This window comes from Arachis hypogaea, chromosome 5, assembly GCF_003086295.3.
Source record: "Arachis hypogaea cultivar Tifrunner chromosome 5, arahy.Tifrunner.gnm2.J5K5, whole genome shotgun sequence".
Classification (NCBI taxonomy): domain Eukaryota; kingdom Viridiplantae; phylum Streptophyta; class Magnoliopsida; order Fabales; family Fabaceae; genus Arachis; species Arachis hypogaea.
In genome coordinates this window covers 82,932,807-83,076,985 of record NC_092040.1, presented here as the reverse complement: position 1 = coordinate 83,076,985, position 144,179 = coordinate 82,932,807, and the positions used below count along the sequence as shown (strand labels likewise).

The following is a 144,179-nucleotide window of genomic DNA, read 5'->3' as shown; positions in this document are numbered from 1 at the left end:
AAGAAACATTACTAATCGACTTGGTTCAAATGTTCAACACCATACGGAAGCACGACATACGACTCAACCCGGCTAAATGCACCTTCGCAGTAGAGGCAGGAAAATTCCTGGGCTTCATGCTCACACAAAGAGGAATTGAGGCAAATCTAGATAAATGCCAGGCCATACTCAACATGAAAAGCCCGACCTACGTCAAGGAAGTCCAACAACTCAATGGGAGACTGGCGGCCTTGTCCAGATTCCTAGAAGGGTCAGCAATAAGATCCCTCCCCTTCTACGCTACCTTAAGGAAGGGAAAAAACTTCGAGTGGACAACGGAATGTGAACAAGCCTTCCGAGACTTTAAAGAATTCCTGGGACAGCCCCCATTCTATATCGATCACGAAAGGGGGAACCACTCATACTATACCTCGCTGTAGGAAGTCGGGCAATAGCCTCAGCACTAATTAGAGAAGATAAAGGGGGACAACAACCCGTCTACTTCATTAGTAAAGCACTACAGGGGTCAGAGCTGAACTACCAGAAAATAGAGAAGTTTGCCTACGCTTTTATACTCACATCCCGATGACTTCGCCCATACTTCCAAGCGCACACCATCAAAATTCGGACCAACCAGCCCATAAAAGGAATACTGCAGAAAACAGATTTAGCAGGAAGAATCCTACAGTGGGCAATCGAGTTGTCTGAGTTCGACCTCCAATACGAGGCACGGACAGCCATCAAATCACAATACCTGGACGACTTCATTACAGAATTCACAGAACCACGGAAAACCCCATAGAGTGGAACATATACGTGGACGGTTCCTCAAATAAAGCCGGAAGGGGTGTAGGTTTGACAATCGAAAGCAACCAAGGAACCCAACTTGAGCTTTCCCTGAAATTTGGATTCCCGGCCTCAAATAACCAAGCAGAATACGAAGCGTTATTAGCTGGTTTGAAACTGGCTAGGGAAGTTGGAGCTCAGAAACTCAACATCTACAGTGACTCACAAGTTATTACCTCACAAATAACGGGAAGCTACCAAGCCAAAGATCCTACCATGAAAAAATATTTGGATAAAACCAAAGAACAGCTTGGACAACTTGGAGAATATAGGATCTGCCACATACCCCGCGAGCAAAATGCCTGAGCTGACGCGCTCTCAAAGCTAGCCAGCACCAAACCAGGGGGGAACAATAGAAGCCTCATCTAGGAAATACTACAGAACCCATCAATATTGTAAGAAGAAAAAATCCTAGCCATAACAGGTCGGGATCAAGGATCGATGACCCCCATAATTAACTACCTCAAAACAAAAGCGCTCCCCACAGATGAAAAGGAGGCAAAGAGGTTAAAAAGGGAGGCACAGTACTACACTATCATAAACAACATCCTATACAAAAAAGGGATCTCAACACCATTGTTAAAATGCGTCCCGACATCCAATACAAAGGAAGTCTTGGAAGAAGTACACAGCGGCATTTGTGGCAACCATCTCGGAGCACAAGCTCTCCCCAAAAAAGTACTCCGGGCAAGATTCTATTGGCCAACTCTACGAAAGGAAGCTACAGAATTTGTAAAGACATGTCTACCATGTCAAAAGCATGCCAACTTTCACATCGCCACGCCAGAAAAACTCATTAGCGTGACCTCACCCTGGCCATTTGCAAAATGGGGACTCGATCTTCTCGGACCCTTCCCACAGGGATCGGGACAAGTAAAATTCCTCATAGTAGGAGTAGAATATTTCACGAAATGGATCGAGGCAGAACCCCTAGCCAATGCTACTGCTCAAAGAAGCCGGAAATTCCTATATAGGAACATCGTTACAAGGTTTGGGGTCCCATACTCCATCACCATAGACAATGGCACCCAATTCATGGATGCAGGCTTCAGAAAGTTAGTGGCCGACTTGAATATAAAACACCAGTTCACCTCCGTTGAACATCCCCAAGCCAATGGAAAAGCCGAAGCGGCCAACAAAGTCATATTGGCCGGGTTGAAGCGTAGACTGCAAGAAGCAAAGGGGGCTTGGGCCGAGGAACTTCCATAAGTCCTATGGGCATATCGGAGGACCCCTCATTCCACCACGAACGAATCACCATTCCGACTAGCATACGGAGTGGAGGCAATGATTCCAATAAAGGTCGAAGAAGGATCTCCCCGAGTAGTCCACTACAATGAGCAAACAAATTTTCAACTCCAAAGAGAAGAGCTTGACCTACTTCCAGAAATCCAAGAAAGAGCTCGGATCAGAGAAGAGGCATTAAAGCGATGAATGGCTTCCAAGTATAATCAGAGGGTAGTGCCAAGAGATTTCGCAGAGAACGATCTCATCTTAATCCAAAATGATATTGGAACAACTCGACCTGGAGAAGGAAAGCTGGCAGCTAATTGGAAAGGACCCTACCAAGTCACAGAAGTACTTGGGAAGGGCTACTACAGACTGTCCGAACTCGAGGGACGAGAACTCCCCAGATCATGGCATACCTGTAACCTGAGAAGGTACTATAGTTAGATAAAAGTCTCATCACAAGACGCACTCTTTTTCCTGAAAAGGTTTTTTAATGAGGCGTCAAGATTGAGATTTAATCCGACTTAAGGGTATAAAAAACCCCCTCCTGTATATATTTGCACTTTCTTTAAAAATACATTTCAGATATTCTACAAATGCTCAAGACGCATTAATCTGAAGCATTCATCGTCTGATTATAAAGCAACAGATCGAACAAGAAGTGAAGAATAGATTCACTATACGATCTTGATAGGAATAATCGACCGACAAAGGTGAAAACATGATTCACCCAAAGTAATCCCTGAAAGATACCTACCAAAGGTCCAAAAAAGGATTACAAAAACAACTTAGAAGAGATCGACCTAACGAAGTCGGTTTCCTACAAAATAAGTTGTAAAAGTAATCCTTGAAAGAGACCTACCAAAGGTCCAAGAAAGAGGGTTACAAAAACAACTTAGAAGAGATCGACCTAACGAAGTCAGTTTCCTACAAAACAAGTTGTAAAAATAATCCCTGAAAGAGACCTACCAAAGGTCCAAGAAAGAGGATTACAAAAACAACTTAGAAGAGATCGACCTAACGAAGTCAGTCTCCTACAAAGATAAGTTATAAAAGTAATCCCTTAAAGAGACCTGGCAAAGGCCCAGAAAAGAGGATTACAAAAATAACTTAGAAGGGGACCAACATAAAAGAAATCGGTTATAAAGCGCTAAAATACAAAACAAAAGCAAGGAAACCGAAAAACAAGTCGGATCCCCCACAAGTCATGACCTCAAAAGGATCCAAGCTGCAAACAAAAAGCATAAAAGCGATCTAAAGAGGCCAAGCAACGAGATTCTGATAGACACCCTGCTAGAGCACAAGGGAAGGATAGTATGATAAAACTTCAAAGAGGCCACTGAAATCAACCTCAGAGAAACCATTTTGTTTTCAAAATAAAGCTGCTAACAACAGCAACTAGAGTATCAATAGTCAAATAAAAAATCATTCACAAATACAAGTTCAAAAGCCCACAAATCAGGCTATTTACACAAAATACTCAGAAAAAAGATTAGCTAAAGAGCAGGAGCCTTCCCGGCAGCATCAGTACGGGGAGAAGGAGGGCGAGTCTGAAGGGGCACAGCATCTACGGTTCCATCATCCCGGTTCAGAATCTGGCAATCCGGATCAGATGTAACGAGAGGAACAGAAGAGGTCGACACCTTAAGAGAAGGCACTGGGGGAGGGTCAGTCTCATCATCATCCTGGTCATTAGGAACAATCTTACCATCCCTTACGACATTGTCCAGGCTGATGAGAGTCAAGTCGGCATGAGGAGCAACAATCTGGAACTGCTCCATTAGGTTCTCGGAGGCGGCAGTTACGCTACCCACAAGGTGACCCTGAAGCTCACCATAATTTACCCGAGCAGTTTCCAAATCCTCCCGAAGACGCATCAATTCCCTATAAGCCAAGACATAACTATCCTTATGTTTCAGTGCCATGTCCTCGGCCAACTTCAAAGAAGCAACCAAGGCAATAGAACTGGCCTCCTCACCCTCCAGCTCCTTCTCCACCTTCGCCAAACTTCACCTCCAACTCCTCCTTCAGACCCTTGATTCGATCAAATTCTGACTTGGCCTTTTCCATGAAGGATTTTGTGGCATGAATCGGAATCCCCTGAACTGTTCGAAATATAGCCACACCCATATGAGCCATCTTCACACTACTTTTGGTGATAAAATCCAGATGCCGAAGAAGAGACACGTCAAAGCCCACCATAGGGGGCAATTTGCTGGTCAACAAACTCGATAGCATCAAAATCTGGGGCATCCAGGTTGAAAGGCTCAGATGTTTTTTGCTTCTCACTAGGAAGGGCACCAGAAGCTGTAGCAGAAGGTTGTGGAGGATCGACCAGACGAATCCGAGGAGTAGGAATTGCTTTCCTCGGCCCGAGAGAGCTAGGTACAGGAGGTTTGACTGGAACCTGAGAAGATCCCTCTCCGGCCGCCTTGGCCGAAATGTTTAAAGCAGCAGTTGCCTTCTTCGCCTTCTTATAGGCCTTCATAGAATCATTATTCTTCGACATCTCTGAAAAACACAAAATCAACCACAAAAGACAAGTTACAACATAGGAGAAGAAAAGCTCGGAAGCAAGTATAAAAATAAATCAGACAGTACCCAAAGCAACCCGAACCAAAGATGGATCACTAAAAAATCTCTTTGTATCTAGATGGGGAGGCTTCCCCCACAAATCTTCAAGAACAACTACAAAGGCCCGCTCAACCTCACTAAGCATTTCCCATGTATAACGTGGCACTCTTACATTCTTTTGCCACTCAAGAGGAAAAGCAGGCTCATCATTTTCATAAAAAAAAAGGGGCGGACCCCCTCAATAGCACGGACTCGAAAGAATTAGTTCTTAAAATCTTTAAACGACTCAGCATACATGGCAAAAACTTTATGCCCCTGGGCTGATCTGAAAGAAACCCAGGAAGCTTTCTTTTTGGAGGAACCTCCGGGGTTGGCCGAGACAAAAAGATAAAGGAAAAGAGTTTCAGAAGGTGTTATGTCCAACTCCTGGAAAAGAAGTTGAAAAATTTTGAAAAGAAGTTGGGACGGAGCAATGTTACAGGACCACAACAAATCAGTTTCAAAAGCAGTAAAAGGGAAAGTAACGTTTAATTGGCTGAAGAAGTATTCATAAGCATAAAAGAAGGGACGCTCTCCCTCAACAGAAGTCGGAAAGCAGACTCTCTCGTCAGAATCAGGAGCAACAAGCTCGTAATCCTCCTCACGGGCATTGTTACCACGAATCCTATGGCACTTCCTCAGTTCTGTACAAAACTCAGCATCCATAACTGAAACACACAACAAAACAAGGGAGTCCAGCCAATCGGACATCCCCTCGGGAACTCTAGAAGACATCTCTACAATGTTATTGCGAGAAGACATGAGGCCAACTAATCCTACAAGTAAGAAAAGAAGATGGGGTTACTATAAACATCTCGGACAAAGGGAGAAAACAACTCGGACAATACTTCTCAGGCGATGAAAGAAAGAAAAGGAAAACCCCCAAGACTCAAACCAAAGTCCTGGGGCATCCTTTGGAGGCAGTAACAAAGCAAGGTTTCCAGAAAAAATCTACAGCTTGCATCCCATCATTTCTCAAAAAGAATTCAAAATAGCAAACACTTTTCATCAAAAACATAGAAAACCATTACAGTCTACCAAGCAAGAAGCATTCCCAAACATCAGGCACGCCAAGCAAAGACCATTAAAGATGCAACCTTTTTTAAGAGCAGACAAAACCAAACTTCAAATAAACAAGGAAACAGATGCGGACAAGCAGTATCAAAAAAAGAAACAACAAAAAACATGCAAAGCCCTAAAGGCACTCAGCAAAAGCAAAAAGGATTATGCAGAAGACAGAAAAGCTCTCAGAAAGCACATTTCAGCAAATCTAGAGCGCAATGAATACAGAAAGATCCAAACTTTTTCAAAAAGAGGATCAAGATCAAAACCTCATCACAAAGCCAAAGTCAAAGAGAAGGCATGGACTAACTTGGAGACGGAAGAAGCTTCGAAAAAAATGCAAAAACGGAAGTTGCCCAGGAAACCACCAAGCGACGCCGCGAACGCCAGGAAGCAGAAATGCAAGCGAAAGACAGAGAGCGAAGAGAGAAGAGGAAAAAGTTGCGAAGAGGTTACAAGGAAAATAAAAGGAGAGAAACCATTTTCTGAGTTTTCAAAATCAGAAGTAAAGAGCCTAGGGGAAACAGGGCAATTAATGCTCAAGTTAAAGAAGGCATTAAACCCTCGCACGTTCCCAAAAAAGCGCCGATATAAAAGCGCGCGTCTTTTAGAGGAAACGTTCTACATTCAAAGCTGCTACAAAAGAGTCAACAAAATGCTTGAGTTTGGCTTCACCAAAGAAGGACCGAAGTCAAGGACTCGACCTCAAAAAAGAAGACCGAGCTCAAGCAGGGGCACTGTTCATATCCTGGTCGAGTTGTCCGACCCGGGATGGTCTACAAACAAAGCGACCGACCTCTTCAGGTCAGGACAATCCGACCTCTTCTCAAAGAGCTCGGTCAAGTCACGAGAAAGCCCAAACAAAGGGCCCAAATAGAGAAACACGCCCCAGATCCTAAAGGTAGCCCAAGCCTACAAGAGAAGGGCAGTTCCCCTGAAGATAAGATGACCTCACTCAGAAGATAAGATAAGATAAGATAACTAACTTATCCTATCCAAAAAGGTCACTCCACACCATTATAAATACACTGGAGCACCCAGGTATAACTCATACTCTGATTCTACTCAATACTTGCTTAATACCCTTGCTAACTTAAGCATCGGAGTCCCTTGCAGGTACCCCCACCCTCCGGGGACGAAGGATCAGCACCATCACCAAGTCCAACAAGTCGGACACACCAGCTCCAGTCGCTATACACCTGCCGGACACGTCGGCTCCGACCAACACAGAAGATCTCGACCGAGATCGACCTACAGTTTCAGGTAACCCTCGGAACAGTAGGTAAGGAAGAATTCGAGCACACAAAGAGAGATGGAGTTCGAATTGACAATGGAGGAGGAATGTTAGTGTTTAAATAGAAAGAGATAAGAGAGGGGGGAGAATTTTCGAAAATTAAAATTTAAAATAATTAGTTAGTTGAAAAAGATTTGAAAAATTAATTTTGAAAAGATAGGAAGTTTAGAAAATATTTTTGAAATCAAATTTTTGAAAAAGATATGATTTGAAAAAGATATGATTGAAATTTATTTTGAAAAAGATTTGAAAAGAAAATTAAAAAGATTTGATTTTCAAACTTAAAATTGATTACTTGACTAACAAGAAACTAAAAGATATGATTCTAGAATTTAAAGATTTTTGAAAATATGAGGAAAAGATTTTATTTTTGAAAAAGATATGTTTGAAAAGATATGATTCTGAAAAAGATATGATTGAAAATATTTGATTTGAAAAAGATTTGATTTTTGAAAAAGATATGTTTGAAAAGATATGATTTTGAAAAAGATATGTTTGAAAACAAAATTCCTCTCCTTGTGTCATCCTGACGTTAAACGCCCAGGAGCTGCATGTTTTGGGCATTTAATGCCCAATTGCTGCATAGTTTGGGCATTTAAACGCCCAGCCATGTACCCTGGCTGGCGTTTAAATGCCAGTTTTCCTTCTTCACTAGGCGTTTTGAACGCCCAATTTTTTCTCTGTAATTCCTCTGCTTTATGTTCTTGGATCTTTATTTTGCTAAATCCTTTATTCAAGAAGATATGTTTTCAATTTTGAAAAACAACAAAATGAGTCAAAACATATAATTCTTGGATCAAAACACAAGATATATGCAAGAACATTATGAACGTCAAGATGAACACCAAGAACAATCTTGAAGACCAAGATGAACATCAAGAACGCAGTTTTCTTAATGAAAGAAAACATGGAGGACACCAAACTTAGAACTTTCTCATGTTTAGGCCATATGAATGCAAGAATGCATATGTAGAACATCATGCAGTGCAAATCAATAAATCATGAAGATCAAGCAAGGAAATTCATCAAGAACGACTTGAAGATCATCAAGAACACAATGTATGTGTTTCGAAAATTGCAAGATAATTAAAATCATGCAATTGACACCAAACGTAAAATTTGGCCCTAGATTCAAACAAGAACCATGAAATATTTTTGAGTTTTTATGATTTTATGAATTTTTTGGATTTTTCAAAAATTATTTTGGAAAAACGAAAAAGAAGAAAAATTTTAAAAGATTTTTAAAAACTTTTTGAAAACAAAATAAGAAGAAAATTACCTAATCTGAGCAACAAGATGAACCGTCAGTTGTCCGAACTCAAACAATCCCCGGCAACGGCGCCAAAAACTTGATGCATGAAATTGTGATACACAATGGCGCCAACAACTTGTACGCACAATTGTAATGTCAACTCTTTTTCACAACTTCGTACAACTAACCAGCAAGTGCACTAGGTCGTCCAAGTAATAAACCTTACGTGAGTAAGGGTCGATCCCACGGAGATTGTCAGCTTGAAGCAAGCTATGGTCACCTTGTAAATCTCAGTCAGGCGGATTCAAATGGTTATGGAGTTTTAATAATTAAAAGATAAATAAACATAAAATAAAGATAGAGATACTTATGTAAATCATTGGTGGGAATTTCAGATAAGTGTATGGAGATGCTTTGCTCCTCTTGAATCTCTGCTTTCCTACTGCCTTCATCCAATTCTTCTTACTCCCTTCCATGGCAAGCTGTATGTTGGGTTTCGCCGGCGTCAATGGCTACCTCCCGTCGTCTCAGTGAAAATGGTCCAACTACGGGTTACGTAGGGCTAATCATCTGTCGGTTCTTGATCATGTAGGAATAAGATTTACTATCCTTTTGCGTCTGTCACCACGCCCTACAGTTGCGAGTTTGACGCTCGTCACAGTCATCCCATCTCGAATCCTACTCGGAATACTACAGATAAGGTTTAGACTTTCTGGATCTCAAGAATGCTGCCAATGGATTCTAGCTTATACCACGAAGACTCTAATCTCACAGAATGGAAGGCTCGGTTGTCAGGCAAGGCAACCATGCGTCGTTGACCAGGAATCCAAGAGATACACGCTCAATCTAAGGTAGAACGGAAGTGGTTGTCAGGCACATGTTCATAGGTGAGAATGATGATGAGTGTCATGGATCATCACATTCATCAGGTTGAAGTACGAGTGAGTATCTTAGAATAAGAATAAGCTGAATTGAATAGAAAATAGTAGTAATTACATTAATACTCGAGGAACAGCAGAGCTCCACACCTTAATCTATGGTGTGTAGAAACTCCACCGTGAAAATACATAAGTGGTCTGGAGGTCCAGGCATGGCCGAATGGCCAACCTCCCCAAGTATGAAAATATGATATCCAAAATGTCTCTATGATCTGAAGATGAAAATACAATAGTAAAAGGTCCTATTTATAATGAAACAAGCTACTAGGGTTTACAAAAATAGGTAAATGATACAGAAATCCACTTCCGAGCCCACTTGATGTGTGCTTGGGCTGAGCATTGAGCTTTACACGTGTAGAGGTCTTCCTTGGAGTTAAACGCCAGCTTTGGTGCCAGTTTGGGCGTTTAACTCCAACTTCTATGCCAGTTTTGGCATTTTGACACCAGAAAAGGGCAGAGAGATGACGTTTTGACACCATTTTACGTCATCAAAACTCGTGCAAATATTGCTGGAAAGCCCTGGATGTCTACTTTCCAACACAATTGAGAGCGCGCCATTTAGAGTTCTGTGGCTCCAAAAAATCCACTTCGAGTGCAGGGAGGACAGAATCCAACAGCATTTGCAGTCCTTTGTCAGCCTCTGAATCAGATTTTTGCTCAAGTTCCTCAATTTTAGCTAGAAAATACTTGAAATCACAGAAAAACACACAAACTCATAGTAAAGTCCAGAAATGTGAATTTTGCTTAAAAACTAATAAAAATATACTAAAAACTAACTAAATCATACTAAAAACTATATAAAAATAATGCCAAAAAGCATATAAATTATCCGCTCATCAAGTAGCACCAGCCGGACCATCCTCTTCCTCAGCTGCGGTAGGACCATCAGCACCAGCAGTACCCTTAGTACCCCCACCAGCTCCCCAGCCAATTTATCTTCTGGTCCAGCGTCTTTTCCACTTCATTGAGCGTAGTGAGCGCCGCATTATGAGACGCCTGGACCGGATGGATCAGATGTTCATGGCACTGGGTGTTGAGTTGCCCCCTCTTCCTGCTTCTTCCGCATTCGATGAGGAGGAGCAGGCTCAGCCAGAGGCACCGCCACAAATGTAGGCCACCCCTGGAGGCGCAGCAGCCGCCTGAGGAGCCACGGCCTCAGTCCCAGCAGCCTGATGCGACTGTTGAACCCCATGTGTCCGAGCAGTAGCATCGAGGACGATGCTTGATTCTAAGTGTGGGGAGTTCAAGTTGTTTTGCTTTATTTTGCATTCTTTTTGGATTATTGTATATATTTGTTGTTTTGAGATACTTTTACTTTAGTTTATGCACTTTGCATGTTACATTTCATATTCTAGTTGGACTTTTTCTTTATATAGTTGTTTTTAGCTTTCGGTTGTGATTAGAAAAATGTTTTGGATTGTTGAAACCTAAATTGACCTGTTTTGCATATGGAAATTGATTCTTGATTGAAAATAGAGATAGACTAAGGAATTTTTAGAATTTCTCAATCACAACATTGCATTTAGGATAAGCTTAGTCAAAACAATGAGATTTTTTTTCTAAGGAATTTATCCATAGGGCAACACCCCAATTGATTGGAAAATTTTTTGTGGAACTTGCTTGAACTTTATATTTTGTGATGCATGTTTTGAGTTAAGAACACAAGCAAGTAAGATTTGAGCCTATTGATGTGGTTACATCTTATAACCACTTATTTTCCTTCTTGTGTGCAATTGTTCTCTTTCTATGATTGTGATCCTTGGTTTGTTCAAATCTATATGTCCAATTATTCCTTGTATTCATGCATTTATATGATTGAGGTCATTACTTCATTATCTCACTTACCCAAATAGCCTACCTTTTACTTTTCATTGTTAACCAACTTTGACCCCACGCTTAACCCAATTGTTCTTTATTCTAGCACATTACAAGCCTAAGGGGAAAACAATAAAAGTTCCTTGTTCGAATCTTTGATTAGCTTAGACTAGTGAGAGTGTTATTATTCAAGTTTGGGGAGATTTGGAAACATTGGTTAGGTTAAAAGGGGTGATTTATATTTCTATATTTGGGAATTGGGTGCACACTCATGCATTGATTAAATGTATAGACACTATGCATTGGTGTTCTTGAAAGGAAAAAAATGAATTGATAAAAACAAAAGAAAAAGAAAAGAAAAGAAAGAAAAATGAAAAAAAAAGAAATAAAAAGAAGAAAAAGCAAAAAGGGGACAAAATGCCCCAAAGTAAAGTCCAAATAAAAGAGTCAATGCACAAGTGTTGTGAAATGAAAAGAAAATTCATGAGTGTGTGAAAAGTGAAGGATGGGTAGTTAGGTTAGTTTTGAAATTACATAGGTTATTGTATAGGTTAAGTGGGAAAGTCTAGGTTAATCAAAAATTCAAATCTTAGTCCACTTGACCATATATGATCCTACCTTGACCCTAACCCCATTACAACCCTTGGGAAAGACCTCATGATATTTGTGTGTATACATTGAACAATTGTTGATTGTTAGATGAAGAACAATTTTTGGAAAGTATGATTAGGGGAGAATTGAGTAAATCAATCCCTAAACACATGAGTGACTAGAGTGGATACACATCCGGTGAGGGTTCGATTTCTCAATTACATGTCCTCACCATAATCAATTTTATTCTTTCAAGTTTGTAAATATTTTTGATAATTCAATGCAATTGTGGGTTTGGTTTGGTTTAGCTCCTATTGCTTTAGCCCTTGTACTTGCATATATCCTCTTGGAAGTTGATTTGTTTTGACTAAGCATTTACATTCATATAGGTAGTTGTATTTAGGTAGTTTGCATTTAGTTTAGTTTCATTGAATAAAATGCCATACCCTTTACTTCCTTCTTAATTTAGCATGAGGACATGCTAAGGTTTAAGTGAGGGGAGGTTGATAAACCCCAGTTGTAGGGTTTATCTTGTGTGAATCTAGAGCATTTTATCAACCTTTTCTCACATTTATTCAATGAAATAGCATAGTTTTGTGATTTCTCCTTTAATTGTGCTTAAATGTGAAAATATGTTTTTTTAGGTCTTTGACGAATGGATTCTTGCATGGTCTAGAATTTCACAATTAAGTTCTCGTTGAAAGTATAGCTTCTAAACCAACAAGAATCCTTTCGTACAAAAACTTGGTTGTCACAAGTAACAAACCTCTAATAAAATTGATAACCGAAGTATTTAAACCTCGGGTCGTCTCTCAAGGAATTGCAGGGAGGTGTGCTTATAATTAGTTATGAAAAAGTGTGTTTTGAGGTTTTTTAAGATAAGAAGCAAGAATAGTAAATGGCAAAAGGAATAAACTAATAACTAGAAGAGCTCTTTGGCAAGGTATGAGAACTGGATGTCCTATCCTAGTTATCCTTATCAATTGTGATAAGAATTGTTCGTTGCTCCTACTTGGTCAACCTCTAACTATGAAGGTATGTCAAGTGGATCAACCAATTTGATTCCTCAAGTCCTAGTCAATTCTCAAGGAAAGACTAGAGTTATTGGAATTCAAATCAACTAGCAAACACAACAATTATCAATCAACAAAGGAGTTTGATAACTCAAGCGTCTCCAATTACTCAACCAAAGCTAAGAGTGTAAAAAGCTAAATTAAAATCATAAATATGAAATCCCTCAAATTGCATTAAATAGAGAAATCAAATTAAACATGAGAATTCATAAACCAAGTAGCAGCATCAAATAATCAACAAGGGAAAATCAATAAACTAGAGTACTAGAAGAATTAAAAGTAGAAGAGAAATCCTAATCCTAAAACCTAAGAGAGAGGCTCCTCTCTCTGTGGAAAACTACATCTAAAACATAAATTGTGTGAATAAGAAGTTGTATGAATGAATGGATTGATTCCCCTACCCTGTAGCCTCTAATTTGTGTTTTCTGGGCCAAAAATTGGGTAAAAAACAGCCCAGAAATTGCCCCCAGCAATTTCTGTAGTGATAGTACGTCGCGCATGTCGCGCGTACGCACCAGGTGCGCGTGCGCGCCGATAGACTTTTGGCCAATGTGCGCGTGCACGTGCTTTGCGCGTGCGCGTGCGCATCCTTAAACGCCTTGTCAAATATGACAAATTATATATCGTTATGAAGCCCCAGATGTTAGCTTTCCAAAGCAACTAGAATCGCCTCATTTGGACCCTTGTAGCTCAAGTTATGATCGATTGAGTGCGAAGAGGTCGGGGCTGACAGCTTTGCAGTTCCTTTAGCTTCTTGTATTTCTTCCACTTTTACATGCTTCCTTTCCATCCTCTAAGCCATTCCTGCCCTGTAATCTCTAAAAACACTTAACACACATATCAAGGCATCAAATGGTGATAAGAGAGGATTAAACATAGCAAATTTTAGGCCAAAGAAGCATGTTTTCAATCATAGCACAAAATCAGGAAGGCAAATGTAAAACATGCAATTTCTATGAATAAGTGTAAGATTAGTGGATAAAATCCACTCAATTAAGCACAAGATGTACCACGAAATAGTGGTGCATCAAATCTCCCCACACTTAAACATTAGCATGTCCTCATGCTAAGCTCAAGAGAAACTATAAGAGTGAAGAAGAATGGTAGGATGTATGAAATACAACCTATTTATATGAATGCAACTACATGAAAAATGCTTTTACCTACTTGGTGAAAATTAAACAAATCCTTCAAGAAGAAATATGAACTGGATCTCACTAATTCAAATCATAAAATAAGGTACAAGTAAACTTGCAAAAGAAAATAGCTCGTGAAAGTCGGGAACAGGGAATCGAGCTTCGAACCCTCACTGGAAGTGTATACACTCTAATTACTCAAGTGTTTAAGGTTCGATTCTCTCAATTCTCTACTAACCTTGTTTTCTAAGACTTGCTCTTCATCTAAAAATCAACAAAGAATTAATGCATAGATACACATATCAAGAGGTTTTTTAAGGGGTTGTAATGGGGTCAAGGTCAAGGTAGGATTGTATTTGGCCAAGTGGACTGAAATCTGAATCCTTAATTAACCTAAACTTCTCACCTAACTTAGGACAATCCATATAATCATAATATAAAATCAATAACTACCCATTAACTGTGTTTACTACATATTTATGCATTCCAAGTTTGAGTACAGTACATATGCATTGCTATCGCCATTTACTTTGGGGCATTTTGTCCCCTTTTAGCATTTGCTCTTTTGCTTTTCTTTTTCTTTTTTTTTTGTATTATTTTTTTTCTTTTGTCTTTCTCAATGCATATGATTAAGGTATTGCATGCATAAACATGTGTTAACGTTCTTTTTCACATTTTATCAAGAATATACAACACCCAATTCTCAAACCAAATATTTTCAATCCCAATTTTCCCACACTTAATTCGTGAGCACTTTCACTAGTCTAGGCTAACCAAGGATTCAAATTAGGGACATTATTGTTTCACTAGTCTAAACTAATCCAATTAGAACTTTTGGTATTCCAACTCAAGGGTCTCAAATATTAATCAACTCCAAAGTCTAGTTAAAGCCTACTCCATTGACATGGATGCCAAATTCGCATTCATGTGAAGGGAGTAGAAAAAAGACATGGCAATTAAACTCAATTGAAAATAATCAAGAAATAATGGAATCAAATAGGAAGTAAAAGAGTAAGGAAATAGAAAACAAACTAGAATGATAAAAACTTCACGGAGGTAGTAACTCTTTGTAATATCTAACTCAAAAGCATAAAACTAGGAATCATAAAACCTAAGAGAGGGGAGAGAGCATCTCTCTCTGAAAAACTACATCTAAAACCTAAATTGTGTGAATGAGAAGTTGTATGAATGAATGGATTGATTTCCCTACTCTATAGCCTTTAATTTGTGTTTTCTGGGCCAAAAACTGGGTCAAAAACAGCCCAAAAATTGCTCCGAGTGATTTCTGCAGTGACAGTACATCGCGCATGTCGCGCGTACGCGCCAGGTGCGCGTGCGCGCCGATGGACTTTTAGCCAATGTGCGCGTGCACGTGCTTTGCGCGTGTGTGTCCTTAATCGCCAGATCAACTATGGCAAATTATATATTGCTGCGAAACCCCAGATGTTAGCTTTCCAAAGCAACTAGAACCGCCTCATTTGAACCTTTGTATCTGAAGTTATGATCGATTGAGTGCAAAAAAGTTGGGGCTGACAGCTTTGTAGTTCCTTCAACTTCTTGTATTCCTTCCCCTTTTGCATGCTTCCTTTCCATCTCTAAGCCATTCCTGCCCTGTAATCTCTAAAAACACTTAACACACATATCAAGGCATCGAATGGTGATAAGAGAGGATTAAACATAGCAAATTTCATGCCAAAGAAGCATGTTTTCAATCATAGCACAAAATCAGGTAGGAAAATGTAAAACATGCGATTTCTATGAATAAGTGTGAGATTATTGGATAAAATCCATTCAATTAAGCACAATATGTACCACAAAATAGTGGTCCATCAGTCTTTAATTTGATAATTTTAATCTTCCTTTGATTCCACTATATGCCTTGATGTGTTTGCTAGTGATTTCAGATTGAAAAGGGCTAGGAATGGATCAAAGGAGTGAAGAGAAAGCATGCAAAGTGGAGAAATCATGAAAAGCCAAAGATTTGAGACGAGTCCATGGATGCGCACGCGCACTAGACGCCTACACGTAGATCACGCAAAACCCCATGGACGCGTACGCGTCGATGCTGGCACATGATTTTTTAAGTGAATTCGTGCCCAGCAAATTCACAGGGGGTGTGGGGCCCAATCTAAACTAACTTTGGCACCAAAATGCTTAAAAGGATCAAGGATTGAAGGGGAAGGCAAGTTATGTTTCATGAAGACTTAAGGTCTAGCTTTAGTTTTAGTTTTCTAGAGAGAGAAGCTCTCTCTTCTCTCTAGAATTAGGATTAGGATTATATTTAATTCTTCTCTAGATCTAGGTATAATTCACACTTTGATTTATTTTTCCTTTATCATCTCTTGTTCCTCTACTCTTCTTCTCTCTAGTTTTGTACTTTAATTCTTGTAATTATTTACTTTAATTTTGATACACTCTTGTTCTTCTATTTCTCTTTTAATGCAATTTATGATTCATTTCCTTTATTGTTGATTTGATTTGTTGATTGTTAATTCCTTGCTAGTAGTAATTGTAGATTTAATTTTCTTGCAATTTTATCTTACTTTCCTTTGATTCCTTCCAAGTGTTTGATTAAATGCTTGAAAGGATGCTAGTGTAGATTTTTCTCCTCTTGGCTTAGATGGAGTAATTAGTGACACTTGAGTTATCAAACTCTCTTGTTGATTGACAATTAGAGATTGCTAATTGACTTGAATGCCACTAAACCTAGTCTTTCCTTAGAACTTGTGGAATCAAGTTAATCCATCCACTTGAGTCTCCTCCATGGTTAGAGGTTAACAAAGTGGGAGCAATGAACAATTCTCATCACAATTGATAAGGATAACTAGGATAGGACTTCTAGTTCTCATACCTTGCCAAGAGCTTTCTTACTTGCTAGTTTATTTCTTTTGCAATTTGCTTTTCTTGTTTCTTATCTCAAAAACCCCAAACATACTTCATAACCAATAACAAGAACACTTTATTGCAATTCCTAGGGAGAACGACCCGAGATTTGAATACTTTGGTTATTAATTTTAGGGGTTTATTACTTGTGACAAACAAATGTTTGTATGAAAGGATTATTGTTGGTTTAGAAACTATACTTGCAACGAGAATTCATTTATGAAGTTCTAGACCACACAAAAGTCCGATCATCAACAACCAATTCATGTACACCTCTGAGAGAAATCCTGTAAACCATGAAATCCATCAGAAGAAAGGAGTTCATGAAGTTGAAACTCTGAAAGCCATATTGGCTCAGAATAAGATCTTGATTCAGCAAGTCAATATGATATCCCAGCATCTGACTGGAATGCAAACTACAATTGGCAGTACTCAGGAAGCTTCTTTTGAAAAAGAAGCTTATGATCCTGATCAACCTACTATGGAAGAGGTGAATTACATGGGAGAGCCCTATGGAAACACCTACAATCCCTTATAGAGGAACCAACCTAACCTCTCATGGAAGGATCAACAGAAACCTCAGCAAGGTTTCAATAACAATCAAGGTGGAAGAAACCAGAATAGGTTCAACAACAGACCACCATTCCCATCTTCTTAAGGGAACATGGAAACAAGGTCCTTGATGAGCGGATAATTTATACGCTTTTTGGCATTATTTTTAGGTAATTTTTAGTAGGATCTAGCTACTTTTAGGGATGTTTTCATTAGTTTTTATGCTAAATTCACATTTTTGGACTTTACTATGAGTTTGTATGTTTTTTTGTGATTTCAGATAATTTCTGGCTGAAATTGAGGGACCTGAGCAAAACTCTGATAAAAGGCTGACAAAGGACTGCTGATGCTGTTAGATTCTGACCTCCCTGCACTCAAAATGGATTTTTTGGACCTACAGAACTCCAAATGGTGCACTCTTAATGGCGTTGGAAAGTAGACGTCCAGATCTTTCTAGCAATATATAATAATTTATACTTTATTCGTGATTAGATGATGTAAACTGGCGCTCAACGCCAGTTCCATGATGCATTCTGGAGTCAAACGCTAGAAACACGTCACGAACCAGAGTTGAACGCCAAAAACACGTTACAACTTGGCATTCAACTCCAAAAGAAGACTCAGCTCGTGTAAAGGTCAAGCTCAGCCCAATCACACACCAAAGTGGGCCCCGGAAGTGGATTTCTGCACTTAGACTTATTTCTGTAAACCCTAGTAACTAGTTTAGTATAAATAGAACTTTTTACTATTGTATTTTCATCTTTGGTCTCAGTTTTATTTTATTATTCATCTGAGGAGACTATTGATCACGTTTGGGGGCTGGCCATTCGGCCATGCCTGAACCTTCATCACTTATGTATTTTCAACGGTGGAGTTTCTACACACCATAGATTAAGGGTGTGGAGCTCTGCTGTACCTCGAGTTTCAATGCAATTACTACTATTTTCTATTCAATTTGACTTGTTCTTATTCTAAGATATTCGTTGCACTTCAACATGATGAATGTGATGATTCGTGACACTCATCATCATTCTCACCTATGAACGCGCGTGACTGACAACCACTTCCGTTCTACCTTAGACCGGGCGCATATCTCTTGGATTCCTTAATCAGAATCTTCGTGGTATAAGCTAGAATTGATGGCGACATTCATGGGAATCCAGAAAGTCTAACCTTGTCTGTGGTATTCCGAGTAGGATTCCAGAATTGAATGACTGTGACGAGCTTCAAACTCGCGATTGTTGGGCGTGATGACAAACGCAAAAGAATCAAGGGATTCTATTCCGACATGATCGAGAACCGACATATGATTAGCCGTGCTATGACAGAGCATTTTGACCATTGTCACTGAGTGGAAGGGATGTAGCCATTGACAACGGTAATGCCCTACATACAGCTTGCCATGGAAAGGAATAAGAAGGATTGAGGGAAGGCAGTAGGAAAGCAGAGATCCAACAGGGACAATTCATCTCCATACCCTTATCCGAAATTTTCACCAATGATTTACATAAGTATTTCTATCTTTATTTTCTGTTTATTTATTATTATTATTTGAAAACTCCATAACATTTACTATCCGCCTAACTGAGATTTACAAGATGACCATAGCTTGATTCATACCAACAATCTCTGTGGGATCGACCCTTACTCACGTAAGGTATTACTTGGACGACCCAGTGCACTTGCTGGTTAGTTGTGTGGAGTTATGACTACGTGTGATTCACATTTAGGAGCGCTACCAAGTTTTTGGCGCCATTGTTGATGATCACAATTTCGTGCACCAAGTTTTTGGCGCCGTTGCCGGGAATTGTTCGAGTATGGACAACTGACGGTTCATCTTGTTGCTCAGATTAGGTAATTTTATTTTTGTTTTGTTTTCAAAAAATTTTCAAAAAAAATATATCCCTATTTTTGAAAAAAAAAATTTGAAAATAAATCATTCTATGGCTTCAGAATTTTTAATAATGGATTCTAGAGTTTCATGAAGCATGTTGAAGCCTGGCTGGTTGTAAAGCCATATCCAAATTCTTTTGGACTAAGGCTTCAACTAATCACCACAATGCATGTAATTCCATCCTAAAGCTGGCTGGCTATGAAGCCATGTCTAACCCTTGGATTGGAGCTTTAGGCTAACATTAAAAGATTCCTGGAATCCTTATTAAAAATTTTGAATTTCTTGTTTTCTTTTTCCTATATGTTTTTCAAAAAATTAAAAGAAAATACAAAAAAATCATAAAATCATAAAAATAAAAAATATTTTGTGTTTCTTGTTTGGGTCTTGAGTCAATAAGTTTGGTGTCAATTGCATGCTTTAAAAATTTTTTCTTGCATTTTTCGAAAATTCATGCATTCATGGTGTTCTTCATGATCTTCAAGTTGTTCTTGGTAAGTCTTCTTGTTTGATCTTGATGTTTTCTTGTTTTGTGTCTTTTGTTGTTTTTCATATGCATTTTTCATTTGTTAGAGTCCAAGCATTAAAGAATTCTAAGTTTGGTGTCTTGCATGTTTTCTTTGCATCAAAATTTTTTCAAAAATATGTTCTTGATGTTCATCATGATCTTCAAAGTGTTCTTGGTGTTCATCTTGACATTCATAGTGTTCTTGCATGCATAATGTGTTTTGATCCAAAATTTTCATGTTTTGGGTCATAATTGTGTTTTTCTCATTCATCATTAAAAATTCAAAAATAAAAAAAATATCTTTTCCGTTTTTCTCTCAAAATTTCGAAAATTTGGGTTGACTTAGTCAAAATTTTTTAAAATAAGTTGTTTCTTGTTAGTCAAGTCAAAATTTTCAATTTTAAAAATCCTGTCTTTTCAAAACTTTTCAAAAATCAATTTTTTTATTTTTTATTAATTTTTGAAATTAATTTTTTTATATATTTTTCAAAAGTATTTTTCTTAATTTTATCTTTATTTTTGAAAATTATGCTAACAATTAATATGATTGATTCAAAAATTTGAAGTTTGTTACTTTCTTGTTAAGAAAGGTTCAATCTTTAAATTCTAGAATCATATATTTTAGTTTCTTGTTAGTTAAGTAATTAATTTTAATTTTAAAAATTAAATCTATCTTATCTTATCTTTTATATCATATCTTTTTCAAAAATTTGATTTCAAAATATCTTATCTAACTTCTTATCCTCTTATCTTTTCAAAATTGATTTTCAAATCTTTTTCAACTAACTATTTGACTTTTTGTTTGTTTCTTATCCTTTTCAAAACCACCTAACTACTTTTCCCTCTCTAATTTTCGAAAATCACTTCCCTCTTTTTCGAAATTTTCTTAATTAATTAATTGTTTTAAATTTTAATTTCAATTTTAATTCTTATCTTTATTTTCGAAAATCATTTAACTCCTTTTCAAAATTTATTTTCGAAAATTTCTCTCTCTCATCTTATTCTATTTATTTATTTATTTACTAACACTACTCTTCACCTCTCTTCATCTCAAATCACTGCCCCTACCTTTACCCTTTATTCAGACTATTCATTCTTCTTCACTCTTATTCCGTTTCTTCTTCTATTAACAATAAGGAACCTCTTTACTGTGACATAGATGATTCATCTTCTTTTTCTGTTCTCTTCTCTTTCATATGAGCAGGAACAAGGAAAAAGGCATTCTTGTTGAAACTGATCCAGAACCTGAAAGGACTCTGAAGAGGAAACTAAGAGAAGCTAAAAATTACAATAATCCAGAGACAACCTTGCTGAAATTTTCGAACAAGAAAAGGAGATGGCAGCCAAACCTAACAACAATAATGCAAGAAGGATGCTTGGTGATTATACCACACCTACGTCCAAGTTAGATGGAGAGATTCATCTCAAGGGTCCATAGCTCAGTAATAGAGAATTTGACTGCACATCAAGAGAGCATAAGGAATTCCCTCATCAAGAAATCCCTGAGATACCTCAGGGGATACATTTTCCTCCACACAATTATTGGGAGCAACTAAGGATAGGAGCACCAAAATCACTAGAGATCATGCAACAAAGGCAAGGAAGAGACATAGAGGAGCTCAAAGCACCATTGGTCCTTCAAGAAGGCGCCACCATCACTGAGGTGGACTCATTCCTTGTTCTTATTTTTTCTGCTTTTTCGATTTTATGCTATATGTTTATGTTTGTATCTTTATTACATTATCATTAGTAATTAATAACTATGTCTTAAAGCTATGAATAATTCCATTAATCCTTCACCTCTCTTAAATGAAAAATGTTTCTAATTTAAAAGAACAAGAAGTACATGAATTTTGAAATTATCCTTGAATTTAGTTTAATTATATTGATGTGGTGACAATACTTTTTGTTTTATGAATGAATGCTTAAACAGTGCATATTTTTTATCTTGTTGTTTATGAATGTTAAAAGTGTTGGCTCTTGAAAGAATGATGAACAAAGAGAATGTTATTAACAATCTGAAAAATCATGAAAATTGATTCTTGAAGCAAGAAAAAGCAGTAAAAAAGCAAAAGCTTGGAAAAAAATTTGGCAAAAAAAAATTAGAAAGAAAAAGAAAAATAAAAAAAGCCAATAGCCCTTAAAACCAAAAGGCAAGGGTAAAAAAGATCCAAGGCTTTGAGCATCAATGGATAGTAGGGCCCAAAGAAATAAAATCCAGGCTTAAGCAGCTAAATCAAGCTGTCCTTAACCATGTGCTTGTGGCATGCAGGTCCAAGTGAAAAGCTTGAGACTGAGTGGTTAAAGTCGTGATCCAAAGTAAAAGAGTGTGCTTAAGAGCTCTGGACACCTCTAACTGGGGACTTTAGCAAAGCTGAGTCACAATCTGAAAAGGTTCACTCAGTCATATGTCTGTGGCATTTATGTATCTAGTGGTAATACTGGAAAACAACGTGCTTAGGGCCACGGCCAAGACTCATAGAAGTTGCTGTATTCAAGAATCAACAAACTTAATTAGGAGAATCAATAACACTATCTGAAATTCTAAGTTCCTAGAGATGCCAATCATTCTAAACCTCAAGGGAAAAAGTGAGATGCCAAAACTGTTCAGAAACAAAAAGCTACAAGTCCCGCTCATCTAATTAGAACTAATATTCATTGATATTTTGGGATTTATAGTATATTCTCTTCTTTTTATCCTAATTGATTTTCAGTTGCTTGGGGACAAGCAACAATTTAAGTTTGGTGTTGTGATGAGCGGATAATTTATATGCTTTTTGGCATTATTTTTAGGTAATTTTTAGTAGGATCTAGCTACTTTTAGGGATGTTTTCATTAGTTTTTATGCTAATTTCACATTTCTGGACTTTACTATGAGTTTGTATGTTTTTCTGTGATTTCAGGTAATTTCTGGCTGAAATTGAGGGACTTGAGCAAAACTCTGATAAAAGGCTGACAAAGGACTGCTGATGCTGTTAGATTCTGACCTCCCTGCACTCAAAATGGATTTTCTGGAGCTATAGAACTCTAAATAGCACGCTCTCAATGGCGTTGGAAAGTATACATCCAGAGCTTTCCAGCAATATATAATAATTCATACTTTATTTGTGATTAGACGATGTAAACTGGCGCTCAATGCCAGTTCCATGCTGCATTCTGAAGTCAAACGCTAGAAACGCGTCATGAACCAGAGTTGAACGCCAAAAACACGTTACAACTTGATGTTCAACTCCAAAAGAAGCCTCAGCTCATGTAAAGTTCAAGCTCAGCCCAAGCACACACCAAAGTGGGCCCCGGAAGTGGATTTCTGCACTTAGACTTATTTCTGTAAACCCTAGTAACTAGTTTAGTATAAATAGAACTTTTTACTATTGTATTTTAATCTTTGGTCTCAGTTTTGTTTTATTATTCATCTGAGGAGACTATTGATCACGTTTGGGGGCTGGCCATTCGGCTATGGCTGAACCTTCATCACTTATGTATTTTCAACGGTGGAATTTCTACACACCATAGATTAAGGGTGTGGAGCTCTGCTGTACCTCGAGTTTCAATGCAATTACTACTATTTTCTATTCAATTCAACTTGTTCTTATTCTAAGATATTCGTTGCATTTCAACATGATGAATGTGATGATTCGTGACACTCATCATCATTCTCACCTATGAACGCACGTGACTGACAACCACTTCTGTTCTACCTTAGACCGGGCGCATATCTCTTGGATTCCTTAATTAGAATCTTCGTGGTATAAGCTAGAATTGATGGCAGCATTCATGGGAATCCGGAAAGTCTAACCTTGTCTGTGGTATTCCGAGTAGGATTCCGGAATTGAATGATTGTGACGAGCTTTAAACTCGCGATTGTTGGGCGTGATGACAAACATAAAAGAATCAAGGGATTCTATTCCGACATGATCTAGAACCGACATATGATTAGCCGTGCTGTGACAGAGCATTTGGACCATTTTCACTGAGAGGATGGGATGTAGCCATTGACAACGGTGATGCCCTACATACGACTTGCCATGGAAAGGAGTAAGAAGGATTGAGGGAAGGCAGTAGGAAAGCATAGATCCAATAGGGACAATTCATCTTCATACACTTATCCGAAATTTTCACCAATGATTTACATAAGTATTTCTATCTTTATTTTCTGTTTATTTATTATTATTATTTGAAAACTCCATAACATTTACTATCTGCCTAACTGAGATTTACAAGATGACCATAGCTTGCTTCATACCAACAATCTCAATGGGATCGACCCTTACTCATGTAAGGTATTACTTGGACAACCCAGTGCACTTACTGGTTAGTTGTGCGGAGTTGTGAGTAAGTGTGATTCACGTTTGAGAGCGCTTTCAAGTTTTTGACGCCATTGTTGATGATCACAATTTCGTGCACCAGTCCTCCATCAGAACTTTGGAGGTACAGGTTGGTCAACTGAGCAAGAGGATCCTTGAGATTTCTCCTGACACTCTTCCCAGTAATACTGAGGTGAATCTAAGAGAACAGTGCAAGCCATAACCATGGAGGTTGAGGCCGAAATTAGTGAGAATGGGAAAGCGTTGAAGGACAATGAGGAAGCCCTCACTGGGCATTCAACGCCTATAATGGTAGAAAGCCTGGCGCTGAATGCAAGTGAGGAACCCCTCACTCGACGTTCAATTCCCATCGTGGCAACAGAGCTGGTGTTGAACGCTAGCCAGGGAGGAACCCCTCACTAGGCGTTCAACGCCCAACCAGGCAGGCTTTCTGGCGCTGAATGCCAATGAAGAACCCCACATTGGGCGTTCAACGCCTAACCATGCAACCATTCTGGCGCTGAACGCCAGTGAGGAACCCCTCACTGGGCGTTCAACGCCCACTTACCCAGGGAAGCTGGCGTTGAACGCCAGCAAGGACATCTCTGCTGGGCGTTCAACACCCAGAATGCTAGAGGGACTAGCGTTTAATGCTAGTAAGGGTGGACAGCAAGGGCGTTCAACGCCCAATAAGCTAAGAGAGTTGGCATTGAACGCCAGTCAAAGCACACTCTTTGAGTGCCTAAATCCCTCTTAAGAACCCTCTAGCCCAAAACTAAAGGAAACCATAAAGACAATTGAGGTTCCCTTGAATGAACTTCTACAGTGCATATGTTCTGATGCCTACTGTTCATACCTTGACCGGGCTCCTCCAACTCGGCGAAATCCATGAAAGGTCCGACCTCGTCCCAAGGCCCACGCCTGAGGTCGGACCTCGGACAATAAAGCTAAGAAGGCCCATCAAAAGGAACGCAGCCCAAAATCTAAAGGCCGAAAAGGCCTAGGAAAGGCGGTTCCACAAAGATAGAGATAAAACTCCCAAAAGATAAGATAAGATAAGAATATCTTATCCAGGGAAGATCACGGCCAACTACTATAAATACACTGGAGCACCCAGGTATGACACACATTCCACATTCTACACATATCTGCTTGAACCCATGCTAACTTAAGCATCGGAGTGTCATTGCAGGTACAACCACCAACCACTCCACATATCAAGTTCGGGTCCCTGACCCCCACCTCGGGCCTCTCCAAGACGACCGAGCTACACGTTTCAGGTAACCCTCGGAACACCTACTCATCCTCGGATGAGGATGAAGACACTAGAAAAGAGCAAGTTTCTTGTTTCCTAGGAGCTCTAATAAAGCTAAATACCAAGATATTTGGTACAAAGCCTCTGGAGGAAGAACCTCCACTGCTCACCAAAGAACTCTATACTTTGGTTCAGCAAGAGCTACCTCAGAAGCTTCTAAATCTTGGACATTTTCTGATTTCTTGCACCATAGGCACCATGATCTTTGAAAAGGCTCTGTCTGACCTAGGGTCAAGTATTAACCTCTGCCACTCTCTGTAATGGAGAAGCTGGGTATCCTTGAGGTATAAGCTGCAAACATCTCATTAGAGATGGCAGACAAGACAATGAAGAAGCCATATGGCTTAGTAGAGGATGTCCTGGTGCATGATGATTTGCATTGATGTCTTAAAGTTATAAAATATTCCAATATATCTCTCACCTTGCTTAAAAAAAATTATTTGAAAAGAATAGAGAGATGCATGAACTTCAAGTTTACAATAAGAATAGTTTAATTATGTTGATGTGATGTCATATGCTTTTGTTTTATGAATGTATGATTAAATAGTGCATATTTGAAGTTGAGATTTTAGAATGTTTTCTCTTGAAAGAATAAGGAAAAAGGAAAAAGCAGTAAAAAAGTTATATTCTAGCAACAAAAAGCAGCAAAAAGAAAAAGAAAAAGCATGTTGCAAAAGAAAAAAATAAATGCATGTGAAAAAAAATGAAAAAAAAGAAAAAGGCAAGGGTAAAAGGTCCCAAGGCTTTGAGCATCAATGGATAGGAGGGCCCAAAGGAATAAAATCCTGGTGTAAGCGGCTAAACCAGGCTATCCCTAACCATGTGATTATGGCGTGAAGGTGTCAAGTGAAAAGCTTGAGACTGAGAGGTTAAAGTCGTGGTCCAAAGAAAAAAAAGTGTGCTTAAGAACTCTGGACACCTCTATCTTGGGACTCTAGCAAAGCTGAGTCACAATCTTAAAATGTTCACCCAGTTAAAGTGTTTGTGGTATTATTGTATCCGGTGGTAATACTGGAAAACAAGGTGCTTAGGGTCATGGCCAAGACTCTGAAAGCTGTGTTCAAGAATCAAAATAAGCTTAACTAGGAGAGTCAATAATATCATCTATATTCTAAGTTCCTAAAGATGCCAACTTTTCTAAGTTTCAATGGATAGTGAGATGCCAAAACTATTCAGAAGCAAAAAGCTACTAAGTCCCGCTCATCTAATTGTAACTAAGCTTCATTTGAAAGTTAGAGAATTATTGTATCTTAATTTTCTTTTTATCCTACTGTGTTTTTAGTTGCTTGGGGACAAGCGACGGTTTAAGTTTGGTGTTGTGATGAGCGGATATCTTATATGCTTTTTGGCATTATTTTCATATAGTTTTTAGCATGCTTTGTTTAGTTTTTATTGAGTTTTTATAGGTTTTAGTGTTAAATTCACATTTTGGTATTCTAATATGAGTTTTTGTGTTTTTGTACAATTTCAGGTATTTTATGGCTGAAATTGACAAGCTGGAGCAGAAGTCTGATTCAGCGACAAAGAAAGCATTGCAGATGCTGTCCGGATCTGACCTGCCTGCACTCGGAAGAGCATTTCTGGAGCTACGGAAGTTCAAATGGAGCACTCTCAATGGCTATGAAAATATGACTTCCAAAGCTTTCCCTCAATATATAATAGTCCATACTTTGCTTCGGATTAAAAGGCCCAAAACTAGCGTCGAACACCAGCTTCCTGCCCCCTTTCCAGGCGTCCAGCGCCCAAAGAGCAGAGACCAGCATCCAAATGCCCAGAGAGGACACCCTAGCTGGCATTCCACGCCCAAGAAACCTCATAGCCCTTGGATCTCATCAAAGCTCAGCCCAAACACTCACCAAGTGGGCCCCAGAAGTGGATTTTAGCACTAAATAGATTGTTTTACCCTTACTAGTCATCTATTTAGTATTTAAAGTGTATTTTACATAATTATTAGGGAGAACATCCAGATCTTTATGCTATTTTCGAGTTTTACATTGTATTTTACTTTTAGTATGAGTTTCTAAACCTCCTAGGTTGAGGGGAGGAGCCCTGCTGAGTCCTATGAATTAATAAAAGTATTACTATTTCTTTATCGATCCGTGTTGATTTACTTCTAAGATGTATATCCAATCTTCATCGTGGTGAATAGGATGATCAGACAATCAGCTCTGTTCATCACATTAAGATGAACATGCCTGAGAAACACCCGCGTCTACTTGGGTTCGTGTGAATACGTGGCCGGAAAGCACGAACCAATAGCTATGTTTATACATCTCTCAAGCGGCTAATTCATGACGTCGTTGGGGACTTCTGGAGAAATCAGTTTAGCCCATTTTCGGGGAGATTAGGGTTTCTGTGGTATAGGCTAGAATCCAAAGAAGTAGTATTTTGTGATCCGGAAGATTCGACCTTGTCTGTGGCGTTTTGAGTAGGATCGCCAAGAGAATGAACTGCTAGAGCTTCACCTTTTGTCAAATTAAATGACCACGGGCAATGGCGTTTGATCTGGAGCAGAGGAGATCAATGACCGCGGGCAATGGCTTTGATCACATACAGCCTGCCATAGAAAAAGATCATTCATAAGCAAAGAAGACAGTAGTACCAGAGTTAATTTAGAAAGACAAAGCAACTCCAACTCTCAACTCTATCCTTAAATTATTAGCACCTGATGACTTACATCATCTACCCTTTTTCTTGCATAAAAAGGACTATAAAAGAAGCATAATCTCATTTGATCATTGCAATTCATGCCTTAATTAATGTATATCATAGTACATTTCTTTGAAATGAGTTTTTGTTGAATTTCAGGCAAAAAATACATCAAAAATGGGAAGGAAACAACTAAACAAGTGGGCGTGTGAAGCAGGCGTACCACTTGGAATAAAAAGCCACAAAAAAAATGTGTATTGGCATGGCACGCCAGAAGCTGGGCGTGGCACGCTGGTACAACATTCCAGAGAGTAATAATGAAGACCATCAAAGGGGCGTGCCACGCCAGAAGCTAGGCGTGGCACGCCAACTAATCACCTAGAAGAGTCATCACTAAGGCGTGCCACTTTGTGTCGAAGGCATGGCATGCCAGCTCCAGAATTCACTTGGGCATGCCACTTGAGGATCAAGGCATGACACGCCAAGCCTAAGATATCCACAATCGAATGGGCGTGCCACTTGAGCTACATGGCGTGGCACGCTGGTACAAGAATCCAGAGAAGGGGTTGAAGGCTAATGAGGTCTGGGAGTGCCACTTGAGCAACCAGGCGTGGCACGCCAATGAATAAGATGACAAAGCAAAAAGTTGGGCGTGCCACTTGGTGTCAAAGGCGTGGCACGCCAGCTCAAGAAGCCTCACTAAGGCGTGCCACTTAAATTATCAGGCGTGGCACGCCAGCACTGAAGGAGGCCAAACAAAGCTGGGCGTGCCACTTGGTATCGAAGGTGTGGCACGCTAGCTCAATTGTCCCACTTTGGCATGCTACTTGAACATCCAGGCGTGGCACGCCAACCTTTGGAACCAAGGCAAGTGAAGGGCGTGGCACGCCAGTTTCATGGCGCGACACGCTGGTAGTGTTTTCCAGAGGAGGAGATAAAGGGCCAAAAGAACTGGGCGTGCCACTTAGATGATGAGGCATGGCACGCCAAAAAGAAGATGAAGCATTTAGAGGGGCGTGGCATGCCAGACCCTGGGCGTGCCATGCTGGTACAAGTTTCCAGAAGCATGAAGATGTGAAAAATGGCCTGGGCGTGCCACTTTGGCTCAAAGGCGTGGCATGCCATAGTACTTGGGTCATTTAAAATGGCCTGGGCGTGCCACTTTGGCTCGAAGGTGTGGCACGCCAGGGTACTTAGGTCAATTAAAATGGCTTGGGCGTGCAACTTTGGCTCGAAGGCGTGGCACGCCAGGGATGTGATGGAGGAAGGCGTGCCACTTGGAGGGTGAGGCGTGGCACGCCAAGCTTGAAATGAAGAAAGCGTGACACGCCAGGGAAACGGCAGTCACACGCCAACTGGAAGATCATGTTTGTTGAGTTTCTTTTTCCTCCAAATTGTAATTCCTTTATTTTTAGATATAGAAGTAGTATAAATACCCTTGGAAGCATTAGATACACAGACAGAACGGATACACAGATCACTATCTCAAGGGGATTGTGGAGTTTGAGTTTTTCACTTTTTACACTTCATCTCTTCCATCTTTTGTACTTTCTTTCTAAGCTTTGAGTAGCTAAATTCCCTCTCATTGAGAGAGGGAGTGATGAGCGGATAATTTATACGCTTGTCGGCATTGTTTTTATATAGTTTTTCGTAGGATCTAGCTACTTTTTAGTATATTTTTATTAGATTTTAAGCAAAAAGCATATTTCTGGACTTTACTATGAGTTTGTGTATTTTTCTGTGATTTCAGGTATTTTCTGGCTGAAATTGAGGGACTTGAGCAAAAATCCAATTCAGATGCTGAAAAAGGACTGCTGATGCCACCACTGTTAGCAGAACCGGACCTTATACCGGTCCGGTCCGATGATTGGACCGCACAAGGTTAAGAACCGGTGCGAATCGGTCAAACCCGCAAAGAACCGGTAGAAACCGGTCAAATTCGGTGATAACCGGTCTGACCGAACCGGAACAATTTAAAATCTCCTCAAAATGAAGCAGTTGGGGTTCGAACCTCATCCCTCCAGGAAATAAAAGGTAGCTATGTCCACCAGGCTACCTTGTCTTATACTAATATGGATACAAATTAAAATATATATTAATATCTTTTGGTAAATAATTTACTTTTATTTAATTTATTTTAATTTTAATTATAAGCTCACTCATCTTTAAATTAATTATATTTTTATTTAACAGTAATTATAAATTCACTTATTATTTTTTTCATAATTATATAATATCTATTAATATTATTTTTTAATAAATACTTGTGGTATATAATAGTATAATAGATATAAACTAATTAATAAATTATTAAAATTTGAAAATAATACTTATTTTAATATAAAAACAAAATAAAAATATTTATGATAGAGTAAAATTAACAAAATACTTATTGTTTCTGTTCCATATTGTTTAGAATAGCTAGATATTTTTAAAAATATTAGTAAAATATGTATTTTAAATTTTTAATTCTAATTTTTTTCCTATATTTTATTTTTTATTTACATAGGACCGGGTTAATCGGTTCAACCAGTGACCCACCGGTTGAACCAGTGACCCAGTGACCCAATAGCTTGACCGGTTCGATCACCGGTTCGGTTCTGACAACTATGGCTGATGTTGTTGGATTCTGACCTTACTACACTCGAAATGAAAGTTTTGGAGCTTTAGAAACCAAAATGGCGCGCTCTCAATTGCATTGGAAAGTAGACATCCAGGGCTTTCCAGCAATATATAATAGTCCATACTTTTCCGAGGTTAGACGACGCAAACTGGCGTTCAACGCCAGAAACAAGTTGCAAGCTAGAGATAAACACCATAAACAAGTTACAAACTGGAGTTTAACTCCAAAGAAGTCCTCTACACGTGAAAGCTTCAATGCTTAGCCCAAGCACACACCAAGTGGGCCCGGAAGTGGATTTCTGCATCATTTACTTATCTCTATAAACGCTAGTAACTAGTTTAGTATAAATAGGACTTTTTACTATTGTATTAGACGTCTTGGTTATTCTGGTTCCCTCTCTAGGGCCGAAGCCAATGAACACCATTATCACTTATGTATTTTCAACGTTTGGAGTTTCTACACACCATAGATTAAGGTGTGGAGCTCTACTGTTCCTCGAGTATTAATGCAAAGCACTATTGTTCTTCTATTCAATTTGTGCTTATTCTTATTCTACGATATTCATTCGCACACAAGAACATGATGAATGTGACGATTATCTGAAACTCATTACCATTCTCACTTATGAACGCGTGATTGACAACCACTTCCATTCTACATGAAGACAAGCTTGAATGTATATCTCTTGGGTTTCTAATCAACGATTCACATCGACTCCCCTCTGACAATGGGGCATCTGAATCCGAGATTAGAGTCTTCGTGGTATAGGCTAGAATCTATTGGCAGCAATCTTGAGATCCGGAAAGTCTAAACCTTGTCTGTGGTATTCCGAGTAGTATCTGGGATGGGATGACTGTGATGAGCTTCAAACTCGCGACTGTAGGGCCTGGTGACAGACGTAAAAGGATAGTAAATCCTATTCCTACACGATCGAGAACCAACAGCTGATTAGCCATACGATATCTGTGCTTGGTTTTTTTCATCCGAGACGAGCAATCCGACAGTTATTAGCCGCACAAAAATCGTAGAGGACCATTTTTACTGAGAGGACGGGAAGTAGCCATTGACAACGGTGACACCCAACATACAGCTTGACATAGAAAAGAGTCTGAAGGATTGGATGAAGGCAGTAGGAAAGCAGAGATTCAGAAGGAACAACACATCTCCATACACTTATCTGAAATTCCTACCAATGAATTACATAAGTATCTTATCTTTATTTTATGTTTTATTTATCTTTTAATTATCAAAACTACATAACCATTTGAATCCGCCTGACTGAGATTTACAAGACGACCATAGCTTGCTTCAAGCCGACAATCTCCATGGGATCGACCCTTACTCACGTAAGGTTTATTACTTGGACGACCTAGTGCACTTGCTGGTTAGTTGTGCGAAGTTGTGAAAAAGAGTTGAGATTACAATTGTGCGTACCAAGTTATTGGCGCCATTAAGATCACAATTTTGTGCACCAAGTTTTTGGTGCCGTTACTGGGGATTGTTCGAGTTTGAACAACTGACGGTTCATCTTGTTGCTCAGATTAGGTAATTTTCTTGTTTCAACCTTTATTTTCTTTTCAAAAAGTTTTCAAAAATCTTTTCTTTGTTTTCGTTTTTCTAAAAAATAATTTTCAAAAAATCCAAAAAATTTAATAAAATCATAAAAACAAAAAATATTTTGTGTTTCTTGTTTGGTAGTGTTTTCATATAGTTTTTAGCATGTTTTATTCACTTTTTGTTGCATTTTTATTAATTTTTTTTTGCAAAAATCACATTTCTATACTATGAGTTAGTGTATTTTTCTGTAATTTCAGGTATTTTCTGGCTGAAATTGAGGGACCTGAGCAAAAATCTGATTTAAAGGCTGAAAAAGGACTGCAGATGCTGTTGGATTCTGACCCTCCTGCACTCGAGGTGGATTTTCTGGAGCTACAAAAACCAAATTGGCACGTTCTCAATTTTGTTAGGAAAGTAGACATCTTGGGCTTTCCAGGAATATATGATAGTTCATACTTTTCTCGAGATTTGATGGGCCAAACTGGCGTTTAAACGCCCACCAGAAACCCTTTTCTGGCGTAAAACGCCAGAACTGGCACCAAAGCTGGAGTTAAATGCCCAAAGTGACATCCAAGCTGGCGTTTAACTCCAGAAACGGCACATGCACGTGAAAGCTAGGAAGCTCAGCCCAAACACTCCCTAAGTGGGCCCTGGAAGTGGATTTCTGCACTCTCTGCATCTAGTTACTCATTCTTTGTAAACCTAGGTTACTAGTTTAGTATAAAAACTACTTTTAGAGATTTATTTTGTAACTTATAATATTTTTGACAAATCCTATTGTATCTTCTACAGTATGAACCTCTAAACCCCATAAGTGGGGGTGAGGAACTCTGCTGTGTTTCCATGGATTAATGCAATTACTACTGTTTCCTATTCAATCACATTTGTTTCTATTCTAAAATACTCACTCATATTTCAACAAGGAGAATGTGATGATCCGTGACACTCATTATCATTCTCCAATGTATGAACGCGTGCCTGACAACTACTTCCATTCTACATGAGCTCAACGTAATCATTGGGCGACAGCTTGAGTGTGTATCTCTTGGGTTTCTAATCCACGAGTTTGACCTACATCTCCTGACAACAGAGCACTCAAACTCGTGAGATCTGAACCTTCGTGGTAGAGGCTAGAATCAATTGGCAGCATTCCTGAGATCCGGAAAGTCTAAACCTTGTCTGTGGTATTTCGAGTATGATCTAGGATGGGATGACTATGATGAGCTTCAAACTCGCGAATGTTGGGTGCAGTGACAGTGTGTAAAAGGATAAATGTATCCTATTCCGACACAAGTGAAAACCGACAGATGATTAGCCATGCGGGAAACCATAGGGCACATGTTTTCACTGAGAGGACGGATGGTAGCCATTGACAACGGTGATCCACAAACATACAGCCTGCCATGGAAGGGACATGCATTTTTGGAAGAAGAAGACAGTAGGAAAGCATAAATTCAGAAGACAGAGCATCTCCAAAACCTCAACCTGCTCTCTATTATTGAATAACAAGTACCATTATTTTCATGCTCTTTGACTTTTCACAAATAAAATCCTTTTTATTATTAATCTCCTAACTAAGAGTTACAAGATAACCATAGCTTGCTTCAAGCCAGCAATCTCCGTGGCATCGACCCTTACTCATGTAAGGTATTATTTGGATGACCCAGTGCACTTGCTGGTTAGTTGTGCGGAGTTACAAAAGTGTGATTGCAATTTTGTGCACCACTAACCATAAACAAAAACAAAAGAGAATCAAAGAGCAAGCTATTTACATATTAACATATACAGAATAGCCAACAACAACACCATTGCAACTCCCCGGCAACGGCGCCAAATTTGATAAAACAAAACCTCCGGCTAGGAATTTTATCTCAAAATAATATTGGCGTTGTAAGTAAAGTTCCAAGCCAACAAGTAATGCTCAAATCAAATGTCAAATTCAAAACACAATATAAACCGAGAGTACTTAAACCTCGGGTCGTCTTCCCTAGGAGTTGCAATTAAGTGTTCAATTATTGGCTATGGAGGAAATTTGGATTTGGGAATGCAAGATAGGCAAGAAATGTAAATAGCAAGAAAATGTAAGTGATCATGCAAGAAGTTAAAAGGAAAGCAATTAAGGCTACGGAAAAGGAAATCAAATAGTAAAAAGAGCTCTTGGTGAGAATTGGGGAGTTTAAGATTCCTATCCTAATTATGGACCACAAGCATGGCAATTGTATGGAATCAATGCAAACTAGTCAATCCTCCTTGAGAATTAGTCAAAAGAGCGTAATTGATCTCAATCCATAAGTCCTAGTCAACTCACTAATTACTTAGTGAAAGACTAGCGTCAATGGAAAACAAACCAATTAACTATTCTCACACAATGCGGAATGAACATCCACAACTCAATTCCACCAAAACACCTAATTTCTCAACCAAGAGTGTGAAAAGTAAACATGCAAGAAATTAAATGAAAAGCAATTAAATGCAAGAAAAGTAAACTTCAAATGCAAGAAATCTCTTGGCAAGTAATTAAGAGCTAAGGTTACCTATCCTAGACATTGACCACAAACACATGATGATTATGAAGAGTTAATCCTACTTAGTCAACCTTACATCGAAGATAAGTCAAGTAGGCATAGTTGATTTCAATCCATAAGTTCTATGTCAACACTAAGGGTCACATAGAGTCAATGAAGACCAAATCAACTAACTACTCTCATTTATAAAATAAGAATGGATATCATTGACTCAAGGATCACCAAAGTCAACAATTTCAAGCCAAGAGTGGAAGAAAAACTAAGTAAAGACTAAGCCAAGCATTTTATCAAACACTTGGTGTGCATGAAAATAAAATAATATTAAATTACATTAAAAATAAATTCTAAATACCAAAAGCAAGCAAGTCATAACAACAATTAAAGAAAGCAATAAATGAGCATAAAACATAAATTGCATTAATTGAAAATTAAAATAACAAGAGTGTGCATAAACATGAAAATGACAAAATAAAGGAAATAACAAGAGAAATGAAGAAGAACAAAGATGCAATAACAATAAATGACAAGGAAAAGTAAATGAAAATAAGAATTAAAAGTAGAAATTACAAGAAATTAAACTAAAGAACCCTAATTTTAGAGAGAGGGGGGAGCTTCTCTCTCTAGAAACTAAGAGAAAACATCATAAAATCTAACCTTAATTGTCCCCCTTCATCCTTTTTCAATTTGGCCTTAAATAGCTTCAAAAAATGAGTTGGATTGGGTTTTGGGGTCCAGAATTTGCCCCCAGCAATTTGCCATTAATGAGGTCACGTGTAGGGACCTGTACGGACGCATAGATGTGTGCGTCCGCACACATGCTAAGTCCTGACCTGTGCGTATGCACAAGTACATGTGCTTACACACACTTAAACTTATGTCCACTATAAGAAATTGCATATCATTTTGAAGCCTCGGACGTTAGCTTTCTAATGCCGCTAGATTTGCCTCATTTGGACCTCTGTAGCTCAAATTATGACCAATTTAGTACAGAGAGGTCAGGGTTGGCAACTTTTCAAATCCTTCATTTCTTGAATTCTTCCCTTTTGCATGCTCTTTTCCTCACTTCTTCAACCCATACTTGCCTTGGAAACCTGAAAATCACGTAACAAATACATCAAGGCACCAAATGGGATTAAAGTGAATAAAATTGACGAAATTAAGCACAAAAGAGCATGTTTTCACTTTCAAGCAAAATTTAGGAAGAAATCTCAAAAGCATGCTATTTAGGTGAATAAATGTGGGTTTATGTGATCGAATCCACTCAAATCAAACCAAATTTTATCATAAAATATGGATTCATCAGTAATCTATTGTCTTCTGCCCAGTTTTCGATTTTTTCTTTAAATTCGAATTTGGTTTGGGTTTTGAGGAAATCTTGTGATTTTGGTTGTTTATGAGTGCTCTAGTACGAGCCATTGGTGATATTCATCACAAAATTTCATGAGTTAAGGTAAGGAACCATCCAACCCTTGTGATTTTATCAATTTCATGAACCCTAGGTTAATGTATATATGTGAAAATTGGTTATGTTAGTGCATTTGGTGATTTTGGTACACAATTGGGAGGTTGGCGTTGCTTGAGGAGCTTTGGTGAGGTTTGGAGCTAAGGATTGGTGGAGACTTCCAAGAAGAAGCTCAATTATTTTGGCTACAAGAGGTACGGTTTAAGTTTTATTTAAGTACTGTGTGGTGTAATGAGAATTCCTAGGCTAGATGTCCTTAGGATTAAGTTTGGATTGTGTAATTGGTTGGTGCTAATATGCATAGTTGATATGTAATGTGAATTAATGATTGAGTTGAGAATTGTGTGGCTTTGTATGTTTGGTGTGATGAGAATTAGATGAATTGGATAATGAGTATTGATTTGTGGAATATGCATTTAAATTGTGAATTTGGGTGGAGGCCGTGAATTTTGGGCCGAAGGCCAGAAAGAGGTAAGGAAGGTAAATTGATGTGTGCATTGTGTGATGATATAAGTGATTGGATGGATTTTAGATATTAAATGTGTGAATAATTGGGTTGGTTATTGAATAATAAGGTTTGAGGAGTTGAAGTGTGGAATTTGGTAGTTTTGGGTGAAATTGTGTAGATGAGGTAGGTTTGGTTTTGGTTGAGTGTAATTATGTGAATGCGGTTGGGTTGTGGTCATTTGGATGATTGAAAATGAATTTGGCTTGTGAACATTAGAAAAATTGGTGATTTCTATTTTTGGGTAAAAACTGATTTTTGACCAACTTTGGCAGTCCATAACTCGGTCCGCATAGTTTGGAATTCTTCAAAATTAGATTTTTATAAATGTTTATTCAACGATCTTTCCAACGGTTCAGAAATGGTTGAAAAAGGAGTTTTGTAGAAGGAGTTATCTGTCGTGGGAATTTGAGGTTTAAAAATAAAATTCTATAGCTTTTTAACTTTGTAAAATTTTTGGCAGATCGTACTCCCACACGTACACGTAGCCGACGCGCACATGTCACTTTCAAATTTTCACTCCCCCACGCGTGCGCCTGGCCGACGCGTACGCGTCAATGTGCTGGTTCAATTGCCCAGCCAAATTTCCCGAGAGTTGTGTGGGAACTGCGCTGGTTTTGTGCGTGGGGAACAAACCGCACCCACACGTACGCATGGCTGATGCGTAGGCGTCACTTGCCTTCTCCCACTCACGCGTGCGCGTGGGCGACTGATGAGCGGATAATTTATACGCTTTTTGGCATTGTTTTTAGTATGTTTTTAGTATATTTTTATTAGTTTTTAGTTAAAATTCACTTTTCTGGACTTTACTATGAGTTTGTGTGTTTTTCTGTGATTTCAGGTATTTTCTGGCTGAAATTGAGGGACCTGAGCAAAAATCTGATTCAGAGACTAAAAAGGACTGCAGATGCTGTTGGATTCTGACCTCCCTGCACTCGAAGTAGATTTTCTGGAGCTACAGAAGCCCAATTGGCGTGCTCTCAACGGCGTTGGAAAGTAGACATCCTGGGCTTTCCAGCAATTAATGATAGTCCATACTTTGCTCAAGATTTGATGGCCCAAACCGGCGTTCAAAGTCACCCTCTGAATTCCCAGAGTTAAACGCCGGAACTGGCACAAGAATGGGAGTTAAACGCCCAAACTGGCATAGAAGCTGGCGTTTAACTCCAATAAGAGTCTCTACACGAAAAATGCTTCAATGCTCAACCCAAGCACACACCAAGTGGGCCCGGAAGTGGATTTTTATGTCATTTACTCATCTCTGTAAACCCTAGACTACTAGTTCTTTATAAATAGGACCTTTTACTATTGTATTTTCATCTTTGGACATCTAGTTCTTAGATCACGTTTGGGGGCTGGCCTCATGGCCATGCCTAGACCTTGTTCTTATGTATTTTCAACGGTGGAGTTTCTACACACCATAGATTAAGGTGTGGAGCTCTGCTGTACCTCGAGTATTAATGCAATTACTATTGTTCTTCTATTCAATTCGGCTTATTCTTGTTCTAAGATATTCATTTGCACCCAAGAACATGATGAATGTGATGATTATGTGACACTCATCATCATTCTCACTTATGAACGAGCGCCTGACAACCACTTCTGTTCTACAAGCAAACAAGGCTTGAATGTTTATCTCTTGGATCCCTTCTTCGGAATCTTCGTGGTATAAGCTAGAATTGATGGCGGCATTCAAGAGAATCCGGAAGGTCTAAACCTTATCTGTGGTATTCTGAGTAGGATTCAATGATTGAATGACTGTGACGAGCTTCAAACTCTTGAAGACTGGGCGTTAGTGACAGACGCAAAAGAATCACTGGATTCTATTCCAACCTGATTGAGAACCGACAGATGAATAGCCGTGCCATGACAGGGTGCGTTGAACATTTTCACTGAGAGGATGGGAGGTAGCCACTGACAACGGTGAAACCCTTGCATACAGCTTGCCATGGAAAGGAGTAAGAAGGATTGGATGAAGACAGTAGGAAAGCAGAGAGACGGAAGGAACGCAGCATCTCCATACGCTTATCTGAAATTCCCACTAATGAATTACATAAGTATCTCTATCTTTATCTTTATGTTTTATTCATCATCCATAACCATTTGAGTTTGCCTGACTAAGATTTACAAGGTGACCATAGCTTGCTTCATACCATCAATCTCTGTGGGATCGACCCTTACTCGCGTAAGGTTTATTACTTGGACGACCCAGTACACTTGCTGGTTAGTTGTGCGAAGTTGTGTTTATGCCTTGGTATTGAACACCAAGTTTTTGGGTTCATCACCAGCGATTAATTGAGTTGTGAAAAGTATTGATCACAATTTCGTGCACCAAGATTTTGGCGCCGTTGCCGGGGACTGTTGAGTTTGGACAACTGACGGTTTATCTTGTTGCTTAGATTAGGTATTTTTCTTCAGAGTTCTTAAGAATGAATTCTAGTGTTTCAAGGTGATGTTCTTATCATCACCAAAGCTGATTGATCTTCATCAATTTAGCTCTTGAATGCAATGTCCTGCTGAAGCTTGTTCAGCCATGTCTAATTTCTTTAGACTGAAGCTTTAGACTAACATTGCATGATTCCTGGAATTCTCATTAAGAATTTTGATATCTTTATTTTTCCTTTTCACTTAATTTTCGAAAAATCCAAAAATATTTATTGTTTGAGTCTAGTGTTTCATTTTAAGTTTGTTGTCAATTGCATGTTTCTGTTCTTCTTGCATTCATGCATGTGTCTTCATTAATCTTCAAGGTGTTCTTGATGATTTCATTGCTCTGATTTTTAAATTCTCTTAACTTGAGTGTTTATGTGTCTCATATGCATTCTCATTTTGTTAGCGTCAGTAGTATACAAACTGCTAAGTTTGGTGTCTTGCATGCATTGTTATTTGATTTTAGTTGCATTTTGATTATTCCTTATTATTAAAAATCCAAAAATATTTTTAATTTGTGTCTTTTCAAGTCAATAATACAGAGAATTGAAGATTCAGAACATTCAGCAGAGGAATTACACAGAAAAAGCTGGGCGTTCAAAACGCCCAGTGAGGAAGGCAAACTGGCGTTTAAACGCCAGCCAGGGTGCCTGGCTGGGCGTTTAACGCCCAAAAGAGTAGTAGTTTGGGCGTTAAACGCCAGAATGTGCACCATTCTGGGCGTTTAACGCCAGGATGGCACAAGAGGGAAGATTTTGTTTTCAAATCAATTTTTTCAGGTTTTCAAAATTTTTCAAAATCAAATCTTTTTCAAATCAAATTTTTTCATTCAAATCTTTTTCAAAATCAAATTCTTTCTATTTTCAAAAATACTTGCTATCAATTAATGATTTGATTCAACATTTCAAGTATGTTGCCTTTTCTGTTGAGAAAGGTTTAATGTTTGAATCATATCTTTTCTTGTTAGCCAAGTTATTAATTTTTAAAATCAAATCTTTTTAAAAAGTTTTTCAAATCATATCTTCTCAATCACATCTTTTTAAAACCAATCACATCTTCTTAACCACATCTTTTTCAAAATAGTTTTCAATCAAATCTTTTAAATTTCTAATTTCAAAATCTTTTTCAAAAATCACTTTACTTCCTTCTCTATCTTGGTTTTCGAAAATCAATTAAAGTTTTTCAAAATGTTTTTAAAATATTTTACTTTAATTTTCGAAAATTTCTTCCCCTCTTCTCACATCTTTCTATTTATGGACTAACACTACTCCTTAATGCACAATTCGAACTCCATCTTTCATTGATAAGTTTGAATTTTTTACCCCTTCCTTCTATTTTTCTTTTCCTCTGACACCTCAAGAAATCTCTATATTGTGACATAGAGGATTCCACATTTCCTTGTTATCTTCTCTTTCATATGAGTAGGAGCAAAGACAAAAGCATTCTTGTTGAGGCTGACCCTGAACCTGAAAGGACCTTGAAGCGAAAGCTAAGAGAAGCTAAGGCACAATTCTCTGTAGAGGACCTAACAGAAATCTTCAAAGAAGAAGAACACATGGCAGCCAAAAACAACAACAATGCCAACAATGCAAGGAAGGTGCTGGGTGACTTTACTGCACCTACTCCCGACTTCTATGGGAGAAGCATCTCTATCCCTGCCATTGGAGCAAACAACTTTGAGCTTAAGCCTCAATTAGTTTCTCTAATGCAACAGAATTGCAAGTTCCATGGACTTCCATTGGAAGATCCTCATCAGTTTTTAGCTGAATTCTTGCAAATCTGTGACACTGTCAAGACTAATGGGGTTGACCCTGAGGTCTACAGACTTATGCTATTCCCTTTTGCTGTAAGAGACAGAGCTAGGATATGGTTGGACTCACAACCTAAAGAAAGCCTGAACTCTTGGGAAAAGCTAGTCAATGCCTTCTTGGCAAAGTTCTTTCCACCTCAAAAATTGAGTAAGCTTAGAGTGGAAGTCCAAACCTTCAGACAGAAGGAAGGAGAATCCCTCTATGAAGCTTGGGAAAGATACAAACAATTAATCAGAAAGTGTCCCTCTGATATGCTTTCTGAATGGAGCATCATAGGTATTTTCTATGATGGATTGTCTGAACTGTCCAAGATGTCTTTGGATAGCTCTACTGGAGGATCTCTTCATCTGAAGAAGACGCCTACAGAAGCTCAAGAGCTGATTGAAATGGTTGCAAATAACCAATTCATGTACACTTCTGAAAGGAATCCTGTGAACAATGGGACTAATCAGAAGAAAGGAGTTCTTGAGATTGATACTCTGAATGCCATATTGGCTCAGAACAAAATATTGACTCAGCAAGTCAATTTGATTTCTCAAAGTTTGTTTGGAATGCAAAATGCACCAGGTAGTACTAAGGAAGCTTCATCTGAAGAAGAAGCTTATGATCCTGAGAACCCTTCAATGGAAGAGGTGAATTACATGGGAGAATCCTATAGAAACACCTCTAATCCTTCATGGAGAAATCATCCAAATCTCTCATGGAAGGATCAACAGAGACCTCAACAAGGTTTCAACAACAATAATGGTGGAAGAAACAGGTTTAGCAATGGCAAGCCTTTTTCTCAGCAACAGACAGAGAGTTCTAAGCAGAACACCTCTGACTTAGCAACCATGGTCTCTGATCTAATCAAAACCACTCAAAGTTTCATGACTGAAACAAGGTCCTCCATTAGAAACTTGGAGGCACAAGTGGGTCAGCTGAGCAAGAAAATTTCTGAACTCCCTCCTAGTACTCTTCCAAGCAATACAGAAGAAAATCCAAAAGGAGAGTGCAAAGCCATCAACATGGTCGAATTTGGAGAGGAGGGAGAGGCAGTGAATGCCACTGAGGAAGATCTCAATGGACGTCCACTAGCCTCCAATGAGTTCCCTAATGAGGAACCATGGGAATCTGAGGCTCCCACTGAGACCATAGAGATTCCATTGGATTTACTTCTGCCATTCATGAGCTCTGATGAGTATTCTTCGTCTGAAGAGGATGAGTATGTCACTGAAGAGCAAGTTGCTAAATACCTTGGAGCAATCATGAAGCTAAATGACAAGTTATTTGATAATGAGACTTGGGAGGATGAACCCCCTTTGCTCACTAAAGAACTGGATGACTTGTCTAGGCAGAAATTACCTCAAAAGAGACAAGATCCTGGGAAGTTCTCAATACCTTGCGCCATAGGCACCATGACCTTCAAGAAGGCCTTGTGTGACCTAGGGTCAAGTGTAAACCTCATGCCTCTCTCTATAATGGAGAAGCTAGGAATCTTTGAGGTGCAAGCTGCAAAAATCTCACTAGAGATGGCAGACAACTCACGAAAACAAGCTTATGGACTTGTAGAGGATGTTCTGGTAAAAGTTGAAGACCATTACATCCCTGCTGATTTCATAGTCCTAGAGACTGGGAAGTGCATGGATGAATCCATCATCCTTGGCAGACCCTTCCTAGCCACAGCAAAGGCTGTGATTGATGTTGATAGAGGAGAATTGATCATTCAAGTGAATGAAGAATCCTTGGTGTTTAAGGCTCAAGGATATCCCTATGTCATCATGGAGAGGAAGCATGAAGAGCTTCTCTCAAAACAGAGGCAAACAGAGCCCCCACAGTCAAACTCTAAGTTTGGTATTGGGAGGCCACAACCAACTTCTAAGTTTGGTGTTGAACCCCCACATTCAAACTCTAAGTTTGGTGTTGGGAGGTTCCAACATTGCTCTGAGCATCTGTGAGGCTCCATGAGAGCCCTCTGTCAAGCTACTGACTTTAAAGAAGTGCTTGTTGGGAGGCAACCCAATATTTTATATTTTATCTATTTTCCTTTGTTATTTTATGTTTTTTCTAGGTTGATGATCATGAGAAGTCACAAAATCAATTGAAAAAGCAAAAACAGAATGAAAAACAGAAAGAAAAATAGCACACCCTGGAGGAAGATCTTGCTGGCGTTTAAATGCCAGTAAGGCTAGCAGATGGGCGTTTAACGCCCAGTCTGGCACCATTCTGGGCGTTTAACGCCAGAAAAGGGCACCAGACTGGCGTTAAATGCCAGAAAAGGGTAAGAATTTGGCGTTAAACGCCAGAAGTGGGCACCAGCCCGGTGTTTAACGCCAGAAATGGCACAAAGAGCAATTTTGCTCGCCACTTGGTGCAGGGATGACTTTTCCTTACACCTCAGGATCTGTGGACCCCACAGGATCCCCACCTACCCCACCACTCTCTCTCTTCTTCTTCACCCATTCACCAATCACCTCAACACCTCTTCCCCAAAAACCCTTCACCTATCAAATCCCATCTTTCTCTTCACCACTCACATCCATCCTTCATAAAACCCTACCTACCCCACCATTCAAATTCAAACCACTTTCCCACCCAAACCCACCCATACATGACCGAACCCTACCCCTCTCCCCACTCCTATATAAACCCATCTTCACTCCTTCCTTTTCACACAACCTAAACACTACTTCTCCCCCTTTGACCGACCCACAAAGCCATCTTCATCTCCTCATTTCTTCTTCTTCTACTCTCTTCTTTCTTTTTTTGCTCGAGGACGAGCAAACCTTTTAAGTTTGGTGTGGTAAAAGCATTACTTTTTGTTTTTCCATAACCATTTATGGCATCCAAGGCCGGAGAAACCTCTAGAAAGAGGAAAGGGAAGGCAAAAGCTTCCACCTCCGAGTCATGGGAGATGGAGAGATTCATCTCAAGGGTGCATCAAGACCACTTCTATGAAGTTGTGGCCTTGAAGAAGGTGATCCCCGAGGTCCCTTTCAAACTCAAAAAGAGTGAATATCCGGAGATCCGACATGAGATCCGAAGGAGAGGTTGGGAAGTTCTTACCAACCCCATTCAACAAGTCAGAATCTTAATAGTTCAAGAGTTCTATGCCAATGCATGGATCACCAAGAACCATGGCCAAAGTGTGAACCCGGACCCAAAGAATTGGCTTACTATGGTTCGAGGGAAATACTTGGATTTTAGTCCGGAAAATGTAAGGTTGGCATTCAACTTGCCCATGATGCAAGGAGATGAACACCCTTACACTAGAAGGGTTAACTTTGATCAAAGGTTGGACCAAGTCCTCACAGTCATTTGTGAAGAGGGCGCCCAATGGAAGAGAGATTCAAGAGGAAAGCCGGTTCAATTGAGAAGGCATGACCTCAAACCCGTGGCTAGGGGATGGGTGGAGTTTATCCAATGCTCAATCATTCCCACTAGCAACCGGTCTGAAGTTACTATAGACCGGGCTATCATGATTCATAGCATCATGATTGGAGAAGAAATAGAAGTTCATGAGGTTATATCCCAAGAACTTTATAAGGTGGTGGACAAGTCCTCTACCTTGGCAAGGTTAGCCTTTCCTCATCTCATTTGTCACCTCTGTTATTCAGTTGGAGTTGACATAGAGGGAGACATCCCCATTGATGAGGACAAGCCCATCACTAAGAAGAGGATGGAGCAAACAAGAGACCTCTCTCATCATCAAATCCCTAAGATGCCTCAAGGGATGCACTTTCCTCCACAAAATTATTGGGAGCAACTGAACACCTCCCTAGGAGAATTGAGTTCCAACATGGGACAACTAAGGGTGGAGCACCAAGAACATTCCATCCTCCTCCATGAAATAAGAGAAGATCAAAGAATCATGAGAGAGGAGCAACAAAGACAAGGAAGAGACATTGAGGAGCTCAAGCACTCCATAGGATCTTCAAGAGGAAGAACAAGCCGCCATCACTAAGGTGGACCCGTTCTTTAATTTCCTTGTTCTTTATTTTCTGTTTTTCGAAAATCATGCTTATGTTTATCTATGTTTGTGTCTTATGATCATTAGTGTCTATGCCTTAAAGTTATGAATGTCCTATGAATCCATCACCTTTCTTGAATGAAAAATGTTCTTAATTGAAAAAGAGAAGAATTGCATGAATTTTGAATTTTATAACAGTTTAATTATTTTGATGTGGTGGCAATATTTTTGTTTTCTGAATGTATTCTTAAACAGTGCATATGTCTTTTGAATTTGTTGTTCATGAATGTTGGCTCTTGAAAGAAGGATGAAAAAGGAGACTGGTGCACGAAATTGTGATCACTACTTTTCACAAATCAATTAATCCCCGGTAATGAATCCAAAAACTTGGTGTTCAATACCATGGCATAAACACAACTTCGCACAACTAACCAGCAAGTGTACTGGGTCGTCCAAGTAATAAACCTTACGCGAGTAAGGGTCGATCCCACAAAGATTGTTGGTATGAAGCAAGCTATGGTCACCTTGTAAATCTTAGTCAGGCAAACTCAAATGGGTATGGTGATAAACGCATAAAACATAAAGATAAAGATAGAGATACTTATGTAATTCATTGGTGGGAATTTCAGATAAGCGCATGAAGATGCTGGTCCCTTCTGTCTCTCTGCTTTCCTACTGTCTTCATCCAATCCTTCTTACTCCTTTCCATGGCAAGCTTAAGCAAGGGTTTCACTGTTGTCAGTGGCTACCTCCCATCCTCTCAGTGGAAATGTTCAACGCACCCTGTCACGGCACGGCTATCTATCTGTCGGTTCTCGATCAGGCCGAAATAGAATCCAGTGATTCCTTTACGTCTGTCACTAACGCCCCGCCCTCAGGAGTTTGAAGCACGTCACAGTCATTCAATCATTGAATCCTACTCAGAATACCACAGACAAGGTTAGACCTTTCGGATTCTCTTGATTGCCGCCATCAGTTCTAGCCTATACCACGAAGACTCTGATCTCACGGAATGGATGGCTCGGTTGTCAGGCGAGCGCTCGTTTGTCAGGCGATCAACCATGCATCGTGTATCAGGAATCCAAGAGATATTCACCCAATCGAAGGTAGAACGGAGGTGGTTGTCAGTCACACGTTCATAGGTGAGAATGATGATGAGTGTCACGGATCATCACATTCATCAAGTTGAAGAACAAGTGATATCTTAGAACAAGAACAAGCGGAATTGAATAGAAGAACAATAGTAATTGCATTAATACTCGAGGTACAGCAGAGCTCCACACCTTAATCTATGGTGTGTAGAAACTCCACCGTTGAAAATACATAAGAACAAGGTCTAGGCATGGCCGAATGGCCAGCCTCCCAATGATCTAAGATAGCATCAAAACAAGGATAGCTACCCCGATATGATCTAAGAACTAGATGTCCAAAGATGAAAATACAATAGTAAAAGGTCCTACTTGTAGAGAACTAGTAGCCTAGGGTGTACAGAGATGAGTAAATGACATAAAAATCCACTTCCGGGTCCACTTGGTGTGTGCTTGGGCTTAGCAATGAAGCAATTTAGTGTAGAGACTCTTCTTGGAGTTAAACGCCAGCTTTGGTGCCAGTTTGGGCGTTTAACTCCCATTCTTGTGCCAGTTCCGGCGTTTAACGCTGGAATTCCTGAGGGTGACTTTGAACGCCGGTTTGGGCCATCAAATCTTGGGCAAAGTATGGACTATCATATATTGCTGGAAAGCCCAGGATGTCTACTTTCTAACGCCGTTGAGAGCGCGCCAATTGGGCTTCTGTAGCTCCAGAAAATCCACTTCGAGTGCAGGGAGGTCAGAATCCAACAGCATCTGCAGTCCTTTTCAGTCTCTGAATCAGATTTTTGCTCAGGTCCCTCAATTTCAGCCAGAAAATACCTGAAATCACAGAAAAACACACAAACTCATAGTAAAGTCCAGAAAAGTGAATTTTAACTAAAAACTAATAAAAATATACTAAAAACTAACTAGATCATACTAAAAACATACTAAAAACAATGCCAAAAAGCGTATAAATTATCCGCTCATCACAACACCAAACTTAAATTGTTGCTTGTCCTCAAGCAACTGAAAATAAAATAAGATAAAAAGAAGAGAATATGCAATGAATTCCAAAAACATCTATGAAGATCAGTATCAATTAGATGAGCGGGGCTTTTAGCTTTTTGCTTCTGAACAGTTTTGGCATCTCACTCTATCCTTTGAAATTCAGAATGGTTGGCTTCTTTAGGAACTCAGAATCCAGATAGTGTCTTTGATTCTCCTAGTTAAGTATGATGATTCTTGAACATAGCTACTTATTGAGTCTTGGCCGTGGCCCAAAGCACTCTGTCTTCCAGTATTACCACCGGATACATACATGCCAGAGACACATAATTGGGTGAACCTTTTCAGATTGTGACTCAGCTTTGCTAGAGTCCCCAATTAGAGGTGTCCAGGGTTCTTAAGCACACTCTTTTTGCCTTGGATCACAATTTTATTTCTTTCTTTTCTCTCTTTTTTTCGTTTTCTCTCTTTTTTTCTTTTTTTTCGAAATTTTTTTTGTATTCACTGCTTTTTCTTGCTTCAAGAATCATTTTTATGATTTTTCAGATCCTCAGTAACATGTCTCCTTTTTCATCATTCTTTCAAGAGCCAACATTCATGAACCACAAATTCAAAAGACATATGCACTGTTTAAGCATACATTCAGAGAACAAAAATATTGCCACCACATCAAAATAAATAAACTGTTATAAAATTCAAAATTCATGCAATTCTTCTCTTTTTCAATTAAGAACATTTTTTACTTAAGAGAGGTGATGGATTCATAGGACATTCATAACTTTAAGGCATGGACACTAAGACACTAATGATCACAAGACACAAACATAGATAAACATAAGCACTAGAATTCGAAAAACAGGAAATAAAGAACAAGGAAATTAAAGAACGGGTCCACCTTAGTGATGGCGGCTCCTTCTTTCTCTTGAAGATCCTATGGAGTGTTTGAGCTCCTCAATGTCTCTTCCTTGTCTTTGTTGCTCCTCTCTCATGATTCTTTGATCTTCTCTAATTTCATGGAGGATGATGGAGTGTTCTTGGTGCTCCACCCTTAGTTGTCCCATGTTGGAACTCAATTCTCCTAGGGAGGTGTTTAGTTGCTCCCAATAGTTTTGTGGAGGAAAGTGCATCCCTTGAGGAATCTCAGGAATCTCATGATGAGTGGGATCTCTTGTGTGCTCCATCCTCTTCTTAGTGATGGGCTTGTCCTCATCAATAGGGATGTCTCCCTCTATGTCAACTCCAACTGAATAACAGAGGTGACAAATGAGATGAGGGAAGGCTAACCTTGCCAAGGTAGAGGACATGTCCGCCACCTTATAAAGCTCTTGAGCTATAACCTCATGAACTTTTATTTCTTCTCCAATCATGATGCTATGAATCATGATAGCCCGGTCTATGGTAACTTCGGACCGGTTGCTAGTGGGAATGATTGAGCGTTGGATAAACTCCAACCATCCCCTAGCCACAGGTTTGAGGTCATGCCTTCTCAATTGAACTGGCTTCCCTCTTGAATCTCTCTTCCATTGGGTGCCCTCTTCACATATGACTGTGAGGACTTGGTCCAACCTTTGATCAAAGTTGACCCTTCTAGTGTAAGGATGTTCATCTCCTTGCATCAGGGCAAATTGAATGCCAACCTTACACTTTCCGGACTAAAATCCAAGTATTTCCCCCGAACCATAGTAAGCCAATTCTTTGGGTCCGGGTTCACACTTTGATCATGGTTCTTGGTGATCCATGCATTGGCATAGAACTCTTGAACCATTAAGATTCCGACTTGTTGAATGGGGTTGGTAAGAACTTCCCAACCTCTTCTTCGGATCTCATGTCGGATCTCCGGATATTCACTCTTTTTGAGTGAAAAAGGGACCTCGGGGATCACCTTCTTCAAGGCCACAACTTCATAGAAGTGGTCTTGATGCACCCTTGAGATGAATCTCTCCATCTCCCATGACTCGGAGGTAGAAGCTTTTGCCTTCCCTTTCCTCTTTCTAGAGATTTCTCCGGCCTTGGATGCCATAAATGGTTATGGAAAAACAAAAAGCAATGCATTTACGACACCAAACTTAAAATGTTTGCTCGTCCTCGGGCAAAAGAAGAAAGAAGAGAGTAGAAGAAGAAGAAATGAGGAAGAAGGGAATGGCTTTGTGTTCGGCCAAGAAGAGGAAGAAGTGGTGTTTAGGTTGTGTGAAAATGAAGGAGTGAAGATGGGTTTATATAGGAGGGGGGAGGGTTATGGTTCGGTCATGTATGGGTGGGTTTGGGAGGGAAAGTGGTTTGAATTTGAAGGGTGAGGTAGGTGGGGTTTTATGAAGGATGGATGTGAGTGGTGAAGAGAAAGATGGGATTTGATAGGTGAAGGGTTTTTGGGGAAGAGGTGTTGAGGTGATTGGTGAATGGATGAAGAAGAGAGAGAGAGTGGTAGGGTAGGTGGGGATCTTGTGGGGTCCACAGATCCTGAGGTGTCAAGGAAAAGTCATCCCTGCACCAAATGCCATGCAAAAATGCGTTTTTAGCCATTTCTGGCATTAAACGCCGGGCTGATGCCCATTTCTGGCGTTTAACGCCAAGTTTTTGCCCTTTACTGGCGTTTAACGCCAGTCTGGTGCCCCTTTCTGGCGTTAAACGCCCAGAATGGTGCCAGACTGGGCGTTAAACGCCCAACAGCTAACCTCACTGGCGTTTAAACGCCAGCACGCTCTCCTCCAGGGTGTGCTATTTTTCTTTCTGTTTTTCATTCTGTTTTTGCTTTTTTCATTGATTTTGTAACCTCTCATGATCATCAACCTACAAAAAAATAAAATAACAAAAGAAGATAGATAAAATATAACATTGGGTTGCCTCCTAATAAGCGCTTCTTTAATGTCAGTAGCTTGACAGAGAGCTCTCATGGAGCCTCACAGATGCTCAGAGCCATGTTGGAACCTCCCAACACCAAACTTAGAGTTTGAATGTGGGGGCTCTGTTTGGCTCTGTTTTGAGAGGAGCTCTTCATGTTTCCTCTCCATGGTGACAGAGGATATCCTTGGGCCTTAAACACCAAGGATTCTTCATTCACTTGAATGATCAACTCTCCTCTATCAACATCAATCACAGCCTTTGCTGTGGCTAGGAAGGGTCTGCCAAGGATGATGGATTCATCCATGCACTTCCCAGTCTATAGGACTGTGAAATCAGTAGGGATGTAATGGTCTTCAACTTTTACCAGAACATCCTCTACAAGTCCATAAGCTTGTTTTCTTGAGTTGTCTGCCATCTCTAGTGAGATTTTTGCAGCTTGCACCTCAAAGATCCCTAGCTTCTCCATTACAGAGAGAGGCATGAGGTTTACACTTGACCCTAAGTCACACAAGGCCTTCTTGAAGTTCATGGTGCCTATGGTACAAGGTATTGAAAACTTCCCAGGATCTTGTCTCTTTTGAGGTAATTTCTGCCTAGACAAGTTATCCAGTTCTTTGGTGAGCAAAGGGAGTTCATCCTCCCAAGTCTCATTTCCAAATAACTTGTCATTTAGCTTCATGATTGCTCCAAGGTATTTAGCAACTTGCTCTCCAGTGACATACTCATCCTCTTCAGAGAAAGAATACTCATCAGAGCTCATGAATGGCAGAAGTAAGTCCAATGGAATCTCTATGGTCTCATTTTGAGCCTCAGATTCCCATGGTTCCTCATTGGGGAACTCATTGGAGTCCAGTGGACGTCCATTGAGGCCTTGCTCAGTGGCGTTCACTGCCTCTCTTTCCTCTCCAAGTTCGGCCATGTTGATGGCTTTGCACTCTCCTTTTGGATTTTCTTCTGTATTGCTTGGAAGAGTACTAGGAGGGAGTTCAGTAATTTTCTTGCTCAGCTGACCCACTTGTGCCTCCAAGTTTCTAATGGAGGACCTTGTTTCAGTCATAAAACTTTGGGTGGTTTTGATTAGATCAGAGACCATGGTTGCTAAGTCAGAGTTATTCTGCTTAGAACTCTCTGTCTGTTGCTGAGAAGATGATGGAAAAGGCTTGCTATTGCTAAACCTGTTTCTTCCACCATTACTACTGTTGAAACCTTGTTGAGGTCTCTGTTGGTCCTTCCATGAGAAATTTGGATGATTTCTCCATGAAGGATTATAGGTGTTTCCATAGGGTTCTCCCATGTAATTCACCTCTTCCATTGAAGGGTTCTCAGGATCATAAGCTTCTTCTTCAGATGAAGCCTCCTTAGTACTGCTTGGTGCATTTTGCATTCCAGACAGACTTTGAGAAATCATATTGACTTGTTGAGTCAATATTTTGTTCTGAGCCAATATGGCATTCAGAGTGTCAATCTCAAGAACTCCTTTCTTCTGACTAGTCCCATTGTTCACAGGATTTCTTTCAGAAGTGTACATGAATTGGTTATTTGCAACCATTTCAATCAGCTCTTGAGCTTCTGTAGGCGTCTTCTTCAGATGAAGAGATCCTCCAGCAGAGCTATCCAAAGACATCTTGGATAGTTCAGAGAGACCATCATAGAAAATTCCAATGATGCTCCATTCAGAAAGCATATCAGTGGGACACTTTTTGATTAATTGTTTGTATCTTTCCCAAGCTTCATAGAGGGATTCTCCTTCCTTCTGTCTGAAGGTTTGGACTTCCACTCTAAGCTTACTCAATTTTTGAGGTGGAAAGAACTTTGCCAAGAAGGCATTGACTAGCTTTTTCCAAGAGTTCAGACTTTCTTTAGGTTGTGAGTCCAACCATATTCTAGCTCTGTCTCTTACAGCAAAAGGGAATAGCATAAGTCTGTAGACCTCAGGGTTAACCCCATTAGTCTTGACAGTGTCACAGATTTGCAAGAATTCAGCTAAAAACTGATGAGGATCTTCCAATGGAAGTCCATGGAACTTGCAATTCTGTTGCATTAGAGAAACTAATTGAAGCTTAAGCTCAAAGTTGTTTGCTCCAATGGCAGGGATAGAGATGCTTCTCCCATAAAAGTCGGGAGTAGGTGCAGTAAAGTCACCCAGCACCTTCCTTGCATTGTTGGCATTGTTGTTGTTTTCGGCTGCCATGTTTTCTTCTTCTTTGAAGATTTCTGTTAGGTCCTCTACAGAGAGTTGTGCCTTCGCTTCTCTCAGTTTTCGCTTCAGGGTCCTTTCAGGTTCAGGATCAGCTTCAACAAGAATGCTTTTGTCCTTCCTCCTGCTCATATGAAAGAGAAGAGAACAAGAAAATGTGGAATCCTCTATGTCACAGTATAGAGATTCCTTGAGGTGTCAGAGGAAAAGAAAAAATAGAAGGTAGAAGTAGAAAATTCGAACTTATCAAAGAAGATGGAGTTCGAATTTTGCATTAAGGAATAGTGTTAGTCCATAAATAGAAGGATGTGAGAAGAAGAGAAGTAATTTTCGAAAATTAAGTAAAAGATTTTGAAAACATTTTGAAAAACTTTGATTGATAATTTTCGAAAACAAAAAGTGGAAAAGAAATCAAGTGATTTTTGAAAAAGATTTTGAAATTAGAAATCAAAAAGATTTGATTGAAAACTATTTTGAAAAAGATGTGGTTAAGAAGATATGATTGGTTTTAAAAAAAATGTGATTGAGAAGATATGATTTGAAAAACATTTTAAAAAAAGATTTGATTTTAAAATTAATGACTTGGCTATCAAGAAAAGATATGATTCAGACATTAAAACTTTCTCAACAGAAAAGGCAACATACTTGAAATGTTGAATCAAATCATTAATTGATAGCAAGTATCTTTGAAAATGGAAAGAAATTGAATTTGAAAAAGATTTGATTGAAAAGAAATGATTTGAAAAAGATTTGATTTTGAAAAGATTTTGAAAACTTGAAAAAAATTTGCATTGAAAACAAAATCTTCCCTCTTGTGCCATCCTGGCGTTAAACGCTCAGAATGGTGCACATTCTGGCGTTTAACGCCCAAAACTATACCCTTTTGGGCGTTAAACGCCCAACCAGGTACCCTGGCTGGCGTTTAAACGCCAGTCTGTCCTTCTTCAATGGGCGTTTTGAACGCCCAGCTTTTTCTGTGCAATTCCTCTGCTGTATGTCTGAACCTTCAATTCTCTGTATTCTTGACTTGAAAAGACACAAATTGAAAATATTTTTGGATTTTTAATAATGAGGAATAATCAAAATGCAACTAAAATCAAATATCAATGCATGCTAGACACCAAACTTAGCAGTTTGTATACTACTGACACTAATGAGAATGCATATGAGACACATAAACACTCAAGTCAAGAGAATTCAAAGATCAGAGTAAGAAATCATCAAGAATTATTTGAAGATCCTTAAGACACATGAATGAATGCATGCAATTGACACCAAACTTAAAATGAAACACTAGACTCAAACAAGAAACATACAATATTTTTGGATTTTATGATTTTGTAAAATTTTTTTTTGTGCTTTTTCGAAAATTAAGTGGAAAAAGAAAATAAAGGTATCAAAATTCTTAATGAGAATTCCAGGAATCATGCAATGTTAGTCTAAAGCTTCAGTCTAAAGGAATTAGACATGGCCAGCCAAGCTTCAGCAGGACATTGCATTCAAGAGCTAAATTGATGAAGATCAATCAGCTTTGGTGATGATAAGAACATCACCTTGAAACACTAGAATTCATTTTTAAGAACTCTGAAGAAAAATACCTAATCTAAGCAACAAGATGAACCGTCAGTTGTCCATACTCGAACAATCCCAGGCAACGGCGCCAAAAACTTGGTGCACGAAATTGTGATCACTACTTTTCACAAATCAATTAATCCCCGGTAATGAATCCAAAAACTTGGTGTTCAATACCATGGCATAAACACAACTTCGCACAACTAACCAGCAAGTGTACTGGGTCGTCCAAGTAATAAACCTTACGCGAGTAAGGGTCGATCCCACATAGATTGTTGGTATGAAGCAAGCTATGGTCACCTTGTAAATCTTAGTCAGGCAAACTCAAATGGGTATGGTGATAAACGCATAAAACATAAAGATAAAGATAGAGATACTTATGTAATTCATTAGTGGGAATTTCAGATAAGCGCATGAAGATGCTGGTCCCTTCCGTCTCTCTGCTTTCCTACTGTCTTCATCCAATCCTTCTTACTCCTTTCCATGGCAAGCTTAAGCAAGGGTTTCACCGTTGTCAGTGGCTACCTCCCATCCTCTCAGTGGAAATGTTCAACGCACCCTGTCACGGCACGGCTATCCATCTGTCAGTTCTCGATCAGGCCGGAATAGAATCCAGTGATTCTTTTACGTCTGTCACTAACGCCCCGCCCTCAGGAGTTTGAAGCACGTCACAGTCATTCAATCGTTGAATCCTACTCAGAATACCACAGACAAGGTTAGACCTTCCGGATTCTCTTGAATGCCGCCATCAGTTCTAGCCTATACCACGAAGACTCTGATCTCACGGAATGGATGGCTCGGTTGTTAGGCGAGCGCTCGTTTGTCAGGCGATCAACCATGCATCGTGTATCAGCAATCCAAGAGATATTCACCCAATCGAAGGTAGAACGGAGGTGGTTGTCAGTCACACGTTCATAGGTGAGAATGATGATGAGTGTCACGGATCATCACATTCATCAAGTTGAAGAACAAGTGATATCTTAGAACAAGAACAAGCGGAATTGAATAGAAGAACAATAGTAATTGCATTAATACTCGAGGTACAGCAGAGCTCCACACCTTAATCTATGGTGTGTAGAAACTCCACCGTTGAAAATACATAAGAACAAGGTCTAGGCATGGCCGAATGGCCAGCCTCCCAATGATCTAAGATAGCATCAAAACAAGGATAGCTACCCCGATATGATCTAAGAACTAGATGTCCAAAGATGAAAATACAATAGTAAAAGGTCCTACTTATAGAGAACTAGTAGCCTAGGGTGTACAGAGATGAGTAAATGACATAAAAATCCACTTCCGGGCCCATTTGGTGTGTGCTTGGGCTGAGCAATGAAGCAATTTCGTGTAGAGACTCTTCTTGGAGTTAAACCCCAGCTTTGGTGCCAGTTTGGGCGTTTAACTCCCATTCTTGTGCCAGTTCCGGCGTTTAACGCTGGAATTCCTGAGGGTGACTTTGAACGCCGGTTTGGGCCATCAAATCTTGGGCAAAGTATGGACTATCATATATTGCTGAAAAGCCCAAGATGTCTACTTTCCAACGCCGTTGAGAGCGCGCCAATTGGGCTTCTGTAGCTCCAGAAAATCCACTTCGAGTGCAGGGAGGTGAGAATCCAACAGCATCTGCAGTCCTTTTCAGTCTCTGAATCAGATTTTTGCTCAGGTCCCTCAATTTCAGCCAGAAAATACCTGAAATCATAGAAAAATACACAAACTCATAGTAAAGTCCAGAAAAGTGAATTTTAACTAAAAACTAATAAAAATATACTAAAAACTAACTAGATCATACTAAAAACATACTAAAAACAATGCCAAAAAGCGTATAAATTATCCGCTCATCAGAGACATGTTACTGAGGATCTGAAAAATCATAAAAATGATTCTTGAAGCAAGAAAAAAGCAGTGAATTAAAAAAAGAATCGAAAAAAAAGAAAAAGAAAGAGAAAAAGAAAGAAAACGAAAGAAAAAGAAAGAAATAAAGTTGTGATCCAAGGCAAAAAGAGTGTGCTTAAGAACCCTGGACACCTCTAATTGGGGACTCTAGCAAAGCTGAGTCGCAATCTGAAAAGGTTCACCCAATTATGTGTCTGTGGCATGTATGTATCCAGTGGTAATACTGGAAGACAGAGTGCTTTGGGCCACGGCCAAGACTCATAAAGTAGCTGTGTTCAAGAATCATCATACTTAACTAGGAGAATCAATAACACTATCTGGATTCTGAGTTCCTAAAGAAGCCAATCATTCTGAATTTCAAAGGATAGAGTGAGATGTCAAAACTGTTCAGAGGCAAAAAGCTAAAAGTCCCGCTCATCATACTTAACTAGATGTTTTTGGAATTCATTGCATATTCTCTTCTTTTTATCTTATTTGATTTTCAGTTGCTTGAGGACAAGCAACAATTTAAGTTTGGGGTTGTGATGAGCGGATAATTTGTACGCTTTTTGGCATTATTTTTAGTATGTTTTTAGTATGATCTAGTTAGTTTTTAGTATATTTTTATTAGTTTTTAGTTAAAATTCACTTTTCTGGACTTTAATATGAGTTTGTGTGTTTTTCTGTGATTTCAGGTATTTTCTGGCTGAAATTGAGGGACCTGAGCAAAAATCTGATTCAGAGACTAAAAAGGACTGCAGATGCTGTTGGATTCTGACCTCCCTGCACTCGAAGTGGATGTTCTGGAGCTACAGAAGCCCAATTGGCGCGCTCTCAACGGCGTTGAAAAGTAGACATCCTGGGCTTTCCAGCAATATATGATAGTCCATACTTTGCTCAAGATTTGATGGCCCAAACCGGCGTTCAAAGTCACCCTCTGAATTCCCAGCGTTAAACGCCGGAACTGGCACAAGAATGGGAGTTAAACGCCCAAACTGGCATAGAAGCTGGCGTTTAACTCCAATAAGAGTCTCTACACGAAAAATGCTTCAATGCTCAGCCCAAGCACACACCAAGTGGGCCCGAAAGTGGATTTTTATGTCATTTACTCATCTCTGTAAACCCTAGACTACTAGTTCTTTATAAATAGGACCTTTTACTATTGTATCTTCATCTTTGGACATCTAGTTCTTAGATCACGTTTGGGGGCTGGCCTCATGGCCATGCCTAGACCTTGTTCTTATGTATTTTCAACGGTGGAGTTTCTACACACCATAGATTAAGGTGTGGAGCTCTACTGTACCTCGAGTTTTAATGCAATTACTATTGTTCTTCTATTCAATTCGGCTTATTCTTGTTCTAAGATATTCATTTGCACCCAAGAACATGATGAATGTGATGATTATGTGACACTCATCATCATTCTCACTTATGAACGAGTGTCTGACAACCACTTCTGTTCTACAAGCAAACAAGGCTTGAATGTTTATCTCTTGGATCCCTTATTCGGAATCTTCGTGGTATAAGCTAGAATTGATGGCGGCATTCAAGAGAATCCGGAAGGTCTAAACCTTGTCTGTGGTATTCTGAGTAGGATTCAATGATTGAATGACTGTGACGAGCTTCAAACTCCTGAAGGCTGGGCGTTAGTGACAGATGCAAAAGAATCACTGGATTCTATTCCAACCTGATTGAGAACCGACAGATGAATAGCCGTGCCGTGACAGGGTGCGTTGAACATTTTCACTGAGAGGATGGGAGGTAGCCACTGACAACGGTGAAACCCTTGCATACAGCTTGCCATGGAAAGGAGTAAGAAGGATTGGATGAAGACAGTAGGAAAGCAGAGAGACGGAAGGAACGCAGCATCTCCATACGCTTATCTGAAATTCCCACTAATGAATTACATAAGTATCTCTATCTTTATCTTTATGTTTTATTCATCATCCATAACCATTTGAGTTTGCCTGACTAAGATTTACAAGGTGACCATAGCTTGCTTCATACCAACAATCTCTGTGGGATCGACTCTTACTCGCGTAAGGTTTATTACTTGGATGACCCAGTACATTTGCTGGTTAGTTGTGCGAAGTTGTGTTTATGCCATGGTATTGAACACCAAGTTTTTGGGTTCATCACCAGGGATTAATTGAGTTGTGAAAAGTATTGATCACAATTTCGTGCACCAGCGACACATACGCGTCACTATGACTTTTTGGTTTTCCACACGTGCGCGTGGGCGACGCCCACGCGTGACCCTGTTTTCACCCCAAGGCTGATTTTGAGTTCTCAAGCCAAATTTTAGACTTCTACGTCTCCATTCTCATCCTTTATGTCCTAAATGCTTATAGTATGCCTAGCGATGGGAAGAAGCTAGGATATGTGGTAACTTGTGGATGAGGTAAAGTGAGAATCAATGATGAATGATGAGTAATGTGATTGTACGAGTTTCTGAGGGTGATGATGGAAGTGTGGTGTATGCCGTGAGCCGAAGGGCTGTATTTAATAATGATTATTGGCTGGTTATGGGTTATGTTATGAGCCGGATGGCTATGATAAATATTGATTTATGGCTGAAAATTAAAATATGACTTTGAATGATTGCTTTATCTTGAGCTCTTTTTCTCGAAAGTGCGACCCGAGAGAAATGGAGGAAGGCGAGGATCCCCTTCCTTGTTCTTCCTGGTATTGTAAAATCGCCCCCAGCGAGATGGTGGAAGGTTAGGATCCACTCCTTGGTTCCTCCTGGGCATATGAGAATGTACCTCCTGGGTAGATGCAAGGGTTGTGGTTGCGCCCCACTTGCTCCAGGTTAGTTAATTGATGAGCGGATAATTTGTACGCTTTTTGGCATTGTTTTTAGTATGTTTTTAGTATGATCTAGTTAGTTTTTAGTATATTTTTATTAGTTTTTAGTTAAAATTCACTTTTCTGGACTTTACTATGAGTTTGTGTGTTTTTCTGTGATTTCAAGTATTTTCTGGCTGAAATTGAGGGACCTGAGCAAAAATCTGATTCAGAGACTAAAAAGGACTGTAGATGCTGTTGGATTCTGACCTCCCTGCACTCGAAGTGGATTTTCTGGAGCTACAGAAGCCCAATTGGTGCGCTTTCAACGGCGTTGGAAAGTAGACATCCTGGGCTTTCCAGCAATATATGATGTCCATACTTTGCCCAAGATTTGATGGCCCAAACCGGCGTTCAAAGTCACCCTCAGGAATTCCAGCGTTAAACGCCGGAACTGGCACCCAAATGGGAGTTAAACGCCCAAACTGGCATAAAAGCTGGCGTTTAACTCCAAGAAGGGTCTCTACACGAAAATGCTTCATTGCTCAGCCCAAGCACACACCAAGTGGGCCCGGAAGTGGATTTTTATGTCATTTACTCATTTCTGTAAACCTTAGGCTACTAGTTCTCTATAAGTAGGACCTTTTACTATTGTATTTGTAGACTTTGGTAGCTATCTTCATTTTTATGCTATCTTAGATCACTGGGAGGCTGGTCTCACGGCCATGCCTAGACCTTGTTCTTATGTATTTTCAACGGTGGAGTTTCTACACACCATAGATTAAGGTGTGGAGCTCTGCTGTACCTCGAGTATTAATGCAATTACTATTGTTCTTCCATTCAATTCCGCTTGTTCTTGTTCTAAGATATCACTTGTTCTTCAACTTGATGAATGTGATGATCCGTGACACTCATCATCATTCTCACCTATGAACGTGTGACTGACAACCACCTCCGTTCTACCTTCGATTGGGTGAATATCTCTTGGATTCCTGATTGCACGATGCATGGTTGATCGCCTGACAACCGAGTGCTCGCCTGACAACCGAGCCAACCATTCCGTGAGATCAGAGTCTTCGTGGTATAGGCTAGAACTGATGGCGGCATTCAAGAGAATCCGGAAGGTCTAACCTTGTCTGTGGTATTCTGAGTAGGATTCAATGATTGAATGACTGTGACGTGCTTCAAACTCCTAGTAGGCGGGGCGTTAGTGACAGACGCAAAAGAATCGCTGGATTCTATTCCGGCCTGACCGAGAATCGACAGATGATTAGCCATGCTGTGACAGAGCATAGGAACGTTTTGACTGAGAGGATGGGAGGTAGCCACTGACAACGGTGAAACCCTACATAAGCTTGCCATGGAAAGGAGTAAGAAGGATTGGATGAAGATAGTAGGAAAGCAGAGAGACGGAAGGGAAGGCATCTTCATGCGCTTATCTGAAGTTCCTACCAATGAATTACATAAGTATCTCTATCTTTATCTTTGTGTTTTATGCGTTCATCACCATATCCATTTGAGTTTGCCTGACTAAGATTTACAAGATGACCATAGCTTGCTTCATACTAACAATCTCCGTGGGATCGACCCTTACTCGCGTAAGGTTTATTACTTGGACGACCCAGTGCACTTGCTGGTTAGTTGTGCGAAGTTGTGTAATGCCATGGTATTGAACACCAAGTTTTTGGGGTTCATGACCGGGGATTATGAGAGTTGTGAAAAGTATTGTTCACAATTTCGCGCACCAAGTTTTTGGCGCCGTTGCCGGGGATTGTTCAAGTTTTGAGCAAGCTGGTCCAGTAACATCAGTGCCAAAATCCGGCAACAGCACCAAGTTTTTGGCGCCGTTGCCGGGGATTGTTGAGTTTGGACAACTGACGGTTCATCTTGTTGCTTAGATTAGGTATTTATTTTTTTCGAAATTCTTGAAGATGAATTCTAGAGTTTCATGATGATTTGTTGAAGTCTGGCTGGCTGAGAAGCCATGTCTAATTTCATTGGACCGAGGTTTCAACTTATCATCACAAGAGCTTGTTGATTTTTATCAATCTTGCTTTTGGAGCAGTGATCTGCTAAGGCTTGGCTGGCCCTTGGCCATGTCTAGTGTTTTGGACCGAAGCTTTCTTTGAAAGCTTGGCTGGCTGTGAAGCCATGTCTAATTCCTGGACCGGAGTCTTAAACTAGCATTGCACTGATTCCTGGAATTCTCATTAAGAATTTTGATATCTTCTTCCTTTTAATTTTCGAAAAACACAAAAAAATCAAAAAATCATAAAATCCAAAAATTTCTTGTTTAAGTCTAGTGTCTCATCTTAAGTTTAGTGTCAATAGTATACAAACTGCTAAGTTTGGTGTCTTGCATGCATTGTTATTTGATTTTTGTTGCATTTTGATTTTTCCTTGTTATTAAAAATCCAAAAATATTTTTAATTTGTGTCTTTTCAAGTCAATAATACAGAGAATTGAAGATTCAGAACATACAGCAGAGGAATTATACAGAAAAAGCTGGGCGTTCAAAACGCCCAGTGAAGAAGAACAGACTGGCGTTTAAACGCCAGCCAGGGTACCTGGTTGGGCGTTTAACGCCCAAAAGGGTATAGTTTTGGGCGTTAAACGCCAGAATGTGCACCATTCTGGGCGTTTAACGCCAGGATGGCACAAGGGGGAAGATTCTGTTTTTCAATGGAATTTTTTTTTAGGTTTTCAAAGTTTTTCAAAATCAAATCTTTTTCAAATCATATCTTTTCAATCATATGTTTTCAAAATCAATTTCTTTCCATTTTCAAAGATACTTACTATCAATTAATGATTTGATTCAACATTTCAAGTATGTTACCTTTTCTGTTGAGAAAGGTTTAATGTTTGAATCATATCTTTTCTTGTTAGTCAAGTTTTTATTTTTCAAAATCAAATCTTTTTTAAAAATGTTTTTCAAATCATATCTTCTCAATCACATTTTTTTTAAAACCAATCATATCTTCTTAACCACATCTTTTTCAAAATAGTTTTCAATCAAATCTTTTTTATTTCTAATTTCAAAATCTTTTTCAAAAATCACTTGATTTCTTTTCCACTTTCATTTTCGAAAATCAAGTAGTGTTTTCAAAAATGTTTTCAAAATCTTTTACTTAATTTTCGAAAATTTCTTCCCTTCTTCTCACATCCTTCTATTTATGGACTAACACTATCCCTTAATGCAAAATTCGAACTCCATCTCCTTTGATAAGTTCGAATTTTCTACTTCTGTCTTCTACTTTTCTTTTCTTCTGACACCTAAAGGAATCTCTATACTGTGACATAGAGGATTCCACATTTTCTTGTTCCCTTCTCTTTCTTATGAGCAGGAGCAAAGACAAAAACATTCTTGTTGAGGCTGATCCTGAACCTGAAAGGACCTTGAAGTGAAAGCTAAGAGAAGCCAAAGCACAACGCTCTTTAGAGGACCTGACCGAATTCTTCAAAGAAGAAGAACACATGGCAGCCGAAAACAACAATGCCAACAATGCAAGGAAGGTGCTGGGTGACGTTACTGCACCTACTCCCAACTTTTATGGGAGAAGCATCTCTATCCCTGCCATTAGAGCAAACAACTTTGAGCTTAAGCCTCAACTAGTTTCTCTAATGCAACAGAATTGCAAGTTCCATGGACTTCCATTGGAAGATCCTCATCAGTTTTTAGCTGAATTCTTGCAAATCTGTGACACAGTCAAGACTAATGGGGTTGACCCTGAGGTCTACAGACTTATGCTATTCCCTTTTGCTGTAAGAGACAGAGCTAGGACATGGTTGGACTCTCAACCTAAAGAAAGCCTGGACTCTTGGGAAAAGCTAGTCAATGCCTTCTTGGCAAAGTTCTTTCCACCTCAAAAATTGAGTAAGCTTAGAGTGGAAGTCCAAACCTTCAGACAGAAGGAAGGAGAATCCCTCTATGAAGCTTGGGAAAGATAGAAACAATTAATCAGAAAGTGTCCCTCTGATATGCTTTCTGAATGGAGCATCATAGGTATTTTCTATGATGGTCTCTCTGAACTGTCCAAAATGTCTTTAGATAGCTCTACTGGAGGATCTCTTCATCTGAAGAAGACGCCTACTGAAGCTCAAGAGCTGATTGAAATGGTTGCAAATAACCAATTCATGTACACTTCTGAAAGAAATCCTGTAAACAATGGGACTAGTCAGAAGAAAGGAGTTCTTGAGATTGACACTCTGAATGCCATATTGGCTCAGAACCAAATATTGACCCAACAAGTCAATATGATTTCTCAAAGTCTGTCTGGAATGCAAAATGCACCAAGCAGTACTAAGGAAGCTTCATCTGAGGAAGAAGCTTATGATCCTGAGAACCCTTCAATGGAAGAGGTGAACTACATGGGAGAATCCTATGGAAACACCTATAATCCTTCATGGAGAAATCATCCAAATTTTTCATGGAAGGATCAACAGAGACCTCAACAAGGTTTCAATAACAATAATGGTGGAAGAAACAGGTTTAGCAATAGCAAGCCTTTTCCATCATCTTCTCAGCAACAGACAGAGAGTTCTAAGCAGAATACCTCTGACTTAGCAACCATGGTCTCTGATCTAATCAAAACCACTCAAAGTTTCATGACTGAAACAAGGTCCTCCATTAGAAACTTGGAGGCACAAGTGGGACAGCTGAGCAAGAAAATTACTGAACTCCCTCCTAGTACTCTTCCAAGCAATACAGAAGAAAATCCAAAAGGAGAGTGCAAAGCCATCAACATGGCCGAATTTTGGGAGGAAGGAGAGGCAGTGAACGCCACTGAGGAAGACCTCAATGGACGTCCACCGGCCTCCACTGAGTTCCCCAATGAGGAACCATGGGAATCTAAGGCTCAAAATGAGACCATAGAGATTCCACTGGACTTACTTCTGCCATTCATGAGCTCTGATGAGTATTCTTCCTCTGAAGAGGATGAGTATGTCACTGAAGAGCAAGTTGCTAAATACCTTGGAGCAATCATGAAGCTGAATGACAAGTTATTTGGAAATGAGACTTGGGAGGATGAATCCCCTTTGCTCACCAAGGAACTGGATGACTTGTCTAGGCAGAAACTGCCTCAAAAGAGACAGGATCCTGGGAAGTTTTCAATACCTTGTACCATAGGCACCATGACCTTCAAGAAGGCCTTGTGTGACTTAGGGTCAAGTGTAAACCTCATGCCTCTCTCTGTAATGGAGAAGTTAGGGATCTCTGAGGTGCAAGCTGCAAAAATCTCACTAGAGATGGCAGACAATTCAAGAAAACAAGCCCATGGACTTGTAGAGGATGTTTTGGTTAAAGTTGAAGACCATTACATCCCTACTGATTTCATAGTCCTAGAGACTGGGAAGTGCATGGATTAATCCATCATCCTTGGCAGACCCTTCCTAGCCACAGCAAGGGCTGTGATTGATGTTGATAGAGGAGAGTTGATCATTCAAGTGAATGAAGAATCCTTGGTGTTTAAGGCCCAAGGATATCCCTCTGTCATCATGGAGAGGAAGCATGAAGAGCTTCTCTCAAAAACAGAGCCCCCACAGTCAAACACTCAGTTTGGTGTTGGGAGGCCACAACCAACTTCTAAGTTTGGTGTTGAACCCCCACATTCAAACTCTAAGTTAGGTGTTGGAAGGTTCCAACATAGCTCTGAGCATTTCTGAGGCTCCATGAGAGTCCTCTGTCAAGCTAATGACATTAAAGAAGCGCTTGTTGGGAGGCAACCCAATGTTTTATAATTAACTATTTTCCTTTGTCATTTTATTTTTTTGTAGGTTGATGATCATGAGAAGTCACAAAATCAATGAAAAAAGCAAAAACAGAATGAAAAACAGGAAGAAAAACAGCACACCCTGGAGGACGCACCTACTGGCGTTTAAACGCCAGTGAGGTTAGCAGATGGGCGTTTAACGCCCAGTCTGGCACCATTCTGGGCGTTTAACGCCAGAAAGGGGCACCAGACTGGCGTTAAACGCCAGAAAAGGGCAAGAAGCTGGCGTTAAACGCCAGAAATGGGCACCAGCCCGGCGTTTAACGCCAGAATTGGCACAAAACGAGATTTTGCTTGCCATTTGGTGCAGGGATGACTTTTCCTTGACACCTCAGGATCTGTGGACCCCACAGGATCCCCACCTACCCCACCACTCTCTCTCTTCTTCTTCACCCATTCACCAATCACCTCAACACCTCTTCCCCAAAAACCCTTCACCTATCAAATCCCATCTTTCTCTTCACCACTCACATCCATCCTTCATAAAACCCCACCTACCTCACCATTCAAATTCAAACCACTCTCCCACCCAAACCCACCCTCAAATGGCCGAACACTACCCTTCCCCCTCTCCTATATAAACCATCCTTCACTCCTTCATCTTCACACATCCTAAACACCATTTCTCTCGCCTTTGGCCGAACACAAAGCCATTCCCTTCTTCCTCATTTCTTCTTCTCCTACTCTCTTCTTTCTTCTTTTGCTCGAGGACGAGCAAACATTTTAAGTTTGGTGTGGTAAAAGCACTGCTTTTTGTTTTTCCATAACCATTTATGGCATCCAAGGCCGGAGAAACCTCTAGAAAGAGGAAAGGGAAGGCAAAAGCTTCCACCTCCGAGTCATGGGAGATGGAGAGATTCATCTCAAGGGTGCATCAAGACCACTTCTATGAAGTTGTGGCCTTGAAGAAGGTGATCCCCGAGGTCCCTTTTTCACTCAAAAAGGGTGAATATCCGGAGATCCGACATGAGATCCGAAGAAGAGGTTGGGAAGTTCTTACCAACCCCATTCAACAAGTCGGAAGCTTGATGGTTCAAGAGTTCTATGCCAATGCATGGATCACCAAGAACCATGATCAAAGTGTGAACCTGAATCCAAAGAATTATCTTACTATGGTTCGGGGGAAATACTTGGATTTTAGTCCGGAAAGTGTAAGGTTGGCATTCAACTTGCCTATGATGCAAGGAGATGAACATCCTTACACTAGAAGGGTCAACTTTGATCAAAGGTTGGACCAAGTCCTCACAGTCATATGTGAAGAGGGCGCCCAATGGAAGACAGATTCAAGAGGAAAGCCGGTTCAATTGAGAAGGCATGACCTCAAACCCGTGGCTAGAGGATGGTTGGAGTTTATTCAACGCTCAATCATTCCCACTAGCAACCGGTCCGAAGTTACCATAGACCGGGCTATCATGATCCATAGCATCATGATTGGAGAAGAAATAGAAGTTCATGAGGTTATAGTCCAAGAACTCTATAAGGTGGCAGACAAGTCCTCTACCTTGGCAAGGTTAGCCTTCCCTCATCTCATTTGTCACCTCTGTTATTCAGTTGGAGTTGACATAGAGGGAGACATCCCCATTGATGAGGACAAGCCCATCACTAAGAAGAGGATGGAGCACACAAGAGACCCCACTCATCATGAGATCCCTGAGATTCCTCAAGGGATGCACTTTCCTCCACAAAACTATTGGGAGCAACTAAACACCTCCCTAGGAGAATTGAGTTCCAACATGGGACAACTAAGGGTGGAGCATCAAGAACACTCCATCATCCTCCATGAAATTAGAGAAGATCAAAGAATCATGAGGGAGGAGCAACAAAGACAAGGAAGAGACATTGAGGAGCTCAAGCACTCCATAGGATCTTCAAGAGGAAGAAAGAGCCGCCATCACTAAGGTGGACCCGTTCTTTGATTTCCTTGTTCTTTATTCTTCTGTTTTTCGAATTTTATGCTTATGTTTATCTATGTTTGTGTCTTGTGATCATTAGTGTCTTAGTGTCTATGCCTTAAAGTTATGAATGTCCTATGAATCCATCACCTTTCTTGAATAAAAACGTGCTTAAATTGAAAAAGAGAAGAATTGCATGAATTTTGAATTTTATAACAGTTTAATTATTTTGATGTGGTGGCATTACTTTTGTCTTCTGAATGTATGCTTAAACAGTGCATATGACTTTTGAATTTGTGGTTCATGAATGTTGGCTCTTGAAAGAATGATGAAAAAGGAGACATGTTACTGAGGATCTGAAAAATCATTACAATGATTCTTGAAGCAAGAAAAAGCATTTCTATTCAAAAAAAAATCGAAAAAAAAGAGAAAAAGAAAAGAAAACAAAAAAAAAAGAGAGAAAAGAAAGAAATAAAGTTGTGATCCAACGCAAAAAGAGTGTGCTTAAGAACCCTGGACACCTCTAATTGGGGACTTTAGCAAAGCTGAGTCACAATCTGAAAAGGTTCACCCAATTATGTGTTTGTGGCATGTATGTATCCGGTGGTAATACTGGAAGACAGAGTGCTTTGGGCCACAACCAAGACTCAATAAGTAGCTATGTTCAAGAATCATCATACTCTACTAGGAGAATCAATAACACTATCTGGATTCTGAGTTCCTAAAGAAGCCAATCATTCTGAATTTCAAAGGATAGAGTGAGATGCCAAAACTGTTCAGAGGCAAAAAGCTAAAAGCCCCGCTCATCTAATTAATACTGATCTTCACAGATGCTTTTGGGATTCTTTGCATATTCTCTTCTTTTTATCTTATTTGATTTTCAGTTGCTTGAGGACAAGCAACAATTTAAGTTTGGCGTTGTGATGAGCGGATAATTTGTACGCTTTTTGGCATTGTTTTTAGTATGTTTTTAGTATGATCTAGTTAGTTTTTAGTATATTTTTATTAGTTTTTAGTTAAAATTCACTTTTCTGGACTTTACTATGAGTTTGTGTCTTTTTCTGTGATTTCAGGTATTTTCTGGCTGAAATTGAGGGACCTGAGCAAAAATCTGATTCAGAGACTAAAAAGGACTGCAGATGCTGTTGGATTCTGACCTCCCTGCACTCAAAGTGGATTTTCTGGAGCTACAGAAGCCCAACTGGGGCTCTCTCAATGGCGTTGGAAAGTAGACATCCTGGGCTTTCCAGCAATATATAATAGTCGATACTTTGCTCAAGATTTGATGGCCCAAACCGGCGTTCAAAGTCACCCTCAGGAATTCCAGCGTTAAACGCCGGAACTGGCACCCAAATGGGAGTTAAACGCCCAAACTGGCATAAAAGCTAGCGTTTAACTCCAAGAAGAGTCTCTACACGAAAATGCTTCATTGCTCAGCCCAAGCACACACCAAGTGGGCCCGGAAGTGGATTTTTATGTCATTTACTCATTTCTGTAAACCTTAGGCTACTAGTTCTCTATAAGTAGGACCTTTTACTATTGTATTTGTAGACTTTGGTAGCTATCTTCATTTTTATGCTATCTTAGATCACTGGGAGGCTGGTCTCACGGCCATGCCTAGACCTTGTTCTTATGTATTTTCAACGGTGGAGTTTCTACACACCATAGATTAAGGTGTGGAGCTCTGCTGTACCTCGAGTATTAATGCAATTACTATTGTTCTTCCATTCAATTCCGCTTGTTCTTGTTCTAAGATATCACTTGTTCTTCAACTTGATGAATGTGATGATCCGTGACACTCATCATCATTCTCACCTATGAACGTGTGACTGACAACCACCTCCGTTCTACCTTCGATTGGGTGAATATCTCTTGGATTCCTGATTGCACGATGCATGGTTGATCGCCTGACAACCGAGTGCTCGCCTGACAACCGAGCCAACCATTCCGTGAGATCAGAGTCTTCGTGGTATAGGCTAGAACTGATGGCGGCGTTCAAGAGAATCCGGAAGGTCTAACCTTGTCTGTGGTATTCTGAGTAGGATTCAATGATTGAATGACTGTGACGTGCTTCAAACTCCTAGTAGGCGGGGCGTTAGTGACAGACGCAAAAGAATCGCTGGATTCTATTCCGGCCTGACCGAGAACCGACAGATGATTAGCCATGCTGTGACAGAGCATAGGAACGTTTTGACTGAGAGGATGGGAGGTAGCCACTGACAACGGTGAAACCCTACATAAGCTTGCCATGGAAAGGAGTAAGAAGGATTGGATGAAGACAGTAGGAAAGCAGAGAGACGGAAGGGAAGGCATCTTCATGCGCTTATCTGAAGTTCCTACCAATGAATTACATAAGTATCTCTATCTTTATCTTTGTGTTTTATGCGTTCATCACCATATCCATTTGAGTTTGCCTGACTAAGATTTACAAGATGACCATAGCTTGCTTCATACTAACAATATCCGTGGGATCGACCCTTACTCGCGTAAGGTTTATTACTTGGACGACCCAGTGCACTTGCTGGTTAGTTGTGCGAAGTTGTGTAATGCCATGGTATTGAACACCAAGTTTTTGGGGTTCATGACCGGGGATTATGAGAGTTGTGAAAAGTATTGTTCACAATTTCGCGCACCATTAATATAGAGGCTCCCCGGGTGGATGCAAGGGTTGTGGTATCGTCCCACTTGCCTCGGGTTATGATGAGTGTTGTATAAATGTGCAATCATGTGATGTACAAATGATGATATGGTCATGATGATTGATTGAGGAAGCTTTAACATGTGGCGAATATGCCAGAGATTCATATATGATTAATAAACGAATGTGGTAAATGAATAATATTGGAAAATATTGAACGTGAGTATGCTTGTGTTTTCTCTCTGATTGTAAGGGTGACAGGGCACCGATATCCTCTAATGGTGACAGGGCACAGATACCCTTTAATGCTGATAGTGCACGTATTCCCTCTAATAATATTAATGCCCAACAGAAAGACAGTACCCGGGTTAGCTTCTGGACATGTCGGGTTGGCTATATAACCAACAGATGATATCATTAGCCATAGGGCAGGCATTCATCATTTGCATATATTCGAATTGTTTGGGTTTGCCTACTTGTTTTGGATTGCCATATCATATGTGCTATGTTACATGATTATGTGCTACTTGTTCTACTCGTACTTTAACTGTGTATTACTTTCCTGTATTGCTTGTGTTTGTACAAATAAGAGGTCCCTCATGCTGGTGTCGGTGGACGCTGAGGGCTGTTCTTGATGAGATGAATTAATGATGTGATTGAATAATGATGATGATTATTGAATGAGATAATTTGAGCTCCCTGGGTGATGCATGAAAACTTGTCTCTCAACAAATTTCCCTTTGGCAAGTATACCGAATTGTCGTCAAGTAAAACTCACAATAGAGTGAGGTCTAATCCCACAAGGATTGATTGGTAAAGAAACTTTAGTTAGAAGAATATGCTAGTTAAGCTAAACAGAATTTTGATTGGGAACTTACAGAAATTTAAATGACTGGAAAGTAAATAACAGAAATTAAAGTGCAGAATCTTAAATAGGGATTTGGGGTAATGAGCATGAAAATAAATGACAGAAAATAAAGAGAATGGGTAAGATTAGAAATGGGAAAATCATTGGGTTCAGGAGATGTTGCATTCTCCGGATCAAGTTTATTCTCATCTCTTTCTCAATCAATGCATTCATTCATCTCCTTGGCAATCTTAAGTGATCAGATCCCAATTCCTTGGCAATCCAATCTCTCTAACATTGAACAATTGCCCAATTCCTTGATTTAATTGCTCATGGGAAGAGATGAAGTGTGGTCACTGATTATACCACATGTATTTCCAAATCAAAGTGTTGGGAGGATTACATGTCACTATATCCGCCCAAACCCCAATTTGGTCCAACATGAGAAAGCATTTCTAGCATGATCTCCTCATACCTTTTCCAAGGTTCAAAGGAGATCCAATTATGGAGAGTTTCTTTTCCAAGACAACTAACCAATTGAATTAAGATCGAAAGCTTTCTAGTAAGATCAAGAGAAAAGAAAGAAGAAGAAGAATAAAAACTATAATTGATCCATCAAATTACAACAGAGCTCCCTAACCCAATGAAAGGGGTTTAGTTGTTCATAGCTCTAGAAGTGAAAATTGGCAGAAAAGAAGAATCCATGCTAAAAGTACAAAAAAGTAAATATGCAGAGAGTAGTTCCCAAAAGTGCCAATCTTCTCTATAGTTCAAAACTACTCCTATATATACTACTCCTCTTGATCTTCTAGTGAGTTCTTCAAGTCTTGGATGTGGGCTCTGGATCTTCAGTTGAAGCAGTTCTCATCTTTAGTGGGCCCAGCTTGCAGAGAAATATGAATTAGGCTTGGGTATTTAGTGAGATTAACATTTGAGTGCCATTGTGGGTTCGAGAATGTTAGTGGCATTCACTTTTTCCACTAACATTCCACCCTCGTATACCCACGTTAACTCCAACGTTAGTGATCTTAACGTGACCACTAACGTTGCCTTCTCAATTTTTTGGCCAACGTTATTGGGACTCACTTTTCCTAATAACGTTGGCTTATACCCCTTCGCGAGCATTATTGGGAATCACTTTTCCCATTAACGTTGCTTGGCCCCTTTTTCCATTCCACGTTAGTGTTCATGTTAACTAGGTTAACGTGAATACTAACGTGGTTCTTTCTTACTTCCTTTGTCCTGAAATCAAGCCATTAAAGTGCATCAAAGCTCTAGCCAAAGTCATGAGATTATGCATCATCAATTTATCATGCAATTCTAGCAAAATTCTCATGAAATCATGCAAAGTTCACAATAGTTGCTTAAATCAAGGTGTGAGTGTATTTTCATCTAAAACTTGCCTTATTCACTAAGAAATTGCATGAAACTACCCTAAAACAGTAAAGAAAAGGTCAGTGAAACTGGCCTAGATGTTCTGGCATCACAACACCAAACTTAAAGCTTGCTTGTCCCTAAGCAAGTACTGAAGCATAAAAAGAATGAAATGAAAGAACAAGAAGATAAAATATAAGTAGAATTCCTGGTTTATGGGGTTTCATGCATAGCAACTTAGGTTCCTCCCCTTTAGGTTTCAAGCCTTTATCAATTCTTTGGTCACTTTCTTGATTGCATCCTTTGAGACTCCTTTCTTGTTGATCCTTCCTTCTTTTTCAAAGCTTATTACCTTCTTCTTTTGGCTAAGTGCTTTGTAAGAGGGCGACTCTTTATGATAAGCTTTCAGCCAACACTCTCGAACCAGTTAGTTCAAGGTGCTAGGTGTTGAGACACCCCTAAGGACTTACTCCCTCAAGCCTCTTTCCCTCATACATACACACCACAGGCACATGGTTTGTTATTTTTCTTTCTTGAGACCTTGGTGTCCAGCACCTCTTTGGGTTACTAAGCGCTCTGTAGCAAAGGTTACTCTTGATAGTGGACTTTCAGCTGATAATCCCGGATTAGTTAATCCAAGTTACCAAGTGATATGGCACCCCTAAGAGCTTATTCATCCAAGTATATCCCTTGCAAATAAACACCACAGACACATGCCTCAATTTTGAAACCCTTGGTGCCTAGCATTATTTCTTATTGTGTTTCTTTCCTTTTTCACTTTTATTGCTCTTTCTCTTTTCTTATTGGGATCTTATTGTTTAGTTAATCTCAAAAGATGTGCCTCAAACAAAGGACTTAGGATAGATAATTGCTTTCTTTCCTTGTTTGGTGAACCAACTTAGCTTACAAATCATCCCACCATAAACATTCAGAATTCACTTCACAAAATACTCTGCTCTTGTTCTTTTCATAACATTTTCTTTTTGATTAAATTAAAGAGACAAGCATACAAGTAAGAAGGATGAAAGTGAACACTCGAGACATTAAGCTAGCACACTTGGATGCGAATAAAGAGAAACAAGTAAAAGATTCAGGTTCTATTTAATCATTTTTCACTTAGAGTTCTGCATTTTGAGATGGTTTGAAACAACCTCATGATATCTTCCTTGGTATTCTTGTCCTAGCATTCGCATCCCTATCTGTTTCCTTGGATGATGGGGTATGCTCATTCCTTGAGATTGATTGAATTCCTGCAACACTATTGAAAGTTGCTTGTTCTCCAAGCACTTAGAAAAGGGTTAGCATGCATGTGTACTTGTGAACTTCAGAACATAACTTGGTGTGTGAACACCAAACTTAGTTCTTTGCTTACTTGACAAATTAGATGCATGTAATAACCTTGTGTGCTTTTTATTAAGAAACAACTATGAGCTAAAAAGATAATCTATGTTTTAGAGGTTAAGTCTCTGTCAAGTAAGTTCTCTAATTGCTAGAGGAATGCTTCATCACTAAGGGTTGCAATGCACTCTTCAGCTGGAGTTTTGGTGGAACACCAAACTTAGAGCCCTATATTCACCCTTGAATTATTTTTGGTGTGTAACACCAAACTTAGCTCCTCACACTATAGAGGATCCAACTTGAAATTTTTATTGAAAGATTTATGAGAAGATAATTACCTCAGGTTGGGTTGCCTCCCAACAAAGCGCTTTTTTTAGCGTCGCTAGCTCGACGATTCTTTCCTTAGTTGAGGTTATACTTCTGTTTGGGGGTCTCTCCCATGCTGCCCAAGTAGTGTTTGAGTCTTTGTCCATTCACAGTGAATCTTCTCTTTGAGCTTTCTTCCATTATTTCTATGTGTCCATAAGGTGAGACTTTTGTGACTAGAAAGGGTCCCGACCATCTTGATTTGAGTTTCCCAGGGAAGAGTTTCAGTCTAGAGTTGTAGAGAAGTACATGTTGCCCTTCTTCAAAACTTCTGGGTACCAAGTTGAGATCATGTCTCTTTTTTGCTTTTTCCTTATAGATCTTAGTATTTTCATAGGCTTGAGATCTAAATTCTTCCAATTCTTGAAGCTGCAAGACCCTTTTTTCACCAACAGCAGTGCTATCTAGGTTCAACGTTTTAAGGGCCCAGGAGGCCTTGTGCTCTAGCTCTAATGGCAAGTGACAAGCCTTATCATACACCAGTTGATATGGGGACATTCCAATTGGTGTTTTGAAGGCTGTCCTGTATGCCCAAAGAGCACCATCTAGCTTCTTTGCCTAGTCCTTTCTTGATATCCCCACAGTCTTTTCCAGAATCCTTTTCAGCTCTCGGTTAGATATCTCTGTTTGCCCACTTGTTTGGGGATGATAAGGTGTGGCAACCTTATGTTTCACCCCATATCGCAGGAGTAGGGCTTCCAATGGTCTATTGCAAAAATAACTCCCTCCGTCACTGATGAGGGCTCGTGGGACTCCAAACTTGGTGAAGATATTCCTTCGAAGAAAGTTTATGACTACCTTGTTGTCATTAGTTGGAGTTGCCACTGCCTCCACCCACTTAGATACATAATCTATAGCCACCAAGATAAACTTGTTTGAATATGAGGGTGGGAATGGTCCCATGAAATCGATTCCCCATACATCAAACAGTTCAAGTTCTAGAATTTATTGCTGTGGCATCTCATTTCTCTTGGGCAGGTTGCCAGACCTTTGGCATTTGTTGCAGCTTCTCACCAATTCCTTAGCATCTTTGAAGATAGTGGGCCAGAAGAACCCACATTGTAGCACCTTTGCGGCAGTTCTTTCTCCTCCAAAGTGACCTTCATAACTAGCACTATGGCAACTCCACAGGACCTTTCGTCCTTCTTCTTCTGAGATGCACCTCCTAAGGATACCATCTGAGCATTTCTTAAAGAGATAGGTTTCATCCCAAATGAAATACTTGGCATCATTGATGAGTTTTCTTCTTTGATATTTGTTGATTCCAGGGGGTAAGTCACCGGCTGCTTTAAAATTGGCAATATCTGCAAACCAAGGTGCTTTATGAATCATCATTAGCTGCTCATTTGGGAAGAATTCATTTACACTTGTATCATGGGCATCATCCTTCTCACAAGGGATTCTGGATAGATGATCTGCCACTTTGTTCTCCACACCCTTTTTGTCTCTGATTTCAATGTTGAACTCCTGCAATAATAAGATCCATCTAATTCGTCTTAGTTTTGACTCTTGTTTGGCAAATAGATATTTGAGTGCTGTGTGATCAGTGAAAATAATAACTTTAGAGCCAATAAGATATTATCTAAATTTGTCAAATGCAAAAACTATTGCTAGCAACTCCTTTTCGGTAGTGGTATAATTCCTTTGAGTATCATTAAGGACCATGCTGGCATAGTATATGACATGCACCAAATTTTTTTTCTGCCCTAACACTGCCCCAACTGCGAAATCAGATGCATCATACATCAGTTCGAATGGTAAATTCCAATCAGGTGGGGTGATGATATGAGCTGAGGATAGCCTCTTTTTCAAGTTTTCAAATGCTAGCATGCATTTCTCATCAAAAATAAATGGTGTATCAGACATCAGGAGATTGCTTAAGGGCTTGGCTATCTTTGAAAAATCTTTAATAAACCTTCTGTAGAAGCCAGCATGTCCCAAAAAGCCCCTAATTGCCTTGACATCACTTGGTGGAGGTAACTTTTCAATTAGCTCCATCTTAGCTCTGTCTACCTCAATGCCTTGATTAGAAACTTTATGGCCAAGAACTATTCCCTCTGCCACCATAAAATGACATTTTTTCCAGTTCAAGAATAAATTGGTTTCTTGACATCTTTTCAATACCAAGGCAAGATAGTTTAGGCAATTAGGGAAGGAATCTCCAAATACTGAGAAGTCATCCATGAAAACTTCAATGAACGTCTCTATCATATCTGAAAAGATGGAGAGCATGCAGCGTTGAAAAGTTGCGGGTGCATTACATAGCCCAAATGGCATGCGCCTATAGGCAAACACTACATATGGGCAGGTGAATGATGTTTTCTCTTGGTCTCTTGGATCAACCACTATTTGGTTATATCCTGAATAACCATCTAGAAAATAATAATATGCGTGTCCCGCAAGTCTTTCCAACATTTGATCCATGAAGGGAAGTGGGAAATGATCTTTTCTTTTGGCTTCATTGAGCTTCCTATAGTCAATACACATTCTCCAGCCTGTGATGGTTCTTGTAGGGATTAGCTCATTCCTTTCGTTGGGCACTACAGTGATTCCTCCTTTCTTGGGCACCACTTGAATTGGACTGACCCATTGGCTATCTGAAATTGGATAGATTACTCCTCCCTGCCACAACTTCATGACTTCTTTCTGCACTACTTCCTTCATTGCTGGATTTAACCTTCTTTGGGGCTGAATGGAAGGTTTGGCACCTTCTTCCAGGAGTATCTTATGCATGCATATGGCTGAACTGATTCATTTTAAATCCGCAAGTATCCATCCAATGGCATCCTTATGCTTTTGTAAGACTTGAAGCAACTCTTCCTCTTGTTCTTGGCTGAGGGCTGAATTTATAATCACTGGATAACTTTTATTTTCTCCCAAGTATGCATACTTGAGAGTGGTTGGTAGTGCTTTAAGCTCCAGTTTGGGTACTTCTTTTCTTTCCTCCTTTTCTTCTAGCCTGCCTTGAACATGTATTTCAGCGACTGCAGCTTCTTCGCTTGCTGCTAATTCTTCTTCTGTTGATGCTTCAAGTTCTTCTTCAAGAGTTTCTTGTACCAAAGCTTCTACAGAGTCCAACCTCATACATTCTCCCAATGAGTTGTGTGGGTAACTCATGGCCTTAAACACATTGAATGTCATTTTCTCCTCATGTAATCTAAGGACAAGTTCACCCTTTTGGACATCAATAATGGCTCAGCAGTGGTTAAAAATGGTCTTCCCAGGATGATGGAAGTCTTAGCTCCTTCCTCCATGTCTAATACCACGAAATCTGCTGGAAAGATGAAGTCTCCCACCTTCACTAACAAATCTTCTACTATCTCATGGGGAAATTTGAATGATCTGTCTGCTAGTTGCATGGCCATTCTTATTGGTTTGGCTTCCTCAATCTTCATTTTTTTCATCATTGCTAGAGACATTAGATTTATGCTGGCTCCTAGATCACATAAAGCCTTTTCCACAGTGATTTTCCCAATGATACAAGGGATTTGGAAACTCCCAGGATCCTTCAATTTCTGGAGCAATTTGTGTTGGATGATGGCGCTGCATTCTTCCGTGAGTACTACAGTCTCATTGTTCTTCCAGCTTCTCTTTTTGGTCATCAATTCCTTCAAGAACTTGGCATAGAGTGGCATTTGCTCTATTGCTTCAACAAAGGGTATGTTTATTTGTAGTTTCTTGAGGATTTCCAAGAATCTTGAGAATTGGTTGTCCTCTCCCCTCTTCTTTAGTTGCAATTGCTGGGGGTATGGAGCCTTTGAGAGGCATGGTTTGAGTGCTTCTCCTTCTTGATGTGACTTGGGGGTTGACGTTTGAGCTTCCTCATGTCCCTTGTTTTCTTCATCCAATTTCTTCTCTGGCGGTTTCTTGTGGGTCTCCTTCAATTCCTTCCCACTTCTGAGGGTGATGGCTTGACATTCCTCCTTTGGTATTGAGTTAATATTGCTGCAATTGTTGTGTCCAGGGGCTTGCTTGAATAAGAATTCAATCTTTGTTTCCAGTTTCTTGATGGCAGCATCTTGATTCTGCATGTTGGATTGCACTTCTTCCCAGAAAGCTTTACTATCTTGAATTTCCTTGCATAGAATTTCGAGTAGAGCCTCAATATTTGATAATCTCTCCTCGGTTATTGATGATGGGTTGAGATTAGGTGGTTGAGAAGGGTGGTTAGATGGATGTTGGTAGGATCTCTATGAGGTGTGTTGATGAGTTGCATTGTTGTTGGAATTGAGGTTGTGGCGTCTCTGATCTTGCCCTTGGTCTTGTTGGTTTTCCCATCCAAAGTTGGGATGATTTCTCCATCTAGAGTTGTAGGTTTTGGAGTATGGATCATAAATTTGTCTAGGTGAGTTTCCAACATAGTTGGCTTGCTCCCAATCACCTTCTTCTCCTATATTCACTCCTTCTTTAGCTGGTGATGAAGTGATGGCTACTGTAACTTGGTTTTCCTCCACCTTCTTGGTAAGATCTGCTAGCTGCTTGGTGATCATCTTGTTTTGAGCTAACAATGCATCCATGTGGTTTAGCTCCATTACCCCTCTAGTGTTACTTCTTTCGGAGGCATAAAAGTCGTCATTCTCAGCAACTATTTCAATGACATATATGGCTTCTTCAATGGTTTTCTTCTTGTTTAGAGAGCCTCCTGATGAGTGATCTACGGCCTTCTTTGACTCAAAGGAAAGACCTTTATAGAAAATGTGAAGTTGAGCCTATTCATTGAACATATCTGGTGGGCATCTTCTTGTTAAGTCTTTGAATCTCTCCCATGCTTCATAGAGAGTCTCACCATCTTGTTGCATGAAAGTTTGCACCTCAGCTCTCAGCCTGTTGATTCTTTGAGGAGGGTAAAATCTTGCCAAAAATTTGTTCACCACATCTTCCCAATTTGTTAGGCTCTCCTTTGGGAATGATTAAAGCCATTTGGATGCCTTGTCCCTGAGTGAAAAAGGGAACAAGAGCAGCCTATAAACTTCCGAATGGACTCCATTAGACTTCACAGTGTCAAAAATTTTCAGGAAGATGGTTAGATGTTTATTGGGGTCTTCTTGAGCACTTTCTCCAAATGAACAATTTTTTTGAACAAGGGTGATGAGCTGGGGTTTTAGTTCAAAATTGTTGGCATGTATGGTAGGCTTTGGAATGCTACTTCCACAGTTTCCTGGATTAGGATTGATATAGGAGCCTAGGACTCTGCTTTCTTGCCCAGCACGGTTTGCATGGCCTTCTCTAGCATAGTTGTGAGCTTCTTCTTCATGATTGTTCTCCAAATTCTCTTCCATATTGGGTTCAAAGTACTCTTCCTCTTCCTCGGCACCAATAATCCTTTTCCCTCTTGCTTCCCTTCTTAGTCTCCAAAGGGTCCTTTCAGATTCTGAATCAAAGGATGTTGAGACTCCTTCTCTTCTCCCTGTCATACAACAGACAAATTGCACAACAAGAGATGAAATGAAGAAACTATTCTTGTTAGAGTAATTGTTAGTGTGAGTGATGCAAATTATCAAACAGTTAATGGGTTAGTGAGAAGAATTGTAATCAACAAAGAAAGAAAGAACGAAAAACAAAGAGGGTGCAGGGGATGAGGAAGAAATTAAAACAAACTAAAGGAAATTGACTGAATCAAATAAACAAATAACGAAACAGTGAAGAAAGAAAAAATGAAAAATGCTCAATCTAGTGATCTTCAAACTTAATCATTGTTGATTCAAAATCAATCCCCGGCAACGGCGCCATAAACTTGATGCATGAAAACTTGTCTCTCAACAAATTTCACTTCGGTAAGTATACCGAATTGTCGTCAAGTAAAACTCACAATAGAGTGAGGTCGAATCCCACAAGGATTGATTGGTCAAGCAACTTTTGTTAGAAGAATATGCTAGTTGAGCTAAATAGAATTTAGATTGGGAACTTGCAGAAATTTAAATGACTGGAAAGTAAATAACAGAATTTAAAGTGCAGAATCTTAAATGGGAATTTGGGGTAATGAGCATGAAAATAAACGACAGAAAATAAAGAGAATGGGTAAGATCATAAATGGGGAAATCATTGGGTTCAAGAGATGTTGCATTCTCTGGATCAAGTTCATTCTCATCTCTTCCTCAATCAATGCATTCATTGATCTCCTTGGCAATCTTAAGTGATCAGATCCCAATTCCTTGGCAATCCAATCTCTCTAAGCTTGAACAATTGCCCAATTCCTTGATTTAATTGCTCATGGGAAGAGATAAAGTGTGGTCACTGATTATACTACATGTATTTCCAAATCAAAGTGTTGGGAGGATTACATGTCACTATATCCGCCCAAACCCCAATTTGGTCCAACATGAGAAAGCATTTCTAGCATGATCTCCTTATCCCTTTTCCAAGGTTCAAAGGAGATCCAATTATGGAGAGTTTCTTTTCCAAGACAACTAACCAATTGAATTAAGATCGAAAGCTTTCTAGTAAGATCAAGAGAAAAGAAAGAAGAAGAAGAATAAAAACTATAATTGATCCATCAAATTACAACAGAGCTCCCTAACCCAATGAAAGGGGTTTAGTTGTTCATAGCTCTACAAATGAAAATTGGCAGAAAAGAAGAATCCATGCTAAAAGTATAGAAAAGTAAATATGCAGAGAGTAGTTCCCAAAAGTGCCAATCTTCTCTATAGTTCAAAATTACTCCTATATATACTACTCCTCTTGATCTTCTAGTGAGTTCTTCAAGTCTTGGATGTGGGCTCTAGATCTTCAGTTGAAGCAGTTCTCATCTTTAGTGGGCCCGGCTTGCAGAGAAATATGAATTACGTTTGGGTATTTAGTGAGATTAACGTTTGAGTGCCATTGTGGGTTTGAGAACGTTAGTGGCATTCACTTTTTCCACTAACGTTCCACCCTCGTATACCCACGTTAACTCCAACGTTAGTGGTCTTAACGTGACCACTAACGTTGCCTTCTCAATTTTTTGGCCAACATTATTAGGACTCACTTTTCCCAATAACATTGGCTTATACCCCTTCGCGAGCGTTATTGGGTATCACTTTTCCCATTAGCGTTCCTTAGCCCCTTTTGCCATTCCACGTTAGTGCTCACGTTAACTAGGTTAACGTGAATACTAACGTGGTTCTTCCTTACTTCCTTTGTCCTGAAATCAAGCCATTAAAGTGCATCAAAGCTCTAGCCAAAGTCATGAGATTATGCATCATCAATTTATCATGCAATTCTAGCAAAATTCTCATGAAATCATGCAAAGTTCACAATAGTTGCTTAAATCAAGGTGTGAGTGTATTTTCATCCAAAACTTGCCTTATTCACTAAGAAATTGCATGAAACTACCCTAAAACAATAAAGAAAAGGTCAGTGAACTGGCCTAGATGCCCTGGCATCACTGGGTAGACGCAGTGAAGTGAATTCACTTGCTCCAAGTGAGGATTTGATGTATTGATATAGAATTACTGAGGCAGAATAACTGGTGATGGTTTTGTTTATGATTCTGATTCTAATTCGTTGGAGAGTTAGAAAGTTGGGAAGCATGAGGAAGATGAATTAGATTTAGTATTCCCTTATGACAGTTGCCTATTTATGGATTAGCGAGAACATAGGGTGAATGTTTGGTGAAAGGAAGTTCAGGATGCTTAGTGAGTTTTTATTACAATGCATTGTATTTATTTATAACTTTTACCATACTGGGAACCCATGGGTCAGCCGTTCTCATTCCGTATATATCTCTTGTTTTTCAAATACAGGTCTAGGTGCTCAGAAGTGAGCTGTGGTTCATCTGAGAAATGGCAAAGATCTTTATATTCTCTACTTTATAACTTGCTTAGAATCTCTCCACCTTTATTTTGAAAAAATTATATAATGTATTGGACTCTTTTGAACTTGCCTATAGAGGCTCTTATGCTTCTTTGGGAGAGATTAGGAGATACTGTTGCCAACTACTGTTATACTGTACCCTAACCGGCCTGAACTTCGCGGGTCACGACTAGTGGCTATCTACTTATGTTATATATCTATATATATGTCTTTCTCTTAATCTCCTTTATGCCTTTATCTGTATAGCGCTATCGACTTCATACTTTATCTTTAAGTTGTTGAAATGTGAGTGATACGATTTTGTGATTTTTATTTTCACTCCTTTCGGGCTTTTCAATTAATATTCCTTTCAATTATACTTATAATTATGCATAAAAAATCCACCTTGAGAGTCGTACCACCGTAATATCACTGACTTATGACTCAAGCATAAGGATTTGAATATTAGGGTGTTACGTTATGGTATCAGAGCAGTTCGTCCTTGTGAGCCTGAGGGATGGAACTGCTTATGCTTAAATGCATACTCTGAGTCTATGCCTGTGCTAGTTAGGATATCTAACCGATACATTTAGCATGAAGCCCATGAGTGTACCTTTGGTAATTTGAAGCACTTAACTTGAGATATTGATTCTGATCACCTTGATATCACTTGTCTAGTGTGGACAAGACCTGAAGGGTGTCTCATGGACATGAATGAAGTAATCAGAAAGAGGAATTCCCAAGAACGAACCGGTGAGAAAATGCCGTGATAGGAATCTTGGCAGTGGTATAAATGAGAATGGTGTGTTGATTTTGGATTAATGAGTGGAACACTGGAGGTGGATAGTTGCCTGAATGATTTGTTTAATTAGGTTTGAGTTGATTGGAATCTGATGATTTAGAGCAGAAGGGGCTTGTAATTGTCATTGGAATAGTTGGATTTAAATGGAGATGAAAGTTTGTGAAATTGAACACCTGTGCAGGAATTGAGAAATGACTAATTATCAGAAAACTTATATTATGGGCCTTGAATGATTAGGATGTGAATTAGAATAACATTGGGTAGATGGCAAATTGTTAAGTGTTGAGGTAGGTAGAGTATGAATTGGGTTTGGACTTGGCTGAGTTTGATATTGATCGGAATGTGGATGTAGTTATGATGAATGGGATTCATCAGATGCTTAGTATGTAAGGCCATGGCATTATACTTAAGTAGGAATAACAGCAAAGTTGCTAAAGAGTGTGTGAAAAAGGTGGCTGTCAGAGATGTGGAAGTCATCACCTAAATAGGTCGTGTCGATTGGGGTTAGGTGTATGCTACAAGTGTGGGAGATCAGGGCATATGTCTTGGAATTGTCCCTACAGAGAAGGTCGGGATGCAACTGAATTCGATTCTCATACCCGAGGTAATTGTAAACTAGCAGTTGAATGTTTGACTTCTCTGCATATCATTAATATGTAATATTCGTTCGTGATGCATGACAAGTGTTGATAATTATAAAGTCCAAGTCGACGATTAGTCGAGGACCATTAGTCTCTGAGACGGAGTGATATTTAGTTAACTTAGAGGAGTATCTAGGCTCTTGAAAGTTAAGAATAAGAGTGACATAGCAGAGGTGAGTTGGATTAAATCTAAGGGATCGGAAGTGTTGTGAACTGTACGGAGTTATTGTTCGAAACCCAGTGACAGTGAACTGTGAGGGAAGGGAATAGAGCAGATTCAACCTTTAGTTGTTCATCATTTCAGGGGCGAGTGAAGATGAGACCAAATCCCTATACGAGAGATTTTTCAAGACAATTCCCGAAGGAACAACAACAACAATCACCAAGGAAGGAGGTATGGAAAGCAACCTCAGAATAAATTGACTTATAGGTGATGTGAAAGCTATCATCCGGGAACTCCATGTCGAGCTGGATTGGGACTTTACTATAGCTGTAGAGGAGCTGGACACATGTCCTGGAACTGTCCTGAGAAGGTCAACCGGAATACTGCCAAGGGCCAACAACAAGGTCGTGTGTTCACTACGACGACGGGAAATTTTGCTAGATCTGACGGTTTGAGAATAGGTAAGTGAAAGATCGATAACAATGTGTTAAAAGTATGATTAAGTTAGTATTTGGTTTTGGCTATCATAGATAGAAATCTAGTGAATACCAGTCATGCTAAGTTGTGGTTTAGTACTTGAGGAAATAAGTGATAGAACTAGTACTAGACGAGAGATCAGAGTAATGCAGTGGAAACTGCGGAAGCAGTAACACAAGATAATTACGAATAGGAGTTGTACAAGTTTACTATAATATCTTAAGTTTGAATACTCGAAGGGTTTAGTGGGTTACTGCAAGTAATGATCCCCAAATAATGGGAATTGATTGCGGTTTTGAGCTTTGATGGTTCTGAAACGGATGAAGAAATGATCATTGATGCTTAATTGGATTTAAATGATGAGTGAGTACAAGTTGTCATGTTTGAGAGATGAGTACTATAATGATTGGTTTTGAAAGACAAGTGTGAAAACCATTAAATTGAAATGCTGATGTAGTACTGAGATTGATTTGAGGGAACCCGTGACGGGTGGCAAACTCCAGTTTTTTGGGGAGATGCTGTCAAAATTTTTCCAAGAATTTGAAAAAGTGTTGGTTATGGTTTTGAAAATGATTTTTGATTTAAGTAACTTTAACAAAAGAGATGTGTTTCGAATGCTTTTATAAATTATTAAAGAAAATTGAATTCTTATGATTTTGTTAACTTGTTATTTCAAACTCATTTGACTTCTAAAAACGAAGAGAGTTTTGATTAATTAGTCAAAGACATTAAGACAGAAATTTATATATAAACTCGAGGGTTTAGGAATAAGAAAGTAAGTCTGAAGGTTATGCTTGGAGTTGAGCTGTGATTAGTGGTAATTAGTTTGGCAGAGAGAGAGGATAAGGATAAAGTATGATTAAGGCATGGTGATGATTTTTGGTTGATCATAGTGATGTGGGATGATGACTATAATTAAGGATGATGGTAATATTATTGATGACATGATTTGAGATTTAACAAGATGTGAGTTATTGAGATGACGAAAGTAACGAACGAGGCTGTTGGTCGGCTTTGGACGATTGATTGAGACCCTCAGAGATAGAGGAATCAGAGTGCGGCAGCTGAAGCGCGCAGAGTAAAAAGACCTTGGAACTACCATGCGTTGGATATAAAGGTAGACTACGCTCACGTACTCGTGCTGACGGATAAAATTTTTGAAGGTGAAGACTTCTGTTGGGGGTAGAATGTATAACCCGGTCAAACCGTAATTAATTAAATAATAAATTAAATAGGAGCGAATATGTTCAGAAAAATTTTGCAATCAAAATTTGATAATTGGATTGAGTGAATTTTTCGGAGTCGGAAAACATAGTTTTCTGCGTAAAAATGCTCACTGGAATTTTGACCGGCAGTACCAGCTGAGATCTGTCTAGTACTACAGTTGAGAAAATTGATTAAAAGTAAATGAGTTTAAAAAATTAGGAATTTTAATTAGGGAAGGTAGAAATATTTAAAGTGCAATTTAGAGCGCTAATCTTAAAGTTTTTTGCCCAAAATTTGGGCAACGGAAAAAAATAAGTGAATCGGGCCCAAGTGGGTCGAAGTCCCAACATATATAAACATTAGTTATGAGCATTTTAGCTTATTTACCCTAATGAAAGGGGCTTCGGGCGCTGAAATAGAGAAGGGAGTAAGAAGAGAGAAAATCCTATCTCTATCAAACTTTAAATCACTATAACTTTCTCTTCGGAACTCTGATTGACGAGCCGTTTGCGGCCACGCATCACTATTCTCATCCACTACAAGTCTTTCTAAGTTTTGTGGTGAGTAATATACTGTTCTCTACCCAGTTTTTTATTTTTTCTTTAAATTCAAATTTGGTTTGGATTTTGAGGAAATCTTTTGTTTTGGTTGTTTAGGAGTGCTCTAGTATGAGCCATTGGTGATATTCATCACAAAATTTCACGGGTTAAGGTAAGAAACCATCCAACCCTTGTGATTTATCAATTTCATGAACCATAGGTTAATGTATATATGTGAAAATTGGTTATGTTAGTGTAATTGGTGATTTTGGTGCACAATTGGGAGGTTGGTGTTGCTCGAGGAGCATTGGTGAAGTTTGGAGCTAAGGATTGGTGAAAATTTCCAAGAAAAAGCTCAATTATTTTGGCTACAAGAGGTACAGTTTAAGTTTCATTTAAGTACCGTGTGGTGTATTGAGAATTCCTAGGCTAGATGCCCTTAGGATTAAGTTTGGATTGTGTAAATGGTTGGTGCTAATATGCATAGTTGATATGTAATATGAATTAATGATTGAGTTGAGAATTGTGTGGCTTTGTATGTTTGGTGTGTTGAGAATTTGATGAATTGGATAATGAGTATTGATTTGTGGAATATACATTTAAATTGTGAATTTGGGCCGAAGGCTGTGAATTTGGGGGCGGAGACCAGAAAGAGGTAAGGAAGGTAAGTTGATGTGTGCATTGTGTGATGATATAAGTGATTGGATGGATTTTAGATATTGAATGTGTGAATAATTGGGTTTGTTATGAATAATAAGGTTTGAGGTGTTGAAGTGTGGAATTTGGTAGTTTTGGGTGAAATTGTGTAGCTGAAGCAGGTTTGGTTTTGGTTGAGTGTAATTACGTGAATGCGGTTGGGTTGTGGTCATTTGGATGATTGGAACTGAATTTGGCTTGTGAACATTGGAAAAATTGGTGATTTCTATTTTTGGGTAAAAACTGATTTTTGACCAACTTTGGCAGTCCGTAACTCGGTCTACGGAGTTTGGAATTCTTCAAAATTAGATTTTTATGAAAGTTTGATCAACGATCTTTTCATCGATTCAAAAATGGTTGAAAAAAAAATTTTGTAGGATGAGTTATGTGTGGTGGGAGTTTGAGGTTTAAAAATGAAATTCTGCAGCTTTTTAACTTAGTAAAATTTTTGGCAGATCCTACTCCCACGCGTATGTGTGGCCGACGCGCACGCGTCACTTTCAAATTTTCACACCCTCACGCGTGCGCCTGGCCGACGCGTATGCGTCGATGGGCTAGTTCAATTGCCCAGCCAAATTTCCCGAGAGTTGTGCGAGAACTGCGCTGGTTTTATGCGTGGGACACAAACCGTACCCACACGTATGCGTGGCCAACGCGTAGGCGTCACTTGGCTTCTCCCACCCACGCGTGCGCGTGGGTGACGCATATGTGTCACTATGACTTTTTGGTTTTCCACGCGTGCGCGTGGACTACGCGTACGCGTGACCCCGTTTTCACCCCAAGGATGATTTTGAGTTCTCAAGCCAAATTTCAGACTTTTAAGTCTCCATTCTTATGCTTTATGCCATAAATGCTTATAGTATGTGATGGGTGAAAATCGATTCAATACAAACTCACCGGCAAGTATACCGGGTCGCATCAAGTAGTAATAACTCACAAGAGTGAGGTCGATCCCACAGGGATTGATAGATCAAGCAACCTTAGTGAGGTGATTAGTTTAGTCAAGCTAACAGTTAAGAATTGGGTGAAAATGAAGCGACAGAAAGTAAATTGCAGAGAATGTAAAAGGCAGAATGTAGATTTACTGAAACTTCAAGAGTAAGAAAAGTAAATTGCATCAAATGTAAAGGGAATTGGGTGCTGGAAAATTAAAGAAGACAGTAAATCAGAACTCATAACGATTACAGAAGACTTAAAATGCATGAAAAGTAAATTCAGAACACAGCAAACTCAAATGTAAAATTGCAGAAAGTAAATTTGCAGAAGAGAATTATTAAAAACTGAAATTTTATAAGCCAAATTGAACACTGAAATGTAATAGTGCAGAAACATAAAAGTGTATCAACTATGCTAAGCTCTCTGGAGTCTCTAATCCTCCAAGAGAGATCTGGAGTCTCTAATCCTTCAGTCTGAGCTTTCTATTCTACTCCTACTCCTACTATGCGTCTGTGTGTGTTACTGTGAACTAAAGCCTTTTTATAGGCATTCCTAAATTACAAATGAAATTGAAATTGAAAACAAATTACAACTCAAATAAAATTCCTATTCTAACTGTTTCTTGTGCCTTTGAGTGATGTCAATGGGCTCTGCATGCTTTGGTGTGTCAATGTGCTTGGAATCGGATTTACTTAAGCAGAAATTCACTTTCAGGAGAGTGTAGCGTTCATCAAGTGAGTGGAGCACTTTTATACCCACACGTACATCTCCTCTGCGCGTGCGCGTCCTTTTTGTGTTTTTGGCCTTCCACGTGTACGTGTCTCTCACGCTTGCGCGTGCTTTGGCAATCTGGCACATTGACGCGTGCGCGTCATGTACGCGTGTGCGTCCCTTTTCTGCGTTCACTTAGTGAGCGCAACGTTCTTCAATTGAGCGCTCCCCACGCATACGCGTCAGCTACGCGTACGTGTAGGGTCTTCAAACATGCCATTTCCACGCTGCTGCTCAGCCCACGCTTGCGTATCCTTCTTCAGGTAAGTCCCACCCACGCGTACACGTCATGCACGCGTACGTGTCGATGGCTGAACTTCCATTCCCAATTTAGATTTTGCTCGAAAACGCTCATTCATGCAACGTAGCGCTTTCTTTGCAAATAAGCGCCAACCACTCCGACGCGTACGCGTCATGCACGCGTACGCGTGGGTCTTCAAAAATTTATCCCTGACACGTAAGCTTCTTGTACGCGTGCACGTCGTAGCATTTTCGCGCCAAGAGCGCTCTCCTTGTTCAAATCATGGGCCACGCTTTTAATAGCGTGACCTAAAGCTCCAAAGCGTGCTCAACTCAAAAAGATGTGTCCAGAATTCTTCCTTAGAGCTTATTTTGTGCTTTCTGCTCCTTTTCCTTTATCTTTTCACCTGTCATCAACCAAACAAGTACATCAAAGCCTTGGCATGATCATCGAATCTTGCATCATTCATATTTTCAACTAAATCTTGCAAGAAATATAATAAAAATGCATAAAATTACCAATGTTTGATTGAATCAAGACAAGCATGAAATTCTCACTCAAACACTTACTTATTGCCTAAAATGCATGAAAACCAAGTAAAAACTAATGAAAAAGGCTTGTGAAACTAGCCTAATAGGACTTCTCATCACAACACCAAACTTAAATCTTGCTTGTCCCCAAGCAAGGAGTAAGATAGAACAAAAATGAATGAAGACAGAGAAGAGGATAGTCCTTATTTGGAAAATATTCAATATTGGTTAATGGGGTTTTCATGTATGGTATCTTAGAGATTTTTATTCTGTGGCTGAGACATCAACATCCCTTTGGATCCTTACTTGAATTACACAAAAAATGAGACTATTTATTGCTTGGTCCTTAGTTTTTTTCTTCTTGTTCTCTTTCTTTGCTGGGATTTATTTCTTGCTGAGGCTTAATGCTAAGTGGAAGGCAGCTTTTTAGAGTAAGCTTTCAGCCAGCATTCCCGCCCCAGTTTGTTCAATATGCAAGGTGTTGAAACACCCCTATGGGCTTACTTGCTCAAGCTTCTCCTTAGCACACACACATCACAGGCATTTAACTTGTTTTGTTCATCTCTGTTTGTTCTTTGGAAATTGATGCCCAGCACCTCTTTGGGTTACTAAATGCTTTGTCTCAAAGTAGCTCTTGATGGTGGACTTTCGGCTGGCAATCCCGGGTTAGTTAACCCAAGTTGTCGGGTGATGAAGCACCCCTTAGAACCTAGTTATCCAAGCTTATCTTTGTACAAGAACATCACAGGCATATATCCAAATCTCAAGCCATTGGTGCCCAGCCTTGTTTATTTCTTTTTCTAGTTTCATTTTCTTTCTTTTATTTTGGACCTTTTTCATTTGTCAAGTCATCATGAAATGCAACTCAAGTTCATATCACATAGTCATGCCAATATTCAGCCTTATTCATGAATCAACTAATGAACCAGCACATACCACCACATAATCTTATTCTATCTCATATCATACTAGACTTTTACTCTTTCTCTATTTCACAGTTATTTTTCATTTATTCAAGCATGAGGAACAAAGCATATAACTCAAGTAAGATGAAAGTGAATCAAGCACTTAGACTAGCAAGCCATAACAGCATGAAAACAAACAGACAGTAAATAAATCTAATAGGACACTAATCAACAGGGGACATTTGCACTTTCAATTAGCATATTTTGAGCTAAAATCAGTCAGAGAACAATACAACCTCTTGGAGTCCATTTGTTTCCTCTGTATCATCATCATTGTTGGGTTCTATGTCCTCCCTTTGTCCATGATGATGTATCTTTTTCTCCAAGAGATTGAATGACTTCCTACAAGAGATATTGAAAGTTGCTTGTTCCCCAAGCACTTGAGAAACAGTTAGCATGCATGTATGCTTGTGATTCTCTGAGCCTAAGTTAGTGCGGGAACACCAAACTTAGTTCCTTGCCTACTTCTATATGTAGCAGAATAAATACATGCATGAAATATCAATTTCTTTTAATAAGAAAATAAACTATGAACTAGAAAACAAACTACGAACTAGAAAATAAACTATAAACTAGAAAACAAACTAAAAACTAGAAACATGACAATTGTTAAGTAGTTTCTCTGATTGTTTGGAGCCGATACTAGTCATGCTGAGGGTGCAATGTGTTCTTAATAAAATTTTTGGTGGGACACCAAACTTAGCATCCAACATTCACCCCTTAATTATTTTGGTGTGCAACACCAAACTTAGCTCTTTGTAATACAGAGAAATTTACTTAACTTCTTTATTCAAATAACTAAGAAAGGAAAAACTACTGACCTGTAGCTGATGAATTTCTTCCTCTTCTTCCAGTTTGTTAAGAGAAATGACCTCAATGGTAAAGAGGAGCCAGTCAGTGCCCCCTTTCTTGACCTCTTCCCAACAAGCTTCCTTTGGTAAATGGCTTGATTGAGCTTGCTTGCTGGATTAGGGGTAGGATTGCTTGTAGTTGAACCTTTTTTCTTTCTTGATATGTGATGATTGGATTTTTGACGGTTTAGAATTTCACTAATTAAATCTCGTTGTAAAGTATAGTCTCTAAACCAACAATAATCCTTTCATACAAAAATTTGTTTGTCACAAGTACAAACCCCTAAAATCTATAAACCGAAGTATTTAAACCTCGGGTCGTCTCTCAAAGGACTTGCAGGGTAGTGTTCTTGTTATTGGTTATGGACTTGTTTATTTTGGGGTTTTAGATGAGAAATATGAATAGTAAATGGTAATGAAATTTTATTAACAAAATGGTCTTGGCAAGGTTTGGTTGTCAAGGTTTTTCATCATCATCACTAGCCACAAGTATGGTAGTTGCAAGGATTAATCCCACTTAGTCATCCTTTAATCAAATAGTAAAGGAAAGTCAAGTGAGTTATATCAATCCTAGTCCATAAATCCTAGCTTTAATGAAGGCTAGAGTCAATGGCTATCAACTATCAATCGCTTGGACACTAGTAATTCAAGAAATCCTAAGTTACCTTTTCAAGCCAATAACATAGAATTCTATTCTAACATTCTCCCAAGCATTTAATCAAACACTTGGAAGGCACAAAAGGAAAGTATAGTAAATCACAACAAGAATGAATTCTAACTACAATTGAATGCAAAGAATTAACAACAACAATCAAGGAAATCACAATTATTATGAATTACCTCAAATTGCATTATTGAAAGAAAACAAAGGAACAACAATCTATCCAAAACAAAGTGAAGAATTACAATTATTAAAGAACATAACAAGAAAGAGGAAGAGGAGGAGAGTACGAATTGATAAAGGAGAAGTGAATTAAAGCATGAATTAAACCTAGATCTAAGAGGAGAGATTAACCTAAACCTAATCCTAATTCTAGAGAGAAGTGAGAGCTTCTCTCTCTAGAACTAACTCTAAATTAAACTAAGCTAAACTAATGGTAACTAACAACTTGATTCCCCTTCAATCCTTGGATCTTATATGGAGTTGGTGCCAAAGTTGGTTACAGAAACCATCCAAAATTGCCAAGCACGTGTTGCTTTAATGAGATCACGTGTGGACTGTGACGCATGCGTGCACGGTACGCGTGCGCGTCCTCGGCTAATTCCGCAATGTGCGCGCGAGCGCCTTGTGCGCGTGCGCGTACTTGGCTGATTTCACTTCTTTGGCTTTTTATGCTTCTCTCCACTTGTATGCTTTCTTCCTTGCTCCTTTGATCCATGCCTAGCCTATTTCAATCCTGAAATTACTAGCAAACACATCAAGGCATCTTATGGAATCAAGGAGGAATTAGAATTCATCAAAATAAGGCTTAAAAAGCATGTTTTTACACTTAAGCACAAATACAGGAGAGATAACAAAACCATGCTAATTTATAGGTTAAATGCGAGAAAAGGTCATCAAAATACTCTAAATTCAATACAAGATAAACCCTAAAAATAGAGTTTATCAATATGTTCAATGGCAGCTTGGTCACAATCTTCTTCTCGGTGTTGTTGTTGGTTGCCTTCACTTCTTGGATATCAAGACTTGGTGGTTGTGTTATTGTTGGAGTGTTCTCTTCATCAAGAGCTTCTTGTATTGGTGGTTCAATGAGCCCTTCATTTATGTAGCTCTCTGCTTCAATTGAGTGTGAACTCCCTTGATTGGCTTCCTCCCTTTCTTCTGCATGATTTTTCATTAAATCCCTTGGGAGTGAGTCTTCATGGTCCTTTATCACCTCAATTAGCCTTTGTGAATATTGATTCACAAGTTCAGATACTTCCACAACCTCCTTCTCCATTCAAGTTTCACTTGGTGCAGGGGCCTCTTCATCATGTTCTTCTACTTCCTCCTTCACATCCACCAATTGATCTTCATCTTCCTTGCTTAGCAAATCTTCGTTTCTCCTTGTCTGCTCTAAATGTCCATCCATCTTCTTGTCGAGGGCTTCTTGTTCTTTCCAAGATTCTATGGATGTTTTCAGGTCTTGTTCAAATGCTAGCTCAAGAGACGAAGGCTAAGAGTGATTTTATGGACATGGATGTGTTATGGTGAAGTTGTTTTGAGGGATATAGAAGGAGTTTGTGTTGATGTATATTCAAGTGATGGAAAATTCTGACATGAGAAATTAGGAGGTGGGGTTTTAGTTAGTTCAAGAGCCTCTTCATTTCGCTCTTCCACCTCCTCTCTTGTACTTAACATTTGGTTTAGTAGAACTTCCATATTTTTGAAGGAGTTCTCTTGTTTGTTCCAGGATATCTGTGCCTCCCCCTCATATCTTTCAAGCATGGTCTCAAGCTTTGAGAGGCTTTGGTTCATGGAAGTTTGTTTGGATTGTGAATTTTGGAAGAGATTTTGTGTCGAGGGATAGTTAAGTGATGAAGAATTTTCAGATGAAAAACTGGGAAGTGAGTTTTGACAACTTTCCATAAATGAATTAAAGGTTTGCTCAAGTGATGATGGCTTTTGATAAGTGGAGTATGAATTGTCAAATGCTCTCTGATTTTGGTCCTCCCAACCACAACTTGAATCATTGTTGAATTCATCACAGTATGGATCATTTTGTGGCATTAGGGAGCAATCTTGCATGAATTTATTGAAAGCACACTCCAATGATGATGTGCCTCTTGATGAACAAAGTATGGATCATCAAGATCTCTTTGATTTTGACCCTCCTAGTCATAATCTGAGTAGTTGTTATAGCAGTATGAATCATCTTGTGGCTCTAGGAGGTGTTCATACTCTTTCATTCCTTGTTGATACTCCCATCCACCATTAGCATAATGACATAAATCATTTTGTGGTGTTGGGCAGTATTCCATGGAATTGTCTTGATTAGCATGTCCCCACTGGTTGGATTGCTCATAATCTGCTGACTTTTGGTGATATTCCCATCCACCATTAGAATAATGACTTGAATCAATTTGTGGTGGTGGGCAATATCCCATATGATTCTCTTGCTCATCTTGTGGCTCTGAAGAATATCTCTATTAATTGGAGTGCTCAGAATCTGTGATTTCTTAATGATATTCCTAGCCACCATTAGAATAGTCAATTGGTGATGGTGGGTAATATCCCATGAAATTTGTTTGATCAAAAGATGAGTTGAACTCCATTTGAATTTTGTGAAACACATCACCAATGAAAATTGAAATTCATGTCACAAGTGAAAATTTTTTTGTGAGGCAATAACTCAAACACCTTGATATCAGCCTTAAACAAAAAAAATTAAAAGAACAAAAACAAAGAAAATGCTAAATCTAGACTTCTCACCGACTTAATCATTGCCGATCTATATCAATCTCCGGCAACGGAGCCAAAAACATGATGGGTGACAATCGATTCCACACTAACTCACCGGCAAGTATATCGGGTCGCATCAAGTAGTAATAACTCACAAGAGTGAGGTCGATCCCACATGGATTGATGGATCAGCAACTTTAGTGAGGTGATTAGTTTAGTCAAGCTAACAGTTGGGAATCGGGTGAAAATGAAGCGACAGAAAGTAAATTACAGAGAATGTAAAATGCAGAATGTAGATTTGCAGAAACTTAAAGAGTAAGAAAAGTAAATTGCATCAAACGTAAAGGAAATTGGGTGCTGGGAAATTAAAGAAGACAGTAAATCAGAACTCATAACAATTGCAGAAGACTTAAATTACATGAAAAGTAAATTCAGATCACAACAAACTCAAATGTAAAATTGCAGAAAGTAAATTTGCAGAAGAGAATTATCAGAAACTGAAATTTTATAAGCTAAATTGAACACTGAAATGTATAGTGCAGAAACATAAAAGTGTATCAACTATGCTAAGCTCTATGGAGTTTCTAATCCTCCAAGAGAGATCTGGAGTCTCTAATCCTCCAGCCTGAGCTTTCTATTCTACTCTTACTCCTACTGTGCGTCTGTGTGTGTTACTATGAACTAAAGCCTTTTTATAGGCATTCCTAAATTACAAATGAAATTAAAATTGAAAACAAATTACAACTCAAATGAAATTCCTATTTTAATTGTTTCTTGTGCCTTTGAGTGATGTCAATGGGCTCTGCTTGCTTTGGTGTGTCCAATTGGATTTACTTAAGCAGAAATTCACTTCCAGGAGAGCGTAGCGTTCATCAAGTGAGCGGAATGCTTTTATACCCACGCGTATGCGTCCTCTGTGCGTGCGCGTTCATTTTGCGTTTTTGGCCTTCCACGCGTACGCGTCTCTCACGCTTGCGCGTGCCTTGGCAATCTGGCACATTAACGCGTGCGCGTCCCTTTTCAGCGTTCACTTAGTGAGCGCAGCATTCTTCAATTGAGTCACCTACACGTACGCGTGGGTCTTCAAACATGCCATTTTCCACGCTACCGCTCAGCCCACGCTTGCGCGTCTGATGAGCGGATAATTTATACGCTTTTTGGCATTGTTTTTATATAGTTTTTAGTAAGTTTAAGCTACTTTTAGGGATGTTTTCATTAGTTTTTATGTTAAATTCACATTTCTAGACTTTACTATGAGTTTGTGTGTTTTTCTGTGATTTCAGGTAATTTCTGGCTGAAATTGAAGGATTTGAGCAAAACTCTGAAGAAGGCTGACAAAAGGACTGCTGATGCTGTTGGAATCTGACCTCCCTGCACTCAAATGGATTTTCTGGAGCTACAAAACTCCAATTGGCGCGCTCTCAACGGCGTTGGAAAGTAGACATCCAGGGCTTTCCAGCAATATATAATAGTCCATGCTTTATTCGAAGAATGACGACGTAACTTGGCGTTGAACGCCAAGTTCATGCTGCTGTCTGGAGTTAAACGCCAGAAAAACGTCATGATCCGGAGTTGAACGCCCAAAACACGTCATAACTCGGAGTTCAACTCCAGGAAATGCCTCAGCTCGTGGATTAATCAAGCTCAGCCCAAGCATACACCAAGTGGGCCCCGGAAGTGGATTTATGCATCAATTACTTACTCATGTAAACCCTAGGAGCTAGTCTAAGTATATATAGAACATTTATCTATTGTATTAGATGTCTTTTGACCACGTTTCATCTTTGGTCTCAGTTTTGTTTTATTCTTCATCTTAGGAGATCATTGATCACGTTTTAGAGAGGGCTGGCCATTCGGCCATGCCTGAACTCTTTGCTTATGTATTTTCAACGGTGGAGTTTCTGCACACCATAGATTAAGGGTGTGGAGCTCTGCTGTACCTCAAGTATTAATGAAATTCTATCTTCTCTTATTCGGTTTCTATCTTATTCTTATTCCAAGATATTCATTCGTACCCAAGAACATGATGAATGTTATGAGTCAGATTACCCTCATTATCATTCTCACTTATGAACGCGCGTGATTGACAACCACTTCCGTTCTACATGCAACAGAGCTTGGATGCGTATCTCTTAGATTCCCCAACAGAATCTTCGTGGTATAAGCTAGATAGATGGCGGCATTTATGAGGATCCGGAAAGTCTCACCTTGTCTGTGGTATTCCGAGTAGGATTCCGGTAATGAATGACTGTGACGTGCTTCAAACTTTAACCTGCTGGGCGTCAGTGACAGACGCAAAAGAGGGATTCTATTCCAGTAGGAGCGGGAACCAACCGGTGATTAGCCGTACTGTGACAGAGTGCGTGAGCATTAGTTTTCACTGCGAGGATGGGATGTAGCCATCAGCCATGGGTGATGCCTCCAGACTGGTTAGCTGTGCGAGTGACAGCCGCACAGGATATTTCCCCGAGAGGAAGAAAGTAGCCACAGTTGATGGTGAACCCCTATACAAAGCTTGCCATGGGAAGGAGTAAGAAGGATTGAATAGAAGCAGTAGGAGAGCAGGCGTCCAAGAGCTCTACAGCATCTCCATTCGCTTATCTGAAATTCCTACCAATGAATTTGCATAAGTCTTCTATCCCTTTTATTTCTATCCTTTATTTCTATTTTCGAAAACCCATAAACAATTTTAATTTGCCTGACTGAGATTTGCAAGGTGACCATAGCTTGCTTCATACCAACAATCTCTGTGGATTCGACCCTTACTCACGTAAGGTTTATTACTTGGACGACCCAGTACACTTGCTGGTTAGTTGAACGGAGTTGTGAAAATAAACAATGTCATCAGAGTATACAAAAAGAATAGTGATCACAATTTCGTCCACCAAGTTTTTGGCGCCGTTGCCGGGGATTGTTCGAGTATGGACAACTGACGGTTCATCTTGTTGCTCAGATTAGGTAATTTTCTTTTCAAAAATCTTTTTCAAAATTTTTCTTTTATTTTTCGTTTTCCTAAACTTTATTTTCGAAAAAATTAATAAAAATACAAAAAAATTAGAAAATCATAAAAATCAAAAATATTTTGTGTTTCTTGTTTGAGTATCGTGTTGATTTTTAAGTTTGGTGTCAATTGCATGATTTTAAAATTTTTCTTGCATTTTTTTCGAAAATCCCATGCATTCATAGTGTTCTTCATGATCTTCAAGTTGTTCTTGATAAGTCCTCTTGTTTGATCTTGATGTTTTCTTATTTTGTGTCTTTCCTTGTTTTTCTTGTGCATTTTTGCATTCATATTTTTCATGCATTAAAGATTTCTAAGTTTGGTGTCTTGCATGTTTTCTTTGCATCAAAAATTTTTTTCAAAATAATGTTCTTGATGTTCATCATGATCTTCAAAGTGTTCTTGGTGTTCATCTTGACATTCATAGCATTCTTGCATGCATTCATTGTTTTGATCTAAAAATTTCATGCATTGAGTATTTTTGTTGTTTTTCTCTTTCATTATTCAAAATTCAAAAATCAAAAAAAAAATCTTTCCCTTGTTTTCCTCCAAAATTTCGAATTTTTGGGTTGACTTGGTCAAAAATTTTTAAAATTAGTTGTTTCTTACAAGTCAAGTCAAAATTTCAATTTTCAAAATCTTATCTTTTTCAAAAATCATATCTTTTTCATTTTTTTATATTTTGAAAATTTCAAAAATCTTTTTCAAGATATTTTCAAAATCTTTTTCTTATCTTTTTATCTAATTTTCGAAAATTAGCTAATAATTAATGTGATTGGTTCAAAAATTTGAAGTTTGTTACTTTCTTGTTAAGAAAGGTTCAATCTTTAAGTTCTAGAATCTTATCTTGTAGTTTCTTGTTAGTTAAGTCTTTTTTAAAAAATTAAATCTTTTTCAAAATATCTTTTTATTAAAATTTTTATCTTATCTTTTTATCTTTTATCTTATTTTATCTTTTTTTCAAAATTTGATTTCAAAATATGTTATCTAACTTCTTATCTTCTTATCTTTTTCAAAATTTTGATTTCAAATCTTTTTCAATCAACTAACTAACTTTTTGTTTGTTTCTTATCTTTTTCAAAACTACCTAACTACCTTTCCCTCTCTAATTTTCGAAAATTCTCCCTCTCTTTTTCAAAAATTCTTTTTGTTTTAAAATTTTAAATTTTAATTATATTTTGTCTTTAATTTTCGAAAATCACTAACCTATTTTCAAAAATTATTTTCGAAAATCCTCTCCCTCTCCTCTCTTCTTCTATTTAATTAATTAATTACTAACACTTCTCTTCACCTCTCTTCATCTAAGAATCCGAACTTCTTATATCCCTTGTATTTGGATTCTTCTATCCCTTTCTTCCTCTACTAACATAAAGGAATCTCTATACTGTGACATAGAGGATTCCTCTTTCTTTTCTTGTTTTCTTCTCTTTCATATGAGCAGGAACAGGGAAAAGGGCACTCTTGTTGAAGTTGATCCAGAACCTGAAAGGACTCTGAAGAGAAAATTAAGAGAAGCTAAATTACAACAATCCAGAAACAACCTTTCAGAAATTTTCGAACAAGAGAAGGACATGGCAGCCGCAAATAATAATGATAATAATGCAAGGAGAATGCTTGGTGACTTCACAAAGCCAACATCCAAGTTTGATGGAAGAAGCATCTCCATTCCTGCCATTGGAGCCAATAACTTTGAGCTTAAGCCTCAACTAGTTGCATTAATGCAACAAAACTGCAAGTTTTATGGACTTCCATCTGAAGATCCTTATCAGTTCTTAACTGAATTCTTGCAGATCTGTGAGACTGTAAAAACGAATGGAGTTGATCCTGAAGTTTACAGACTCATGCTTTTCCCTTTTGCTGTAAGAGACAGAGCTAGAATATGGTTGGATTCACAACCTAAGGATAGCCTGGACTCCTGGGATAAGCTTGTCACTGCTTTCTTAGATAAGTTCTTCCCTCCTCAAAAGCTGAGCAAGCTGAGAGTGGATGTTCAAACCTTCAAACAAAAAGATGGTGAATCCCTCTATGAAGCTTGGGAAAGATACAAGCAGCTGACCAAGAGATGTCCATCTGACATGTTTTCAGAATGGACCCTATTAGATATATTCTATTATGGTCTCTCTGAATTTTCGAAAATGTCACTGGACCATTCTGCAGGTGGATCTATTAACCTAAAGAAAACGCCTGAAGAGGCTCAAGAACTCATTGACATGGTTGCAAACAACCAGTTTATGTACACCTCTGAGACGAATTCCGTGAATAATGGGGTACCTCAGAAGAAAGGAGTTCTTGAAATTGATGCTCTGAATGCCATATTGGCTCAGAACAAAATGTTGACTCAACAGGTCAACATAATCTCTCAAAATCTGAATGGTTTGCAACATGCATCCAACAGTACTAGAGAGGTAGCTTCTGAAGAAGCTTATGATCCTGAAAACCCTGCCATGGCAGAGGTTAATTATCTGGGTGAACCTTATGGAAACACTTATAACCCATCATGGAGAAATCACCCAAATTTCTCCTGGAAGGATCAACAAAAGCCTCAACAAGGCTTTAACAATGGTGGACGCAATAGGCTGAATAATAGTAAGCCATATCCATCATCTTCTCAGCAACAGACAGAGAACTCTGATCAAAATAATTCTAATTTAGCCAATATAGTCTCTGATCTGTCAAAGGCCACTTTCAGTTTCATGAATGAAACAAGATCCTCCATTAGAAATTTGGAGGCACAAGTAGGCCAGCTGAGTAAGAAAGTTATTGAAACTCCTCCCAGCATTCTCCCAAGTAATACAGAAGAGAATCCAAAAGGAGAGTGCAAAGCCATTGACTTAGTCAACATGGCCAAATGCATCAAGGAGGAGGAGGACGAAAATCCTAGTGAGAAAGACCTCCTGGGATGTTCCTCAAGCAAGAAGGAGTTTCCTATTAAGGATCCTGAGGAATCTGAGGCTCACCTAGAGACCATAGAGATTCCATTAAATCTCCTTCTGCCATTCATGAGCTCTGAAGAATATTCATCCTCTGAGGAAGATGAAGATGTGACTGGAGAGCAAGTTGCTCAATACTTAGGAGCTATCATGAAGCTGAATGCCAAGCTGTTTGGTAATGAGACTTGGGACAGTGAACCTCCCTTGCTCATTAGTGAATTAGAAACTTGGATTCAGGAAACTCTACCTCAAAAGAAACAAGATCCTGGCAAATTCTTAATACCTTGCACCATTGGCACCATGAGCTTTGAAAAAGCTCTATGTGATCTTGGGTCAGGGATAAATCTTATGCCACTCTCTGTAATGGAGAAGCTGGGGATCATTGAGGTACAACCTGCCCTGTTTTCATTACAATTGGCAGACAAGTCCATGAGAGAAGCTCATGGGATAGTAGAGGACGTGCTAGTAAAGGTTGAAGGCCTTTACATCCCTACTGATTTCATAATCCTAGATACTAGGAAGGAAGATGATGAATGCATCATCCTAGGAAGACCTTTCCTAGCTACAGCAGAAGCTGTGATAGATGTTCACAGAGGAGAGTTAGTCCTTCAATTGAATGGGGACTACCTTGTGTTTAAGGCACATGGCCTTCCCTCTGTGACAGAAGAGAGTAAGCATGAAGAGCTTCTCTCAGTTCAGAGTCAAGAAGAACCCACACAGTCAAACTCTAAGTTTGGTGTTGGGACTATACAAAATTGACCTGATCACCTTTTAGCTCCATGAGAGCCACTGTCAAGCTATTGACATTAAAGAAGCGCTTGTTGGGAGGCAACCCAATTTTATTTATCTAATTTTATTTTATTTTGTTTCTTTGTTATTTTTGTGTTTAATTAGGTACATGATCATGAGGAGTCACGAAAAAATCAAAAAAATTAAAAACAGAGTCAAAAACAGAAGAAAAAAATTTTTCACCCTGGAGGACGCACGGGCTGGCGTTCAACGCCCAGAAGGTGCATCTGGCCGGCGTTCAACGCCAGAACAGAGCACCATTCTGGCGCTGAACGCCCAAAACAAGCAACAACCTGGCGTTAAACGCCAGGATGGTGCACAGAGAGGACAAACTGGCGCTGAACGCCAGGAACAAGCATGAAACTGGCGTTCAACGCCAGAAACATGCATCACATGGGCGTTGAACGCCCAGAACATGCACCAATGGGCGTTTGAACGCCAGAATGGTGTGCCAAGGCATCTTACATGCCTATTTGGTGAAGGAATGGTATTTCTTTTCACCTCAGGATCTATGGACCTCACAGGATCCCCACCTACCTCGCCCTCTCTCTTTCCATTCATGATCATCCCTTCTGTTTTTCATTCACCACCTGCTGCTACCCATTCTACCCCATACACCCCACCTACCTTTACAATTTAACTTCTCTTTCCCACCCAATCCCACCCATATAGCCGAATCCATCTCCCCTCACTCACCTCCATTATCTTCTTCTTCTTCTTCTCTTCTTTCTTTTCTTGCTCGAGGGCGAGCAATATTTTAAGTTTGGTGTGGTAAAAGCATAGCTTTTTTGCTTTTCCATTACCATTAATGGCACCCAAAGGCCAGAGAAACCTCAAAGGGAAGACAAAAGCTTCCACCTCTGAGTCTTGGGAGATGGAAAATATAAGCCGTCATAGCTCAGGGGTAGAACATTTGACTGCAAATCAAGAAATCCCTGAGATACCTCAGGGAATAAATGGTCCTCCACACAACTATTGGGAGCAACTATGGATAGGAGTACCAAAATCACTAGGAATCATTCAACAGAAGCAAGGAAGAGACATAGAGGAGCTCAAAAAGCACCATTGGACCTTCAAAAAGGCGCCACCTTCACTCAGGTGGATTCATTCCTTGCTCTTATTTCTTTCTGTTTTCGGTTTTTAATATTGTGTTTATTTATGTTTTGTGTCTTTACTTCATGATCATTAGTGTGTAACCATGCCTTAAAGCTATGAATAAAATCCATTAATCCTTCACTTCTCTTAAATGAAAAATGTTTTAATTCAAAAGAACAAGAAGTACATAAATTTCGAAATTATTATTGAATTTAATTTAATTATATTGATGTGGTGGCAATAATTTTTGTTTTTTGAATGAATGCTTGAACAGTGCATATTTTTGATCTTGTTGTTTATGAGTGTTAAAATTGTTGGCTCTTGAAAGAATGATGAACAAAGAGAAATGTTATTGATGAACTAAAAAATTCATGAATTGATTCTTGAAGCAAGAAAAAGCAGTGAAAAAGCAAAAGCTTGAAAAAAAAAAAGAAAAAAAAATGGCAAAAAATTGAGAAAGAAAAAGAAGGAGCAGTAGAAAAAGCCAATAGCCCTTAAAACCAAAAGGCAAGGGTAAAAAGGATCCAAGGCTTTGAGCATCAATGGATAGGAGGGCCCAAGGAAATTAAATCCAGGCCTAAGCGGCTAAATCAAGCTGTCCCTAACCATGTGCTTGTGTCATGAAGGTCCAAGTGAAAAGCTTGAGATTGAGTGGTTAAAGTCGTGATCCAAAGCAAAAAAGAGTGTGCTTAAGAGCTCTGGACCCCACTAACTGGGGACTTGATGAGCGGATAATTTGTATACTTTTTGGCATTGTTTTTAGTATGTTTTTGATATGATCTAGTTAGTTTTTAGTATATTTTTATTAGTTTTTAGTTAAAATTCACTTTTCTGGACTTTACTATGAGTTTGTGTGTTTTTCTGTAATTTCAGGTATTTTCTGGCTGAAATTGAGGGACCTGAGCAAAAATCTGATTCTGAGACCAAAAAGGACTGCAGATGCTGTTGGATTCTGACCTCCCTGCACTCGAAGTGGATTTTCTGGAGCTACAGAAGCCCAATTGGCGCGCTCTCAACGGCGTTGGAAAGTAGACATCCTGGGCTTTCCAGCAATATATGATAGTCCATACTTTGCCCAAGATTTGATGGCCCAAACCGGCGTTCAAAGTCACCTCAAGAAATCCCAGCGTTAAACGCTGGAACTGGCACCCAAATGGGAGTTAAACGCCCAAACTGGCACCAAAGCTGGCGTTTAACTCCAAGAAGAGTCTCTGCACGAAAAATGCTTCAATGCTCAGCCCAAGCACACACCAAGTGGGCCCAGAAGTGGATTTTTATGTCATTTACTCATTTCTGTACACCTTAGGCTACTAGTTCTTATAAGTAGAACCTTTTACTATTGTATTGGGATCTTTTGATCACTTTAGATCTTAAGAAGACTTTGGTAGCTATCTTCATTTTTATGCTATCTTAGATCATTGGGAGGCTGGCCATTCGGCCATGCCTAGACCTTATGCTTATGTATTTTCAACGGTGGAGCTTTTACACACCATAGATTAAGGTGTGGAGCTCTGCTGTACCTCGAGTATTAATGCAATTACTATTGTTCTTCCATTCAATTCCGCTTGTTCTTATTCCAAGATATCACTTGTTCTTCAACTTGATGAAGGTGATGATTGACGCCCATCACCATTCTCACTCATGAACAAAGTGACTGACAACCACTCTTGTTCTACAAGCATTTGAGGCTTGGTGAATATCTCTTGGATTCCTGATTGCACGATGCATGGTTGATCGCCTGACAACCGAGTGCTCGCCTGACAAACGAGCCAACCATTCCGTGAGATCAGAGTCTTCGTGGTATAGGCAGGACCTGATGGTGGCATTCAAGAGAATCCGGAAGGTCTAAACCTTGTCTGTGGTATTCTGAGTAGGATTCAATGATTGAATGACTGTGACGTGCTTCAAACCTGTAACCTACTGGGCGTTAGTGACAGACGCAAAAGAGTGATTCTATTCCGGTAGGGGAGGGAACCAAACCGGTGATTAGCCGCACTGTGACAGAGTGCATGAGCATTAGTTTTCACTGCGAGGATGGGAGGTAGCTGCTGACAACAGTGAAACCCTACACGAGCTTGCCATGGAAAGGAGTAAGAAGAATTGGATGAAGGCAGTAGGAAAGCAGAGAGACGGAAGGGAAGGCATCTTCATACGCTTATCTGAAGTTCCTATCAATGAATTACATAAGTATCACTATCTTTACCTTTCTGTTATTTTCGTTCATCACTATATCCATTTGAGTTTGCCTGACTAAGATTTACAAGATGACCATAGCTTGCTTCAATACTAACAATCTCCGTGGGATCGACCCTTACTCACGTAAGGTTTATTACTTGGACGACCCAGTGCACTTGCTGGTTAGTTGTGCGAAGTTGTGTAATGCCATGGTATTGAGCTACCACGTTTTTGGAGCCATTACCGGGGATTATGAGAGTTGTGAAAAAGTAATGTTCACAATTTCGCGCACCAAGTTTTTGGCGCCGTTGCCGGGGATTGTTCAAGTTTTGAGCAAGCTTTTGGTAACATCAGTGCCAAGATCCGGCAACAACATCAAGTTCTTGGTGTTATTGCCCGGGATTGTTCAGGCTGGACAACTGACGGTTCATCTTGTTGCTTAGATTAGGTATTTATTTTTTTCGAAATTCTTGAAGATGAATTCTAGAGTTTCATGATGATTTGTTGAAATCTGGCTGGCTGAGAAGCCATGTCTAATCTCATTGGACCGAGGTTTCAACTTATCATCACAAGAGCTTGTTGATTTTTCATCAATCTTGCTTTTGGAGCAGTGATCTGCTAAGGCTTGGCTGGCCTTTGGCCATGTCTAGTGTTTTGGACCGAAGCTTTCTTTGAGAGCTTGGCTGGCTGTGAAGCCATGTCTAATTCCTGGACCGGAGTCTTAGACTAGCATTGCACTGATTCCTGGAATTCTCATTAAGAATTTTGATACTTTTTCTCCACTTAATTTTCGAAAAACACAAAAAAATTTTACAAAATCATAAAATCCAAAAATATTTCTTGTTTGAGTCTAGAGTCTCATCATAAGTTTGGTGTCAATTGCATGCATTCATATGTCTAAGTGATCTTCAAGTTGTTCTTGATGATTTCTTTGTTTTGATCTTTGAATTCTATTGACTTGAGTGTTTTATTATATGCATTCTCATTTTGTTAGTGTCAATGGTATACAAACTGCTAAGTTTGGTGTCTTGCATGCATTATTATTTGATTTTAGTTGCATTTTAATTATTCCTTATTATTAAAAATCCAAAAATATTTTTAATTTGTGTCTTTTCAAGTCAATTATACAGAGAATTGAAGATTCAGAACATACTGCAGAGGAATCACACAGAAAAAGTTGGGCATTCAAAAATGCCCAGTGAAGAAGACAGACTGGCGTTTAAACGCCAGCCAGGGTGCCTGGCTGGGCGTTTAACGCCCAAAAGGGTGTAGTTTTGGGCGTTAAACGCCAGAATGTGCACCATTCTGGGCGTTTAACGCCAGGATGGCAAAGGGGGAAGATTTTGCTTTCAAAATCAATTTTTTTTCAAGTTTTCAAAAGTTTTTCAAAATCAAATCTTTTTCAAATCAATTTTCCAATCAAATCTTTTTCAAAACCAATTTCTTTCCATTTTTAAAGATACTTGCTACCAATTAATGATTTGATTCAACATTTCAAGTATGTTGCCTTTTCTGTTGAGAAAGGTTTAATGTTTGAATCATATCTTTTCTTGTTAGTCAAGTTTTTAATTTTCAAATCAAATCTTTTTACAATATTTTTCAAATCATATCTTCTCAATCACATTTTTTTTAATCAATCATATCTTCTTAACCACATCTTTTTCAAAATAGTTTTCAATCAAATCCTTTTGATTTCTAATTTCAAAATCTTTTTCAAAAATCACTTGATTTCTTTTCCCTTTTCATTTTCGAAAATTAAGTAGTGTTTTTCAAAAATGTTTTAAATTTTTCACTTAATTTTCGAAAATAACTTCCCTCCTTCTCACATCCTTCTATTTATGGACTAACACTATCCCTTAATGCAAAAATTCGAACTCCATTTTCTCTGTTAAGTTCGAATTTTCCACTTCTGTCTTCTACTCTTCTTTTCCTCTGACACCTAAAGGAATCTCTGTACTGTGACATAGAGGATTCCACACTTTCTTGTTCTCTTCTCTTTCTTATGAGCAGGAGCAAAGACAAAGGCATTCTTGTTGAGGCTGATCCTGAACCTGAAAGGACCTTGAAGAGAAAGCTAAGAGAAGCCAAAGCACAACTCTCTTTAGAGCACTTGAACGAACTCTTCAAGGAAGAAGAACAAATGGCAGCCGAAAACAACAACAATGCCAACAATGCAAGGAAGGTGCTGGGTGACTTTACTGCACCTACTCCTGATTTCTATGGGAGAAGCATCTCTATCCCTGCCATTGGAGCAAACAACTTTGAGCTTAAGCCTCAATTAGTTTCTCTAATGCAACAGAATTGCAAGTTCCATGGACTTCCATTGGAAGATCCTCATCAGTTTTTAGCTGCATTCTTGCAAATCTGTGACACAGTCAAGACTAATGGGGTTGACCCTGAGGTCTACAGACTGATGCTATTCCCTTTTGCTGTAAGAGACAGAGCTAGAACATGGTTGGATTCTCAACCTAAAGAAAGCCTGGACTCTTGGGAAAAGCTAGTCAATGCCTTCTTGGCAAAGTTCTTCCCACCTCAAAAATTGAGTAAGCTAAGAGTGGAAGTCCAAACCTTCAGACAGAAGGAAGGAGAATCCCTCTATGAAGCTTGGGAAAGATACAAACAATTGATCAGAAAGTGTCCCACTGACATGCTTTCTGAATGGAGCATCATAGGTATTTTCTATGATGGTCTCTCTGAACTATCCAAGATGTCCTTGGATAGCTCTTCTGGAGGATCTCTTCATCTGAAGAAGACGCCTACTGAAGCTCAAGAACTGATTGAAATGGTTGCAAATAACCAATTCATGTACACTTCTGAAAGAAATCCTGTGAACAATGGGACTAGTCAGAAGAAAGGAGTTCTTGAGATTGACACTCTGAATGCCATATTGGCTCAGAATAAAATATTGACTCAACAAGTCAATATGATTTCTCAAAGTCTGTCTGGGATGCAAAATGCACCAAGCAGTACTAAGGAAGCTTCATCTGAGGAAGAAGCTAATGATCCTGAGAACCCTTCAATAGAAGAGGTGAATTACATGGGAGAACCCTATGGAAACACCTACAATCCTTCATGGAGGAATCATCCAAATCTTTCATGGAAGGATCAACAGAGACCTCAACAAGGTTTCAATAACAATAATGGTGGAAGAAACAGGTTTAGCAATAGCAAGCCCTTTCCATCATCTTCTCAGCAACAGACAGAGAGTTCTAAGCAGAATACCTCTGACTTGGCAACCATGGTCTCTGATCTAATCAAAACCACTCAAAGTTTCATGACTGAAACTAGATCTTCCATTAGGAATCTGGAAGGACAAATGGGTCAGCTGAGCAAGAAAATTACTGAACTTCCTCCAAGCACTCTCCCAAGCAATACTGAAGAAAACCCAAAAGGAGAGTGCAAGGCCATCAACATGGCCAAATTCTGGGAGGAAGAAGAGGCAGTGAACGCCACTGAGGAAGACCTCAATGGACGCCCACTGACCTCCAATGAGTTCCCCAATGAGGAACCTTGGGAATCTGAGGCTCAAGATGAGACCATAGAGATTCCATTGGACTTACTTCTGCCATTCATGAGCTCTGATGAGTATTCTTCTTCTGAAGAGGATGAGTATGTCACTGAAGAGCAAGTTGCTAAATGCCTTGGAGCAATCATGAAGCTAAATGACAAGTTATTTGGAAATGAGACTTGGGAGGATGAACCCCCTTTGCTCACCAAAGAACTGGATAACTTGTCTAGGCAGCAATTGCCTCAAAAGAGGCAGGACCCTGGGAAGTTTTCTATACCTTGTACCATAGGCACCATGACCTTCAAGAAGGCCTTGTGTGACTTAGGATCGAGTGTAAACCTCATGCCCCTCTCTGTAATGGAGAAATTAGGGATCTATGAGGTACAAGCTGCAAAAATCTCACTAGAGATGGCAGACAACTCAAGAAAACAAGCCTATGGACTTGTAGAGGATGTTCTGGTCAAGGTTGAAGACCATTACATCCCTACTGATTTCATAGTCCTAGAGACTGGGAAATGCATGGATGAATCCATCATCCTTGGCAGACCCTTCCTAGCCACAGCAAAGGCTGTGATTGATGTTGATAGAGGAGAGCTGATCATTCAAAGTGAATGAAGAGTCCTTGGTGTTTAAGGCCCAAGGATATCCCTCTGTCATCATGGAGAGGAAGCATGAAGAGCTTCTCTCAAAACAGAGCCAAACAGTGCCCCCACAGTCAAACTCTAAGTTTGGTGTTGGGAGGCCACAACCAAATTCTAAGTTTGGTGTTGAAACCCCACACTCAAACTCTAAGTTTGGTGTTGGGAAGTTCCAACACGGTTCTGAGCATTTCTGAGGCTCCATGAGAGTCCTCTGTCAAGCTAGTGACAATAAAGAAGCGCTTGTTGGGAGGCAACCCAATGTTTTATAATTAATTATTTTCTTTTGTTATTTTATCTTTTTTGTAGGTTGATAATCATAAGAAGTCACAAAAACAATGAAAAAAGCAAAAACAAAATGAAAAACAGGAAGAAAAATAGCACACCCTGGAGGAAGATGCTGCTGGCGTTCAAACGCCAGTCAGCCTAGCAGTTGGGCGTTTAACGCCCAGTCTGGCACCATTCTGGGCGTTTAACGCCAGAAAGGGGCACCAGACTGGCGTTAAACGCCAGTAAAAGGCAAGAACCTGGCGTTAAACGCCAGGAATGGGCACCAGCCCGGCGTTTAACGCCAGAATTGGCTCAAAACGTGGATTTTGATGCCATTTGGTGCAAGGATGCCCTTTCCTTGACACCACAGGATCTGTGGACCCCACAGGACCCTACCATCACTCTTTCTCTTCTTCCCCCATTCACCAATCACCTCAACACCTCTTCCCCAAAAACCCTTCACCTATCAAATCCCATCTTTCTCTTCACCACTCACATCCATCCTTCATAAATCCCCACCAACCTCACCCTTCAAATTCAAACCACTTTCCCTCCCAAACCCACCCATAATGGCCGAACCTTTACCCCCCTCTCTCCTATATATACCCTTCTTCAACCCTTCATTTTCACACAACCTAAACACCACTTCTCCCCCTCTTTGGCCGAACACACCACCATCTCCCTCTTCCTCATTTCTTCTTCGTCTACTCTCTTCTTTCTTCTTTTGCTCGAGGACGAGCAAACATTTTAAGTTTGGTGTGGTAAAAGCGTTGCTTTTTCGTTTTTCCATAACCATTATGGCATCCAAGGCCGGAGAAACCTCTAAAAAGAGGAAAGGGAAGGCAAAAGCTTCCACCTCCGAGTCATGGGAGATGGATAGATTTCTCTCAAGGGTGCATCAAGACCACTTCTATGAAGTTGTGGCCTTGAAGAAGGTGATCCCCGAGGTCCCTTTTTCACTCAAAAAGGGTGAATATCCGGAGATCCGCCATGAGATCCGAAGAAGAGGTTGGGAAGTTCTTACCAACCCCATTCAACAAGTCGGAATCTTGATGGTTCAAGAGTTCTATGCCAATGCATGGATCACCAAGAACCATGACCAAAGTGTGAACCCGAATCCAAAGAATTATCTTACTATGGTTCGGGGGAAATACTTGGATTTTAGTCCGGAGAGTGTGAGGGTGGCGTTCAACTTGCCTATGATGCAAGGAGATGAGCATCCTTACACTAGAAGGGTCAACTTTGATCAAAGGTTGGACCAAGTCCTCACAGTTATATGTGAAGAGGGCGCACAATGGAAGCAAGATTCAAGAGGAAAGCCGGTCCAATTGAGAAGGCATGACCTCAAGCCCGTGGCTAGAGGATGGTTAGAGTTCATACAACGCTCAATCATCCCCACTAGCAACCGGTCCGAAGTTACCATAGACCGGGCCATCATGATCCATAGCATCATGATTGGAGAAGAAATAGAAGTTCATGAGGTTATAGCCCAAGAACTCTATAAAGTGGCGGACAAGACCTCCACCTTGGCAAGGTTAGCCTTTCCTCATCTCATTTGTCACCTCTATTATTCAGTTGGAGTTGACATAGAGGGAGACATCCCCATTCATGAGGACAAGCCCATCACCAAGAAAAGGATGGAGTACACAAGAGATCCCACTCATCATGAAATCCCTGAAATTCCTCAAGGGATGAATTTTCCTCCACAAAACTATTGGGAGCAACTACACACCTCCCTAGGAGAGTTGAGTTCCAACATAGGACAACTAAGGGTGGAGCACCAAGAACACACCATCATCCTTCATGAAATTAGAGAAGATCAAAGAATCATGAGGGAGGAGCAACAAAGACAAGGAAGAGACATTGAGGAGCTCAAGCACTCCATAGGATCTTCAAGAGCAAGAAAGAGCCGCCATCACTAAGGTGGACCCGTTCTTTGATTTTCTTGTTATTTGTTCTTCTGTTTTTCGAATTTTATGCTTATGTTTATCCATGTTTGTGTCTTGTGATCATTAGTGTCTTAGTGTCTATGCCTTAAAGTTATGAATGTCCTATGAATCCATCACCTTTCTTGAATAAAAATGTGCTTAATTGAAAAAGGAAGAATTGCATGAATTTTGAATTTTATAATAGTTTAATTATTTTGATGTGGTGGTAATATTTTTGTTCTCTGAATGTATGCTTAAACAGTGCATATGTATCTTGAATTTGTGGTTCATGAATGTTGGCTCTTGAAAGAATGATGAAAAAGGAGACATGTTAATGAGGATCTGAAAAATCATTAAAATGATTCTTGAAGCAAGAAAAAGCACTTTCAAAAAAAAAAACGAAAAAAAAAAGAGAAAAAAAAAACGAAAAAAGAGAGAGAAATAAGAGTTGTGATCCAAGGCAATAAGAGTGTGCTTAAGAACCCTGGACACCTCTAATTGGGGACTTTAGCAAAGCTGAGTCACAATCTGAAAAGGTTCACCCAATTATGTGTCTGTGGCATGTATGTATCCGGTGGTAATACTGGAAGACAGAGTGCTTTGGGCCACAGCCAAGACTCAACAAGTAGCTATGTTCAAGAATCATCATACTTTACTAGGAGAATCATTAACACTATCTGGATTCTGAGTTCCTAAAGAAGCCAATCATTCTGAATTTCAAAGGATAGAGTGAGATGCCAAAACTATTCAGAGGCAAAAAGTTAAAAGCCCCGCTCATCTAATTAATACTGATCTTCACAGATGTTTTTGGAATTCATTGCATATTCTCTTCTTTTTATCTTATTTGATTTTCAGTTGCTTGGGGACAAGCAACAATTTAAGTTTGGTGTTGTGATGAGCGGATAATTTGTATACTTTTTGGCATTGTTTTTAGTATGTTTTTGATATGATCTAGTTAGTTTTTAGTATATTTTTATTATTTTTTAGTTAAAATTCACTTTTCTGGACTTTACTATGAGTTTGTGTGTTTTTCTGTAATTTCAAGTATTTTTTGGCTGAAATTGAGGGACCTGAGCAAAAATCTGATTCTGAGACCAAAAAGGACTGCAGATGCTGTTGGATTCTGACCTCCCTGCACTCGAAGTGGATTTTCTGGAGCTACAGGAGCCCAATTGGCGCGCTCTCAACGGCGTTGGAAAGTAGACATCCTGGGCTTTCCAGCAATATATGATAGTCCATACTTTGCCCAAGATTTGATGGCCCAAACCGGCGTTCAAAGTCACCTCAAGAAATCCCAGCGTTAAACGCTGGAACTGGCACCCAAATGGGAGTTAAACGCCCAAACTGGCACCAAAGCTGGCGTTTAACTCCAAGAAGAGTCTCTGCACGAAAAATGCTTCAATGCTCAGCCCAAGCACACACCAAGTGGGCCCAGAAGTGGATTTTTATGTCATTTACTCATTTCTGTACACCTTAGGCTACTAGTTCTTATAAGTAGAACCTTTTACTATTGTATTGGGATCTTTTGATCACTTTAGATCTTAAGAAGACTTTGGTAGCTATCTTCATTTTTATGCTATCTTAGATCATTGGGAGGCTGGCCATTCGGCCATGCCTAGACCTTATGCTTATGTATTTTCAACGGTGGAGCTTCTACACACCATAGATTAAGGTGTGGAGCTCTGCTGTACCTCGAGTATTAATGCAATTACTATTGTTCTTCCATTCAATTCCTCTTGTTCTTATTCCAAGATATCACTTGTTCTTCAACTTGATGAAGGTGATGATTGACGCCCATCACCATTCTCACTCATGAACAAAGTGACTGACAACCACTCTTGTTCTACAAGCATTTGAGGCTTGGTGAATATCTCTTGGATTCCTGATTGCACGATGCATGGTTGATCGCCTGACAACCGAGTGCTCGCCTGACAAACGAGCCAACCATTCCGTGAGATCAGAGTCTTCGTGGTATAGGCAGGACCTGATGGCGGCATTCAAGAGAATCCAGAATTTCTAAACCTTGTCTGTGGTATTCTGAGTAGGATTCAATGATTGAATGACTGTGACGTGCTTCAAACCTGTAACCTACTGGGCGTTAGTGACAGACGCAAAAGAGTGATTCTATTCCGGTAGGGGAGGGAACCAAACCGGTGATTAGCCGCACTGTGACAGAGTGCATGAGCATTAGTTTTCACTGCGAGGATGGGAGGTAGCTGCTGACAACAGTGAAACCCTACACGAGCTTGCCATGGAAAGGAGTAAGAAGAATTGGATGAAGGCAGTAGGAAAGCAGAGAGACGGAAGGGAAGGCATCTTCATACGCTTATCTGAAGTTCCTATCAATGAATTACATAAGTATCACTATCTTTACCTTTATGTTATTTTCGTTCATCACTATATCCATTTGAGTTTGCCTGACTAAGATTTACAAGATGACCATAGCTTGCTTCAATACTAACAATCTCCGTGGGATCGACCCTTACTCACGTAAGGTTTATTACTTGGACGACCCAGTGCACTTGCTGGTTAGTTGTGCGAAGTTGTGTAATGCCATGGTATTGAGCTACCACGTTTTTGGAGCCATTACCGGGGATTATGAGAGTTGTGAAAAAGTAATGTTCACAATTTCGCGCACCAGGACTCTAGCAAAGCTGAGTCACAATCTGAAAAGGTTCACCCAGTTATGTGTCTGTGGCATTTGTGTATCCGGTGGTAATACTGGAAGACAAAGTGCTTAGGGCCACGGCCAAGACTCATAAGTAGCTGTGTTCAAGAATCAACATGCTTAACTAGGAGAGTCAATAACACTATCCGAAATTCTAAGTTCCTAGAGAAGCCAATCACTCTAAACTTCAAAGGAAAAAGTGAGATGCCAAAACTGTTCAGAAGCAAAAAGCTACAAGTCCCGCTCATGTAATTAAATTAATATTCATTGATATTTTGGACTTTATAGTATATTCTCTTCTTTTTATCCTATTTGATTTTCAATTGCTTGGGGACAAGCAACAATTTAAGTTTGGTGTTGTGATGAGCGGATAATTTATACGCTTTTTGGCATTGTTTTTATATAGTTTTTAGTAAGTTTAAGCTACTTTTAGGGATGTTTTCATTAGTTTTTATGTTAAATTCACATTTCTGGACTTTACTATGAGTTTGTGTGTTTTTCTGTGATTTCAGGTAATTTCTGGCTGAAATTGAAGGATTTGAGCAAAACTCTGAAGAAGGCTGACAAAAGGACTGCTGATGTTGTTGGAATCTGACCTCCCTGCACTCAAATGGATTTTCTGGAGCTACAGAACTCCAATTGGCGCGCTCTCAACGGCGTTGGAAAATAGACATCCAGGGCTTTCCAGCAATATATAATAGTCCATGCTTTATTCGAAGAATGACGACGTAACTTGGCGTTGAACGCCAAGTTCATGCTGCTGTCTGGAGTTAAACGCCAGAAAAACGTCATGATCCGGAGTTGAACGCCCAAAACACGTCATAACTCGGAGTTCAACTCCAGGAAATGCCTCAGCTCGTGGATTAATCAAGCTCAGCCCAAGCATACACCAAGTGGGCCCCGGAAGTGGATTTATGCATCAATTACTTACTCATGTAAACCCTAGGAGCTAGTCTAAGTATATATAGAACATTTATCTATTGTATTAGATGTCTTTTGACCACGTTTCATCTTTGGTCTCAGTTTTGTTTTATTCTTCATCTTAGGAGATCATTGATCACGTTTTAGAGAGGGCTGGCCATTCGGCCATGCCTGAACTCTTTGCTTATGTATTTTCAACGGTGGAGTTTCTGCACACCATAGATTAAGGTGTGGAGCTCTGCTGTACCTCAAGTATTAATGAAATTCTATCTTCTCTTATTCAGTTTCTATCTTATTCTTATTCCAAGATATTCATTCGTACCCAAGAACATGATGAATGTTATGAGTCAGATTACCCTCATTATCATTCTCACTTATGAACGCGCGTGATTGACAACCACTTCCGTTCTACATGCAACAGAGCTTGGATGCGTATCTCTTAGATTCCCCAACAGAATCTTCATGGTATAAGCTAGATAGATGGCGGCATTTATGAGGATCCGGAAAGTCTCACCTTGTCTGTGGTATTCCGAGTAGGATTCCGGTAATGAATGACTGTGACGTGCTTCAAACTTTAACCTGCTGGGCGTCAGTGACAGACGCAAAAGAGGGATTCTATTCCAGTAGGAGCGGGAACCAACCGGTGATTAGCCGTACTGTGACAGAGTGCGTGAGCATTAGTTTTCACTGCGAGGATGGGATGTAGCCATCAGCCATGGGTGATGCCTCCAGACTGGTTAGCTGTGCGAGTGACAGCCGCACAGGATATTTCCCCGAGAGGAAGAAAGTAGCCACAGTTGATGGTGAACCCCTATACAAAGCTTGCCATGGGAAGGAGTAAGAAGGATTGAATAGAAGCAGTAGGAGAGCAGGCGTCCAAGAGCTCTACAGCATCTCCATTCGCTTATCTGAAATTCCTACCAATGAATTTGCATAAGTCTTCTATCCCTTTTATTTCTATCCTTTATTTCTATTTTCGAAAACCCATAAACTATTTTAATTTGCCTGACTGAGATTTGCAAGGTGACCATAGCTTGCTTCATACCAACAATCTCTGTGGATTCGACCCTTACTCACGTAAGGTTTATTACTTGGACGACCCAGTACACTTGCTGGTTAGTTGAACGGAGTTGTGAAAATAAACAATGTCATCAGAGTATACAAAAAGAATAGTGATCACAATTTCGTCCACCAGCGTCCTTCTTCAGGTAAGTCCCACCAACGCATATGCGTCATGCACGCGTACGCATCGATGGATGAACTTCCATTCCCAATTTAGATTTTGCTCGAAAATTCTCACTCATGCAATGTAGCGCTTTCTTTGCAAATGAGCGCCAACCACTTCCACTCGTACGCGTCATGCATGCGTACGCATGGGTCTTCAAAAATTCATCCCTAACACGTAAACTTCTTGTACGCGTGCGCTGAGCATGGCCAACGCTTTTAAAAGCATGGCCTAAAGCTCCAAAGCATGCTCAACTCAAAAAGATGTGTCCATAATTCTTCCTTTGAGCTTATTTTGTGCTTTCTGCTCCTTTTCCTTCATCTTTTCACCTGTCATCAACCAAACAGGTACATTAAAGCCTTGGCATGATCATCGAATCTTGCATCATTCATATTTTCAACTAAATCTTGCAAGAAATATAATGAAAATGCATAAAATTACCAATATTTGATTGAGTCAAGACAAGCGTGAAATTCTCGCTCAAACACTTACTTATTGCCTAAAAATGCATGAAAACCAAAGAAAAACTAATGAAAAAGGCTTGTGAAACTAGCCTAAGATGACTTGTCATCAGTATGCCTAGCGATGGGAAGAAGCTAGGATATGTGGTAACTTGTGGATGAAGTAAAATGAGAATCAATGATGAATGATGTGTAATGATGATTGTATGAGTTGTTGAGGGTGACGATGGAAGTGTGGTGTATGCCATGAGCCGAAGGAAAGTATTTAATAATGATTATTTGCTGGTTATAGGTTATGTTATGAGCCGGATGGCTATGATAAATATTGATTTATGGCTGGAATTGAAAATATGATTTTGAATGATTGCTTTATCTTGAGCTCTTTTTCTCGAAAGTGCGACCCCATAGAAATGGAGGAAGGTGAGGATCCCCTTCATTGTTCTTCCTGGTATTGTAAAATTGCCCCCAACGAGATGGTGGGAGGTTAGGATCCCCTCCTTAGTTCGTCCTGGGCATATGAGAATGTACCTCCTCGGTAGATGCAAGGGTTGTGGTTGGGCCCCACTTGCCCCGGGTTATGATTAGTGATGTATAAATGATGATATGGTCATGATGATTGATTGAGGAAGCTTTAACATATGGCGAATATGCCGAAGATGCATATATGATAAATGAACGAATGTGGTAAATGAATAATGTTGGAAAATGTTGAATGTGAGTATGCTTGTGTTTTCTCTCTGGTTGTTAGGGTGACAGGGCACCAATACCCTCTAATGGCGATAGGGCACAGATACCCTCTAACGGCGACAGGGTGCAGATACCCTCTAATGCTAACAGTACACGAACTCCCTCTAATAATATTAATGCACAACAGATAGACTGTACCCGGGTTAGCTACCGGACATGTCGGTTGGCTATATAACCGACAGATGATATCATCAGCCGTAGGGCAGGAATTCATCATTTGCATATATTTGAATTGTTTGGGTTTGCCTACTTGTTTTGGATTGCTATATCATACGTGCTATGTTACCTGATTATGTGCTACTTGTTCTACTTGTACTTTAATTGTGTATTACTTGCTTGTATTGCGTGTGTTTGTACAACTGAGAGGTCCCTTATGCTGGTGTCCGTAGACGCTGAGGGCTGTTCTTGATGAGATGAATTAATGATGTGATTGAATAATGATGATGATTTTTGAATGAGATAATTTGAGCTCTCTGGGTAGACGTAGTAAAGTGAATTCACTTGCTCCAGGGGAGGATCTGATGTATTGATATAAAATTGCTGAGGCAGAATAACTGGTGATGGTTTTGTTTATGATTCTGATTTGGATTCGGTGGAGAGTTAGAAAGTTGGGAAGCATAAGGAAGAAGAATTAGATTTAGCATTTTCTTATGACAGTTGCCTATTTATGGATTAGCGAGAACATAGGGTGAATGTTTGGTGAAAGGAAGTTCATGATGCTTAGTGAGTTTTTATTACAATGTATTGTATTTATTTGGCACTTTTACCACACTGGGAACCCATGGGTCGTGGGTTTTCATTCTATATATATCTCTTGTTTTTCAGATATAGGTCCAGGTGCTCAGAAGTGAGCTGTGGTTCATCTTAGAGATGGCGAAGATCTTTATATTCTCTACTTTATAACTTGCTTAGAATCTCTCCACCTTTATTTTGAAAAACTTATATTATGTATTGGACTCTTTTGAACTTACCTATAGAGGATCTTATGCTTCTTTGGGAGAGATTAGGAGATATTGTTGCTAACTACTGTTATACTGTACCCTAGCCGGTTTAAACTTCGCGGGTCACGACTAGTGGCTATCTACTTATGTTATATATCTATATATTGTCTTTCTCTTAATCTCCTTTATGCCTTTATCTGTATAGCGCTATCGACTTCATGCTTTATCTTTAAGTTGTCAAAACGTGAGTGATACGACTTTGTGATTTTTATTTTCACTCCTTTTAGGCTTTTCGATTAATATTCCTTTCAATTATACTTATAATTATGTATAAAAAGTCCACCTTGAGAGTCGTACCACCGTAATATCATTGACTTATGACTCGAGCATAAGGATTTGAATATTAGGGTGTTATAACATGTACATGATCTGCTAGCTTTTCAAAAGGACTCGTTTAATGTAAGAGCTTATCTGTTTACTTTGCATACTTTTTGGTGAACTAATTGCAATTTTTACTACACATGATTTGGAAATATAATTTTTTTTGTCAATCATGAGACTTCATATTTCAAGAGACTAAATAATCTACACGTGATACAGTTAAGTCACCACATCAACAGATTAGCTTTTGGTGATTATTTTCTTGGTATGGTGAATCGTCTTGATTTGTGAGCTTCTTTTGTTCTAAAAACCTCAAATCCTATTAAAATTTTGTAAAATTTGAATTTTGAAATTATATAAGGTAGATAAGGTAGATCTTTAATAGAGATCATGTTTGACTATTAAAGGGAAAAAAGATAAAGAGAAGGTTGAATGGAGTTTCGTAAGAGAAAGTGGTTTGTTTATAGTGTTGTATGAGACATCATCTTGTCATTCTTTTTGTTAGAGGTCTGTTTGTATTGCTTACAAATAGTACACTGTTATTCCAGCAAATAAATCAAATGATAGCAGATGTGCCCAAGGATGGTGGTGGTGCAATTGACTATGAAGAATTTGAGAACATGACGGCCAAAATTGGAGAAATGGACACTAAGGAAGAGCTCATGAAAGCTTTTCAGATTATTGATCAAGATAAAAATGTAAGTGTTTTTGCTTTTTACATCGTTTCTACATCATCTTCTTGATTCACATCGCTTGGGCTTTGGGGCAAGTGTAGGGAAAGATATGTGTATCAGACATCAAGCGCATTGCAAAAGATCTAGGTGAAAGATTCACTGACAGAGAGATCCATGACATGGTAGAGACGGCAGACATAGATGGTAAGTTAATCATATCTTGTTCAAATCTATGTTATAACATGGAAATTTTTGCCTATGCTCCTCTATGTCTAAAAATTTTTTATGTGACAAATTTTGCTATGACTTAATGCTTCCAATTAAGGTTTTTTGTGATAATAATGTGTGACACTGCAATCTGGCATCTCTTCCTGTAAAAGATAAGTGATAATGGTGGCCATAAAAAGGGATGTTGGGCATTACTCGCGTCATGTTTTTATCTGATAAGAATTATAACTAGCATACAAGCAAAAGATAAGAGAGGTCATATTTCTTATAAGATTAAATGTTTGCAAGTGAAAGGGCTAAGAAGACAGTGAGGATTTTTGAGAATGTGAGTTTTCTATGAAACGGGAAAAAGATAGCATGGAAAAGGGCCAAAGACAATGAAAATGAAAACACTTTAACTTTTTTTATTTCCCTTTTTTTCTCTTTTATGTTCATAGTTTTCTCTGTTCTCTAGTCTCTAGCTAAGTTTTTATCTCTTTTGGTTGACTTATAATGGTTTGTTGTCTAATAAGGATGTGGTGCTCAAGGTGAAGGTGAACTACTTTCATGTTGGTTGAGAATTTATTAATGTAACACCCTGATTAGCCTAAGCCTTACCTCGCATCGTAAAGCAAAGGTTAATCAAAGGTTACGATAGTTCTAAGCTTATTTATATATTATATATAGAAGGAGTTGATAATATCTAGAAGCCCGATGAAGAATATAGCTCAAAAAACCGAATTTGAAAAGCGCAAAATATACTAACGTAGCTACTAACTTAAAACATAAGAACCAGGTATAGAATAACAAAACATCATAGTATAATAGTATAATATCATAAGACACTAGCCACGACTCGCGGAGTTGAAACCGGCTAGCCATATAAAGACCATGTACATAACCAGACAGTAAAAACCGCTTATACAAATTTTGTTCTCTCAATACAAGCCTCTAGGCCAAAGCAAAATACAAAAGTGAGAGACATATATATATATAGTAAATTAAAAGACTCCAAAAGATAGTCCAGATGCTCCGCTCCTGTCACCAGTCAGACAACTCACTGAGGTGCGTTGCGACCTGCATCTGAAAAACACAACAGAATATGGTATGAGAACTGGAGGTTCTCAGTATGGTAACAGTGCCCAGTGATGTAGGATATAAGACCCCGGGATGCCAAAGGTGATCCTAGACTCCATATCCATCACAAGAGTTCAAGCTTAAAGCATACTAAACCAAAATAGCATAATATGTAATTCCTCAGTATAACTTAAACCGTAATACTATAACAGGGTAATCTATCTTAGGGTAATTCTATTATAATCAAACACCGCTCTCCCACAGCCTTCACCATCCGATCCACCATGCGATCCCATCGCTACCGCCTTCTGAATCCCCCCTCAACTCCAGCAAAGCACAAGTATATACAATACAAGTAAAACACAAGTAGAAGCATATACAGCAATTAATACAAGTAGCAATTAGACATATTTCACAGATAGGGAGAAACAATATCAAGTCGGCAAAGCATAAAAACAGGTAGAAAATACATATGATGAATGCCTGCCCTACTGGCTGTGATATCACATTGTCGGTTCAACTGCCAACCCGACACATCTCCGTGGAGATGTCGCCCTTCGGATTCATGGTGTGGGAACCCCGAGATATAGTGCTCGGATCACTGTCCAGGGTTTTGCGCCTGCATGCTCTGATGATCCGAAGGGATGCGAGCGGGATCTATTGCCTCCGACCTCGTATATAAGCGCAAGCGAGACGAACTACCGCCCTTACGCCAGGGCTGCTACCTCGACAGGCGGGTTCCAACCTCGGCCCCTACCGGGCGCATAGCGTCTCATAATCTCAATAAAAAGTGATACAGTGGTTTTTAAAATATTTACAGTTCAAGATGGATCCATCACTTCATTCAGAGTCCTCAACTCTATTCAACCACTGTTCATTCACATTTCAGTCCCTTGATTTTCTGCATCTCATTCATCAAACTTTCATCACACCTTCAACCGTTCCCCAATACAACTGAAACCTAGTACTCCATTTGCTAACTTTTCCAAATAACAGTGTCTAAAACCCTTAAACCATATCCCATGTTTGAACACCCAAAAATATGACCAAAGGTCTTAAAAAGGTGTTATAGAAGCTTACAACCTCATCGGGAAGGTGACATAGTTGAAAACAAAGCAAAATTTGAGAAACAGGGCGTGTGCGTCTGCACAGAGGTGTCCGTGCTCACGGCCAGGAAATTTTTTTTAAGTGTGCGTATGCACAGGGGTGTGTGTACGCACAGGTACCAAAACATAAAAGCTCTGTTCACTCACACAACCTATGCCAGCGCCCCCAACAGATTGGCCTCCCTAACGTGTGCATGCGCACAGGTTTGTGCATACGCACAGGTTGCAATTCTCCCATTGGTGTGCGCGTGCACAAGCCGTGCCAGCGTTGCAGGCAGATTGCCTGCCTCTGTGTATACGGACGCACAGGTCTGTGCGTGCACACAGGTCACCATTTCCGTAGAGTGTGCGTGCACACGTACCAGAAAACTTAGAATTCTATAACTTTGCAAAATTTCCAATTTTCAACACCAATTTTTGAATGATCATAACTTCCTCTAAAAAATTCCAAATTTCACAATCTTTATACCTATTTAAAGGGTTTTCAAAGATCTTTAATTCTAAATAAATTTCAACTAATTTTGAAAATCGAGGCAAAAATCATGATCAAACAAAATTCACCAAATTCCACTTTTACCCAAAATCACAATTTTCACAATTCCTTCATAAAACACAACCAAACCAACCCAAACCACTCCAAAACTCCAATTCTCATCAAATTCAACACTCTATGGCATATTACACCAAACATACCATATTTTTCCTTATCCACAATATCAATATTAATATATCTCATATGTCCAACTTCATTAACAATTTTCCAACCATAATACCAAATAAATCAATACCAATACCACATTTATCAACATAAATCCACTACTCAACTTCACAATCTTGCATCCTCAACATATCACTATTAATCATCATTATCAACTCAAAATTCATCATTTCGTCAATCATCATCATACAATTAAATCCAACAACTCATCAACCATTCAAATCCAATCCTATCCTATGAGTCACTAGCCTAAGTGTCTATGAATATTATATACTACATAGAGAAACCGAAACCATACCTTGGCCGATTCCCAATATAAATCAAGTGAGCTTTCAACCACAATCCAATCACTAATTTAGCTCAAACAAGCACCAACGAGCTCCAAACTCACAATAATCAAGCTATATACATATAAATCACCGCAAAATCAACCTAGGGCTCAACATAAATCAAATTTTACAAGGGTTTAGTATCTCTTACCTCTCCCAACAGATTTGATGGCCAAAATCCAAGGTTAAGCAAGGATTAGAGCAAACCTAAACATCCAAAATCACAAAACCCATTTAACCCAAACCCTAACAAAACCCTAAATTTTGGAGAGCAGAACTGGAAGGATTTCGAGCTTAACTCTAGAGTTTCTTGGGTGAGATTTGTAGAGCTCTTCGCAAGGAACGCGTAGCCACTAACGGCACGCAAATCAAAGCTCTAAAACTCAACATATGAGCTTGGGAAGATGGAGGTGGTTAGGGTTTTCTTCTTCCTCTCATCCCTCTCTCAAATCTGAAATGAGAGTGTTTATGGAGGCTAGGATTCATTAAATAAACCTTTATATATGTTGGACTTAGGTCCAACTTAGGCCCGGTTCAACCCGTTAGCGTTTTTAGCCCGTTTGGCCCAACTTTGGGCCAAACCTTTAAAATTAATGCCCGGTTTTCCATTTCTAATGTTTTTCTAAGGTTTTTAACTATTCCTACGTTTTCTCATGCAACACCGGGCAGACTTGAACCAGTTTAATTGGTTTAACTTCCGGTTCGTAATTTTACACGGTTTCAGAGAAAACACATTTTCTGACTCAGAAAGAACCACTGAGTCAAAAAATGATGTTTAAAACATCAAATTCTCACTCTAACTTTTTGGAATCAAATTTGGGCAATATAACCACTTAATTAACCTGTTTGATTAATTGCGGTTCTTACATTCTCCCCACCAAATAAGAAATTTTGCCCTCAAAATTTGAATTACCTGAGAAAAGCTCGAGATAATCCTTTCGCATCTCGGATTCCAATTCCCAAGTATGCTCTTCAACTCCTGCTCGCTGATGAGCGGATAATTTAAACACTTTTTGGCATTGTTTTTAGGTAGTTTTTAGAATGATCTAGTTACTTTTAGGGATGTTTTCATTAGTTTTTATGCTAAATTCACATTTCTGGACTTTACTATGAGTTGTGTGTTTTTCTGTGATTTCAGGTATTTTCTGGCTGAAATTGAGGGACCTGAGCAAAACTCTGATAAGAGGCTGACAAAGGACTGCTGATGTTGTTGAAATCTAACCTCCCTGCACTCAAAATAGATTTTCTGGAGCTACATAACTCCAAATGGCGCGCTCTCAATGGCGTTGGAAAGTAGACATCCAGAGATTTCCAGCAATATATAATAGTCCATACTTTATTCGGAATTTGATGATGTAAACTGGCACTCAATGCCAGTTCGATTCTGCATTCTGGAGTCAAATTCCAGAAACACGTTACGAACCAGAGTTGAACGCCCAAAACACGTTACAACTTGGTGTTCAACTCCAAGAGAAGCCTCAGCTCGTGGATAGATCAAGCTCAGTCCAAGCACACACCAAGTGGGCCCTGGAAGTGGATTTATGCATCAATCACTTACTTTTGTAAACCCTAGTAGCTAGTTCAGTATAAATAGAACTTTTTACTAGTGTATTAGAAGTCTTTGATCATTCGATCTTGTGACCACGTTTGGGGGCTGGCCATTCGGCCATACCTGAACCTTTCACTTATGTATTTTCAACAGTGGAGTTTCTACACACCATAGATTAAGGGTGTGGAGCTCTGCTGTACCTCAAGTTTCAATGCAATTACTACTATTTTCTATTCAATTCAATTTATTCCTGTTCTAAGATATTCGTTGCACTTTAACTTGATGAATATGATGATCCGTGACACTCATCATCATTCTCACCTATGAACGCACGTGACTGACAACCACTTCCATTCTACCTTAGACCGGGCGCATATATCTTGGATTCCTTAATCAGAATCTTCATGGTATAAGCTAGAATTGATGGCGGCATTCATGGGAATCCAGAAAGTCTAACCTTGTCTGTGGTATTCCGAGTAGGATTCTGGGATTGAATGACTGTGACGAGCTTAAAACTCCTGAAGGCTGGGCGTGACAGACGCAAAAGAATCATGGGATTCTATTCCAACCTGATTGAGAACCGACAGATGATTAGCCGTGCTGTGATAGAGCATTTTATACGCTTTTTGGCATTGTTTTTGGTAGTTTCTAGTAAGTTCAAGCTACTTTTAGGGATGTTTTCATTAGTTTTTATGTTAAATTCACATTTCTGGACTTTACTATGAGTTTGTGTGTTTTTCTGTGATTTTAGGTAATTTCTGGCTGAAATTGAGGGACTTGAGCAAAACTCTAAAAAAGGCTGACAAAAGGACTGCTGATGCTGTTGGAATCTGACCTCCCTGCACTCGAAATGAATTTTCTGGAGCTACAAAAATTCAATTGGCGCGCTCTCAACGGCGTTGGAAAGTAGACATCCAGAGCTTTCCAGCAATATATAATAGTTTATACTTTATTCGGAAATTGAGGACGTAACTTGGCGTTGAACGCCAAGTACATGCTGCTGTCTGGAGTTAAACGCCAGAAACACGTCATGATCCGGAGTTGAACGCCCAAAACATGTTATAACTTGGAGTTCTACTCCAATAAAAGCCTCAGCTCGTGGATAGATTAAGCTCAGCCCAAGCATACACCAAGTGGGCCCCGAAAGTGGATTTATGCATCAATTACTTACTCATGTAAACCCTAGTAGCTAGTTTATTATAAATAGGACTTTTTATTAGTGTATTAGACATCTTTGGACATTTAGTTCTCAGATCATGGGGGCTGGCCACTCGACCATGCCTGAACCTTTCACTTATGTATTTTCAACGGTGGAGTTTCTGCACACCATAGATTAAGGGTGTGGAGCTCTGATGTACCTCAAGTTTCAATACAATTACTATTACTTTCTATTCAATTCTCTTTTATTCTTATTCCAAGATATACGTTGCACAACACTTTGATGAATGTGATGATCCGTGACACTCATCATCATTCTCACCTATGAACGTGCGTGACTGACAACCACTTCCGTTCTACTCTAGGCCGGGCGCATATCTCTTAGATTCCCCAACAGAATCTTCGTGGTATAAGCTAGATAGATGGCGGCATTCATGGGGATCCGGAAAGTCTAACCTTGTCCGTGGTATTCCGAGTAGGATCCCGGGAATCCGGAAAGTCTAACCTTGTCCGTGGTATTCCGAGTAGGATTCCGGTATTGAATGACTGTGACGAGCTTCAGACTCCTGAAGGCTGGGCGTGATGACAAATGCAAAAGAATCAATGGATTCTACTCCAACCTGATTGAGAACCGACAGATGATTAGTCGTGCTGTGACAGAGCATTTGGACCATTTTCACTGAGAGGATGGGATGTAGCTATCAACAAGGGTGATGCCTCCAGACGATTAGCCGTACAGTGACAGTGCATAGGACCATTTTCCCGAGAGGATAAAAAGTAGCCATTGATGATGGTGATGCCCTACATACAGCTTGCCATGGAAAGGAGTAAGAAGGATTGGATGAATGTAATAAAAAAAATAGAGATTCAAGAGGAGCACAGCACCTCCACATGCCTATCTGAAATTCCCACTATTGATCTACATAAGTATTTCTATCCCTTTTTATTTTCTATTTATTATTAATTTTCAAAACCCATAACCATTTAATCTGCTTAACTGAGATTTACAAGGTGACCATAGCTTGTTTCATATCAACAATCTCTGTGGGATCGACCCTTACTCACGTAAGGTTTATTACTTGGACGACCCAATACACTTGCTGGTTAGTTGAACGAGATTGTGGAAAGAAAGTGCTGAGTTAATGTTTTTATGCACATGCTAAAGAGCCAATATTGTTGATCACAATTTCGTCCACCAAGTTTTTGGCGCCGTTGCCGGGGATTGTTCGAGTATGGACAACTAACGGTTCATCTTGTTGCTCAGATTAGGTAATTTTCTTTTCAAAAATATTTTTCAAAATTTTTCTTTTCTTTTTCGTTTTCCCAAACTTTATTTTCGAAAAAAAATAATGAAAATCCAAAAAAATCATAAAAATCAAAAATATTTTGTGTTTCTTGTTTTAGTCTTGTGTCATGTTTTAAGTTTGGTGTCAATTGCATGCTTTAAAAAAATTTTCTTGCATTTTTCGAAAATTCCATGCATTCAAAGTGTTCTTCATGATCTTCAAGTTGTTCTTGACAAGTCTTCTTGTTTGATCTTGATGATTTCTTGTTTTGTGTTGTTTGTTGTTTTTCATATGCATTTTTCGTTTGTTAGAGTCCATGCATTAAAAATTTCTAAGTTTGGTGTCTTGCATGTTTTCTTTGCATTAAAATGTTTCAAAAATATGCTCTTGATGTTCATCATGATCTTCAAAGTGTTCTTGGTGTTCATCTTGACATTCATAGTATTCTTGCATACATCTTGTGTTTTGATCCAAAATTTTCATGTTTTGGGTCATTTTTTTGTGTTTTTCTCTCTCATCATAAAAAAATTCAAAAATAAAAAAAATATCTTTTCCTTATTTTTCTCATAATTTTCGAAAATTTGAGTTGACTTAGTCAAAAATTTTCAAAATTAGTTGTTTCTTACAAGTCAAGTCAAATTTTTAATTTTAAAAATCTTATCTTTTCAAAATCTTTTTCAAAAATCATATCTTTTTCTTTTTATCTTATGATTTTCAAAAATTTAAAAATATTTTTCAAAAATCTTTTTTAATTTTATCTTTCTTTTCAAAAATTAACAATTAATGTGATTGATTCAAAAATTTAAAGTTTGTTACTTTCTTGTTAAGAAAGGTTCAATTTTTAAATTCTAGAATCATATCTTTTGGTTTCTTGTTAGTCAAGTAATGAATTTTAATTTTAAAAATTAAATCTATCTTATCTTATCTTTTATATCATATCTTTTTCAAAAATTTTGTCTTATCCAAAAATTTGATTTCAAAATATCTTCTTATCTTCTTATCTTTTCAAAATTGATTTTCAAATCTCTTTCAATCAACTAACTAACTTTTTGTTGGTTTCTTATCTTTTTCAAAACCACCTAACTACTTTTCTATCTCTAATTTTTGAAAATACCTCCCTCTTTTTCAAAAATTCTTTTTAATTAATTGTTTTAAATTTTAATTTTAATTTCATTTTTCCTTTTAATTTTCGAAAATCATTAATTGATTTTCAAAATTAATTTTCGAATTCTCTCTCTTCTCTTCTTCTATTTATTTATTTATTTACTAACACCTCTCTTCACCTCTCTTCATCTCAATTCACTGCCCCTACCTTTACTCTTTATCCAGACTATTCATTCTCTTTTCTTTATTCCCTTTCTTCGTCTACTAACAATAAGGAACCTCTTTACTGTGACATAGAGGATTCCTCTTTCTTTTCTTGTTATCTTCTTTCCTATATGAGCAGGAATAAGGAAAAAGGCATCTTTGTTGAAGCTGATCCAGAACCTGAAAGGACTCTGAAGAGGAAACTAAGAGAAGCTAAATTACAACAATCCAGAGGCAACCTTTCTGAAATTTTTGAACAAGAGAATGAGATGGCAGCCGAACCCAACAACAATAATACAAGGAGGATGCTTGGTGATTTCACTAAACCAACGTCCAAGTTTGATGGAAGAAGCATCTCAATTCCTGCCATTGGAGCAAACAATTTTGAGCTAAAACCTCAATTAGTTGCTTTGATGCAACAGAACTGCAAGTTTCATGGACTTCCATCTGAAGATCCTTATCAGTTTTTAACTAAGTTCTTGCAGATTTGTGAGACTGTTAAGACGAATGGAGTAGATCCTGAAGTCTATAGGCTCATGCTTTTCCCTTTTGCTATAAGAGACAGAGCTAGAACATGGTTGGACTCACAACCTAAAGATAGCCTGTACTCCTGGGATAAGCTGGTCACGGCCTTCTTGGATAAATTCTTTCCTCCTCAAAAGCTGAGCAAGCTTAGCGTGGATGTTCAGACCTTCAAGCAAAAAGATGGTGAATCCCTTTATGAAGCTTGGGAAAGATACAAGCAGATGACCAAAAAGTGTCCTGCTGACATGTTTTCAGAGTGGACCATATTAGATATATTCTATTATGGTCTATCTAAATTTTCCAAGATGTCATTGGACCACTCTGCAGGTGGATCCATTCACCTAAAGAAAATCCCTGCAGAAGCTCAAGAACTTATTGACATGGTTGCAAATAACCAATTCATGTACACTTCTGATAGGAATTCCATGAATAATGGGACGCCTCAAAGGAAGGGAGTTCTTGAAATTGATGCTCTGAATGCCATATTGGCTCAAGAACAAAATGTTGACTCAACAAGTCAACATGATTTCTCAAAGTCTGAATGGATGGCAAAATGCATCCAACAGGACTAAAGAGGCATCTTCTGGAGAAGAAGCTTATGATCCTGAGAACCCTGCAATGGCAGAGGTAAATTACATGGGTGAATCTTATAGAAACACCTATAAATCATCATGGAGAAATCACCCAAATTTCTCATAGAAGGATCAACAAAGGTCCTCCATTAGAAATTTAGAGGCACAAGTGGGCCAGCTGAGTAAGAAAGTCACTGAAACTCCTCCTAGTACTCTCCCAAGCAATACAGAAGAGAATCCAAAGAGAGAGTGCAAGGCCATTCATATAGTCAATATGGCCGAATGCAAGGAGGAAGGGGAGGACATGAATCCCAATGAGGAAGACCTCATGGGACGTCTCCCAACCAAGAAGGAGTTTCCTATTGAGGACCCAAAGGAATCTGAGGCTCATATAGAGACCATAGAGATTCTATTAAACCTCCTTCTGCCATTCATAAGCTCTAAAGACTATTCTTCCTCTGAAGAGGATGAAGATGTAACTGAAGAGAAAGTTGCTCAATATCTAGGAGCCATCATGAAGCTGAATGCCAAGTTATTTGGTAATGAGACTTGGGAAGGTGAACCTCCCTTGCTCATTAGTGAACTAGATACATGGGTTCAAAAAACTTTACCTCAAAAGAGACAAGATCCTGGTAAATTCTTAATATCCTGTACCATAGGCACCATGACCTTTAACAAGGCTCTGTGTGACCTGGGGTCATGCATAAATCTTATGCCACTCTCTGTAATGGAGATTAGGGATCATTGAGGTACAGCCTGCCTTATTCTCATTACAATTGGCAGACAAGTCAGTAAGACAAGCTTAAGGATTAGTAGAGGACATGTTAGTAAAGGTTGAAGGCCTTTACATCCCTGCTGATTTCATAATCTTAGACATTAGAAAGGAAGAGGATGAATGCATCATCCTTAGAAGACCTTTCCTAGCCACAGCAGGTGCTGTGATTAATGTTAACAGAGGAGAATTAGTCCTTCAATTGAATGGGGACTACCTTGTGTTTAAGGCACATGGCCATCCCTCTGTAACACTGGAGAGAAAGCATGCAGAGCTTCTCTCAGTACAGAGTCAAACAGAGCCCCCACAATCAAACTCTAAGTTTGGTGTTAGGAGGCCACAACCAAACTCTAAGTTTGGTGTTGAACCCCCATATCCAAACTCTAAGTTTGGTGTTGGGAGTTCACAACATTGACCTGATCACCTTTGTGGCTCCAAGAGAGCCCACTGTCAAGCTATTGACATTAAAGAAGCGCTTGTTGGGAGGCAACCCAATTTTTATTTATCTAATTTTATTTTATTTTCATTATTCTTTTATGTTTTATTAGGTACATGATCATGTGGAGTCACGAAAAAAAATATTAAAATTAAAAACAAAATCAAAAATAGCAGAAGAAAAATCACACCCTGAAAGAAGGACTTATTGGCGTTTAAACGCCAGAACAGAGCATGGATCTGTCGCTGAATGCCATAAACAAGCAACATCCAGGCGTTCAAATGCCAGGAATGCACCCTGAGGAGAGCTGGCGCTGAACGCCTGAAACAAGCATGGAACTAGCGTTCAACGCCAGAAACATGCTGCACATGGGCGTTGAACACCCAGAACATGCATCACTTCGGCGTTTAAACGCCAAAATTGCATGGAATGGCATTTTACATGCCTAATCGGTGCAAGGATGTAAATCCTTGACACCTCAAGATCTGTGGACCCCACAGGATCATCTCAGGATCTGTGGACCCCACAGGATCCCTACCTACCTCCACTCATCTTCTTAACATTCTTTCCAATAAACAATCTCTCCTGATTAAACCCCTTCACCACTCACATCCATCCATCTCTTCCCCACCTAATCCCACCCATATGGCTGACACATACACATATCTCCCTCTCCTCCATATCTTTTTCTCCTTCCATTCTTTGTTCTCTGCTCGAGGGCGAGCAACATTTTAAGTTTGGTGTGGTAAAAGTATAGCTTTTTGTTTTTCCATAACCATTGATGGCACCTAAGGCCAGAGAAACCTCTAGAAAGAGGAAAGGGAAGATAAAAGCTTCCACCTCCGAGTCATAGGAGATGGAGAGATTCATCTAAAGGGTCTATAGCTCAATGGTAGAACATTTGACTGCAAATCAAGAGATCTCTGAGATACCTCAGGGGATAAATTTTCCTCCACACAATTATTGGGAGCAACTAAGGATAGGAGCACCAAAATCACTAGGGATCATGCAACAGAAGCAAGGAAGAAACATAGAGGAGCTCAAAGAGCACCTTGGTCCTTCAAGAAGGCGCCACCCTCACTAAAGTGGACTCATTCCTTGTTCTTATTTTCTCTGCTTTTCGGTTTTTATGATATATGTTTATCTATGTTTTGTGTCTCTACTTCATGATCATTAGTAGTTAGTAACTATGTCTTAAAGCTATGAATAAATTCCATAAATCCTTCAACTCTCTTAAATGAAAAATATTTTTAATTCAAAAGAACAAGAAGTACATGAATTTCAAAAATTGTCCTTGAAATTAGTTTAATTATATTGATGTGGTGACAATACTTTTTGTTTTCTGAATGAATGCTTAAACAGTGCATAATTTTGATCTTGTTGTTTATGAATGTTAAAGTTGTTGGCTCTTAAAAGAATGATGAACAAAGAAAAATGTTATTGATGATCAGAAAAATCATGAAATTGATTCTTGAAGCAAGAAAAAGAAGTGAAAAACAAAAGCTTGCGAAAAAAAATATTGGCGAAAAAAAATAGAAAGAAAAAGAAAAAGCAAGTAGAAAAAGCCAATAGCCCTTAAAAACAAAAGGCAAGGGTAAAAAGGATCCAAGGCTTTGAGCATCAATGGATAGGAGGGCCCAAGGAAATAAAATCCAAGCCTAAGCGGCTAAATCAAGTTGTCCCTAACCATGTGCTTGTGGCATGCAAGTCCAAGTAAAAAGCTTGAGACTGAGTGGTTAAAGTTGTGATCCAAAGCAAAAAGAGTGTGTTCAAGAGCTCTGGACACCTCTAACTGGGGACTCTAGCAAAGCTGAGTCACAATCTGAAAAGGTTCACCCAGTCATGTGTCTGTGGCATTTATGTATCCGGTGGTAATACTGGAAAACAAAATGCTTAGGGCCACGGCCAAGACTCATAAAAGTAGCTGTGTTCAAGAATCAACAAACTTAACTAGGAGAATCAATAACACTATCTGAAATTCTAAGTTCCTATAGAAGCCAATCATTCTAGACTTCAAAGGAAAAAGTGAGATGCCAAAACTGTTCAAAAGCAAAAAGCTATAAGTCCCGCTCATCTAATTAAAATTTATATTCATTGATATTTTAGAATTTATATTTTATTCTCTTCTTTTTATCTTAATTGATTTTCAGTTGCTTGGGGACAAGCAACAATTTAAGTTTGGTGTTGTGATGAGCGGATAATTTATACACTTTTTGGCATTGTTTTTAGGTAGTTTTTAGCATGATCTAGTTACTTTTAGGGATGTTTTCATTAGTTTTTATGCTAAATTCACATTTTTGGAATTTACTATGAGTTTGTGTGTTTTTCTGTGATTTCAGGTATTTTCTGGCTGAAATAGAGGGACCTGAGCAAAACTCTAATAAGAGGCTAACAAAGGACTGCTGATGCTGTTGGAATCTGACCTCCCTGCACTCAAAATGGATTTTCTGGAGCTACAGAACTCCGAATGGAACACTCTTAATGGCGTTGGAAAGTAGACATCCAGAGATTTCCAGCAATATATAATAGTCCATACTTTATTTGGAATTTGATGATGTAAACTGGCGCTCAACACCAGTTCCATGCTACATTCTGGAGTCAAACGCCAGAAACACGTCACGAATCAGAGTTGAATGCCCAAAACACGTTACAACTTGGCGTTCAACTCCAAGAGAAGCCTCAGCTCGTGGATAGATCAAGCTCAGCCCAAGCACACACCAAGTGGGCCCCGGAAGTGGATTTATGCATCAATCACTTACTTTTGTAAACCCTAGTAGCTAGTTTAGTATAAATAGAACTTTTTACTAGTGTATTAGAAGTCATTGATCATTTGATCTTGTGACCACGTTTGGGGGCTGGCCATTCGGCCATGCCTGAACCTTTCACTTATGTATTTTCAACGGTGAAGTTTCTACACACCATAGATTAAGGGTGTAGAGCTCTGCTGTACCTCAAGTTTCAATACAATTACTACTATTTTCTATTCAATTCCATTTATTCCTGTTCTAAGATATTCGTTGCACTTTAACTTGATGAATGTGATGATCCGTGACACTCATCATCATTCTCACCTATGAATGCGCGTGACTAACAACCACTTCCGTTCTACCTTAGACCGGGCGCATATCTCTTGGATTCCTTAATCAGAATCTTCGTTGTATAAGCTAGAATTGATGGCGGCATTCATGGGAATCCAGAAAGTCTAACCTTGTCTGTGGTATTCCGAGTAGGATTTCGGGATTGAATGACTGTGACGAGCTTCAAACTCCTGAAGGCTGGGCGTTAGTGACAGATGCAAAAGAATCACGGGATTCTATTCCAACCTGATTGAGAACTGACAGATGATTAGCCGTGCTGTGACAGAGCATTTGGACCATTTTCACTGAGAGGATGGGATGTAGCTATTGACAACGATGATGCCCTACATACAGCTTGCCATGGAATGGAGTAAGAAGGATTGGATGAAAGCAGTCAGAAAGCAGAGATTCAACAGGGACAAGCATCTCCATACGCTTATCTGAAATTCCCACGATTAATTTACATAAGTATTTCTATCATATTTTATTTATCTTTTAATTATCTAATCCAATCACATTTGAATCAGCCTGACTGAGATCTACAAGATAACCATAGATTGCTTCATACCAACAATCTCCGTGGGATTGACCCTTACTCACGTAAGGTATTACTTGGACGACCCAGTGCACTTGCTGGTTAGTTGTATGGAGTTGTGACTAAGCAACTTGATATTCCACCGGCCCGAATCGCTTTAGGATCTCAAATGGTCCTATATACCTCGGATTCAACTTCTTGGTCTTAATTGCTCTTCCAATCCCAGTTGTTGGTGTAACTCGTAGAAACACATGCTCTCCCACTTCAAACTCCAATGGTTTTCTCCTCTGGTCCGCATAACTCTTCTGTCGACTCTGAGCAGTCAAAATCCTTTCTCGTATCTTCCGTAGTCTCTGCTACCACCTCTGGACCCAATACACTTACTTCGCTCGATTCATACCAACAAAGTGGAGACTAGCACTTCCATCCATATAGAGCCTCATATGGAGCCATCCCAATGCTCGCATGAAAGCTATTATTGTACGCAAACTCCACCAATGGTATATAGTGGTCCCAACTTCCGGGTTGATCCAAGACACACGCTCTTAGCATATCTTCCAACGTCTGAATAGTCCTTTCCGACTGTCCATCTGTTTGTGGATGATATGTCGTGCTAAGACATAGCTTCGTACCGAAAGCTCTTTGGAAACCTCCCTAAAATCTTGAAGTGAATCAGGGATCACGATCCGATACGATGCTTGACGGCACACCATGTAATCTTACTATTTCCTTTATATACAACCTTGCTAGCTCCTCCATAGAACAGTTTACTCGAATAGATAGAAAATGAGCAGACTTGGTTAAGTGATCCACAATCACCCAAATCGCATCAAATCCCGACCTTTTCCTTGGTAAACCAGTCTTAAAATCCATCGCTATTCCTTCCCACTTCCACTGAGGAATTTCAAGTGGTTGTAGCATTCCCGATGGTTTCTGATGTTCTATCTTCACTTTTTGGCAAGTCAAACACTTGGATACCACTGTAGCTACATCACCCTTCATCCCTGGCCACCAGAACATCTTCTTTAAGTCATAATACATCTTTGTGCTTCCGGGATGAATAGAAAACCCACTGTTGTGAGCTTCTGACAACAAATTCTGTCTTAAGCTCCCAACATCTGGTATACAAATCCTTCCTTTATATCTCCACAACCCATCATCATCTTTGGTGAACTCTCCAAGTCTCTTCTCACCAACTGGTTGAAACAATTGCTGAAGCTTTTGCTCATCTTGTTGACCCCTTTGAATTTCCTCCTTAAACGTACTTAAAATCTGTAACTGGTTCAAACAAGCTCTTCCAGTAACTCCACCAAGATCCAGGTTAAGATCTACAAACTTATCTACTAATTCCTCTTCTTTGATTCTCATCCAAGCTATTGTCAAGGACTTCCGACTCAAAGTGTCTGCTACCACATTCGCCTTTCCGGGATGGAAACTCAGATCAAAATCATAATCCTTTAACAACTCCATCCACCTTCTCTGACGCATATTTAGCTCCTTCTGATCAAAGATGTACTTAAGACTCTTATGATCAGAAAAGACGCTAAACCTCACTCCGTACAAGTGGTGTCTCCAAATCTTCAACACAAACACAATTGCCGCTAATTTCAAGTCATGAGTTGGATAATTCACCTCGTGCGGTCTCAGCTGACGCGACGCGTAAGCCACCACGTTCCGGTATTGCATCAACAAGTAACCCAAACCCTTCAGAGAAGCATCACAGTATACTTCGAACAGTTCATGCGGTTCTGGCAAGATCAAAATAGGTGCCAAAGTTAACTTTTGCTTCAAAGTTTGAAAACTCTCTTCATACTCCGACGTCCAAACAAAAGGCGCTTCTTTTCTTGTCAACTTCGTCATTGGTAGTGCAATCCGAGAGAATCCTTCAATGAATCTCCGGTAATATTTGGCCAAGCCCAAAAAGCTCCTAACTTCCATCACAGTCATCGGTCTTTCCCATTCCATCATCGCTTCTGCCTTAGAGGGATTGATGAGCGGATAATTTATACGCTTTTTGGCATTGTTTTTAGTATATTTTTAGTATGTTTTAGTTAGTTTTTATTATATTTTTATTAGTTTTTAGTTAAAATTCAATTTTTCAGACTTTAATATGAGTTTGTGTATTTTTTTGTGATTTCAGGTATTTTCTGGCTGAAATTGAGGGACCTGAGCAAAAATCTGATTCAGAGGCTGAAAAGGACTGCAGATGCTGTTGGATTCTGACCTCCCTGCACTCGAAGTGAATTTTCTGGAGCTACAGAAGCCCATTTGGTGCGCCCTTAACTGCGTTGGAAAGTAGACATCTTGGGCTTTCCAACAATATATAATAGTTCATACTTTTCCCGAGATTTGATGGCCCAAACAGCCGTTCCAAGTCAGCTCAAGAATTCTAGCGTAAAACGCCAGAACTGGCACAAGAATGGGAGTTAAACGCCCAAACTGGCACAAACGCTGGCGTTTAACTCCAAGAAGCGTCTCTACACAAAAATGCTTCAATGCTCAGTCCAAGCACGCACCAAGTGGGCCCGGAAGTGGATTTTTATGTCATTTACTCATTTCTGTAAACCCTAGCTACTAGTTCTCTATAAGTAGGACATTTTGCTATTGTATTAGAGGTCTTTTGATCACTTGAATCTTTTGATCATGTTTTTATGATTGAACCCTCTTTGGGAGGCTGGCCATTCGGCCATGCCTAGACCTTGTTCTTATGTATTTTCAACGGTGGAGTTTCTACACACCATAGATTAAGGTGTGGAGCTCTGTTGTACCTCGAGTATTAATGCAATTACTATTGTTCTTCTATTCAATTCCGCTTATTCTTGTTCTAAGATATTCATTCGCACCCAAGAACATGATGAATGTGATGATTATGTGACGCTCATCATCATTCTCACTTATGAACGCGTGCCTGACAACCACTTCCGTTCTACAAGCAAACAAGGCTTGAATGTTTATCTCTTGGATTTCTTAATCGGAATCTTCGTGGTATAAGCTAGAATTGATGATGGCATTCAAGAGAATCCGGAAGGTCTAAACCTTGTCTGTGGTATTCTGAGTAGGATTCAAGGATTGAATGACTGTGACGAGCTTCAAACTCGCGATTGTGGGGCGTTAGTGACAGACGCAAAAGAATCACTGGATTCTATTCCGACATGATCGAGAACCGACAGCTGAATAGCCGTGCTGTGACAGAGCGCGTTGAACATTTTCACTGAGAGGACGGGACTGTAGCCATTGAAAATGGTGATGCCCAACATACAGCTTGCCATGGAAAGGAGTAAGAAGGATTGGATGAAGACAGTAGGAAAGCAGAGAGACGGAAGGGACAAAGCATCTCCATACGCTTATCTGAAATACTCACCAATGAATTACATAAGTATCTCTATCTTTATTTTATGCTTTATTCATAAATCTTCCATAACCATTTGAATCTGCCTGACTGAGATTTACAAGGTGACCATAGCTTGCTTCATACCAACAATCTCCGTGGGATCGACCCTTACTCGCGTAAGGTTTATTACTTGGACGACCCAGTGCACTTGCTGGTTAGTTGTGTGAAGTTGTGATAAAGAGTTGATATTGCAATTGAGCGTACCATGTTGATGGCGCCATTGATGATCACAATTTCGTGCACCAGGAATCCACCGCTATGCCTTCCTTGCTCACCACGTGACCTAGGAATTTCACTTCCTTTTTCCAAAACTCGCACTTCGACAACTTAGCATGAAACCTTCGTTCCTTTAGGATTCGCAGCACAATCCTTAGGTGCTCCTCATGTTCCTTCGCCGTCTTGGAGTAAACTAAGATGTCGTCTATGAAAACCACCACGAACTTGTCCAAAAAGGGACGAAAGACTCTGTTCATATAATCCATGAAAACAGCAGGTGCATTCGTTAACCCGAAGGACATCACCGCAAACTCGTAATGTTCATAACGTGTCCTAAACGCAGTCTTAGGGATGTCATTCTCTTTCACCCTTATCTGATGGTAACCGGATCTCAAATCAATCTTGGAAAACACCCCAGCTCCTTGTAGTTGATCCATCAAGTCATCTATCCTTGGCAGCGGGTACTTGTTCTTCACCGTCATTTTGTTTAGCTGCCGGTAGTCCACACACAGTCGCATCCCTCCATCCTTCTTCTTCACCAATAAAACTGGCGCTCCCCACGGTGATACACTCGGTCGAATGAACCTCTTGGCCAGAATCTCTTCTAACTGAACCTTTAACTCGGCTAGCTCTTTTGGAGCCATCCTATACGGTGCAATCGACACTGGTCCGGCTCCAGGCACCAAGTCTATCACAAACTCAATCTCCCATTGAGGTGGAAACTCAGGGATATCTTCCGAAAATACCTACGAAAAATCCCTAACTACCGAAATCTGATCTAAGGCTTGGGTATCACCCGAAGCATTAGCCGTTAACAAGATGTAACCCTGACACTCTTCCCCACTACAATGTACCATCACGGAGTTCAGGTAGTATCCTGCGGTTATCACTGCTCCACTCTCTCCTTCCGGCATAAACCAAATTGTCCGCTCAAAGCAATCCAACAAAACCCGATTCTTCGACAACCAATCAAACCCCAAAATCAACTCCAACCCAACCATAGGTAAACAGATCAAATCATGTACAAAATCTCTACCCTCAAGCTTGAAACCTACTTCTCTACAACTTGATCTAGTCATAACTATCTGATGCGGAGTATGTACATGCAGATCAAAAGGTAACTTTGACATTTTCAAGCCTAACTCTTCGAATTTAGAAAATGAGATAAAAGAATGCGATGCTCCAGTATCATATAATGTAATTAAAGTCTTATCACTAAATAAACAAATACCTCTCATCAACGGATCCACCTTGGAAGCATCCTTGGCATTTACAGCAAAGACTCGCCCCTGGTGCTGACCCTGACCCGCATTCGGGTTCTTCCCATGAGTGCAATCCCTCGCGATATGACCAAGCAATCCACAGTTAAAGCACCCACTCTGGCTCCCTCTTCCCTTAGGATGCTGAAACTGATCATGAGTGTTATTCCTGAAACCTCTTTGACCTTGATGCGCATATCCTCCCCTTTTAAAGCTTTGACCCCTTGGATGGTGATACTTGCCACGCCCCTTGCTACTACCTTCTCCATGAGTGTCCTTGGACGCAGCCACTGTCTTAGCATATTCTTCCATCACCCTTGCTTTGTTCACTAAGTCAGAGAAGACACGGATCTCCATAGGGGCAACAGCAGTCATAATGCTATCCTTCAAACTCCTCTGGTACTTAATACACCTCCAGCTCTCGAAGGTCTCCGGGTCACCCTGACACACCCGAGAAAACCTACAAAGCTCTTCGAACTTGTTGGTGTACTCAGCCACAGACATGGAACCTTGCTTCAGTTGCATAAGCTCCATCTCCTTCACTTCCCTTGCAGACTCAGGGAAGTACTTCTTGTAAAAGGCCGTTCGGAACACATCCCACAGAACCTCAGCGTTCTGTAGCTGTAGCATGCAACACTCTACTTGCCACCAGGGCTGGGCCTCTCCCGCAAGCTGATAAGTGGCAAACTCCACGTACTGATTGTATGGAACATGCTGCGCTTGTAAAGCACGCTCCATGGCTTGGAACCAGTGGTCCGCTTCAGTAGGATTAGTTGATCCTCGGAATGTTGGCGAATGAACCTTGAGGAAAGTTGCCAAAGTCATAGGAATGCCTCCCATGTTATCTCCATTCCCTTCAACATTAGCATGAGCATTCCCTTCGCCGTTCACATTTCCGTTGCCGTTCCTATTTCCGTTGCCGTTCCCGGCCGGTTGACCTAGCCTCTACACAGCTTTCAGAGTCGCAGCAGCATTTGCCTCCATAGTGTTGGCCAGATTCACCATCGCCATCATGAATTCGGCATGGTTGTCCGCTGGTTGCTCGTTCCTACTCTCACGTGAACGTGCTCGACCTCGTCCGCGAGTAGCCATGTAGGATTCCTGTCTACACCAAACAATCGATATCAAGGTGATCAGTCTCAATATCAAAAGTCTAGTGCTTCAATTTATCCCAAACAAGCACTCACAAATAACCATGCTATGAATATTTCAAACAGATATCCTAATAGCATCAAAGAAAAGACACACAGAATATGCAATGAAGCACAATCAATCCATCCCTCAGGGTCACGAGGACGAACCGCTCTAATACCACTAAATGTAACACCTTGATTAGCCTAAGCCTTACCTCGCATCGTAAAGCAAAGGTAAATCAAAGGTTACGACAGTTCTGAGCTTAATTATATATTATATATAGAAGGAGTTGATAATATCTAGAAGCCCGATAAAGAATATAGCTCAAAAAACTAGATTTGAAAAGCGCAAAACGTACTAACGTAGCTACTAACTTAAAACATAAGAACCAGGTATAGAATAACAAAACATCATAGTATAATAGTATAATATCATAAGACACTAGCCACGACTCGCGGAGTTGAAGCCAACTAGCCATATACAGACCATGTACATAACCAGACAGAAAAAACCGCTTATACAAATTTTGTTCTCTCAATACAAGCCTCTAGGCCAAAGCAAAATACAAAAGTGAGAGACATATATATATATAGTAAATCAAAAGACTCCAAAAGATAGTCCAGATCCTCCGCTCCTATCACCAGTCAGACAACTCACTGAGGTGGATTGTGACCTGCATCTGAAAAACACAACAGAATATGGTGTGAGAACTGAAGGTTCTCAGTATGGAAACAGTACCCAGTGATGTAGGATATAAGACCCCGGGACGCCAAAGACGATCCTAGACTCCATATCCATCACAAGAGTTCAAGCTTAAAGCATACTAAACCAAAATAGCATAATATGTAATTCCTCAGTACAACTTAAATCGTGATACTATAACAGGGTATTCTATCTTAGGGTAATTCTACTCTAATCAAACACCGCTGTCCCACAGCCTTCACCATCCGATCCACCATGCGATCCCATCGCTACCGCCTTCCGAATCCCCCCTCAACTCCAGCAAAGCACAAGTATATACAATACAAGTAAAACACAAGTAGAAGTATATACAGCAATTAATACAAGTAGCAATTAGACATATTTCACAGATAGGGAGAAACAATATCAAGTCGGCAAAGCATACAAACAGCTAGAAAATGCATATGATGAATTCCTGCTGATGAGCGGATATTTTATACGCTTTTTGGGGGTAATTTCATGTAGATTTTAGCATGTTTTAATTGGTTTTTAGTAGAATAATATTAGTTTTTAGGCAAAAATCATATTTCTGGACTTTACTATGAGTTTGTGTATTTTTCTGTGATTTCAGGTATTTTCTGGCTGAAATTGAGGGAGCTGAGCAAAAATCGGAGTTAGGCTGAAAAAGGACTGCTGATGCTGTTGGATCCTGACCTCCCTGCACTCGAAATGGATTTTCTGGAGCTACAAAAGTCCAATTGGCGCGCTCTCAATGGCGTTGGAAAGAAGACATCCCGGGCTTTCCAGCAATATATAATAGTCCATACTTTGCGCGAAGATAGACGACGTAACTCGGCGTTGAACGCCAAGTACATGCTGCTGTCTGGAGTTAAACGCCAGAAAAACGTCATGATCCGGAGTTGAACGCCCAAAACACGTCATAACTTGGAGTTTAACTCCAAGAAAGGCCTCTACTCGTGGATAGCTTTAGTCTCAGCCCCAGCACACACCAAGTGGGCCCCAGAAGTGGATTTCTGCACCAATTATCTTAGTTTACTCACATTCTGTAAACCTAGGTTACTAGTTTACTATTTAAACAACTTTTAGAGAATTATTTTGTACCTCATGACATTTTCAGATCTGAATTACATACTTTGTGACGGCATGAGTCTCTAAACTCCATTGTTGGGGGTGAGGAGCTCTGCAGCGTCTCGATGATTTAATACAATTCCTTTGTTTTCCATTCAAACACGCTTGTTCTTATCTAAGATGTTTATTCGCGCTTAACTATGGAGAAGGTGATGATCTGTGACACTCATCACCTTCCGCAATCCATGAACGTGTGCCTGACAACCACCTCCGTTCTACATCAGATTGAATGAACATCTCTTAGATTCCTTAATCAGAATCTTCGTGGTATAAGCCGGATTGATGGCAGCATTCATGAGAATCCGGAAAGTCTAAACCTTGTCTGTGGTATTCCGAGTAGGATTCTGGGATTGAATGATTGTGACGAGCTTCAAACTCCTGAAGGCTGGGCGTTAGTGACAGACGCAAAAGAATCAATGGATTCTATTCCAACCTGATTGAGAACCGACAGATGATTAGCCGTGCTGTGACAGAGCATAGGAACGTTTTCACTGAGAGGATGGGAAGTAGCCACTGAAAACGGTGACACCCTACATAGAGCTTGCCATGGAAGGAGCCTTGCGTGTGTTGAAAGATTTCAAGGAAGAGTTGAAGTCAAAGGACAAAGCATCTCCAAAACTCCCACATATTCCCCATTACTGCACAACAAGTACCGCTATTATTCTCTATTATTTTTCTTACAATTTTAAATACTTTGACTTCTTGCAACTAAATCCAAATAACCTTATTGGCCTCCTGACTAAGATTAATAAAATAAACATTGATTGCTTCAAACCAATAATCTCCGTGGGATCGACCCTTACTCACGTAAGGTATTACTTGGACGACCCAGTGCACTTGCTGGTTAGTTGTGCGAATTACAAATTCGCGCACCAAGTTTTTGGCGCCGTTGCCGGGGATTGTTGAGTTTGAACAATTGAAGGCTTATTTTATTTCTTAGATTAGGAATAATTTATTTTTGTTGTTATAGAGTCATTAAATTTTGATGGGATAGTTTCTTTTCAAAAATTTCTTTTCAAAAATATTATTTTTCTTAATTAATTGTTAATTTTCGTGAGTTTAGTGTCTTGTTCTAAGTTTGGTGTGTTTTGCATATTTTATATTTCTCTCAAAATTTTCGACTTGTGTTCTTTGTTCTTCATTGATTTTCAAGTTGTTCTTGTTTATTTTTCTTGTTTGATCTTGAGTTTTTCTTGTTCTGTGTCTTTTCTTGTTTTTTCTTGTACTAATCCAAAGCATTAGTCTTTCAAAAAGAAATATACCTGCTCAGAACAATTGTTACCTTTTCTGCCCATTTGGCTAGAATATTGGTTTATATTCTTGATGAGGGAGCACCAATACTTTTGAAAATCTTTTTCAAAAATAATTTTTCTTTGATTTAATCTTGTGCCAAACTTTAAGTTTGGTGTTTTCTTTTTAATCTTTTTATAATTTTCGAAAATTTTATTAAAGTTTTCTAAAAATTTTAAGTTTGGTGTTCTTCCTTTTGTTCTTGGTGTTCTTGTGAATCTTCAAGGTGTTCTTGAGTTTTTCTTGTGTCTTGATCTTAAAATTTTTAAGTTTGGTGTTCCTTGGTGTTTTCCCTCCAAAAATTTTCGAAAATAAGGAGCATTAGATCAAAAAATTTTAAGTCTTGTGCCTTTTGTGTGTTTTTCTCTTTCATCATAAAATTCAAAATTCAAAAAAAAAAATTATTTTCTAACTAATTTTAAAACTACATTTTCGAAATTTTTAATATAAAATTCAAATTTCAATTTCAAAATTTTTCGAAAAATTTTCATAAAATATTTTTAAATTTTTTTTATATATTCCGTTTTTTATTTATTCCACTTCTATAAAATAAAAAAATCAACATATAAATTATCTCTTGTATTCCATCATGGAAGCAAGTAGGAATGAACAGTCCAAGAGGACTCTGGGGTCATATGCTAACCCCACTACTGCTTCATATGGGAGTAGTATATGTATACCCTCCATTGGAGTTAGTAGCTTTGAGCTGAATCCTCAGCTCATTATCATGGTGCAGCAAAACTGCCAGTATTCTGGTCTTCCACATGAAGAACCTACAGAGTTTCTGGCACAATTTTTGCAAATTGCTGACACAGTACATGATAAGGAAGTAGATCAGGATGTCTACAGATTATTACTGTTTCCATTTGCTGTAAAAGATCAAGCTAAGAGGTGGTTAAATAACCAGCCTAAGAACAGCATAAAAACATGGAAACAGCTGTCAGAAAAATTCCTGAATCACTATTTCCCTCCAAAACGGATGACACAGCTAAGGCTAAGCATCCAAGGCTTCAAACAAGGAGATAATGAATCCCTTTATGATGCCTGGGAGAGATACAGAGAGATGCTAAGAAAATGCCCCTCTGAAATGTTTTCAAAGTGGGTGCAATTAGACATCTTCTACTATGGGCTTACAGAAAAAGCTTAGATTTCTCTAGACCACTCAGCTGGTGGATCTATACATATGAGAAAAACAATTGAAGAAGCTCAAGAGCTTATTGATACAGTTGCCAGAAATCAGCATCTGTACCTAAGCAGTGAATCTTCCATGAAAGAAGAAGCTAAAACAGTAACTGCAGAACTCAGTCCGGTGGATCAGGCTAATGAATTTAATCAGCAATTAGACTTTCTAATTAAAGCAACTCCAAGAGAAGCCTCAGCTCGTGGATTAATCAAGCTCAACCCAAGCATACACCAAGTGGGCCCCGGAAGTGAATTTATGCATCAATTACTTACTCATGTAAACCCTAGGAGCTAGTTTATTATAAATAGAACATTTATCTATTGTATTAGACATCTTTTGACAGTTTAATCTCTTGACTATTCGGTCACTTGATCATGGAGAGGGCTGGCCATTCGGCCATGCCTGAACCTATTACTTATGTATTTTCAACGGTGGAGTTTCTGCACACCATAGATAAAGGGTGTGGAGCTCTGCTGTACCTCAAGTATTAATGCAATTCCATTGTCTTTTATTCAATTCTCTCTTATTCTTATTCCAAGATATTCATTCGTACCCAAGAACATGATGAATGTGATGATAAGTAACCCTCATTATCATTCTCACTTATGAACACACGTGATTGACAACCACTTCCGTTCTACATGCAACAAGAGCTTGAATGTGTATCTCTTAGATTCCCCAACAGAATCTTCGTGGTATAAGTTAGATAGATGGCGGCATTCATGAGGATCCGGAAAGTCTAAACCTTGTCTATGGTATTCCGAGTAGGATTCTGTGATTGAATGACTGTGACGAGCTTCAAACTCCTGAAGGCTGGGCGTGATGACAAGCGCAAAAGAATCAAGGGATTCTATTCCAACCTGATTGAGAACCGACAGATGATTAGCCGTGCTGTGACAGAGCATAGGAACGTTTTCACTGAAAGGATGGGATGTAGCCATTGACAATGGTGATGCCCTACATACAGCTTGCCATGGAAAGGAGTAAGAAGGATTGAGTTGAAGCAGTAGGAGAGCAGACGTCCTTGAGCCATGCAGTACCTCTATTCGCTTATCTGAAATTCCCACCAATGAATCTGCATGAGTATTCTATCCCTTTTATAATTTATTTTCTTATTTCTATTTTCAAAAACCCATAAACCAATTTAATCTGCCTAACTGAGATTTACAAGGTGACCATAGCTTGCTTCATACCAACAATCTCTGTGGGATCGACCCTTACTCACGTAAGGTATTACTTGGATGACCCAGTACACTTGCTGGTTAAGTTGAACGGAGTTATGATCACACCAGGGATTATTAAGATCCCAATTTATCACACCATGATCTCTTTGGGGTATTTTTGATTTCATACAAATACAAAGAGACCAACTTTGAGGATCACAATTTCGTCGACCAAGTTTTTGGCGCCGTTGCCGGGGATTGTTCGAGTATGGACAACTGACGGTTCATCTTGTTACTCAGATTAGGTAATTTTCTTTTCAAAAAGTTTTCAAAAAATTTTCTTTAATTTTTTCGTTTTTCCAAAAATATTTTCGAAAAAAAATAATAAAAATACAAAAAATCATAAAATCATAAAAATCAAAAATATTTTGTGTTTCTTGTTTGAGTCTTGTGTTAATCTTTAAGTTTGGTGTCAATTGCATGCTTTTAAAATATTTTCATGCATTCATAGTGTTCTTCATGATCTTCAAGTTGTTCTTGATAAGTCGTCTTGTTTGATCTTGATGATTTCTTGTTTTGTGTTGTTTGTTGTTTTTCATGTGCACTTTTGCATTCATATTTTCCATGCATTAAAGATTTCTAAGTTTGGTGTCTTGCATGTTTTCTTTGCATTAAAAATTTTTCAAAATTATGTTCTTGATGTTCATCATGAGCTTCAAAGTGTTCTTGGTGTTCATCTTGACATTCATAGCATTCTTGCATGCATTCATTGTTTTGATCTAAAAATTTCATGCATTGAATACTTTTGTTGTTTTTCTCTTTCATAATTAAAAATTCAAAAAATCAAAAAAATATCTTTTCCTTATTTTCCTCCAAATTTTCGAAATTTTGGGTTGACTTGGTCAAAAATTTTTAAAATTAGTTGTTTCTTACAAGTCAAGTCAAAAATTCAATTTTAAAAATCTTATCTTTTCAAAATCTTTTTCAAAAATCATATCTTTTTCATTTTTTTTATAAATTTCGAAAATTTCAAAAATCTTTTTCAAAATATTTTCAAAATCTTTTTCTTATCTTTATATCAAATTTTCGAAAATTAGCTAACAATTAATGTGATTGGTTCAAAAATTTGAAGTTTGTTACTTTCTTGTTAAGAAAGGTTTAATTTTTAAGTTCTAGAATCTTATCTTGTAGTTTCTTGTTAGTTAAGTCAAATTTTAAAATTAAATCTTTTTATCTTTTATTTTATCTTTTTCAAAGTTTTATCTTTTCCAAATTTGATTTCAAAATATCTTATCTAACTTCTTATCTTCTTATCTTTTTCAAATTTGATTTCAAATCTTTTTCAATCAACTAACTAACTTTTTGTTTGTTTC

General features: G+C 39.3%; 2 protein-coding genes and 3 non-coding genes across 5 annotated transcripts; 3 read left to right on the top strand and 2 right to left on the bottom strand.

Annotated features, from left to right (window-relative positions):
- Nucleotides 1-40,993: 40,993 nt before the first annotated feature.
- Nucleotides 40,994-41,101, bottom strand: LOC112804287 (small nucleolar RNA R71). Its single transcript, XR_003202901.1, has one exon. It is a non-coding gene; the product is annotated as a small nucleolar RNA R71 (small nucleolar RNA).
- Nucleotides 41,102-51,390: 10,289 nt separating this feature from the next.
- Nucleotides 51,391-51,498, top strand: LOC112805071 (small nucleolar RNA R71). Its single transcript, XR_003203682.1, has one exon. It is a non-coding gene; the product is annotated as a small nucleolar RNA R71 (small nucleolar RNA).
- Nucleotides 51,499-77,082: 25,584 nt separating this feature from the next.
- On the top strand, nucleotides 77,083-77,189 carry LOC112804697 (small nucleolar RNA R71). The gene has a single exon (XR_003203313.1). It is a non-coding gene; the product is annotated as a small nucleolar RNA R71 (small nucleolar RNA).
- A 4,896-nt stretch (nucleotides 77,190-82,085) lies between these two features.
- On the top strand, nucleotides 82,086-117,367 carry LOC112803625 (probable calcium-binding protein CML13). Its single transcript, XM_025847109.2, has 5 exons — nucleotides 82,086-82,200; nucleotides 84,585-84,625; nucleotides 116,560-116,709; nucleotides 116,787-116,889; nucleotides 117,351-117,367. Exons 1-5 carry the CDS (start codon nucleotides 82,086-82,088, stop codon nucleotides 117,365-117,367), a joined length of 426 nt encoding a protein of 141 aa, XP_025702894.2.
- A 14,645-nt stretch (nucleotides 117,368-132,012) lies between these two features.
- On the bottom strand, nucleotides 132,013-138,309 carry LOC140173218 (uncharacterized). Its single transcript, XM_072195992.1, has 4 exons — nucleotides 138,263-138,309; nucleotides 137,209-137,311; nucleotides 135,973-137,151; nucleotides 132,013-132,840 (listed from the first exon to the last, which is right to left on the bottom strand). Exons 1-4 carry the CDS (start codon nucleotides 138,307-138,309, stop codon nucleotides 132,013-132,015), a joined length of 2,157 nt encoding a protein of 718 aa, XP_072052093.1.
- Between the last annotated feature and the right edge of the window lie 5,870 nt (nucleotides 138,310-144,179).

Coding starts and splice junctions, on each gene's coding strand:
- LOC140173218 (XM_072195992.1), bottom strand. CDS start 138,309: ATGGGATCGCATGGTGGATCGGATGGTGAAGGCTGTGGGACAGCGGT. Junction 137,152..137,208: donor CCGAATTCATGATGGCGATG/GTGAATCTGGCC, acceptor AAAGCTGTGTAG/AGGCTAGGTCAACCGGCCGG. Junction 132,841..135,972: donor AGCTTGAGGGTAGAGATTTT/GTACATGATTTG, acceptor ATCTTTGATCAG/AAGGAGCTAAATATGCGTCA.
- LOC112803625 (XM_025847109.2), top strand. CDS start 82,086: ATGTCCTGGAACTGTCCTGAGAAGGTCAACCGGAATACTGCCAAGGGC. Junction 82,201..84,584: donor ATCTGACGGTTTGAGAATAG/GTAAGTGAAAGA, acceptor TTTGGGCCGAAG/GCTGTGAATTTGGGGGCGGA. Junction 116,710..116,786: donor TTATTGATCAAGATAAAAAT/GTAAGTGTTTTT, acceptor GGGCAAGTGTAG/GGAAAGATATGTGTATCAGA.